This window comes from Gorilla gorilla, chromosome 10, assembly GCF_029281585.2.
Source record: "Gorilla gorilla gorilla isolate KB3781 chromosome 10, NHGRI_mGorGor1-v2.1_pri, whole genome shotgun sequence".
NCBI classification, from domain to species: Eukaryota; Metazoa; Chordata; class Mammalia; order Primates; family Hominidae; genus Gorilla; species Gorilla gorilla.
The window spans coordinates 70,226,969-70,370,612 of NC_073234.2; the positions used below are offsets into that span (position 1 = coordinate 70,226,969).

The 143,644-nt window shown below is 48.1% G+C and overlaps 1 protein-coding gene and 1 long non-coding RNA gene across 4 annotated transcripts in view; one reads left to right on the forward strand and one right to left on the reverse strand.

The window, feature by feature from the left end:
• Positions 1 to 29,235: 29,235 nt before the first annotated feature.
• TSPAN11 (tetraspanin 11) lies at positions 29,236 to 99,254 on the reverse strand. 3 transcript variants are annotated; one of them, XM_019039440.4, is made up of 8 exons: positions 98,951 to 99,254; positions 71,670 to 71,764; positions 61,883 to 62,074; positions 47,222 to 47,296; positions 46,187 to 46,291; positions 43,176 to 43,334; positions 42,716 to 42,802; positions 29,236 to 33,959 (listed from the first exon to the last, which is right to left on the reverse strand). In XM_019039440.4, the coding sequence occupies exons 2-8, from the start codon at positions 71,751 to 71,753 to the stop codon at positions 33,900 to 33,902; spliced, it is 762 nt and encodes a 253-aa protein (XP_018894985.3). In that variant the 5' UTR covers positions 71,754 to 71,764; positions 98,951 to 99,254; the 3' UTR covers positions 29,236 to 33,899. The 3 variants fall into 3 exon arrangements, with proteins under 3 accessions (XP_018894985.3, XP_063550142.1, XP_063550143.1); XM_063694072.1 differs by having other exon boundaries at positions 29,771 to 30,242; XM_063694073.1 differs by lacking the exon at positions 29,236 to 33,959 and adding an exon at positions 41,831 to 42,559.
• A 42,749-nt stretch (positions 99,255 to 142,003) lies between these two features.
• LOC129525843 (uncharacterized) overlaps positions 142,004 to 143,644 on the forward strand; it is a 12,928-nt gene continuing 11,287 nt past the window's right edge. The window contains exons 1-2 of the long non-coding RNA XR_008670356.2: positions 142,004 to 142,107; positions 142,671 to 142,762. This is a non-coding gene — a long non-coding RNA (uncharacterized lncRNA). The remainder of the gene's footprint in view (positions 142,108 to 142,670; positions 142,763 to 143,644) is intronic.

Below are 143,644 nucleotides of genomic sequence, written 5' to 3' on the forward strand. Positions count from 1 at the left end.
TATTCTTTTTTCTCTAGACTTCCCTTCTCGCTTCATTTCATTCATTTCATCTTCCATTGCTGATACCCTTTCTTCCAGTTGATTGCATCGGCTCCTGAGGCTTCTGCATTCTTCACGTAGTTCTCGAGCCTTGGTTTTCAGCTCCATCAGCTCCTTTAAGCACTTCTCTGTATTGGTTATTCTAGTTATACATTCGTCTAAATTTTTTTCAAAGTTTTCAACTTCTTTGCCTTTGGTTTGAATGTCCTCCCGTAGCTCAGAGTAATTTGATCGTCTGAAGCCTTCTTCTCTCAGCTCGTCAAAATCATTCTCCATCCAGCTTTGTTCCGTTGCTGGTGAGGAACTGCATTCCTTTGGAGGAGGAGAGGTGCTCTGCGTTTTAGAGTTTCCAGTTTTTCTGTTCTGTTTTTTCCCCATCTTTGTGGTTTTATCTACTTTTGGTCTTTGATGATGGTGATGTACAGATGGGTTTTCGGTGTGGATGTCCTTTCTGTTTGTTAGTTTTCCTTCTAACAGACAGGACCCTCAGCTGCAGGTCTGTTGGAATACCCTGCCGTGTGAGGTGTCAGTGTGCCCCTGCTGGGGGGTGCCTCCCAGTTAGGCTGCTCGGGGGTCAGGGGTCAGGGAACCACTTGAGGAGGCAGTCTGCCCGTTCTCAGATCTCCAGCTGCGTGCTGGGAGAACCACTGCTCTCTTCAAAGCTCTCAGACAGGGACATTTAAGTCTGCAGAGTTACTGCTGTCTTTTTGTTTGTCTGTGCCCTGCCCCCAGAGGTGGAGCCTACAGAGGCAGGCAAGCCTCCTTGAGCTGTGGTGGGCTCCACCCAGTTCGAGCTTCCCAGCTGCTTTGTTTACCTAAGCAAGCCTGGGCAATGGCGGGCGCCCCTCCCCCAGCCTCGCTGCCGCCTTGCAGTTTGATCTCAGACTGCTGTGCTAGCAATCAGCGAGATTCCGTGGGCGTAGGACCCTCTGAGTCAGGTGTGGGATATAGTCTCGTGGTGCGCCGTTTTTTAAGCCGGTCTGAAAAGCGCAATATTCGGGTGGGAGTGACCCGGTTTTCCAGGTGCGTCCGTCACCCCTTTCTTTGACTCGGAAAGGGAACTCCCTGACCCCTTGCGCTTCCCAGGTGAGGCAATGCCTCGCCCTGCTTCGGCTCGCGCACGGTGCGCGCACCCACTGGCCTGTGCCCACTGTCTGGCACTCCCTAGTGAGATGAACCCGGTACCTCAGATGGAAATGCAGAAATCACCCATCTTCTGCGTCGCTCACGCTGGGAGCTGTAGACTGGAGCTGTTCCTATTCGTCCATCTTGGCTCCTCCCCGGATTGGGTTAATTTAAATACCTTGTCTTCGAGCTCTGAATTTCTTTCTTCTACTTGTTCAATTCTATTGCTGAGATGTTCCAGAGCATTTTGCATTTCTAAAAGTGTGTCCAAAGTTTCCTGAATTTTTTTTATTTTTTCTTTAAGCTATCTATTTCCTTGAATATTTCTCCCTTCACTTCTTGTATCATTTTTTGGATTTCCTTGCATTGGCCTTTGCCTTTCTCTGGTCTCTCCCTGATTAGCTTAATAACTAACTTCCTGAATTCTTTTTCAGGTAAATCAGGGATTTCTTCTTGGTTTGGATCCATTGCTGGTGAACTAGTGGGAATTTCTGGGGGTGTTGATGAGCCTTGTTTTGTCATATTACCAGGGTTGGTTTTCTGGTTCCTTCTCATTTGGGTAGGCTCTGTCAGAGGGAAAGTCTAGGGCTGACGGTTATTGTTCAGACTTTTCTGCCCCACAGGGTGTTTCCTTGATGTAGTACTCTCCCTCTTTTCCTGTGGATGTGGCTTCCTGTGAGCCGAACTGCAGTGATTGTTTCCTCTCTTCTGGGTCTAGCCACTCAGTGAGTCTACCCAGCTCCGGGCTGGTACTGGGGGTTGTCTGCACAGAGTCCTGTGATGTGAACCGTGTATGGGTTTCTCAGCCGTGGATACCAGAGCCTGTTTCAGTGGAGGTGGCGGAGGGTGCAATGGACTCTGTGAAGGACCTTAGCTTTGGGGGTTTAATACTCTATTTTTGTGATGGTTGGCCTTCTGCCAAGAGGTGGCATTTTCCAGAAAGCATCAGCTGTAGTAGTGTGGCAAGGGACCAGTGGTGGGCAGGCGCCCTAGAACAAACTGAAGGGTTGGTCTCACTCCCACCATGCCCCACCACTAACAGCCCCGAGTCTGTTTCCAGGTGGAGGGCAAGTCGGGCTTGAAAAGTTGCCTCAGGATTTCCACCTCCCAGCTGCCAAAGAAAAGGGCTTTAGTTCTTCCCCCGTCTGTGAAGTCTGCAAGCCGGATTCATGCCCTTCCCCGAGTTCTGGCCAGGAGGCTTCTTGCCCCATTCAAATTGTAACAAAGTTCAGCTAGAGAAGTCCTCCTTCCTATGGAGTTTTATCTCCTGATCCTCTGCCACCCTCCTGATGGATCCCTGTGGTACTGGGCAGGAATGGGCTGCTTGGGTATCCAGCGAGCTCCCAGGGCCTTTCTGCTGCTTCCTCTACCCCTGTATTTTGCTTGGCTCAGCTCTCTAACTTGACTCACCTCCAGGTAAAGTCGGAAACTTCTCCAGTGAGGGGTGTGTGTTCCGGAGAGGAGGCTCTCCCTTTCCCACTTCCACATTGGGGCACTCACAGTATTTGAGGGTCTCCTGGGTCCTACAGGAGCAGTCTGCTTCTTTCAGAGGGTCTGTGGGTCCTCTCAGGATTGCTAGTTTGTTCTTGCAGTCAATCTGGAGCTAAAATTCACAATGCAAGCTTTTGCATGCTGCTCTGTTTGGAGCTGCAATCTAGTCCTGCCTCTCGTCTGTCATGATCCCTCCACCAAAGCTTCCAGTTTTTATATAATCGATATAAAGTTTCAGTTGAATTCATGCATTGCTACCAATCAGTTTCTTCTAATCTGCATTATGTAGAGGAAAAGCACTCTCTTGGATGTGAATGAAAAGAATAGAGAAACTTGTAAATAAAATTGAGTAGGGAAATAATGAGATAATGTAGCTCCCACCTTCCCTTTTCCTTTTTCTGTAATAGCTCCTGTATCTTTTAGCATGGAATTTTGGTTTGGTGGGAGGTTTAGAAAAGTAAGTGCACAAGTTGAGGTGATTTGCATATTTTATGAAAGGGTTGAAATGAAGTCAAACGTGAATGCTAATGGGAGACATTCTCCAGGGGCCTCTTGTTTCTGCACATATTACAAGCAGCAGAGCTGGCTGTCCTTGCTCTAGATAATCTTTTCAAGGATGTTTCCATGAGATCAGCCTTGGAAAACAGAGGTAGTGTCTCCCTCCGGAGGAAATGACTGGTTTGTTTGCTGTTGGGTACAATAAAGATCATGTTTTCCCCTAGGCAAAGCTCAGCAGGTTTACTTATGGCCCATAATAAAAGATTGGGGTTTCCTAAACTCAGGGCTCCTCTCCTGTAACACACCCTGTATATGGAGTTGTCACCTGGCTCTGCTTGTCTCCCATGAATTGGGACTTGGGGAACCAGCACAAGAAAATGATGGTGCTCAGGCTACTGCTATTGCTATGAGTAATTAACCACCCTTTATCTCTAACCCAGGAATCTCACATCTTCTGCCAGCATCCTGAAACTATGGCAGACTCACTTGTTAACTTTGCAAATAAGGTCAAATTTCAGAACCTTCACAGCTCCTGATAGTCACTGTGTAATAGAAGATTAAAAGACAAGCTCAGCTCTTGTTCCAGTCAGCCTCATTCCTCTGCCTACAATACAAAAGTCACTCAGTCATATTCTTCTCTTAAATTGAACAGTCCTTACATGGTTAAGAAAAGGAGAAATTCATTGTAAGGAATGTTTACATTTTGTGTATAATTCCTGCAAGTGTAATGTTTCAAAAGGTTTTCCTGTGGCTGAAGTACATTTACCCTGTGTAGCTCTAGAGAAATGAACTTACAAACTGAAAAATTTCAGCTCAGTATATAAAGAAAAACAAATTTTCACAATTAGATCTATCCCAAAGAGAATAAATTTTGAGGTGATAAGCTCACTGCTGGCTTAGATCATCACTTATGGGACCTCTAATGGGGCAGGGATCAGACTAGATGTGTACAAAGATCTCTTCCAATTGAAGCTGCTACTGTGGAGGACGTTGTTTTCAGTGGACTCTCTAATCAGATTTATTTTCATACCAAGAAATGAAGAAGGTGAGCTGGGGGATGCAGCTGGGACTCAGAAGACTGCACGTGATAGACTCATGAGCTGAAGATCTCGTGCTTAGTCTGGCAGAAGCTCATCAAGTCTAGCTCACTTTGGAGTAAGTTGGTGCTGGAGAATGAATTCATGCTAACCAAATTCACCAAGAGCCTGATTTACAAATGAGAGAGCCAAGGCCTTAAGTTTAGAGCAAAAGACAAACTTCCAATGACTTTAGTTTTCTTGTCCAATATCTAGGGCACCTTCCCCTCTCCACCTGCTGTGTACAAAGGAGAAATAATCACTCCACACCCGACTGAACATTTTCTAACCTTATCACTGTAGCAGAAACTGGCTACTCTTCCTCCTGGGTAGACAGCCAGCCTGTATTTCCCTGCTGCCCCTGCAGTGAGAGGTAGCCATTGGAGCCGGCGCAGGCCAATGGACTCTGCACTGGAGTGACACCTGCTGCTTCCAGGCCTGTCCCTCAAACCTCCCACATGTCCTCTGTCTGCTCTTCTCACTTCCAAGGAGCATGGCCATCGTGGAAGCCCCAGGTTAGCAATGGCAGATTGGGAGGCATCGATGGGAGGAACCTGGGTCCCTGACTTAAAGCATCATGGATTTGGACTTTCCGTTATTGAGAAATAAACTTCCATTGTGTTTAAGCCTTTATTTGATTGTTTATAGTTTGTTATAGGAACTGCCATCTTTTCATTAAAACACTGATGCTGCCTCCTGTCCCTGGAATGCTTGTAACCCTGCCCTGCTTCCCCAGGGTAACCCCCACTTGGCCTTTAAGTTCATCTCTGCCGTCACACCCTCCAGGAAGCCTTCTCTGAGCACCCCAATCCCTCCACCAACGGTTTGGTGTCTCCAGCAGAAGCTGCACAGCTGCCCTCTGCCTGCCCTCTCCTTCCTCCTGTTAGAATCCCAAGACTCCCATGCAGCTAGAAGCACTCGTGTGATCCAGTGCCGGTCAATAAGATGTAAGAGGAAGCAGCTGGGCAGAGATTCTTAGGAATCTCCTTTTAAAAAGGAGGAGATTGGCCTCATTTCTGCCTTTTACCCTTTTTCTATGTGCTTGCCTACTTCCTGCCTGGGACTCCGATGCAGCACCCGCGAATGGGGACACATATTACAACTCTTAGGCTGAAACCCACGTGCTCAGGCAGAGTAGAAGGAAGTCCTGGGTTCCTGAAGGCATCATGGAGCCACCACGTCCGCCCTGGCCTACCGACCTCCTTTCTCCTGTTATGTGGAGAATATGAACCCCGGTGCTTGAGCCCTGTGGTCGGGTTTCTCTTGGGCACAGCTGAAAGTAGTCTTAACTAGACGAGCTCCTCTGTGAGTGCTCCCAGGCACCTGGCTGCCCTCCGCGGTGCCTATCAAAACACGCATCGCACTCGCATCATCTGGTTATGTGTCTGTTTCCCTGGCTTGTTGAAGGCACGGGGCAAGCACTCAATAACTGTGGTGACAGGGACATTGCTGTGTCTCCTCATCCTGGACCTGAGGAAAGGAAAGGTTTCCCTGGAGCACACAGAAAATCCCAGTGGCATCCCCGCCCCATCTCCTCTATCGGTGGAGCATCAGCTCTGCGATCACTGAAGTCTTTCAGGCTCTCACTTCCTCTGATTCCACCTCATAGCCAGTAAATATCCACACCAAGGAGGATATGAAAGTATGAAACATAGCCCTGGTCCTTCCATCGAGGAAGTCAAGGAATGCATGCAGGACGACAACTAGCACTTGCACAGCACTTCTTATGCCCCAGGTGAAACGCACATAAAATTGACCATTTTAAAGTGAACAATCAGTGGCATTTAGTACATTCACAATGTTGTGCCACCACTCCCTCTCTGTAGTTCCAAAACATTTTCATCATCCCAAAATGAAAACTTGTACCCATGAAGTAGCCACTTCCCATTCTCCCCTCCACTCGGCCCCTGGAAACCACCAATCTGCTTTCTGTTTCCATAGATTTACCTATTCTGGATATTTCATATAAATTGAATTACATAATATGTGACCTGTGTCTGGCTTCTTTCACTTCACATAATGCTTTTGAGGTTTAACCACATGGTGCCATGCATCAGTTCTGCATTCCTTTTCCTGGCTTAGTAATATTCTACTGTTTGTACATACCACAGTTTGTTTATCCATTCATCCATCTATGGACACAGGCATCATTTTAAGCACTTGAAATATATTAACTCACTGAATCCTCACCACAGAGACAGATGCAGTTATTGTCCCTAAATTATTATAGAGTAGAAACTGAGGCACAAATAACATGCCTAGGATCACACAGCTACTAAGCAGAATAAGGACTCCAGTCCAGGCAGTCTAGTACCAAAGGCCTTCCTTGTAATCGCTGTGTTCTCTCAGAGAACAACCACAGGGACTAAGCAGTCTAGTGAAGCTTCAAATGCTGTACGTTTCAGAGAATGGGGAGGTCCCTGGCTGTCACAGAAGCTTCCTGGAGAAGTAGGATCATGTAAGTTCTAACTCAGGGCAGGTCAGGGTGATGTGAGTGACCAACTCACTCGGAACACAGACATTCATGGGTGTTCAGTAAAACTGGCTCTAGAACCAGTGATGACTTCAGCCCAAGGATCCCACAAGGGAAAGTGCTTGTCTTTGCCTGCACAGCACAGAGCATTCTGGGCAGAGTTCTGGACCCAAGCTTCTTTCAAATACCTTATAAACAGCAACAGAAGCTGGCTGTATCTTCTGTCTGGCTACATCTGTCTAACAGTTTAGAGAGTGAGACATTTCCTTCCTCTTTAATCCAACTGTCCTTGGAAGACTTCCCAAAAAGCAATGCACCTTGGAGAAGTTTAATGCCGTTGAGGAAAGTGGTTTCCAGGAGAGAGGGGAGTCTGTTCCTTGAACTGTGATACAAGGGAACATCTTAAACTCTTAAACTAAGCCCTCAGTCTCCTAGGAAATCATTACAATTTTCTTCCTATAGATCAGGGCTCAGGACACCCTACTGCATGCTCTTCACCCCTCCACCAGAGTTCCTAAAGTCCATGCTCACGGATCCTGGGAATCTAGGAGGTTGGAGGATGCAGGCAAGCCTCATCAAGACTGCCTGGGACCAACCCTGCAGCCCTCCTTCCCTAGGCCCACTCAGCCCAGCTGGCCAGCAAAGGCAGGCAGGGCCTCCTTGTCCACACATGAGAATGACCTGCAGCTTTTCTTTGTCTAGGCTGAGGTCAAGGATTCCCATTGCAGCTCTAGGGTGAGGGTAAAAGTTTTTGCAATTCAGTTCCTAGGAAATCTTTAAAATTAGGTCTGAGATGAGTCTGTCAGTAGTAGATTAGGTAGAGAACTTTTATACAGTTGAGGGTGAAGTGTCTGGAGGGTGAACTGTCTGGTCTGGTTCTAGAACTGGGAGTAGTACCTTGGTGCCTAGCAACACATCTTTGAGAACATGCAACCAGGCTTGGTATGTGATGGAGTGTGTGTGTGAAAGAGAGTGTGTGAATGTGTGTGTGTGTGTGTGTATGAGTGTGTGCAAGTTGTGAGTGTGTGAGTATAGTGTGTGTGAGCATGTGTGGGGGTGTGTGTGTGAGCATGTGAGTGTGTGTGAGCATGTGTGCGTGTGAGTGAGTGTGTGTGTGAGTGTGTGTGAGAGAGTGTGTGTGAGTGTGTGTGAGTGTGTGCCTTTGGATACACAGACATCCTGGAGCATATGCATATTTCCTTTCTCATTCAAATAAACCCTACAGATAACAAAGTGCTTTAACATCCGGTCTCTGCAGCCTTCCACAGGAGGCAAGGCAAGCACTATTAAGCCCGCTATAAACAGGTCAGCTGAAGCCCCCCCTCAGTGACTTGCCCAGGGTCACAGGAAGAATGAGTGGCAGAGCCCCGAGCCTGTGTGCTCCCTTCTGTGCCGGGCTGCTTCTCCTGGGCATGGCTGTGCCTTGTGCATGGGACATTTCTCCTTTGATGTGCCCTGGGTGCCTTAAGCAACTTAGGTATTGCTCAGGTAGGGTGAGGGGAAAATGTATTTTCAGGTTGTATTAGTCAAACCAAAATAGTGTAGACTAGATGACTTTAAAAACATACATTTATTTTTCACAGTACTGGAGGTTTGGAAGTCCAAGTTCAAGGTGTCAGTTAGATTGGTTCCTGGTGAGGGCTCTCCTCCTGGTTTGCACGCAGCCACATTCTCTTTGTGTCCTCACTTGGTGGGTAGAGAGAGACAGTGTTCTCTTTTCTTACCAGATCCATCATGAGGGCCCCACCCCATGGCCTCATATAACCCTAATTACCTACCAAAGGCACATCTCCAAATACCATTACATTGGTGGTTAGGGCTTCAACATAGGAATTTGGGGAGGACACAAACATTCCGTGTACAGCATGGGTGGAAACCCATCTCTTCCTCACCACCTGTGGGGACCACACACTGCAGCCATCAAGACAGTGGGCATGTTCTCCTTACAACTCGATCCGACTCCCCTAGAAGAGCGGACAGGGAAGGAGGGCAAAGCTGGGAGAGTTGAAGAATATTACGAAGAGAATAGGGTAGCCAGATTTAGCAAATAAAAATATAAAATGCCTAGTTAATTCTGAATTTCAGATAAGAAGAAATAATTTTTTAGCATAAGTATGCCCTTAACTAAACATGGCACAGGACATGCTTATGCTAGAGAAATTATGTATTCTCTAATAATAAATTAATATTTTCTCCAATGCATATTAACTGTGCATCTTGTATTTATCTGGTAACCCTAAAAGAGAAGGCTCAGACACTCTTGAGGCAAGCCAATGGATTCCAGGAGGGACTATTGCTGGGCTTCTGGGCCCATGCTCCCTTTATAACACTTAACGGTTTTTAGCCTCTTTCCACCCTCCTTCCCTCTCTTCCTCCCTGGCTCCCTTCCTTCCTTCATTCCTTTCTTCTCTTCTCTTCTCTCCTCTCCTCTCCTTTCCTTTCCTTTTCTTTTCTTTCTACCAGCTTTTCCTAGCTCTTTATTGTGGTAAAATAAACCTAAGCTAAAATTTACCATGGAAACCATTTTGAAGCACACAGTTCAGTGGTGTTAGCACATCACACTGCTGTGCAGCTGTCACCACCAGCCATTTCCAGGACTTTTCCATCATCCCAACCTGAAACTCCACCCATGAAACACAAGCTGCCCAACTCCCGCCTTGCTTCCCCATCCCTGGCGGCCACTGCTTCTGCTGCTATGAATCTGACTGTTCCAGGCACCTCACATAAGTGGACTCATACAATATGTGTCCTTTTGCGTCTGACTTCTCTATTTAATTTTTTTAAATAAAACTTTTTTAGAGACGTGGTCTCGTTATGTTGCCCAGGCTGGTCACGAACTCCTGGCCTTTGGTTATCCTCCTGCCTCACCACGCCTGCTTTTTAATTTAATTTTTAAAGGCAGGTAGGAACTAAGCGGGCCACAGAGGAGCTGCCTGCAGAGGTGAAGACAGTGTTGGTTGTGCTGAGAGAAGCAGGAAAGCAGGTCAGGGTGTAGGGCTGGAAGGCAGGGGCAGTTCTGGAAGGCAGGGGCCCTGGTTCTGGGAAGCCTCGCCCAGCTTTTCCGCAGCTGCCAACCCTCCCGGAGTAATGAGTGCCCGTCAAACAAATAAAGGGGGTTGATATTGGGACATGGCTGCTGGCTTTATATTAATAATTGTAGTAATAAAGTTGATCGCAGGTAGGATGGAGGAGGCACCTGCCTGGTGAGGTGAGACAATGGTCAGATTCACGGAGGCATCTGCCTGGTGAGATGAGACAATGGTCGGATTCACTGAGGCTCCTGCGTGTCCCAAATTTCCTGCTGGGGGAGGGTGTGCTGCTCAGCGGTTCCCATACCTGCTTCTATGGGAGAAGCAAGAAGAAGTCAGAAGGATGGGCGAAGGAGTCAGAAGCTTCTATTATTGGTTCGGGGAGATGCTGTGTCGGGGGCACCAATTATACGGTGAACAAACCAGTTGCCAACTCCTGACCCTTGGAGTTGACCCCACACCACTTAAACCTCTGCGCTGGTTCCCCGGGGGCCCACAGTGAGGTCTGTAACTCAGGGAGAGGCGCTGGAGCGGGGTGTGGGAGAGCAGTGTGCAGGACGGGCTCCATGCACTTTGAAATTATAAACTGCCTTATGAGACAGGGGTACGGTGTGTGTGCATTTTCCTGGGAGACTCCATAGTTTTTACCACATTGTGTAAAGCAACGCTGTGCAGTAGAAATATTACGCCATACCCAGTACATATGTACAGTTTTAGTTATCAAAGAAACTGAAAGAAGATCTTGATGAACATGGATGGCATAGATGTGAGGAAAGCACCATTATTAAAGAATACGCGTTTATGTAATGCATTAAAAGGTAACAAAATGGATAAGCAGGTAACACAATAGCAAAGACCGAGAGTGAATTGCAGTCATCCACTAGGGAACTGAGGAGTCAGGGTTTCTCATTACAAAACTCCCTGATGGAAGACTATTATTTATCAACTATTTATTGTCTTTCCACTAAATAAGAAGTGATCGTCATCTTTTCAGATGAGCGCCACAGGCTTTGCAAAAGATAATTGCCAATTAACCTTTGTGCCTGGATTTTCTAATTTCTAAAAATATTACTACATGACTCCAAAGTTTGTTATAAAGACAAACAATTGACATGATGTATACTAAAGTAACAAAAATGTTGACCACACAGGAGGGGCTGGTTACTGTCAGACTCCCTTGTTCTGTCAGTATCAAGAAAACATCTGCCCTTTAAGGTTTACATAAAGACAAAGTATCATGATGAGGTATCTTAAAATTGGTAGTACTAACAAAAATTTTGAACTCCCAGTTGTGCAATTTTAATGTATGAAAACAATAAAACATACTGATAAATAACAAAAGCCCTATAGTCAGACAACATAGGTTCAAGTTTCGGCTTGATCTCAACTAGGGTTTCAATGTTGAAAAAAAATGCCATGTGGTCTTTCCAACTTCATTTCCTTATGTAACATTGGAGATATTAATAAATTCACTGTGATTAAGAGTTAAATGGAAGAGTTCTTGAGAAGGTGTTAGAATGGTTCTAACATACATGGGTATTATGAGCTAATATTTGTAGTACCATTGTAGCATAAGGAAATACCATCTGCTGAGAGAGGCACAATAATGATTATCTTCATGATAATAGTTTAAGAGCTACCAGATACAGAACGAAGGGGCTGTAAAATGATAATGTTATGATTGATTTTGATGCTTATGCCAGAATCCATTCTAGGATAGCTCCTGCCTGAAAAGAACTGGGACTCATTTCTTTGGAATCACAGGACACTGAGTGTGGCAAAAAGAAAAGAAAAATATGGAAATCACATAAGTGATTTTAAAAGTAAAAAGCAACAGAAGAAATTAGTGATATATTTTATTTAATCCAATATATCCAAAATATGGTCATTTTAGCATGTAATCAATATAGATTTTAATGAGATAGTCTATGTTCTTTTTTCCTAAGTCTTCGAAATTCGGTGTGTATTTACACTGACAGCACATCTCAATTTAGACTAGCCACATTTCCAGTGCTGAGTGGCTGCATGTACCTGGTGGCTACCATACTGGACAGCACAGGTCTAAGGATTTCATTCCTGGTTCAAGACCAGACTCCTAGCCTTGGTTTTGGGTGTTTTTCACAAACTGGCCTCTCTTTATCATTCTTTTTCCTGGTACTTCCTCAAGGATGACTGTGTTCCCACCACTCAAGACCACCTGCCGTTTCACTACATACCTTTGTTCAAGCTGTTTCTTTTACCTGGGATGCTCCCTCGTTTTGTTTTGTTTTGTTTTGTTTTTTGAGACAGGATCTTACTCTGTTGCCCAGGCTGGAGTACACTGGCATGATCATGGCTCACTGCAGCCTGGATCGACCTCCTGGGGCTCAGATGATCCTCTCACCTCATCCCTCCTGAGTAGCTGAGACTACAGACCTGTGCCACCATGCCCAGCTAATTAAAAAAATTTTTATTTTTTTTGGTAGAGATAGGAGTCTGTGTTGACCAGGCTGGTCTTGATTCTTCCACCACAGCCTCCCAAACTTCTGGGATTATAGGTGTGAGCCACTGCTCCCTACCTGGAATGCTGTCTCTGCACCTTCTCCCTGGGCCTGGTAGAGAGGCACACATTCTGCTAACAGGCTTTTCCTGACTTCCCTAACCCTAGAAGGGATTTGTCCCTCCTTATCATTGTACTCATGGCTGGATTAAAGTTTAATTGTTTTTGTGGCTATTTCCCTGGCTGTAGTGTAGTGTCTTATTCATCTTTGTTGTGATCATGGTCTGCACAGAAGAGAGGATCAGTAGATGTTTGCAGACAGAATGAATAAACCACCAATCAGTCTCTTAATGCTTGAATGGGCTTGCTACTCCCTTGCTTAGATTTGTGTCTGTACAATCCTCTCACGTGGATAGTACAGTAAACACACACAGACACCCTCAGATGTGGTAACTAACAAGAAATTCATGTTAAGATGTGCACAGAAAATATCTTGTATCTTTATCCTCCGCCTCATCTTACAGATGGGAAAACTGAGGCACAGAACTAAGTTAGAATGACCAGCAAATTTCCATCAGTATAAATACAAAGAAGGGGAAAGGAGAATATTCTGAAAACGGGTGTGGTGGTCTCACACGATCGGGTTCCTCGGATGGTGGAGGATCAGTTGGCCGTGCCTTGGTTATCTGACAGGATAGAAGAGAAGTGGGAGGTGAGGAGTAGCTCCTGGGTCCTCATGAGTATTCGAGGCAGGTTCAGGTCTGAGAAGCCGAGGATATCCTTCCTGGAAGCCTGAGTTAGGAGGAGGAACTCACTGCTGGAGAAAAAATTGAAGAGGAAGGACAGACATCTCAGATCATGGGAAGTGCTGGCCTGAGGAGGCAAGGAGAGAACCATCGGGGTAGAAGAAGGGGCTGAGGAAGCCGGCAGGGGGAGCAGAGGAGTAGATGCCAGCATGGTGAAGAGGTGCAGTGCATTATGTATGATACACATGCATCATGCACCATGTGTGTTGACTGTTGAGTGAAATGTATTTATTGGTTTCCAAGGGGCAGGGGAGAGGCTGGAGGGAGGGCAGCAGCTGTCCCACCACCAGGAGAGCTGCTCTGGCGCCAGCCTCCCCATCCTGGGGATTCCCTGCTACAAGTCTTCAGCTCTGCTTTGTCCCCCAGAGGCCAAAATAGCGGTGCACAGCCAGGACAGACAATGAGGAGCAAGGCACGTGGCTGGGCTGGAGGGCTGATGGTGCAGGGACAGTCAGCCTTGGGCCATCAGGCCGGGCTCTGTCTGTCCCGCCAGCTTCGGGCTTTTTATAAAGAGGCTGTGTTAGGTGAGCCTGGAGTGAGCTGTGCATGGACCTCATCTGACTGTGGCATGCCAACCCTTTGCAGAGGTGGTCTAAGGAGACGGGGACCCCGGACTGACCTGGACTTGAATCTCCCCAGCAGCTGACTGGCCCTACCCACAGCCCACATCAAGTAATGGGAGAAGCTGACCAGGGCAACTGAAAAAGGAGCCCAACCCAGCTCTGTTAAACTTTTCTCTAGCACTTTCTTCCTTCTCAAGCCTTTGCCGCCATATACCTGAGATTGTCCCTGTGCCACCCCAAAGGTTTGTGGCCTTTGTAAGCTGGTATAGGGAGGACAGCATGGGGGCCTGTGTTAGTTTCATGGAATCACCAATGGGTTTTCCTTTTTTTTTGGTGGCACAGGGGTCCTGTGCCCATACTGTGGGCAGTGTGACAGAGTCCCTGAGGGCAAGGCCATAGGCCTGGTGGCTGGCATGCGCTGTGATGGGAGGTGTCTGGTTCCCCGCAGGAGGCGAGTGGGTTGTAAATAGCTGATGCCGGGCTGCAGTGAGAGTTGCCTCTAGTGTAATTTTTGATTTTGGGAGTGCCTTGGCTAGGGCTGGGAGGGATGGAAGTGGTTAAATGTGGCCTCACTGGCTGATTGGCATTTCTTGAGTTGGATACTAATTCCTTCAGGAGGTCAGAGAAGCTCCCCAGCAGCACCCCTGATCTTGACTTTGGAGGCCAGGTTAAATCTTTCAGGGGGACTACATAAGTCATGACTATTCTGCATTGCCTAAAAGACAGCCTCCTGAGTAGCTGGGATGACAGGCATGCATCACCACACCTGGCTAATTTTTGTATTTTCAGTAGAGATGGGGTTTCATCATGTTGGCCAGGTTGGTCTCAAACTCCTGACCTCCGGTGATCTGCCCTCCTCGTCCTCCCAAAGTGCTGGCATTACAGGCATGAGCCACAATGCACCTGGCCTGGTTGTTTCTGTTGAATAAGCAAGAGCAAGAACAAATTTATTCCTCAGATCTTATATGAAAATGTACAGTAAGTGTTTCTTTTTGCTGTTGTCAATCTGTTTCTGTTCTGTTCATTGAACTTTGTTCTTAGCTCCTCTTGCCAGCTCACAATTTAACATAGGTGCTCTCCTAACCCCCCTGTTCGATCTTTATAATACAACATCATTTCCCACCTCCAGGTCTTGGTGGTGGGAGTGCTTATCTTTCTCATGAAGGGTTGGAGGAGTGGAGGGAGGGCCTGTTGGGATCTACTTTGATTTTATTTATTTTTTTGAGACAGGGTCTCACTCTGCCACCCAGGCTGGAGTGCATTGGCATAATCATGGCTCATTGCAGCCTTGACCTCCCAGGCTTAAGGGATCCTTCCACCTCAGCCTCTTATGTAGCTGGGACTGCAGGCACGTGTCACCACACCTAGTAAATTAAAAAATTTTTTCTTTTTAGAGATGGGGTCTCACTATGTTGCCCAGGCTGGTTTCAAACACCTGAACTCAAGTGATTCTCCTGCCTCAGCCTCCCTAAGTTGAGCTTACAGGTGTGAGTCACCATGCCCAGCCTGAGATCAGCTTTAAAGTTGCCCACCCTGAGCCTACCCCAGCCTACACTTGACCAAAGGCCTCACATGACTCTGTTCACTCCACATATGGGAAGTGCCTGAACTCAGAAGTAATGATTCTGATTTATATCCAGGTTGGAGTATAATTAGTAGTTGTGATTTAATGTCAATGTGGCCTGAAACTTTGCCATCTTCTCCGTCTCTGTTTATGTGTATTTAAATGGTCAGCTCCCAAGGTAGGGTGGTGAAATGGCATCAGACTTTGACCCCGGGGTCCCTGAGCAAGTCACATCTCTGAGCCTTGGGTTCCTGTACCAGGAGATCATGATGTCATCTCACAAGGGGGTGAGGGGCAAATAACAGCACTTCTCAGGCCCAGCTCACATAGCACTTAGTGGACATCATTTCTTTCCTGCACCCTTCCCTGAGAGAAGTGGGGCCTCTCTTATGGAGGCAGAAGTGCCTGGTTCCAGCTCCTAGCTCTGCGGGCAAGTCACTTAGCCTCAGAGGCCTCAGCCTGCTCATCTGTAAAATAAACTAATAGCAGTTGTCTTACCTATCTCATACAGCTAGAAGGAGGACTAAATAGAAGAGCAGTCATAGGCTCTTAGGGCTGGAAAGGGCTTTGGATATTATTAGTTTCAACTTTTTGTTTTATAGATGGAAAAACCAAGGCTTAGAGGAGTGAATGATGCCCAGGATGACGAGGCCCGTTAGCAGCATGTGGTCAGGGTGCCGTGATGTTTGGCCTCATGACACTGCTTCGTCTAAAGGCCTACTTGTTTGTTAACTCATAAGCATATGCAGAGAGGCTCACCTTTCTGTGTGTGGCGGTGGACGGACAGATGGCCCCTCTCCTGCCATCTGCTCTGGCCTGTACAAGCCAGGCTGAAGGAGGTCATGTATCATCGCACCAAGGTGGGGCGGCACTTCTGTTGCTGGGCTGAAAACGTGTCTTGCTTGCTGCTTCCCTCCTTCATGGCTCACACAGCCCATATCTGGCTGTTTATGAACGAGATTCCCTCTGTGCCCAGCATCATGCTTGATGCTAGGACACTGCACAGAGAAGTCTGAACAGAGGCTCCTGCCCTCATGCAGCCATTTGTAGCCAGAGCAGGCACCCGGCAAAAGGTCAGTGCTCACAGGGCGGGAGAATGCTCTAAGGCTGATGAGGGGTACAGACAGTTGCAGCCACTGCAGAGCAATAGGGGGTCGGCAGGCCTGGAGGAGGGGGTGGGGCTTCAGCTGGCCTTGAAGGCCCTGGATTGGATTGAGAACAGGGCAGAGAAGACAAGGAAGGCTTTTTGGGTAGGAAGACGTGCTGTGAGCAGGGTCTGGAGGCAGAGGTGTGGAAGGCGCATTTGCGAGAACCAAGGTTCGTGCTGAAGAGCGGGGAGGCTCCAGGGGAAGAGCATTTTGATTTGCAGGGAGGTTTTATAGTGTTAGTCATTGGGCAGGCAGTGTCTGAGTGACTTAGCTCGTCTAACACAGCGATTGGGGTCATTATTTTGGCTCAGAGCATTGCTGAAAGCCTGGCTTACCTGTCGCTGTGACCCTTGGCTTACCCACCTCAAGGATGTAATGGGGCCAGAGGGAGGCAGGTGACCTTCCGAGTCTCTCCTTCTCTTAGAAGCCTGGGTCGAATGGCGCACAGGGAACTCAGGGAAATGGGTGGGAACCCAGTCTTGCTTTAGATTCGCATTGGCCCCTTCTGTGTTGCAGAATGACTTCTCATCTCAGTCACTATCTTAATTTATTGACGAAAACTTGTTTTATGGTCCAGAGCACAGATGGCAGCAACTCCCTGCCAAAAGAAAGCATGCCTGCAAATCGGAAAAGTGGGCTGCCTCCCAGGAGGATGGTGGAGGGAGTAGAGCCTGTCTGGCCAGACGCTGCTGCTGGTCCTGGGTGGATGGGCTCTGGGAGGCCAGCAGAGTGGCCCCCTGGTGTGCAGGCTGGGGCTGGAGCAGCTGGGGCAGTGGCAGGACCTCCTCACCTCTCTCCACTACCAGCTCCTGACTCATGGCTGCCCTGCTTCAGCCTGGTCTCTTTAGCCTAGCGCATTTAGCCTGGGGCTGCAGGCACCATCCACAGCAGCACAGCACCAATGAGGAAGGACAGGGAAGGGGGCTCTGGGTGCTGGGAGCAGGCATGGCTGTACCATGAGGAGCTCTGTGACCTTGGACATGTTTCTCTGGGGAAACTGTGGACAGGCAGCTTTCAGCAGAGGAAGCTGAATTGTTCCATGCATACCTTCAAATATTTAAAGGCCTGTTTTACTTGCTCTTGGTAGATTTCTTGAGCAAAACTAGGACTGATGTGTGTTAGCCACAGGGAAGTAGATTCTTCAGTTAATAAGAAAGAATTCTTGAGTAAAGTTATGCAAAAAAAAAAAAAAAAAAAGAAAGAAATGGAATAAGTTGTTGGAGGGTGAACACTCAGATCCTGGGAGACCCTGTGTGGCCGCCTGCCTCTCTGTGGTTCCAGGGAGCTGCGGCCCTTCTGCCTACTGGGTAGCTTTGACCAAGATGCCTCTGCCCCTTCATGTCTCTCCATGCGGAAGTGGAAGCACCATCCAGTTCTCCCTCCTCCCTGGCCCCGCCTCTATGGCTGTGAGAATGAAGGAGCTGTGGGGTCCCTGGGGGCAAGGGGCACTGAAAGTCAAAGCAGGGGCACTCCTGGAACTGACATGTTGTCCCTGCTCCCCGAGACGAAGTTCTTGGCAGGTTCATTACTAGCAGGCATGTCAGGCTGTGAAATTAAAGCCTTAAAAAAAAAGTCTTCCCATTCACTAATTTATTAAATGTTATTAAATATTGGGCCTGGCCCTGGCCCACAGAAAGCATCGTGGGGTGCTGAGCCCTAGCATTTGAAAATCTCCTGGAAGCAAAGAGGGGATGAGGGTGGCAGAGGGGCCAAGGGGTCGGGGTGGGGGCCACCAGTGACACCCAACCCCAGGAGACTGGTTGTCTCCACAGACAGGCATGAGGCAGTGGTGACCAAAATAGCCAGGGGATATGATGGGCTGTGATGGGGGCTGGGGCAGGTAGGGCAGGCGACCTATCCCAGGTCAGTGAGGAGCCAAGGGTGACTGAAAGGGGAGTAATTTGGGGGCCCTGGGGTTTCTGGGAGTGGGGAAAATAGGGTACACAGAGGGCTTTCTCTGTGGGTTTGTGGGTCTGGGTGTGGCCCTGTACCCGGGCTGTGGTCTGCTCAGGAACCCCCACCTGTCCCCGTCACTTATTTATTCATTCCTCAAGCAAATATTTGTCTGGCATTCCAGGCATATTCTAGACCTTACAGTGGGGAAAAAAAATGGGTAAGATATGAACCCAGGTCTTGGAAATGCTCGTGTTTTTAGAGAGGGTGGACAGCGAGTCTACACAGAAGCCTAGGAGCGTTCCTAATGTTCTGCTCTGGGCCCAGCCCCAGCACAAGAGGTCACCCCTGGGGAGGGGCCACCCCTACACCGATGGGAGACTGGTGGCAGCTATGAACAGCTATGGGCAGTGGCTGTCCATGGGTCCTAAGCAGCGTGCAAGTGCGGGTAGAAGCTCAGGAGGGAGGGTAGCTTGAAGGGGAAATCGTGGGCCCCACCCCCAGAGAAATGGGATGTCTGCATGAAATATACCTATGGCAGAAACATATATTAAAACTACAACTCAATATGGTTCAAACAAAACAAGAAAAAAATGCCCTAGGGATACTGGGCTAATTACAAGAATTAATAAATAAGGAGTCTGAAGTGCGGGCTCACTATACAGCCATAGCCTGACTGGCCTCAGTTTACCTGCTGTGCATGTGTTGAATGGGCCAGTGGTGATGAGGGAGACCTGAGATGCCCATTGGCTCAGGGCTCCTCCCTATGCCAGGGGCCTGCACCTTCTCCCTCCTGCAAAATCAGGGCAGGGCCCAGACAGGATCATCCTAGGAGGACAACCCAAAGGAACTGCCAAGGGTGAGGCCCCAGTCTGGGGATTTAACCACAAGTACAACAGACCCAAATCCTGGCCCTTGAGGAGGCCATAAGCAAATGCGAGGATGGGAGTTCATCTTCTCAAATTTCGATGTGGGTTTATTTGGAGCCCTGAATTAAAGTTAGTTTGAAATGCCCTCAACTGGGAAAGCAGGCAGGGGAGGCTTGATACTCAGGCTGGCCCCTAGGCCTGCCCCTGCTCGGAAAAGGGCACTGATCAGGCCTGGACCACACTGGGGTGGTTGGCGACTTCTGGCTGGTTGGTGCTGACATTGGCTGGGGCCTGGTCCCCTGAGTCACCCTGCCTCGCCCTAGATTCTCCTGCCACAGACTAGATGATAGCTTGGCCATGTCCACTGAGACAACTCTGTGGTTTTGAAAGGGAATTTTCCTGAATGCCACCAGCTAAGCTCTCTGGCTCTGAGCTTTGGCTGTGCTACCACAGGCCTTGCCTCCTTCCTGTACTGGGCGTCCTCCTGCCCTGTTCCTCCCTCTCCCTTCCTGCCACACCCAGGGTGACCTCTGCTCACCATTTTCTCCATTCCATGGACATTTTCCCACCACACCAGTGGCTACTCCCACTTGCACTAGGAGCCCTGTGACACCCCAACTTGGGTGGAGGTCAGGCCCAGAGTGCTGAAGTGCTGAAGCTCCTGTAGAAGGTCCTTCCATGTGTCTTTCAGATCCTGGGCTTGGCCTTCTCCATAACCATCACCCAGCACATCCACTGGACTGGTAAGAAGTAGGACGTGTGTGTGGGCTGGCCGGAGTGTCCCCACAAGCCCCTCCCCACTCCCCGCTCCTCTACTGGATGCTCTGTGGAGGCAGAGGATTTGAGCTTTGTGTTGCCAGCCTGCATTCTCCAGATATGACCCCTGCGCCCACCCACCCCTGCCTCAGCCTCAGCCTTCTCAGTGGTGGAGGGGCGGGGAGGAGTTGTCGGCACATGGAGACCTTGGGCACGGGGCACCTGGATGCCTGCGTCTGTGTCTGCATATTTGCCAGAGATGATGGGGTGGGCTGGGGTGTGCTCTGGAGGAACCCCCCCCGCCCCACCACTGATGGGTGTCTGTCTCCTGCCCTTCCTCACACTGGCATTTTGTTCCCCCAGTGGGGTAGGCAGCACAGTGCTTCTGCCTGTGGAGAGACTACCCTTGCGGAGGCTACTGCTGTCCGTGGCCACTGTGGGGGAGTTGGCAGGGTGGGGTCTGCCTGCTATTGGGCGAGATCCCTGGAGCACCTCGCCAGGCTTTTTATACCTTACAGTGTAACTTCTTAACTTTATTTTACTGTGATTAATTGTTCAGGAATACTACCTCTGAGGTAAGTTAAGGGTTGGCTGTCTGATTGATAACTTTTTACTGTGTTGATTTCTTTAATGGCTTAATTTCTTTTTTCCCTAAGTGTGGGGGACCAGTGGGAATACAGGACCCCCATTCAGTCTCAGTCAGGACAAATCACTATGCAACCCCCACAAGGCTCTCAGATGAGACTCACCAGCCTTCGCTCAGAATGCGTGGAGAGGACACAGGGGTCCTGCCAGTCCTGGCATCTGCGGACAGGAGCCTGGGAGAGGCAGGTGGAGAGAGGAGTGGGAAGGAGGCTAGAGGCAACTCATCACAGGGTGATGGTGTTTGCTAACAGAGCTCAGATGCCAGAGCAGTGGGGGTCCCCTGGGGGCTGGTGAAGTGCTTTGCCAGAAATGCAGCAGAGCTGGCAGGTCCCTGTGCTTTTCACTGAGGAGCAGTTGTTGGGTTTTTCCTTCTTCCTTCCTCCTGCCCTCCACTGCATGGGAGGCCGCCCCTTCCACCACATGCGGGCCTTCTCGAGACAGGCTCTGCACACCCCAGTTCCTTTCACAGACATCCCTGCTAGAAACTCTCAAACTTCTCTCTAGTGTGGATGCTGCTCACTTTCTCCCCTTGCTTCTGGGTGGGGAAGCCGTCCTTAAGTTTTGCTACTCAGACAGCGACAGACGACCCCAGTGGGCAAGTGGAAGTGGCGCCCCTGATTGTTCCTGCCAGCTTCACCCAGCCACAGGTTACCTTGCTGAGAGGGAGGGAAAGATGTCCAGTTTGGTCCTACGATCTCTATCTCCTTCCCAGCGTTCATCGACATCAGCAGTGGGCGGGTGGCAATCACATCCTCTGTGATCTCAAAGAGAAGAAATACAGAAAGCCCAAGAGAGATCAGACTGGCCCTAGACTACCATAGCCCCAGGAAGAAAGAGCTGGAGTCATGGCATGCACACAACCGGACGTGTGAGATGAACAGGCAGGGTCAGGTATTCAATGGCAGGATGCACCCCTCAGAACTGAGGCTGGTCTAGTGTAATGTTTTGCAGTTATGAAAAAGTCAAGAATCTATGGGACTCAGCATGCAAAGGTTATCCACTAGCCAGGATCCAGTGCATGTCACTGGCTGGGGCATTGGTGGGTGGCAGCCCTTCTTCCTACAGTTTGACTCCATACCCTGGTTTCCCAGCCAGACGAGGTCTCTTCTCCAGCCTCCACCTGCCTGTCTGCTCCCAGAGCTGAGTCATGGCCACCCAGCTCCTAGTCACTCCTCTCTTCATCTTTAAGTAACATATAAATTGGGACCAGGAGGATATAACTTTTGATGTGTTCAGGATTCATATCACTGAACACTACTCCCCACTAGAACCTGCCCTGCCCTAGAACCTCTTGTAGATGTTCTGTTTTGACTTGAAACTAGATGGCCATCCCTCCAGGTTTTGGTGGCCAAAGAGCAGTTCAGGTGGATGGAAGTGAGTGTCCCTTCCTCTCTGGCCCCTATATAGGTGGAGGTGCTAACTAGCAGGGACATGGCACAGGATGGGAGCTGGGTGCCAGGTGCCTGGGGTCCATTCTTTGTCCCGCAGTAGGGGAGTAGGCTGGTCTTAGGGTGCTGGATGGGGTAAAGACACCTTCTCTGAGACAGGAGCCATGGTGCTGATGGAATATGAGAGAGGGGCACATTTGAGCCAAACTGCCCTTCCCTAGTCCTCTGGCCGGTCTTCCTGGTAAGGAGTCCTCCCCGGGAACCCCAAAGTGCAAATTCCAGAGCAAACACACTCCTGTAGACAGATGCTCACCAAACAAGTGCTGAAGTCACCCAGTGGGACCTGGAGCATCATGTGTTTCTGATGTGGGTGGAGTGGGTAGGTTTGTTTATGTAATTTTTAGTTTTTGTTAATATCAACAGCAACAGTCCAGTGCATTGGGAGACGTGTGGCCTCCCTGAAAGTCTTGTTTCTGGAGTGCTTTAGGGGCATCCTCTGGCCCTGGAGCCTTTGCTGCAGTGTCTGCTCCCCCGGCCACCCCCGAGCTCATCTGTCTGTTTGCAGAGCCTTGTTCACAGGTCCTCAAACTGCCTTCTTGGCTCACCCGGTGCTTGGCAGTTTCATCATTTGGCTAAGTCTACATTGGGTGGACGTCTCCATGCCTAGAGTAGATGTTCCTCCAAGCCCCTTGCCTGTCCTGCAGAACGGTCCCCACACCTCCCAGAGGGCCACATCCTGTGATGCCAGTGAAGGTGGCTAAGTGTCTTTCCTCAGTGTCTCCTGACTATGATCTCATTGGGGCAGAATTCCCCTGAGTGAATTCCCTCACTGTCTGCTTCCCTTGCCAACATCAGAGTTAGTTCAATCAGGTCTGATGCAAACAATTTACAAACTTGTCTCAGAAAGTCCCTTTGAGTTTGTAGATGATTACAGTGGGATGTCTGATGTGGACTCAGCCTTTCTTTGCAGCCATCTTACAGAAGGGGTGAGCAGGCAGGGGGTGAGAACTGCCTCCGGGCGGCTGGCAGTGGGTGTCAGGGTGCAAATCTCCTCCCCACAGCCCCCAGCTGGAGCGGTGTCACCCTCTCTCCTTCCAACATGGGCCTGCATCTTGGGCTCTCTGGGGAGGTTGCTGCCCTGCCCTAGAACCTCTTGTAGATGTTCTGTTTTGACTTGAAACTAGATGGCCATCCCTCCAGGTTTTGGTGGCCAAAGAGCAGTTCAGGTGGATGGAAGTGAGTGTCCCTTCCTCTCTGGCCCCTATATAGGTGGAGGTGCTAACTAGCAGGGACATGGCACAGGATGGGAGCTGGGTGCCAGGTGCCTGGGGTCCATTCTTTGTCCCGCAGACCCTCAGAGTCCGGCCTGCCCCTCTGCTGCAGTGAGGCAGTAGTCCAGGATGGGTCCCTGCTCCAAACGGGCACTCTGAGGAGGCGGGGCCTGAGAGGCATCCCACTGCCCTACTGCAGTAGAAGTCTCGCAGTGGCCTTGGTTGGGTCCTGGTGTATGGGGTTTCCTTGGCTGTCACAGTCACAGTGACACATGGTAGATGAGAGCAGCTGAGAATTCCCCTTGTCCTGGGTCATTGCTAAACCCTATGTCCCCGGAGAGGAGGCAGGCATAAAGAACGAGTGTGCACGTGGGTCTGACAGCAGTTGGAAGTGGGCATCTTGATACCCCTCTGTGTGTGGAGCTCTACCTCCTGTCCTCAAGGGGGTGGCCAGGTCCACATGAAATTGTCCCAAGGCATCAGCCTCCAGGGCCCCATCCTGCAGCTGCCATGTCCCAAAGCCTGCAGAGACCACTCTGTGTCTGAACGGACCCTCTGACACAGGTCCCACTGGAGCAGGGTCCCTGAGAGCCTCCCCAGGAGATTTACAGAGACAGACTCAGTGGCTGCAGGATGTGGACTGGTTAGAGGGGCAGGTGACCCCCATCATCTGTGGAAGACCAGCCAAGTCATGGGAATTTTGGTGGAAGCCACCCTGTCTCTGCTTGTTCTTGCTTTGGCTCCTGCCACCAGGTCTGTGGACCCACCTGTGTGCTTGTGGCTCAGAGGGCAGTGGAAAACATCGGCCTCTCTCTCAGCACTGGGCCCCAGTCACACAAGCGGAGCCGTGGAAGGCAGGCTGCCCTGGCTGTATATGAGAGGGTCATCTTCCTTCCCTGGGGACATCTGGTGACTGTGCTAGAGCCTTCTGGGATGGATCTGGGCTCTTCAGTCCATAGGAGTGGCTGGGATGACTCTGGGAGCCCCCTCACTGTTGTGTGATGTGGTGGGGGAACTGCCTCCCCACTGGTGCTCAGCAAAGCACAATTGAGAAAGGGTGGCTTACGAGCTGTGGCAGAACCCTGCCAGCCCTTCAAGTGGCTAACACTGGTGCCGGCACACACAAATGTCTATTGGCTCAGACTTACTGAATACTCAAGTAACTCATGCCAAGCACCTAGACAACAGTCAAGGAAGATGCAGACACAGTCCCTGTGCTTGCAGGGCCAACCGTCCAGTGGGGGCCCCAGAAGAGTGAACATGATTGCAGGTCAATGCTGATGGTTATATTCACAGGATGCTGGCTGGCTGTGTGGGAGAGGCAGTGACCCAACCTGAGGAGAAGGAGGCCCTCCAGGGGAGGTGATGTTGATGCTAAGAGCTGAAGACAGGCTGTGTTAGTTAACCTGGCAAGGAGTGGAAGGAGATGTGTCCTGTGGATGGACATGGTCCACAGAGTTGAAGCACAGAGGGTGAAGTGGGACTATCTGGAGACACTGCCGGATCACAACCTTGAAAACCTGGTCAAGGAGCTTGAAGTTTAAGCTGAGAGCAGTGGGAGCCATGGAAAGGTTTTCAGCCCAAATGTGATGGGCTCAGATCTGGCCTTTAGAAAGTTGGCCGCAGCTACAGTGTGAAGAGTGGTCAGAGGGACAGGGGAGGCTGCAGGGAGATCAGGCACAGGCACTGCAGTGATTTAGGTGAGAGAGGATCGAGCCACAGGGAAGGGCAGTGGGGTGGAGACAAAGCCAGCAGATCTGAGAGATGCACAGCCTTTGTGGTTAACTAGATTTATTGGTGGGAGAGGCAGCATTTTTGCTATTCATCCAGCATAAACAGGAAGATGACTTATTGTTTGTACCAAATGGATGGATGAATGGATTTTCTGGGCTCAGTGCTCCTGTGCAGGAGAGGGCAGAGACCAGCATGGTATAATTAAACCTCTTCTTTTGTATGTATTGAGCTTCATAACTTGCAAAACATTATCGAGGTTCCTCCAGACAAAAACTATCTTATCAGCCATCGCCACCCTTGAACTTTCACCATTAGACATGAACTGTGGCACGGATGGAAAGGGCACTGGTTTGGGAGTTGGAGAACCTGGGTTAAATTCCCACTCTGCCTTTGGTGTCCATGTGAACCTTGGGCAGTCATTGAACTTGTCTTGGTTTTGTCATCTGCAAAATGAGAATAATGCCTATTTTACAGAGTTGCTGTGGGGATTAAATAAAAGCATGCGTATAGAGGCATCCAGCTTGTTCCTAGACCAGGATAGGAGCTTGGCAAGAAATCGGTCGGACATGAGTCCCTAAAAAATTAAAATCAGGTCCCCAAGGAAGAGCATCCTCCAGGCTGAAAGCCGGGGATACAGGAGAGTGGTGTGGGAAGGGGGTGGTCAGGGAAGGGGAGTTGGTGTATCGAGGTGGATGAGCTGCTGCCTGCAGGAGCTCAGGGAACAAGCTTCCCCATGCCTCAGTTTGCTCTGGGTTAGCTCAGCAGCAGCACTCAATATTCCACAGAAGCAAGGGGGAAGCCAGATTAAATAAATGTCATTTTGGACTCAAAGATATTGGCACTGGGATGGTCTCTTCTTAAAGCATTCATCAATTGGGAGGCTATGGATTTAGCCATCTTGCTTTTGCTGAGTTTAATGACAGCCATGAGACAGCCTATTGTCTCCTCAAAGTAACAGAAAGAGTAACAACACTCCACAGGGCACACTTGAGCCAAGCTCTCCTGATTGATGCTGCTATTCGGGACTTCCCCTTTGTGGCTCCAGAGACTATCAGATAGCCGAGAGCCAGCGGGGACAGACCTGGACACTGCCTAGTTTCCCTTGGCCCTGTGAGAGGAGAGAGGTGAACTGGTAGAGGAAGGCTGCACAGTGGCCTGTGGTTAGTACCTGTTGCTTAGAAATTTTTCTTCTGGTTACCGAGTTCTAGAACTTACCCATGTCCAACATCCAGAGCAGGGCCAGTCCAACCAGTGGGCAAATTTCTGGAATCCCAAGACAGATGGTACCCTATTTATGGTGGTTCAAATTATGATTTTTCAACTTTATGATGGTGTGAAAGCCATATACATTCAGTAGAAACCGTACTTTCAGTACCCATACAAAAACCATTTCTGTTTTTCACTTTCAAACTAGTATTTAATAGATTACATGAGACATTCAACACTTTGTTATAAAATAGGCTTTGTGTTAGATGACTTTGCTGAAACGTAGGCTAATGTAATTGTTCTGAGCACGTTTAAGGTAGGCCAGGCTAAGCTATGATGTTTGGTAGGTTAGGTGTATTTAACATGCATTTTTGACTTTTCTTTCTTGATATTTTCTTTTCTTTCTTTTCTTTCCTCTTTTTCTTTCTTTCTTTCTTTTTCTTTTTTTATTTTCTTTTGGTTGACAGGGTCTTGCTCTGTCATCCAGACTGGAGTACAGTGGTGCAACCACGGCTCACTGCAGCCTTAAACTCCTGGGCTCAAGCAATCCTCCTACCTCAGCCTCCATAGCAGTTGGGACCACAGGTATGTGCCACCATGCCTGGCCAATTTTGTTAATTTTTTTGTAGAGGCGGGGTCTCCCTATGTTGCCCAGGCTAGAACTCCTGGACTCAAGCAATCCTCCCACCTCAGCTTCCCAAAGTGTTGGGATTAGAGACGTGAGCCACCACGCCTAACTTAGTTACAATATTTTAAACTTACGATGTATTTACCAAGATGTAGCCCCATCATATGTTGAGGAGCATCTGTATATTCTCAATATATTTCTTTTCTCTGGCGAGACCCCAGTTCCTAAAATGACCCAACCTTCTTATTTACCAACGGGCAACTTGGGGAGAGGATGTTGAATTTGACCTCTGGCCCCTAACTCAGGGTTCTCTAAAGTAGAATTTGGGCTTCGTGAACTACAGTGTGTTTTAAAAGCCCAGCAGAAGTTGCTCCTCATCCCCATCATGGGAACATTAATGTTCTTGCCTCTGGCTGGCTTTATTATGTCCTTACTGCAGTGATGTTGTTATGTCCTTACTGCAGTGACGTTCCTTGCTGATGGAAAGGGCTGGATTCCCGCTTCACTCTTTCCCTCTTGTCCTCTGGCCTGATGCAAAGGCCCCCACCAGGTGCCCGGCAGGATCGTCCCCTTTCTACTCAAGCCACTGCCAGACAGGGTTTCAGCTAGAGACTGAAGCCAGAGGGAAAAGGAAATAGGGGCTTGTCATGCATTTGCTTTTAAGAAGAAAATGGCTCTTTGCCTCATGTCCTCTCCTTCCCATGGGTGGCCTCTCTCTCTTCAGCCGTGGAGAGGCAGTGGGAACCAGCGTCCCCACCCAGAGGCAGCAATGACAACTTGGTCTTTGGGGCTGACATGAGGCATCAGCACTTGCTGGGAAGTAGTGGCAGCTGGCAGGCCAGCCAGCAGCCACCAAAGGCACAGCTTCAGCAATGGCATCATGCTGCCTGCCTGGCTGACAAGGCTCTTGTTGGCTGTTGGGGCTGTGTAGGCAGCAGTTGTAAGCCAGTAACAGCACTGCCTATTTGCAGCAGGAAAGGGCCTGGAGGGCACCTGTCCCTTCTTGGTACATTCGTGTTGGATGATTTGCACGCACACACACACACACACACTCATAGTGATGGTGGAGGGGAGCAGGCAACTCACTCCAGTGGGACAGATGACTGTGAGCATGCCCTAGGCTGGCTCCATTCCCCTGCTCAACATCTAAACAGTCAGAAGGCCGCTGCTATGACCTTTCAGTGGACAACTGGACCTTGACCAAAGAGGCCCTGCAGACACAGGAGAGTAACTGGAGCTCCCCTGCAAAGTGGGTCCCTGCCTGGGGACCTCCCCGGGTAGATCAATGTGCTTACACCGCAAGTGGCAGGGCCCTGTTGGGTTCACAGCAGCTGTGTGGGTCGGCTCTCAGCCACCCCCCTGACCACCCCCAGCCCTCTGTCTGGGGATCCCCCTGAGCCCAGACTACCTGAGTACTCTTCAGGCTCCTCACTGCCTGATATGGTTTGGTTCTGTGTCCTCCAAATCTCATGTCAAATTGTAATTCTCAATGTTGGGGGAGGGGCCTGGTGGGAGGTGATTGGATCATGGGGGCGGACTTCCCCCTTGTTGTTCTCGTGAAGGTGAGTTCTCATGAGATCTGGTTGTTTAAAAGTGTGTGGCACCTATCCCCTCACTCTCTCTCTCCTGCCGCCATGTGAAGAAGGTGCCTGCTTCCCCTTTGCCTTTGCCTTCTGCCATGATTATAAGTTTCCTGAGGCCTCCCAGCCATGCTTCCTGTTAAGCCTGTGAAACTGTGAGTCAATTAAACCTCTTCTCTTTATAAATTACCCACTCTCAGGTAGTTCTTTTTAGCAGTGTGAATACAAATGAATACACCACCTCTCAAGCAAGTTTTCTAGACAGAACAGTGAATGAAATAATATGACCGTTTTATATTATAGAAGACAAAAACATGTACTTCCTTTTAGCTCTGGACTGGGCAACTACTGGTCCCCTCAGCAAAGATTCATCTTTCTGCATTTGCAATGAAAACATGTCCAACTCCAGGTTTGGGGGTTTGGGGATGAGGACAAATCAGCTGGTCCACGGTGGAGAAACCCTGTCACAGTAGAGTGAGTTGGTCTGGGGGTGAGGCTTGCAGTAGGAGTGTGTGTCTCAACAGACAGAGCCCCCTTGCTCCTGACTTTTCGCCACACTCTGCATCTGCTGCAGCCAAGCAGAGGGTGGCACCTGCAGTGGTAAGAGCTCACTGCAGGTTCATGAACAGATGCTGGTTGTGTGTCATGGTAAATGGTAGGAAAACATGGACTGACTGAAGGGAGGAAGCCTGAAGAGGAATACAATTTAAGTACATGTGTTTGAGCCTGGCTGTCCTTTGCAGCCAGGAGCTAATGACACTTGTGAGCAGGAGAAGTCAGTTCAAACACATCAGTGATGAGGGCTGACAAAAAAAGGGTAAGCAGGACCCTATCCAATGTGGCCAATGGTTTACTCATAGGGGAGCCGTGGCTAACACAGCAGCTTCACGATGTAGCAGTGGGTCATGGTACATTTAACGAACTGATGGCCTGGGGGTTCCTTGCAGAGGAGAAAAAAATTCAACAGAAGGTAGTCCTAGATACAATTCCTTTATTATCATTATCATGCCCCCTAGCACATGAAGCTGGGCTTCCACCGAGATCAGCTAAGGACAGGGGTATGTTTACAATGAGAACAATTTCTCTATATGCATTAGGTTAAGACATCTTCTCTGTTTCTAGAATACTGTGATGACTCACATCCATGGGCCAGCTGCTTCCAGGAATCCATCTGGCCTCAACAACATTGGGCTGCCTGGAATAACGGCTAGCACTTGCACAGGGCAGGGTATGGGGAGCAGGCCTCAGGTTTATAAGCAGGACTGGGCACTGCTGAAATAGGGGAAGGGGGCAGCCAACATGTAGCAGGTTCTCCCAAGGCATGTAGAAGTTGGTGGGAAAATGGGGCTGGGGTGTGTAACTTGTCCCCTTCCAGGAAGGGACCCAGGCACCTGGTCTCCTGGCCAAGATCACAGGCGATCCAAGAGTCCTCCAGGGAAGAACAAGAACTGCACAGACGCACAGCAGAGAGGCTTTCCTGGCTGGCCATGAGCTGACCATGGTGACACGCTTCACTCCTAGCCCCCAATGGTGGAGCGAGTCAGGAATCTCGGCTGCTGCAGGTGGAGCTCAGCTGGACAGCCTGAGGTACTCATGGACCCTGAGCGTTGTGACATGTAAAGGAGGGTGGCTGCATCTTCCTTTGGTGTTTGGTCTAAAGCAGTGGTTCTCAAAGTGTGGCTCCAGGGCCAGCAGCTGCAGCTCCTGGGAACTTGTTAGAAATGCAAATGATTGGTCTTGCTCACTCCTGATGAGAAATTCTGGGGGTGGGGCCAGCAATCTGTTTGTAAAAGCCCTTCCAGGTGATTGTGATACTCACCGAAGTTTGAGAACGACTGGTTTAGACGCTTGGTCACTATACCCTCAGTGGATGTGAGCCCGGCCCGGCATGGCCAGTATATTAAGAATGTTTTCCAGGTGGGTGACAGGGTGGGTGGTGATGACAGTGACTGTCCCAACTCACTTCTCCAGCCTCAAAACCCTGAAGAGAGCCCAAGTAGCAGATTCTGAAACAAAGCTGGCTCCAGGGCAAGAGGGCCCCGAGGCACATCACAATGATCTACCATATTCCCCCCACACCCCACAGGGCCGTGCTGGGCCCTTCTGGATGTAAACACCTCTGGCCATGCACAGCACAAGCTCCCTGACAGAAATCACACAGGGTCCACCCCAGAGCCCCAGCAATAGCAGGTGCCCCATGCAGGGGGCTAGAAAGAAGGCAGAAAAGGGCCTCACCTGAAGGGGAGGTGGTCAACACAACCCCAGGGTGCCCCTCCCTGCCCAGGGTTGCTCTGGGAGTGGGTGTGACCTGAGGGGTGACCTCCATGTGGACATGAGATTCTGCACCCTGCATGAAGGCCCTGAGGGCTGAGGGACAGTCCCTGCTCTTGCTTTGGGGTCAGTGTTTGTACCTGGGGTGACGGGCTGGGTGGTCGTCACGGGCCTTAGCCCTTTGGGCTCCTGGCCACTGCCTGAGCCCCTGCACCCAGAGGGTCCAGCTGTCAGCCTGAAATAAGCCAGGCTTCTGCACCCCCGGCCCATGTGCCATGGGTGCTGCTTTGTGACAGTGCCCCCTGAGTGACACTCTGTTCCTTAATGACAGCCTGATGGCTCATTACGGAGATGGAGAACTGGGGGACACTGAGGGGAGGGGTTCCCAGCCCAGTTTTCCTTCCTTCTCCCCAGCTGGGGGTGGCAAGACAACAGCCGTGACCACTGACAAGCAAGTCTTAACTTTGCCCAGCCTTAATTTCCTTTTATAAAATGGGGGAAATAACACCCTCTTGCTGGGGTAACTGTGAGATAAGTATTTATGGTGACAGATTCTAAGTGCACAGCAGGACCTTGGTAAACACAAAAAAATCCCTGGACACATTCCCCACTTACTCTGCCTGAGGGGCTCCTGGAGATGGGGCTAGGGTGCTGGGGAAGCAGGAGGGAGAAAGACAAGAACGGTCACAAATATTCCAACCCGTCAGCCAAGGCCACGTTTCATTCTTGCCTGCTGTCCTGACACAGGTCACCCAGGGGACTCGGGGACGCGCCCTTCTCTTGGTGTCTGCCCCTGCGAGCTTAGGGAAGGGCAAGATGGAGTGTGCAGGGCAAGGACGTGCCCGTGTCAGCTGGGTGGGATCCCAGCACCTGATGCTGCTTTCCTAGGGCCCTGGTGTGCAGGGGCCTTTTGCCTGCACGGGACTGAAAGTGACATTCCACAGGCGTGTCCTCTCTCTCCAAGGAACTCAAGGCTGTAGCAGCCTCCAAACAGGGGCCCGGGAGGAACTGACCTGGGTATGGATCTGTACCCTCGTCAGCAGGAGGGGCACACCCCGCTGGGGACCACATCGTTGGCTCTAGACTCCAGCCATTGTACACTCCCAGGCAGAACCTGCCGTATCCTGGGCCTCTGTTTCCTCTAACCCTGTCTCATCTCCCAGGCTGTTGGCATGGACAAGGAGGTCAGATTTCCAAGCCCTGGGTTGTTCTACCACTGTCTGCAGCTTGGACAAGCCATCTTGCAAGAGGCAGTCTGGCTGGACGACACACAGGGCAGGAATTGCAGCTAATCCTGCCCCAGTCAGGCTGGACCAACCATCCCATGGGGCTGGGGCAGATGGGGCAGGCTGTCCTGGGCCTGCCTTCAATGATAAGGCTGTGCACAGGGCACCTGCCTGTCACCTGTCTTTCATCCCCACCAGGGCAGACAGGTAAGGCCCCAGCACCCTGCCCACTGCCGCCTCCCCCTGGCACCTTGGCAGGAAGAACATGGCTCTAGCCCAGTACCCTCTTTCTCTCTCTCACCACTCTCCCTCTGTCGTAAGAGTTGTCAGTTGTGATCTCATTCTTCAGAGAACCTGGGAGTCATAGTCAGTTTTTGATTATCTGCATGAATCCCAGGAGGTTGGAGGGCAGCAACGCTAATCACGCACTATACCATTTCTCTCAGCCTCCGTGCAGTCTGGGATATCTGGTCTTCCTTTTAATGAATTTGCATTGGCAACTCCAGGGCCTTTTAGGCAGGGGAGATAAACCAGCCTAGGCTACAAGAAGCCACTGGAGAACACCCAGAGAAGAGGAGGCAACCGGCCCCGAGGCTGGGCTTCCCTCTGTCCATGTGGGTACTTCCTGTGCTGAGGATGCAGTTTCTGAACAGTTCAGGGCTCTGTTGTGGTCAGCACTGGGTGGCCTTGATGCCACTCCTATGTATGGGAGAGAGAGCACGCCTGCCCCAGGACCGGCCTAGGTCAGCAATGTGCTCATCACAGTGCAATCTGGATCAAGCAGGGAGGTGAGCTGGGACCTCGCTCAGCCTCGGCCTTAGCACAACAAGGTGCCCCCCTTCATGGGGGGAAGTAAGAGGGTCCCAGTGCAGGAGCTGGGGAGAGTGGAAGCCAGGTGTGGGGTTCTTGTGTAGTGAATGGGCTGCCCCCTTGTAATAGCCATTTGGGGGGGTCCCTATGGGTGTTGTACAAAAAGCTGCCAGCATGGATACTCTGTATTTTCTAGGATTTTCTTTCTGTTCTCCCTTATTACTGGGGAAAGTTCTTCCTGAAAATTCCGCAAATTCCCTGCTGAACTTAGTGATGCAGGAAAAAGCTCTGTCCACTCTAGGACAGGTGGGAAGGGAAGCAGAGCGGGACCCCCTGGAAGCAGTGTGGTGGTGGCTACAGGGTCAAGGAGAGGGCCCCAGGAAAAGTGAGGTTCAGGCAGATGCCTCTCTATTCAGAGCTGCCCCTTCTCAGCGGCTCCGACTTTGCAGGGTTGCGAGTTGGTCCACTCCAGGAGATGTTTGACACCCATCAACATTAGGAGCTGAAGATAGTGTGAAAACCTGGTGTTCCTGAGAATCAGGCCCCGGAACAGGAGATCCCCGAGGGGCATATCACTAGAGGCCAGGGCTTGGGGCCATGGTCTCCCAGGGAGGTTTCTCCCAGGAAGGCAGCTAGGCAGGTGCAGGACTCTGCTCCTAGTGCAGCATGTGCTGGTATGGCCACCTTACCCCCTGCTTCCTGCCAGGGCGGCTCTACCCAGCCTGTGGCTGCCCTACCCAGGCCTCCCCACTCCCAGGCCCTGCAGGAAGGGATGAGGCCAGCAGGACATGGCTTTCCAGGTGAGGCAGTGTGGAGAGTGGGAAGGTCAAAGGGCAAGGTCTTCTGGGGGAAATGCCAGCCCTCCATGCCCCACCCCATGCTTTTTCCAGAAACAGCAAGGTCAGGGCTTCTGGGCATGGGTGGGGGAATCCCATGCTGAATGCAGGAGTGCAGGGGTTCCTGGGTTTTCTGCCGATTGTTCCAGGTTCAGGAGCTGGGAGGGAGCAGAGAACCCAACCACCACCCTCCCGTAGTCCACGGGTACCCCCGTGCCTGGTGAGGGGCTCTGGTTGTCTCCTGAAAGGATCATTTCCCTGTCCAGGATCTGGCCATGGGGGCTCAGAAATGGAGGAGAGGGGACCGAGGGTCCCTGCCTGGGTGGGCACAGTAGAAGCTATGGTCTCAGGCACTCGGTGGATTCGCAGGAGCTAGGCACAAAGGAGGGGGCATCTATGGCCCTAGTGGAGCTGGTGCTAACTCTGCAGGCCTTGCAGATGGCATGTGGCCACCTGTTGTCCTGAGGGGCAGTTGGAAGAGGAGGTGGTTGGCCATTAGTAAAAATGCCGCTGGAGCCTCTGGTGCAAGCAGCAGGTGAGAACCATCCCGCAGATCTGCCAGGTGGAGAGAGCAGAGGAGCAAAGAGAAATCAGAACTCCTGGAAGCTGCCGGCCCCCAGGGCCCTGGAGCAGTGCTGCTCACTCGAATCCCCTGGGGCCTGGGCAAAGGGCAGATTCCTGCTCAAAATGTCAGGGTGGGGCCTGAGGTTCTGCATTTCTGACAAGCTCCCAGGTGATGGTGGTGTGCCTGAGGGAACCACATTCTGCCATCTACTATCCAAGAGCAGGGCTTTGCACACTTTAATGGGCATGAATCATCTGGGGACCTCCTTATTACAATTCTGCAGGCCTAGTGGCGGCCTGAGAGTCTGCATTCCTAGCAAGCTCCCAGTTGATGCTGCTGGTCTGTGGTCCTAGATCTGTGGTCCTAGATCTTCTCCAGAGATGGCCTGATTTAATTAGGCCCTAAGAGTAATGTTTCCACTCCCTCATCAGAGCTGTCTGAAGTGGACTGTCTCTCTAGGAAAGAGTCTGCCTGTGTTTTGCTGTCCTTAGACTCCAGAGCAAAACTCAGGTCCATCTTCGATGCTCTGGCTGGTGTACAGGAGCCATGGGGGAAACTGAGACTCTGGGAAGAGCCCCCTGAGCTGTCACCCTGTCAGTCAGCATAGAATAAGAGCTGGTGAGCTCACCCTGTCAATCAGTGTAGAATGCAGCACCAAGCCCAGGCCCCAGGCGTCCTGTCTGCCAGCCCTTCTGTCGGTATCCACAGCTGAACAAGGGGCTGGAGCATCTGGTCCAAAGCAGACACAGGCCTGGGAGGATCACCCTGCACACCCCCTTCTCACTTCTCCCACTTCCAGAATGCAGAGGAGCTTTATTCTCCCTCCTTGCTCTTCATGGGCCCTCCTCTGCCTTCTTCCTCCTCTTCCTCTCCTCCCTCCCACCCAAGGATGCATTGAGGGTAATGTGATTATGATCCTGATAATGATGATGACATGTTGTTGGATCTCGGCTCTCTGCACACAGGAGGGGGCACTGGGCTAAAGCAGCCCCATGACTGTCCCGTGATACCTGGGTTGAAGGTGGCTCTCCTAAGTATTGAAACAGTGTCCTGACTTTCCTAGCAGCTGCTGCTGCCCTGACCTTGCCGGTGCAAACCTGGACGCAGGTGGAGCTCTATCCAGTGGGAGGAGAGCAGGCTGGTGGAGATGCGTGTGTCCTGTACCGTCTCTGACAGCTAGCTGGGGGAGGTAGTGTGGAAGGGGCCCATCCTCTTCCCTTCCTTCCTCCTCTCCATCCCTCCCAACCTGGAGGACAGTGTGGAGCGTGAACACTGCTTTCAGCCTGCAGACCTGGTGTTAATCCACCTGAGGCCTCAGGCTGAAAGGCGGCTTAGGAGGTTATCTCATCTCCCGCTAGCTTTACGCAGGTGGCCGTCATGCCGTTCCACCCATGCAGGTGTCCCTACCTCATGGTTTGATGATTTTCCTGTGGGATTTTCTGGATCTTATCTGTGCTAAGAGGCAGGCCAGAAGGGAGCTGTTTGGCCGGCACAGGTTTGTGCTGGAAACCATGTCTGCAGCGCCTGCAATGTATGTCTCCTGCTGGGGGAGGATTGGAGGGGCCACGCTCCCCAGCGGACAGGCTCCTGCATGAGCTGGGTGTTCCCAGCGAGCCTCCCAGGACAGGCACAGTAAGGGGCAGAGGTGTGTGGGCCAGACCCTCATCACTGCGTCCACATGCACACACACACACTTGCGCGCGCACACACACACACACACACACACACACACACACGTGAACACCACGCTGAAGCATGTGGAGGGGTACAGGATGCCACCCAGTCTGGTTCCTGAATAGGCATTGCCATCTCCCTCCTGACAGAGGACACTGAGAAACCAGCACGGATGGCTCCAGCAGCCAGCAGGGGGCACACAGAGACAACACAAGGCCAGCTAACCGCAGGTGCTGGATGGTGGCAGATGGGGTTGGGCCCGGCTTGGAGGCCCAGCCACATGGTGCCTGGTGCTATCTTCTGGCAGCTGCCTGTGTGTGACACTTGGCCACACATGGGACATTTTTAACAGGGAGGCCGTCCTGCCTTCAGCTTCCTCTGAGGCTTCTGAGTCAGCACCTGGCTGTCAGCAGACAGCATGAAGGAAGGGCCAGAGAGCTTCTGAGAAGTCATTCCAAAATGATTGGTTTCCCTTTTAATGACCTGCAGATCCCAGTCTTGACTGTCTTGTGTTTTCCATGCTCTGAGACATGTTTCCGTCTTGCAAGGTGAGCATGTTGGAGGTGGGCTAGGTTCTACTTGAGGCTGCACCAATGGCCTGTGTGATCTTGGGTAAAGTTACCTCCCTCTCTGAGCCGAGCCTCAAATCCCCCTCTGCCAATAGGAAAACATCCGGTCTGTACACTGGTCTAGGGTCTTCCTTGGCGAGATTCTTTAAAAACTAGAATAACAAGAACCAACAGCACAGTACCCAGTCCTTCCAACACCCTAATCCTTTGAGAGGCCAGGCAGGATAAAGACCCCCGCTCCCCACCTGCAAGCCAGGGCTTTGCACACGCTATTCCCTCACCCTGGCTCTTTCCCCTCTGTCACTGCCTGTCGGGCTCCTTCAGGACTTAATGAGATATCACTTCCTCCAGGAAGCCTTCCCTGACCTCCTGTGACTGGTTAGGGCCACTGATGTTTGCTTCTTAAACCCAAGGACTCCTGCTAACACAGCACCTAGCACTGCACTGTGACTGCCATACACTTACCTGTCCCCTTCCTTCAAGTAAAATCTCCCTGGGAGAAGGGACGGCACTCTGCCTGCAATGGGGCCCTGGCACTGGGCACAGCACCTGGCACACAGCAGCTCTGTTCCAAAGTAAACACAGCCTCCTCTGCCGGCCCCCTGGGCGGAGGCTCCCAGGATGCTGATGTGAGGAGGGCTGCAGGAAAAGGGCTGGGCTACTGTGACATTTTTAGTGAAATGTTCCCCGGCCAGAATATTCTAGAAATTAGCTTCTAAAGTTACCTCAAATTGGAGTGCCTCCAGATTCCACCCACAAGAGGGCAAGCTGGTGCAGAGGAAGCAGGCCTGTGAGCTGGAGGCCTGGCCAGCTCTGCCACAGCGGCTGTGTCACCTTCAGCAGGTGACTTTCTGGTGAGGCTTGATGTCTTCAGATGTGCATGAATAAGATGAGCCTGGGGACTCTGAACCCCGAATGTATGTTTGACCCAGCTGGGAGGCTTAAAAATACCTGTGCACAGACCTCAGCCCAGTCCAGACAATCCGAGCCAGTCTGTGGAGGGGGTGCCAGAGCAATGTGTTTTTTTTTGTTTGTTTTTTGTTTTTTGTTTTTTTTTAGATGGAGTCTTGCTCTGTCGCCCGGGGTTGAAGTGTAGTGGCACAATCTTGGCTCACTGTAACCTCCACCTCCCAGGTTCAAGCAATTCTCCTGCCTCAGCCTCCCGAGTAGCTGGGATTACAGGCGGGTACCACCACGCCCAGCTAATTTTTTGTATTTTTAGTACAGACAGGGTTTCACCTTGTTAGCCAGGCTGAACTCAATCTCCTGACCTTGTGATCCACCTGCCTCTGCCTCCCAAAGTGCTGGGATTACAGGCGTGAGCCACTGCGCCTGGCCACAGTGGTATTTAAAAAACTCTACTCTAGCGTGCAGCCAGGGCTGGTGGCACTGGTCCAGGTAGTCTGTAAGGCCTTTCCAGGTGGAAGAGTCTGATCGGGTGGTACCTCAGCACTGTGATGATCCTGTCCAGGTCTGAAACTGCCTCTGGTGTGCTGTTCCATGACTGAGGTGGGTGAGAAGCCTGGGGGGCCCCTGCTGAGGGGATAGGTGCACTCCCGGAATGCAGAACTTCAGCATGGAGGGGCCTCTGCCAATCAAGTGCAGGGGATTCTCCCTTCAGCATCCCTGCCAGCCCCCAGCCTCTGCCCCAACCTGCAGCCGCAGAGAGTTTAGTACTCTGCAAGGGCCACTGTTTAGCAATTCAAATTGTTAAAAAGTTCTTGAATGTGTCTCCTTGAAAATAATTCCACCTACTGTTCCCCTTCTGTCCTCTGGAACCTCCCAGGAACAGTCCCTCCTTTCCCCACATGACTGCCTTGGGCATTTCAAGACCACGAGGGTGCTGCATCTGCTCCCCATCTCCTGACCTCTCTCACATCTGACTTCCGGGCCCCACACTCCCCTTGCCACTCCCTCTGCATCTGGCTGCATAGTGGCATCACTAGAGAGCTTCACGAATATACTGATGCCCAGGTGCCAGCCCCTGACCATTTTGTTTCATTTTGCTACGGGGAGCCCAGGCCTGGGGTATTTTTTTTTTTCTTTGAGACAGAGTCTCACTCTGTCGCCCTGGAGTGCAATGGCACGATCTAGGCTCACTGCAACCTCCGCCTCCTGGGTTCAAGCGTTTCTCCTGCCTTAGCCTCCTGAGTAGCTGGGATTACAGGTGCGCGCCTCCACGCCCAGCTAATTTTTGTATTTTTAGTAGAGACGGGGTTTCACCATGTTGGCCAGAATGGTCTTGATCTCTTAAGTTCATGATCCACCTGCCTCGGCCTCCCAAAGTGCTGGGATTACAGGCCTGGGGTAGTTTTAAAGCTTGTCAGGTGATCCCAATGTGCAGCCAAGGTTGAGGACCACTGCCCTGGGGCTCTGCGGAGGTCTGGTCCCACCTGGAGGGTGGCCTGAGCTGGCACCTCCCACACACTGACTCTCTCCATGATTTCTACCAGTGCAGTTCCAGGCCACATCTTTGTGGGCAGCACCCTATCATGTAACTCAGACAGATGCCCTCTCTCTGTTACAGGCTTAAGTGCAAAACAAAACAAAGCTCAAGTGCAAGGACTTTAACTCTATTAAAGGTTTTACCCTTCGTTTCAGCACATCTTCATATCCAATGAGCTCTTTTTTCAATGCTGGCTTTATCATACAACAGACTAGAAATGCTAGGTAAATAGTTTAGCATGCTTCCTGGGTCTTCGTTGAGATCACCAAGAAAAATGAAGAGACAGGTCTGAGGCTGAAGGCCACAGCCCGCTCCTGGAGACTTTTCGCCAAGCTGATGTGAATTCTCATCTCTCTCTCACAGCGTGGCCATCCAGCCTGCCCTGATTTCTCCTGAGCATACAAGTGCCTGGTCCACACGTCCACAAGGTAACAAGGAATGCATTGCCAAATACCTGCCTGAAATCAAGGTGTGCTCCCTTCATTAAATATTCTGCTTAGTTTTCAGTGTTCACAAACCATCTGCTTTAACACTCCAGGTGTTGCAGTCTCAAGGTCACTGGTTCCTGCGATGGGAACCTTACTGGAAAATCATAGAACACTAGATCCAGAAGGTTCCATAGAAATGGGCTAGACCCACAGCTTTCAAGCTGTATTGGAAACCCTTAGTGTAGCTCAGGGCCACCAAGGGCAGTGAGGGGAGGCCGTCATGCTAGGCTTGTCCCTGCCTGAACCAGCTCCACCTCCTATGGTTTATGTACTGGGCTCCTATGTGATATTTCCATTGAAAAGAGGATGCTGCTACTTAAAAAGGGCTCACAAATATCCAATCTGTCCATTTTACAGGAAAGGACACTAAGGGCTCAGAGAGGGAATGAGATTTCCCTGAGGTCACACAGCAAGAGGTGGGGCTATGTTTAGAAATCAGGCCCTGTAACTCCCAAGCAAGATTTCTTGCAGTAGCTGGGGGCTGGGGAACATTATGACACCATGTTGGACTGATATTTCCTGAGCCTTGGGGGTCTTGGAAGTGCCAGGCTGGGTATGTAGGGGAGATAAATGCCTGCTGTCTGCTCTCTAGGAGGTAAACTATGACCCTGGGGAAGAGACTGGTATGAGCCCTTTCTCAAAGCTTAGGACCCACCTGGGACTTGAGCAGTGTAGTGCCCAGCGTCAGCTGGCAGAGGGAGCCCTAACCCGAGGCTTGGCCGCTCCTGGGCTGGCTCAGTGGGCCACAGCAGAGAAAACTGGGCAAGAGGTTGAGAGCCACCAAAAGCCATTCCATAGTAACGGCGAAGGAACAGACTGCGTGGTGGGGGTTGTGAGCGGGCAGGAGGAGTGGCAGGCCTGCAGGTCCACTGCTCAACAACCTGACCTCTTCAATATCAGACTTATGCAGCTGTGCGGTTTACCTTGACCGTCGGCTCTGGGCATCCGCAGTCCTGCTCCCTGCCCTCAGCCTCACTGCCCTCGTCTGCAGCTTCTACAGGCTCTCAAGGCCAGAGAGGTGAAGAAGAAATGGACAGAGTGGCCCAGGCCTGGTCTGTGTCCATACAGAGCAGGCCCCCTCAACACCTGGAGTAACAGGTTTCTGGAAAGTTCAACTGCTCTGTGCTGCTGAGCATACCTTCTCCTGTTCCCACTGACTATTCCCCTGGGGTTCAGCACACAGGACAGAAGGCCTGCCCTGGGGAAGTGCAATAGAGGGGCAATGCTCATGCCACCTGGGCTCCCTGGCCCTGCAAAAGAGTGAGAATGATGGGGAGCAGGCTGGTCTGGCCAAGGAACAACTAGAGCTTTTTTTTTTGAGAGACAACGTACTAATGCAGAAATCATAAAAATGATGGGTATCATTTATTGAACACCTGCTATCTGCTCAGCCATGAGCCAAGTGACTTACATGGATATTGCTAATTCCCACCACCAGGCAAGCAGATAAGGTATAACTAGCCCCATTTTACAAATGAGTAACTGAGGCTCAGAGATGAAAGAACTGGCCCTAGGTCACACAGCTGTAGGTGGCAGAACCAAGATGGGTGTCCCTCCAGAGGCGACGGACCCTCCTCCCGGTGTGTTAGGCTGCAGCTAGACCTTCCAGGCCCACAGATGATGTAGGTAGGTGGCACCATGGTTTCCAAGGACCCTGCACTGGAAGTTTCTCCAAGCCAGCCAAGGCCACTGTCCCCTGCTTCTCTTTCCCACAGATCTCTGTGTCATGGTAGGGAGTTCGGGAAAGCAAAGAACCAAAGCCAGGAGACCTGGGTGCTGGTTCAGGGTGTGAGGCCCTGGGTAAGTCACCTCTCTGGGTCTCAACTTTCTGATCTGTAAAATGTGGAGAACAGCTGGGTGCCATGGCTCATGCCTGTAATTCCAGCACTTTGGGAGACTGGGGTGGGCAGATCACCTGAGGTCAAGAGTTCGAGACCAACCTGGACAACATGGTGAAACCTCAGCCTCTACTAAAAATACAAAACTAGGCGGCGTGGTGGTGGGCACCTGTAATCCCAGCTACTTGGGAGGCTGAGACAGGAGAATTGCTTGAACATGGGAGGCGGAGGTTGCAGTGAGCTGAGGTGGCACCACTGCACTCCAGCCTGAGCGACAGAGTGAGACTGTCGCAAAAAAAAAAAAAAAAAAAAAAAAAGCGAAGAACACTACTCCTTGTCTGGCCTGGGTCTCAGGTTGTTGTGTGGACCCAATGAGAGGAAGCATCAGAAATCCTCTGAAGTCTACAGAAAACTGGAGAAAGACAGCTTCCAATTCTGGAGGCCTTCCTATGTGCCAGGTACTTCGTAAGTGGGTTGCAGGCATGGCCTCATTCTTAGACCTTAAGAGCTGGGGAAATGGTCCACATTTTGCAGATGAAGAAGTCAATGGACAGGGAAGTTAGGTAGCTCAAGGTTACCTAGGAGCAAAGCCAGGACTGGACCCGGGCCTTCTGAGGCCAAAGCCTCTGCTCCTCCCCTTCTCTAGATGGTGCTTAGCCCTGGAGTGGGAAGGGCTGCGCAGGACAGCAAGACTCCTAGAAGGACAGCCCACACTCAGCTCCTGCTGAGCGGAAGCAGGCGTGTTCGTGAGCTGGGGACTGCAGGGGCCCTTGCCGCTGAGGAGGCCTTCCTGGCTCCCCTCCTTCGGACCCTTGACTAGAGTAACCTGAGAGAGTCACCCTGACTTCCTGGGTGGCAGCTAGAGGAGAGGGTACAGGGAGAAATGGGAGCTAAAGGCATTGCTCATCCTCAGGGAGACAGCTGGATGAGGGCACACACACACACACACATACACACACACACACACACACAGTCACTGCCCTGGACACCAAAATCCATGGATGCTCAATTCCTGATATAAAATGGTGCAATATTTGCATATAACCTATGCACATTCTCCCCTATATAATACCTTAACTCATCTCTAGACTACTTATACTACCTCATACAGTGTAAATGCTATGTAAACAGTCGGTATATCGCATTACCCAGGGAATGATGACAAGGTTGTTCAGTACAGATGCAATCATCCATTTTTTGGAATATTTTTCATCTACAGTTGGTTGAATTCACGGATGCAGAACCCACGGACATGGAGGACTGACTATACACACACACAAACACACATGCACACACAAAGGAATGAATGCAGATACATGCACACTCACACATGCACAAGCACCCCTAAACACATATACGTGCATACAACCCCAACCACATGGACTCAGAAGCATGCAGACACACGTACCACAGATGGCTTGCACGCTCACCCCCACGTGCACACACATGGGGTGCATGCACATACCTGAGCCCACACTCACACTCCGCCCAGGTCCCTGTTCCTGACAAGTTCATGTTGTCTCCAGCTATTTTCCTTCATGTTCTCTGGGGGAGAGACTGACCGTGGGATTCAGCCTTGGTTGCAGAGGGAAGGGGAGAGAAGAGAGCAGGGTAGGGTGCGGGTGTGCAAAGGGTCAGTTATTTCAGCCCAGGTGGTTACTGAAGACCTGTGTCAACGGGAGAGGGGTTCAGAGCCCTTCCACCCCCGCCAGTCCCCGCACTGCAACTCACCTGCAGGCAGGCCACCCCGATGCCCACCGCCCCCATAAGCAGCAGGTGGTCGGCCAGGAACTGCTCCAGCTTGGTGAGGCAGCCTCCCTGTAAGAGAAGGGCAGGTGATGCGGCCATGGCCCAGGAGCAGGCATGGGTGGGGACCGAGGGCAGGCTGTCACTGCAGCAGAGGCTGAGGACAGGCCAGAGGACTCACAGGCTGGACCCAACCCTGAATTGCTCGCAGGCTACTTGAGTGGCCCCAGGGGCATGCCATGGTGTCCTAGACTCTCCGGTATGAGCTGCTTGTCCCAGGGCTTTGTAGAGACTCTGGAAAGCCCCAGACACTGTGGGCTCGTGGCCAAGGAGCACATGTGTCCTGCTTTTCCCACACCCACCTACCTGACCCAGCCTTTCTGGGGCTCCTGAACGGCCAGGCCAGGGCCCTCTCCTCACCCCCAGCTTGAGCTTGGGTGCTCACCTCCACCTTATAGATGTTGGAGGGGTGGGCCCGCTGGCCGCAGTGCGCCACCACTGTCTTGCAGCAGCTGTCGGGCACCTGGCGGCCCTCGGCCTCCCGCGACAGGATGTACGTGCTGTGCTGCCAGTCGGCTGAGCTGTTGCTTCCGCAGCACTTGAACTGGAGGCAGAGGCAGAGGCTGGAGGTGAGAGGCCTGCGTAGGGTCCCAGGCTGCAGGACACATTATTCAAATACTAACCCAACCCCTATTTGTCTACCCGAACCATGGTTAGTTAGTATTTGTATAATGTGTTTTCCCTTCCCATGCTTTGAGCAGAGAGCTGGTCACGCCAGGGCCCTTCTCAGACTCATTGCTGAATGGCCTGCAGGATACCTGCTTGCCAGCTTTTTAGCCACCCAAGTCCTTTAAGGAGATTATGCTGGGTGTCTTGGGGGCAGGCCGGGTCTGCGAGGTGGGTCCCCAGAGAGTGAGGCTGTGTACCACTGGGTGGCAGAGCCCAGGGTGGACAAAACCACAAGGCAGGGGAGTTTCCTGGTCACCCAGGGGTCAGGACGTGGGGACAGAGATCTAGCCTGGTCAGAGGCTCCCAGGCCCCCATTCAGGCTTTGAAGTCTCAGAGCCCCAGACCCGCCCATGGCACTGGGAGACCAGTGTCAACCAGAGGGGCTGTCATGAGTGCTAAGACCTGGGGTCATCTGTACCACCCCAGGGCAGGGAAGCGCCAGCCCAGATATAAAATGATTCCAAGACAGTGGACATGGGTTGCTTCTTGCCTTTCCCAGTTGCGGCACTGAGATTCAAAGTTCCTACACAGGACAGAGAACAGGGCTGCTGTGAGGCTGTCGCTGGTGTATGTCTGGAGGTGGGTGGGGTGGAGGTATGTTTAGTTCAGCTAACAAGAGTTTGCTAGGCAGCTACTATGTGCCTGGAGCGAAGAAACCTGAGTAAGGCATGGGGCCTACCCTTGGGTAGCTTAGCATCCACTGTCGCGTAGTAGAAGATGATAGAAGCTTGTGTGTGGCACAGAGGAGGAAGGGGTTAATGCTCTGTCCCGGGCCAGGAACAATCCACAGGGATGAACAGGGGCCCCAGGAGTTGAGGAGAGAATGACAGCACACAGAGCAGGGAGTGGCACAGCGCGCAGGAGTCACGCGGGAACTGCACATTCCACGTGACTCTGCCGGTCTGTGCTGGTGCCACCTGATGGCTGTGTCATTTGTAAAATGCGGACAACAAAAGTACCTCCATGCCATGCTGTTGGGAGGACTGAAAGAGGTGATTCATATAAAGCACTTAGAAGAGAGCCCGGCGCCGTCAGTGGTGAAGGAGAGACACCTGCTTCCACCATCACGCTTGTGTGAATACAGCTTTGTGTGTCTCTGTCATTTACATCCACGTGCTGCTGCTGGAGGGCCGGGTGCTGGCCCTGGCTCTGCAGCCACTGCTTTCTCAGGGCTGTCTCCTGCCTGAGACGTGGCCTGGGGTTCTAAGTGTTTCCGGCCTGTGTGAGGGCCGTGTCCACATGCACAGACACCCTGCAGGTCTTCGTCAGCGACACAGCCTTCGCTGTCAGTTGTGCCTTTCCTCATCTGCCCCTGGCCCTGACCTGCCACTCCCACCCTCTTCACTTAAGCAAATCCCGCCTCTGCCCCATGGAACCCTCCCAACCTGCGCTGCTCTCTCTTCTGAGGGTGGCCCAGCCTTGCACTGCATGCACATCGCCTGCTGTGTGTCCAGCTTCCCCGAGGGCAGGGATCCTGTCCTGTTCCTCTTTGTCTAGCACATTTCCTCACAGGTGAGGCCCAGTGAGAGGAGTGCACACTTAGTTTTGCACAGGGCTGGCCAGCAGTGTGTGCTGCCTCCTCCTGGTCCTGAGCTAAGCCCATGGGGTGCGAGTGTGTCTGCGGGTGTGCACTTGTGTGTACATGCGTGTCCCGGGCCACTATTTCAGAGAAGAGACTCCTCCCTGAAGCACCCACTGGGAGCTGGGCCTGAGTGTTGGAGAGATGGGGAGGGGCCTTCCAGTTAATCCATGACGCCGCTGGGGCTCACAGCTCCCCACATCTACTACCTCTACTTGCCTGACGTTCCGGAGCCAAGACCAAGCCAGGTCCAGGGGGTGGGGGTGGGGAGTGGGGTGGCAGAGAGAAGGGGGACCAGAGTGGGCAGGTGGCGCTGCCTTGAATTTTCTGACACGGACACATCCGGATCCTAGAGCAGTGCTGTCCAGGAGAACGTTCTGCAATGAAGGCAGCACCCTACATCTGTGCTGTCTGATCGGAGCTCGCTAGACACATGGGCTAATGAGCACTAGAAATGTGGTTGGTGTGACTGAGGAACTGAATGTCGTATTTAATTGAGCTGGAAATAGCCACATGTGGGTGGTGACTACCGTATTGAACAGGACAGCTCTGAGGTCCATTTGCCCATCCCTTATGTCTGGTCAGGCCAGTGGGTGTCCCTGGAGGGATTTGCTGCATCTCTTCTTAGGAGAAAACCTTTCTGTCCCCCAGCATTCTGTCTGATGGCTCACACTGGAGGGTTCTTGCGGCAGCTTAATTGAAATACCTCTGCTGGTTACAGCTCACTCTTACGGAGCCACAGCAGCCAGCTCCCCGGGGAAGGAGGAAGGCAGCCCCACGGATATAAGCAGCCTGGAGGGGAGCTTCCTGGCCCAGATCCTGGCAGGAGATGGAGTTCTCCTGGCACAGCCGGCTTCCTGGCCACAGAAGCCCCAGAATGGGAAGGCAGCAGGGGTGGGGCCTGGAGGAGGTGGTTGGGGAAGGAGAGGAACCAGGCTTCAACAGGTAGTTTTCATGGCAGTGGGGACATCTAGAGATGTGGCCAGGTTTAATGCTCATGTGCCCTAAAGAGGCTTCATTTTAAGGATGTGACATTTGAAGCTCAGAGAGGGTAAGTAACTTGCCTAGGGTCACCCAGAAAGGAAAGAACAGTTGGGATTTGAATCCTTGTGGGCTTGGCCTTCAAGGCCATATGGGGCATGGCTTACATCCTGCTGGAGTCGGTCCACTGAGGCGGTGATCTGCGTGGCTCCGGGCTGCCCGTAGTTCTCAGCCAGAGTCCGGTTCAAGTGCTGCTTCAGTTCATCACTCAGCTGAGGAGGGTAGGAGCGAAGGCCCCATCAGCGGGACCAGCCCCACCCCTGCCCTGGCACCGGGCCCACTTCCAACTCCCCCCAGCTAATTCTAGAACACTGCGGACTGTGGATGGTGTGATGCGGAGGTTTCTCAACAGGGTAAGGGACCATCAGCCAGAGACAGTGTAGAAGACTGCTATGGAGAGGAAGACACAAAAACTGAGCCCCAACTTAGGGCAGAGGTGTGATGGGCAGAGCTGAGAGAGGCTGGGGAGATGGCTCAGGTAAAGGGTCACATCCAGAAGCTGGTGGGAGGTGGTGGTGAGGCCAGACACAGGGTGCTTTGAAATGTCTGTTGATCTTAACTGTGATCATGAGGTGATATTGAAAATATTTATAATTGTTACCCTGTGGGCATCATAGCAGCACTGGCTTGAAACAACCAGCAGGGTCGCACTGTCTCTACCAGCCAAACATCACCATGGTCATGACCTTGAATCCCCGATTCAGAGGGCTCAAGGGTGGGAGTGGATAGGACTGACTCTAGGACTCACTCCATCCTTGCTCAATCCAGGCAGGCAAGGCCCGATTCTGTTTCGGGGTCTGGCATGTGACCCTGGCCCAGGCCTTTCTTCTTGGATGTCTCTGACAGATGGATTCATCCTCTAGACCATTCTTGGAAGGGGAGAGGGATGACCCAATGTCCCTTGGGAAGCCCCCGTCCCCAGCTCCCATGTGGAAGACATTAGCATCCACAGATGCAGCACAGAATTGCTGGAGCCAGGACCAGCAGCTGGGATGCAGATGTGTAGGGGGATTGCCAGGGCCTGGGAAACAGGACCACCCTTGTGCCTTCCTCAGCTTCCCTCATCACAGTGCAAACCTCCCTACCCACATTGCTTCTTCAGGACACTGACAGAGGATGCAGGAGGAGGAAACGTCACTTACCCTCTGGTAATACACATGGGCCAGGACTCCCGCCACCAGCTCAACCAGGAAGATGACGAGCAACAGGCAGAAATACTAGCAGCAAAGAGAGAGGACGGTCACCACTGGGATCGGGATGCTGCTATGACAGATGTTTCCCCACAGTGGTGGGGGTGGTAGAGATACCTGCTGGGACCCCTATCATCCATGCCATCTTCCTCCTGGATGTACCAGCCTCACTGGCTGCTGGCACCAAGTTCCCCACTTACTCCTTCCCTCTTTGGTCTGCTGACAATTCAGTACCGCATGTACCCATCCAATATGTATTAAATACATGCCATATGCCAGATGCCGGGTAGCGTAAGTAAGACAACTATTGCTCTCAAAGTTATTGATGGTGGGAAGACAGATGAGTGACTGCAATGCTGTGTTACAAATACAACTATAGGGTAAGCTCTAGAAATGGTGGGAGGCTCCTGGTAGGGTGGGCAGTCAGAGAAGGCTTCCTGGAGGTGGTGACACCTAAGTAACATCTTTAAGGACTGAATAGGCATTTGCTAAGTGAAGGAGGGAGGCACATTTCAGGAAGAGGGGAGAACAAGTGAAAAGCCTGGAGCCTGCAGGAAGCATGGGGCATTTGTGTTCAGGGAGTGGAGAGTGCCCTTGTAGTTGGAATGCAGGGACCATCATGGACTGTGACAACCAAGGCTCAGGAAAAAGCAAATCAGAGGTCCAGGGGAAGGTGATTCCTGTGTTGTCTTTCAGCCCTGATGCCCATTTCCTGTTCTACATGGCCCTGCAGGGGTTCTCATTCCCCTAACTAGTGCTCCTCCCACCTCACAGCCCTGCTGCTGCTGCTGGCTTCCCAGCCCTGCACTCAGTGTGACCTGTAGAAGGACATGGGCCCTGCTTCCTTCTCACTCCCACCTGGCTTGCACAGTCAGGAGGGCTCCTGAGACTCTGCTCGCCCAACTCTGCTTGCAGGAGCCAACAGGCCTAGAAGGCATGTTGGGCCTCCCTCTCTCCCCACCCTGGAGGAGCACGGAGAGGGGGATGAAGCTGGCTACAGGCAGCCACGGAGCTCACAGGCAGGGACAAGGAGAGAGAATAGAGGAGAGAGGGGGAGAGAGGGGGAGCACTACTGATGGAAATTGGCCCCACTGTGGGGAAGCTCAGCCAGACTCATGAGCACCTGCCACCCAGGCTGCCCCCAGGCACTGCCCGCCCACCTGGCCACAGCAGGGCAGCTACCCGTGGTCACCGGGATGGCTGGATTCTAGGGAAGGCCCAGCCTGTGGGTGAGACTGAGAATCTAGGGCTCACCCAGCAGGGAAAGGAGTGTGGGCAGGAGGGATACGGTGGCGGGTGGCAGCGGAGGGGGGGCGGTGCCCAGGATACACAGAGCATTTCAGAGGCAATGCTAATCCATGGGCCCATGGGCCTTGCCCAACCATCTCCTGCACGACTCAGCAGGGTGCCTGGCATGGGCAGGGATTAAGGAATACGGGAGAGGGGCCGTTTCTTTTCACAGGAAAAGAACTGTGGTCCAAGAGCAAGGTTTCCTTTCAAATGAAGTGCATTACCCACCTCCTCATTGCAATTTTACTGTGTCCTATAGGCTCCCAGCATCAGGGACACAGAGTTTCCAGTCTCAGAATAACAGTGTCAGGCCTAGCCCCATCATTTGTGGGGCCTGAGGCCAAGAGCACAAATGCAAGGTCCCTGCCCCTTCCTTTCCTACCCCAGGCTCTTCGCTGCATCAGGAAAAACCTCCAGCTCTGTCTGCCCCTCCCCCAGGGTCAGATGCCCCTTGCGGGATGGGAGGTGTGTGGAGAGGGCTGGGTGTGGTGCAGGCTAGGGGCACATATGCCAGGGGTCTAGTCAGCCTCAGGACATGCTTGCAGATGCTGCCTGCAGGCACAGGTTGTCTGGACAGAGGATTCACTCTCCTGGGTCCCTGGGAGGAGGTCAGGAAGTGGCGGGAGGGAGTTGCAGATTCCACAAGGGGACATTCCCTCTGCCCTACGGACTTTCCACTCCCTGGGGAGGAGTGTGGTTGAAGGGGGCCTCAGGACAGGGGCCTGGGTCTGCGTGTGGTACTGAGTGGTATGCAGGGTAAGCTGAGGCAGGAGGCTGAAAAGAGTGTCTGTGGATGGTCCCCCTGCTTGAGGAGCCTCTGAGAAGCAGGGCCCAAACACTGAGGAAAGCTGGGGGAAATGTCAGTGGACTTGGGTTGGGTCCAGGCTTCACCACATGCTGGCTCTAGCTGGATGGCTGCTAGTGCTTAGGTGCAAATTAGAAAAACGTGGCTCAGCAAGAGTTGCATGGGCTGGATTTCAGCCTTCTTTGGTCCCCTCGTGTAGGACGCAAAGTTTAGGGACAAGGAGGACCCAACCAGGGGGAAATGTACTTTCCAGTGATCTAACCCGCCTCCTGCCCTCCCCGAGCTCCAGGTCCCACAGCATGAGGGGGTGTGGTCCTTGTCAGCCAGAGGCAGGCGTTGCCAGCCCATGCCAGAGTGTGATCCCCCTGGGAGCGGCCCGGCCCATCAGACAGAGCATGGCTACACATTCACCCTCACCCCACCCAGGGTGAGGCATCCTTGTTTCTGAGTCTCCTTGACTCAGGGGCTCTCCCCTGCCATGCGCTGCTGGGCCCTGCGGCTCCTCTCTGACATGCGTGCCCTTCCTGCCTGCTCCAAACTTCCCTCCACCATCCTCAGCTACGGTGCTGAGGCCGGATCCCTCCTGCTGCACAGGACCTGAAGGCATTGATGCCAGTGGCTCCCAGAGACCTCTGGGGCATGGGAGGAAGAGGTGATGGAGTGCCCCTAACTGACAGGAGCACCCAGGCTGCTGGCAGCTAGGAGAGCCGCATCCTGGCATCTCTCCACCTTCCTTCTCTCCACCACCACTGTGAGCTGTGAGTCAGGCCCGTAGGATACTCCTGGATAGCTGGCAGTGTCACGCCACTTCTCGGGGGAAGCCACTGCCCCAGTTACTGTTGAAGACAGGGTGGGGAACAGGGAGGATGGGGAGGTAGAGATACTGAACCTCACCCCTTGGTTTAGTGGCTGGCTAAATTAGTACATGCTACCCCTGCACAGGCTGGTTCAGAGGCATCAAACAGGCTATCTGACCTGCGGAGTGGTCAGGAGGAGGGGAGAGAGCTTGGCAGTGGCGGTGGTGTGTGGGGATAGCCTTCTCGAGCTCCAGTGTGTTAAGATGCCTGGGAGGGGAGTGAGGGCCTGGCCTGGGGCTTCAAGGGGACTGAAGCCGGGTGCTGGTGGGCACAGGTGCTGGCTCCAGGCAGCAGCTTCCACAGCAGGGAGGCTGCGGGTGTATGACTCACCTGGACAGGTGTGTGACAGGCCCAGGAGGCAGGCAAAGGGTCCCTCATCAAGATGCTGGGACTTCAGCCAGGTGAGGTCATGGGCTCTGACAGACCCGTCACCTCTGCCCCTCCACCCTGCACCTTACCCAGCCTTTCCTGACTCCCTGGGTCCGGCGCAATCATCTCAGGGCCTCTGTGGCACACGCTGGCTCTGTGTGCAAAGCTGAAAAGTGTTCCTGGTGTTGCTGCACACAGTTCTCTTCACACAGGCCAAGCGTCCAGCCTTCGGGCCTTTGCCCTGCCTGTCCCCCTGCCTGGAATGCTGGTGCCTACCTGTCCTTCCACACCCAGCTCGGCTCAGTCTTGGCTCCACCAGGCTATCCTTGGGCAGGAGCAACTGCCACTCCCCACCGTCTGAATGCCTGCAGTGCATCATCTGCTGTCTCCTGACACCTGCACTCTCTGCTTTGCCCTTCTCTCCTCAGCTGGACTGGGCTTCACCTCTGTGTCCCTCCCCTTTGCCTGCCGTGCGGTTCCTCAGTGTAGGTCATCACCAGATGAGTGACACAACTTTACCCATTGCTCCGTAGCACTGCTCTTGCTTCAGGTGTTACCACTCTGTCCCCTAGCGTGACTGTGAGCTTCGGAGAAAGAGGGACCACATGTGAGGTTGCTTCTGGCTCCTCCACAGTGCCTGGTATGGTGCTGGGTCTAGACATACGCTTAGCAGACATCCCCTGATAAAGACGCAGGAGCGCGCTTTCTAATAAAGCAAACCTATGAGACAGCAGAAACTGGCTGGAGCATAACCAGCCCCATGCTGGGGGCGGTAGCTTAATCTTTTTCTGATCTGAGAGTAGCATAGCACAGTTACCTTAGTTAAATTTACACCAGTGGTTCTCAACCTGGCACAATTTTGCAACCAGTGGGTATTTGGCAAAAGGAGTATCTAGAGGGTCGAGGTCCGGATGCTAAGCATCCCACTGGGTGCAGGGCAGTCTCCCGCAGTGAAGAATTATCTGGCACAAAATGCCAGCAGTGCCGAGGTTGCAGAACCCTGGGTCACACATTTACCTTCAGGTTCTCAGGCTGATGCTGGGACTTGATTTGCTTATGTGTCCCTATGCACTGTGGGAGCCACAAAAATAAGATCCAAGGAATGTTACCTAGCTCCCGAGGAGCCGGAAACAGAACATGGACAGAAGCATGTGCAGCACTGTACCTGCCTGGGAGGGCACCTCTGCGGCAGAAGGCTACTTGCCTTGACAAAAGGAAGGATCAGGGAAGCCTATATTGCTTCAGCTCACATCTCCATGGGACCCCGGGGCTGGAATTCCATGAGGGAATTCCATGAGGCCAGGTACAACCCAAGAGCTCTCAGTGTTTCCTTGGGGATCATCTGTTTTCTGAAGCAGCTGTGGATTCCTCCAGTTGCCTCAGTGAGCTGGGGAGGGGTGTGACGCCATAAGGTTTGTGTTAGGGGTTGACTCTAGGAAGCATCAAGAAGGTTCTGGAAACACCTTTTGCCTTCTTTAAGTTGGGTTTGGTATTGCTTTTTGAATTATTATACAAAAGTCAGTAAGAAGAAATTCTCAGCCCATATTTCCATGTAGTTAGAATTCACAGGACCTCATGGTGTCCTGCTTTTCCTAGCTCACTGTGCCAGAGAGGGCCCCCGCTCCACCAATAGAGCCCAGAATTCTCTGCAGGGAGCCTCCAGAATCACTGGCCCATGGCTTAGGAGGCAATATCCCAATTCAGGGCAGGCTGGCCTTGCTTCTCAAAACTTAGTAGAGGAGGAGAGGGCAGGCAGGTTTTCTGTAGTGGGAGCAATAGACAGGCATCCCTTCCAGCAAAAGAAAAAAAAAATAACCCTTTCTTGGCAGAGGCAGTGCCTTACTCATCTGCACAGCCCTGGAGCACCAAGCCTAGCCTAGCACATGGTACCCACATGTAACAGTAACAGCCCACATGTACAAGCTTTCCCAGGTGCCAGCCCCCCTTGCAAGCACATTGCATGGTCTCTCCTGTCCACCCTTGGAGATGAGTACTAAGCATTGCTCATCACATTGCCACATGGGCACGAGCATCAGCCTCACTTTATAGATGAGGACAGGAGCTTGGAGACGCTAAGTAGCTTGCCGAAGGTCACATAGCAAGTACGTGGTGAGCGAGGAACAGAACCCAGGAGTTCCAGCTGCAGAACCTGTGCTCTGACCTGCTGCATGGTACTGTCCCCACTAAATGGGGGAGGGATGGACGGATGAGCTCACTGGGCTCACTTAGGGTGGATTCAGCATTTTAGGGCAGGTATGGTTCAGGTGAACACAGGGGTGTCAGTGCTCCTCCGCAAAGGACAGAGTGTCAGGAGAGGTGAGGAATGAGTAGGTGAAGATGAAGAGAATAGAAGGAAGCCCAGGGAAGCCCTCCCTGGGCGCATAAGCATCCGTCACTGCCCTGTGTTCAGTCCCCTGCCAGCTGTCCTGGGCACCAGTGGGGCAGGCAAGAGATAATCTAGGTGGCCCTCCCCCCACCTCCCCCCTGCGCAGCCGGCCTTCCTCTTTGCCAAGAATGGCACGAGAGCAACTTTCACCTGCTCCTCCCTGCTACTCCACCCCTTGGCTCATCCTGGGTTCATGGCCATGGATTCTAATGCCTGTTTCTGCCCCCTCTGCCCTTCACTTTATTCAACCCAGCCTGCTCTTACCTCAGAAGCTAGGTAAGGCACTGTTGTACAAGCCTGAGAAACACTCCTGTGTGTGCACACAGAGCCGTGCACAACGAAGCCTCCAGCCTCTGTGCCTTTTGCTCTTGCTGTTCCTCCTGCCTGGAATTCCCTACCCCAACCCCATTTGTGTTCTACTTATTGGCTGCTCAGCCACCAACACTCTCAGCTCAGGCACAGCCTCCATGAAGCCCTCCCTGAGCCAGAAGTTTCTGAGCCATGGTCTCACTGTTAGCATCCTTGTTTCTGAGCTTCCCTGACTCTGGGGCCTCCCTGCTTGTCTCGCTCCCTGGGACTGTGTACACGCTGATCCCTGCTTGCCTTCCTGGCTCTGATCTTTACCTGGTTCTGCCTTCATGGTCCCTGTGCCCTTGGTGTGACCTGAACCTATCCCAGTGACCTCCAGCTCCACTCTGGTTTCTGTGACTGGTCTGCTCCTGCAGGTCCAGGGCTGCCGGTCCTTCCAAAATCGATCCCCTGTGGTCTGACGGAAACAGGTAACGAGAGTTCCAAAGAAAGCTCCTGTAGCATCTGCCCCAGAGTCCTCCATAAAAACTATCCCATTTCAAAATATGCCAAGCTGGAGCAGTGTGTTAAGCATAGAATGGGATCCAAACATTCATCTTTCCCCATGTAGCAAAGCGATTTTATTTCCTATTAATTCTTTAATGGAACAGTTTAAACTAGAAGCAAAACTGGATATTTTCTAAAACTATAGATCCAAAGGGAAGCTAGAACAGCATAGCACTCTCTGAACCAAACCAATGTTTTTTTTGTTGTTGTTTTTTTTTTTTTTTGGTTTTTTTTTTTTTTTTTACACGAGGCCTTGCAGGAAATATGCAGAAATATTTCACTGTGACATTAAGGTGAGTAATTAGATATTGAGTCCTTTTTATTTTTTTTTTTGAGATAGGTAGGGTCTTGCTTTGCCACCCTGGCTGGAGTACAGTGGTACGATCATGGCTCACTGCAGCCTCGAACTCCTGTGCTCAAGCGATCCTCCCACCTCAGCCTCCTAAGTAGCTGGGACCACCATGCCTGGCTAATTAAATTTATTTATTTATTTATTTGTAGAGATAGGGTCTCACCATATCGCTCAGGCTGGTCACAAACTCCTGGTCTCAAGCGATCCTCCCAGCTTGGCCTCCCAAAGTGCTGGGATTATAGGCATGAGCCACCATGTCCTGCCAGAAATTGAGGGTTGGACTTAACATTGCTTGCGGGCAAGCTGAGCCCCAGATAGAGATTTTGGGGCACATTCACTGGTGCATAAGAGACAGGGCAGCTCAGCATCAGCTGGTGCCATCTTTGAGGTAAGTTTGAAGAACTTTATAAAACTGGAATTTCAAAATTTCTCCATTGGATTGATTCTGCCACAAAGAAGGGAGCTTCACTGAAGCATTCCTCTTCTGTATCTCCAACCATTCTGAATAATTAGAGATAGGGTTTGTGAAGCTTCCTGCCAAGCCATATCTAGTCAAGGCAGCCCAGGCAGGTTGGGATGAGAGGCAGGTACTAGCCTATTCTCAGAACAGGGCATCAACAGCCAAAGAAAACCCAAGACCCTGCCAAGGTTAAGTTGCAAGGAGGAGAGCCCAGCCCAAGGCTCCCAGCTGGCTCTGTGTGTGAGAGGATTACAGAGGAAGCCGGAGGGAGGGTCAGGGAGCTCAGAACCACCTGCCAAACAGGAAAAGTGAAGCCAGCTGTTTCAGCGGCAACAGCCTAGGGGGAATTATTTTCTGGCAATTAACCATTAACTGCAGTGGGCTCAGAGGTGCAGCTGCCCGGCCCATTTGTGCAGAAAAGAGAGGATGTGGATTTGGGAGCCTTCAGCCATTCCTGTAACCAAGTGTCACTGTTAGAAGGATGGAGGTAACCTCCACCCCTCCTGGCCCCAGCCCAGGGCTCAATGCCTGGGTTGTCCAGCTGCAACCACGCCAAAGGTTGGGATTCAGCCATTCCACCTGGAAGTGGCTTTACAGTGAGGGCTCAAGAATGTGCTCTGGCCAATGTCTGATACTGACATGTGGTTCTGGGGGCAGAAAAGGGGGCCAGGGCTAGGGTGCAGAGAGCCGGTGGACAGAGAGAGGGCATGCTGGAAGAGGCAGGGAGGGAAAAAAACTGGGTCTTGGGGAGGCAGCAAGTCTTCTAGAGGCACATCAAGAAAATGTGGCTGAGGCCCTTCAGTGTCCCAGCCCAAATGTTGGGGGTCTAAGGAGATCACACTGTGTGTGTTCCAGTGGGCGGTGAGGGTCATGGAAGGAGAACACAGTTTCAGAACTCCAAGCCAAAGACAGGCATTTGCTAGGATTCAAGCTGGGACTACTGAGAGCCCAGTCTGAACAGGCTGAGTGAGAGCAGCCCCCAGACTGGGCATTAGGGCCTGGCCAGCTGGCTGGGGCAATGAGGGCCAGACCCCCCACAGGGAGACACGGCGCAAGGAACTCAGGGGATGCTGGTGTTCAGTGGATTCAGGCATGAGGAAAGTGACCAATTGCTACTTCCTCCCAGTGCCCTGGAATTACCCAGACTTTCCCATTGGCTGTCTTCTTGCAGGCTGTGGGACAGATAGTACAGCCTGAAGGCAACTGTGCAAGGGGCAAGGGTAGGACAAAGAGCAGAGGGGAGGACAAAGAACAAGAAGGAGACACCAGGCTCCAGGGAACAGGGCAGACTGGAAGTTAGGGAAAGCCCAGAGAGGTCAGAGCCTCTGACCAAATCCAATACAAATTTAAACTGCCCGCATGGTCCTTTGACTTTTAATACAGGCGCTTCATGTTCCTCACTAGACTCTAAGCCTAGAACTGGGTCAGAGTCCCTTTTTCCCTCCTCCCTTTCTCACCCTGCCTTGTGCCCAGCAGAGCAGGACATGCCAGGAATGTGCTGGAAATGCTTGTTGATGTTGATGAATTAGGCAGTCCCATCAATACAATATGGAACATCCACTGCAGAAAATCGGAGGGAGGTGGTGGTGGAAGCTAATTGGCCATAGAACCACCCCATCAAGACAATGCTGCTGGATTGTGGTGATCAGGTACACCCGCTGCATCCCGAGAAGGATGGATGTCAACACAAACCCTATGAGTCTCTTGAGCGGTCAGCTCTTCGGGATGTTTGCATCCTGCTTCCCAAGGAGCCTTCAGGGTTCTGAGGTCCCTTGGTCCATTCCCCTGCCTGCACTGCATAAGCCACGCTGGATGAGGAAAGGACTCATGCTGGAGAGGGGTCGGGGTTCCCCAAGTCCTGGCTATAGAATGGTGGGGGCAGCTGACTCAAAGGTTAAACAGCCACCAAACAGATGAGGCAAGGCCCACCTTGGAGCTGGGTGGCTGGTGGAGCAACATAACAGAATGTGTAGGTAAGAAACGAGCCAGGGAGGACACAGTCCAGTTTCCAGGCATGGGGACTCAGGCTCTCCTCACCCTGAACTTCCCACCAGCGCCAGCTACTTCAGAGGATGTGGCCCAGCTCAGGCTGCAGGGCCCTGGGAGCCATGGCCCTCAGAATAACTCTTATTTATTTAGGTTCCTTCTTAAGGGAGCTTGGTCATGATGATGGCAATAGTGATGTGAATGTTCATTAGAGCCACATTTTTACCATCTTTTTATAATGTGGTGACTTGCTTCCCAGGACCTGAAAATACTTCTTCGTTATCCTGACACATCATCCTGTATAAAACGGCAACACAAGGAGGCAGGCAGAAGCTGAGTGACTTACCCGAGGTCCCAGAGCAAGCTAGGCAAGGTACTCGAAAACCAGCTTTTGAACCCGAGCCCATATATTTTCACCTTTGATTGTGGACTTTAGTGCCCTGGTTGACCACGTCTTGGCCTGTTGGATGGAGGTGTGGCAATTCTGGATCCCCTTGTTTTAGAAATTGGTTTTTAGAACTTCTTACTTTTTTATCCATCCCCTAAATAGAAAAGAACTCCCAATAAAGACCCAGTTTAGTCTGAATCATCCACCATGATCTTCATTTGGCTTAAAATATAGAAGTTTTCAGAGCCCCCATTCACAACTCTAAAAATATCCCTTTCTTTTGATCTAGGTGGCCTCTGTTCTGGTCATTGACCATAGGCTCAGATGGCCTGAATTATCTCCCTCATGCAGTCTTTGCTAAAAAAGATCTGGTGTGAATAATTTAAGCCCCATTCCTGTTCCTGCCTGGCAGATTTCCAATGCCAAGCTGATCATCATTTCAGCACCAGCAGAGATGTGCTATTTCTGTCCCCGATGGCCACGTCCTTCTTGGGAAAGTGACTTTGAGGGGCTGCAGATGAGCTAGGAGGAAGGGCTGTGCCAGGACAGACATTGTGCCTGTGTGGAAGCTGGATGGTCCCCCTCTGGGTCATTCTTTGGGAACTCCTCCCCTGCTCCTCCCGATCCAAGGTAGTTGCACATCATTCAGATGCCTGGTCTTTCATCTTTCCCTCTCCTCCTCAGGGACCACTTGGTCTAGTGATAGACTCACTGCCCTTCTCCTTTGGAGCTTCCCTTACCTGTCAGCTGATTCAAGATTTCAAATGGAAGTTAAACATGGAGGGGACAAAATGAAATGAAACAAGGAAGGAACTGCTAAGAGCCATACAGCACTTTTACACTGCCTTAACCACACCACTTGACTCTAAATGGGAGCCTGGGTTTTAAAATTCCTACCTGTGTTAGCCCAAGAAAGGTTGTACAGGCACCTTCTTGGTTTAAACAATCAAGTGCTCGATGCTTCACGGGCTGTTGGGCCAGGATGTGGATTACTCAGGATCCCCAGCTTTACCTCCTGCTCTGTCCTTGGGCCAGTTGTCATTGGTTCTTTCATAGAGGGGCAGATAAAGCAAAGAAAGCAGATTCTAGGCCATGGAGTTTGCTGTTTGCTAGCGCCCTGGCAGAGATGCCTGTCTCCACAGTCCTGCGTTGGTGGCTGAGTGCATGTGTGCGTGCATATGCATGTGTGTGCATGAATGTGTGTGCATGCATATGCATGTGTGTGCACGAATGTGTGTGTGTGCATGCACACTTTTTTCTGACCTCAGTTTCAAGCTGTTGCCTCCTTGATGTGTCTGTTTAGTGACTTGGACCAGAGAGATCACCAGTTCTGTGTGGGATGGGAGTGAACGCAGGCAACTCCCTACAGAAGAGGGTAAAGTGGAGCTGAGAAGAAGCAGGGAATCTTGCACCAGCCTGTCCAACAGCTGCTGTGCCCCTCTCTGCCTCAAGCCCCAGAGGGATAAGGCTCACTGCCTGTTGACTCCCCGAAGTGCAGAAGGGTAGGGCAAGAGGTGCCCAGCAAGGCTTTGGGCAAGCACAAGGCCCTGACCTTCACTGACTCTCCACATCTCTCCCACATGCTCTGGGCACAGGGCTTGGTTCCCTCTGGGCAGGCCATCCAGACTAAGTGACAGCCAGGTTGAGACGCAGAGGCTGAAGACATTCATTCTTCATGTATCAGCCTGGATGTCTGGACAGATCTCATGAACAGATGGTGTAAGAGGAAGTGTGGAATGGGAGGCTGTGATCAGTGGCTTGGAGAGCACAGCGTGATCAGGTGCTAAAGCTTAGGCTTCCCTTCTGGCCTTTGAGATGGCCAAGGGGAAGCGCTCCTATGATTACACTATTCTCCAAAAAATCCAATAATTCTGAGTGTCTCCCACTAATGCCTGGGTGACCCACACACTCACCCACCCAGTGTCTTTCAGCCTGTAACCTTTGGATGGAGCACTGGACTCTGTGACCCTCAAGGTCCCTTCTAAGCTGAATATGCTCTGACCCAGGTGTGCCGTTCTTTCCTTACTATAATGGGAGCAACGAGGCACTGAGATGCCTGAGGCTTCTAGGGTCCCCTCACTACACCCCTGTCTCTTGCCCTAGGGTTCTGGGCTAGGTGCTGGAGGGGACCCTCCCTTGTTACCAGCCAGATCTCCAAAAGCCACTGCTCCATGAAGACCTCTCCAGAGATGGAGGGCCGGGTGTGCCCTGCACACATCCTCCCCCTTTGGCCTCTGGTCCCTCTGCCTCCCATCAGGCTTGTCCTCCTCCCCAGGGAAGCAGACTCTTAGAGGTGATTCCAACAGACAGCAACGCACAGTCCAGCTGCAGCCATTACTTGCTCCACATCTCAGCCCAGTTTCATCTGGAAAATGGGGGTGAATATGACCTCTTGGGTTGCAGAAGAGTGTGGTGGGTCAGAGCGTGGGCTTGGAGGCAGACTGCATGCCACTCACCAGCAGTGTGTATCATGCATTTTAAAACTTCGCATTTTTCTTCTGCCTCCACATCCCTACATGCAGACTGTGCGCACCTGCTGGGGTGACCAGGTGCACCAGTGTGATAGGGCTGGCTCTGCTACAAGTTCCCCTTGCTACCCTCCCCTGACTGTGACCTAGTGACATTCAAATGCACCAACGGAATCCCCTCTTGCCTTTTCTTATGGCTCTACCCTGACCCCCAAGGAAAGGGTCTCACCCACTCTCTGTTCCCTGCCTGCTTGGGGGAGCCCTAGTCTTTGGCTCTCTGCCCGTGTGACCCCCGCCTCCTGTTGTTGTGTGCAGTGAATCTGTCTAGGACAGGGTGTCTGATCTTTTGGCTTCCCTGGGCCACACATAAAACACAGTAACGACAGCTGATCAGCTAAAAAAAAAAAAAAATCACAAAAAAAACTCATAATGTTTTGAGAAAGTTTACGGATTTGTGTTGGGCCGCATTCAAAGCTGTCCTGGGCTGCATGCGTCCCGTGGGCTACGGGCTGGACAAGCTTGGTCTAGGACCTGTGAGTCTGGTAAACTCTCTTGTCCTGTGCCTCTCCTGTGCCCCCTCTTGTGGCCACACCTGACTGACCATCACCTAAAAGAACACAACTGCCAGGTGACTCTGGGCAAATTGCTTCAGCTGCCTCTGCTTTCCGTTTCTTCCCCGTCCATACACAGAGTAAGAGTTGCTGCTCTTTGGGGCAGGGCGAGGACTGAGTGAGTTGATGCGCATGAATGTTGAGTACAGCGCTTGCTCGGCACAGAGTTCAGACTACCGGGACTTTGCAGGTTGCTGTAGTGAGGATAGAGGGAGGTGGCTCTAGTGAATAGTGGCCATTTGTGTTCTAACTGGGCTCTGGGAGGAATGCAGGGCGTTTCCCAGTGCTGCAGGGGACCACTGGCCTTCAGTGGCTCCACAGAAGCAGGACAGATGGCTCTGGGTCAGAGAAAGGCGCTCGGTGGCGGCTTCTGTATTCCTTCTTGGGCTGTCCAGAGGTGAGTCCTGTCCTCTCTAAACAAGATGACCCGACGGAAGGAAGGAGGCAGGTGAGAGCACGTGGCTCGGCAGCCTGCTCATGGGCAGACCTCCAGGCGTGAGGGCCAGAGGCGCAGCCTGAAGCCTGAGGCTAGGCTGAAGGCCCTGCTTGCTAACAGGTGCAGAGCCGGACAGGACACAAACAGGCTTGCCGACACTGCAGAGGAGAGGGGTTCTTTCTCTGGGCCCAACTGCACTGATCCCCATAAGCCTCATGGCTGGTCAGTGCCACACAGAGGGAACATCCCCGGGCTGCACTACATGCCTGGTTTTATTCAGTCACGTCACGTGCCTTCATCCAGCTATGTTGGTCAGACCTGGGATGTGCTACGTGGCTCTCAAGGACCTCAGTTGACCGACCTGCATCACCCTGCTGGAAATCCTCATGGTAGGCCCCATGTGGGGGTGGGTGGTGGCATGGTTGGCTCTCAGCACACCTGTCCCACCTGCTGGAAAAGAGCTCAAAACCCAAACTCTGGGGGCCTTCACTTTAGGAGACATAGGAGACAAGCAACCAATTTTAACACACGAGCCTAATTTAGATTCTAACTCAAATGTAAACACAACAACAACAGTTTATGGGTCAACTGGGAAGATGTGAAACTGCTTGGTTATTTCATGATATTAAGGAATGACTGTTAATTGTTTTAAAGTGTGATAATGGTAATGTTATCATGTTTTCTAGAAGAGGGTCCTTAAGTTTTAGAGATACACACTGAAACACTAACAGATGACATGCTGTCTGGGACTGTTTCAGAATCACCCTGGGGTTAGGAAGTGGGCAGGATGAGGTGAGAGAGTGGACGGAACCAAGATCGGCTATGAGATGGTAATTGTTGAACTCTGGGTGAAGGGAAGATGGAGCTTCATGAAAAACACTCTTTATTTTTGCATATCTTTGAAAATTGCCATAAAAAAACCTAGAAAGAGGAAGAGGAAGAGGAGGAGGGAGAGGGAGAGGAGAAGGGGAAGTAGGAGGAAAAAGAGAATAAGAAGGAAACGGGATAAGGAGGAGGGGAAGGGTACAGAATAGGAGAAGGAGAAGGAGAGGACCAGGAAGAATAGGAGAAGAAATAGAAGGAGGAAGAGGAAGAAGGGGAGTGGGAGGAGACAGAGATGGAGATATGGAGAAGGAGCTGCCACTGCAGCTACTGAGACGCCTGCTTGCTTGGGTCCTAAGAACCTGGAGACCGTGGCAAACCCCAGACCCAGGAGCAGCCACCCCCTCTCGGGCACTCCCACAGCCTCAGCCCCTCCCACTCCAGGGCTGGGGCCCCTCTCACTTGCTGGAAACCTGACTGGGTGGTGCAGGGCTCCCCCTCCCTGCAGAGCACAGGGCGGGCACTGACCGTGGAGAGGCAGCCCTTCTGCTCCCGGAGGATGGCACCGAAGCCCAGGAAGCCAGTCACCATGACAAGTACGCCCGCAAAGATGAGGATGTAGGCGGAGGCGGCAAAGGTGCTGGAGGCCAGGACGCTGAGGTAGCCACTCTTCTCCACCAGGGTCCAGATGCCCACAGCCAGGACAGCTGCTCCCCCGACCTGCAGGAGACCACCGGGTTAGAGCAGGGGGTGGCGGGGGCCTCGGCAGCTGCTATCCGTTCAGTGCCCACAGGGTGCCAGGCACTTCTCTTGCACTGGCTCATTCAGTCCTCCAAAGGAGGCGAGAATGGTATGGTTACCCAATTTTACAGATGAGGAAATCGAGGCTGAGAGAGGTTAGGAGACTTGTCCAAGGTAAGCAACCTGCAGAGCCAGGTTTTGAATCCAGGTCCGACCGTGAATTCGGTGCTTTTTACCGTGGTGGCCTATTGCGTATGAGGCCAGGGGAGAGGACTGCAGTGTCAGGGATGACCAACGTATCTGAGTCCCTTTGCTTCTCCAACTTTTCACCTCCCCAACTCCTGCCACCCCTGGCTCCTATCCCTTCAGAGCACTTCTTCCCTCTGTCCACACTTCCCTGGTGGGGCTCGTTCGAGCACCGCGCCTTGTTTAATCCTTATGTTTGCCCATTGGGGAAGCACAGCTGGGCTTTTTATCCCTACTCTACGAGGAAGAAACTGAGACCCACGGAGGAAAGGTAAATTGTCCAAGGTCCTGCCTGTAGTTGGGGGCAGGGTTAGGGGCAGAGACAGGAGGAGAACTCAGAGCCCAGGGCCTGCCCACTCAGTCACACTGCCTCCATGATTGAAGAGTCAGGGTTCTTGACAGGCTGGAGCCGCCTGGGACTGCAGGAGGAGAAACTTTTGCTAATTGTCTGATTCCCCTTTGGTCCTGAGAAGAGGGGAGGGATAGGACCCTCCTGATTTGCAGATAGGGGGATGCCTCCTTAGAAACTGGAGTATTTGGGAAATATAGCAGGGATGGCTCGGCTTGGCTGGTTCTATTTGCAATGAAGCCAAGTAACTCTTTCTGTGACTGTTGGACCCAGAAGGGCATAATGTGTGTGTATGCACACACGCACAGCATCTTCAGGGTGCCAGATGGGGAGTATAAGGGTGTTTGCCCAGGATTTGGGGACAGGACCCCTGGGACCTCTGACGGTCTCTGCCATCTGCTCCTGGGAAGGTGGACTTCTGCCCGCTAGTCTCCCTGCCCCCATTTAAGGATGGGTCTCTTTTCTCTAATGGGTGTGGGACGCTTCCTCAAGGAGTCCTGGGCGTGGTCAAAGCTAGAGAAGTGCCCTGGGCTCTGTCCATGCCCCCTGAGCCTTGTCACTGAAAGGAGCTCCCCATCTGCCCCAGGAAGACTCCATATAACCTACCCTGTCATTTCCCAGTTCTCTGTTCTGGGCAGTCACAGACATCCGTTGAGCAAACGAACATGTATTTACCATTTTCTCTTCTGAGCTTTGCAACAGCTCTGTGAGCATGGGGCAGGGTGGCAGGGCACATATTCTGCATTTTGCAGATGAGGAAATTGAGGCTTGAAGAGAATAAGACTGTGCCCAAGATGACACCATGAGTTTTAGAATTGAGATTCAACCCCACGTCTCCTGAGAGCAAATCCAGGACTCTGTCCCCAGATCCCACAGACTGGGCTGGGCCTGATCCTCTACTCTGTGTTTTTAATAGATACTATTTCTTCAAAGTGCCATTTAATCTCCATTGGCACCTCCACCAGGTGGAAGAGCCAGGTGGAAGGACACCATCTGGGCTACAGCAAACAGAATGGGAGTGGCTATCATGCAGATTTCTTCAATTCCGTGATGCACACATTTTTCTCTCACATTTTAACATCTCTAAAATTGGGATGTATCTTATGACTGATGGTATTTTATAATTGTACTTGGCAGTAGTTTTTCTTAGTGGTACAAAAAACAATAGTGTATCTTACCACTGATGATATCTTAGATTCAATGAAATCCTAGAATAGGTTTTAAAATGATCTGTGGGTATAGGTTATCTGTGGCTCACACAACCTCCATGACCAGTGAGGGATTTCCTGAGTTTAGGTCAATAAAATTGTGTAAAGTGAGGGTTTGCAGCCAAATATCCTGCATGGAATTCTTTTTGCCCCCTTCAGCATGCCTGGAAGGCTTGGGTGAGGGTCCCAACTTTGCATAACTAGCGGTGTGACCTAAACATAGTCCCTTAACCTCTCCGGACCTCAGCTTCTTCATCTCTTAAATAAGGGAGTTGTATTAGACCAGTGGTTCCCAACCTGTAACTACTGGGAACCCCTTTGATTACTTTTCCCCAGGATCTAATGTTTTGAGAGCCTCCACCCCCTCCCAGTCCTTAGGCTTAGCTGTAAGGAATGAGAGGGTTTCATTCCTTTGGAAGACCTGCTTGGGACATGGTCATCTCTTTAGAAAACAAGCTTTTCTCTGGACAGGAAAATTAACACTGCTCACTGTTGGATGGGTCACCAGAGGGGGTCACGGGAGGGCAGAAGTCAGCAGCCTGGGTTCTAGTTCTGACTGTGCCCCTGACTAACCACATGATTGTGGGACAGATATGCAGCCCCTCTAAGCCTCAGTTTCTTCATCTGTAAACTGGTGGCACTGGATGGGACCATATCTGAGGTCCCTTCCATATGGTTAAACTGTCCCTGCTGGTACCAGAGGTCAAGCTTCTGTCAAAGAACCTCTGGCAAGATGGTTCTGAATTAATGGCTCATGGCTGTCACTCAAGCCGCCTGGAAACTGCCTAAGTCAGCAGAAAGCAGCAGAAGAGGCAGGAAGAGGGACTTGATGGAGTGGGGAGAGATCTGACCCCAGTGAACTATTCAACAACCATTGGCATACAGTTGATTCAACAGTATTTGGCTCTTTACAGAATCTAGCGTGGTTTTCCATGAGGGTAATAACTACATTTTTCTTTTTTCCTCGCTCTGTCGCCTAGTCTGGAGTACAGTGGTGCGATCTTGGCTAACTGCAACCTCCACCTCCCAGGTTCAAGCAATTCTCCCACCTTAGCCTTCTGAGTAGCTGGGATTACAGGCGTGCACCACCACGCCTGGCTAATTTTTGTATCCTTAGTAGAAATGGGGTTTCATCAAGTTGGTCAGGCTGGTCTTGAACTCTTGACCTAAGGTGATCCACCTGCCTCAGCCTCCCAAAGTGCTGGGATTACAGGTGTGAGCCAGCGCGCCTGGGCAATAACTACATTTTTCAAAGCCATAGCCTGTGGCCGACTAGCCAGCAAGCCCTGCAGAGGGTGAAGCCAGGCGACAAGGATGCAAGCTGGCCAGGAGGGGCAGAGCAGGTCACCCCTGTTGTGTAATTTTAGGAACTTTATATTCATAGGAAAGAAACATGATGGGGTGAAGCATTAACCTGAGTGGCTGCACATGCCTGAGGGGCTGAGAGAAATAAGGCAGCAGACCTGGAGGAAAGCAGGCAGAGGGTATAAAAGTAATTGTAGGCATTTTTCTTTGTCTCGCTACCGTAGGGCTTCTGCAACGAAGGAAGGAAAGGGATGGGGCAGGAGCCAGGAACACTTGAATCCCAATAAGGAAGGATCCTCTGCGGAGGGGAGTTCTCCACCCTCAGTGAGGAGGAGCCCATGGCTCAGGATGTGGGAAATGCACAGGGTGACGGGAAGTGTACAGGGTGATAGTAGACTTTGTGTTTACTGGCCACCTGCTACATGCCAAGCCCCACACTGGACTGAAAAGCCTCTGGGTTGGACAGGAGCTCACCCATGGGAACCACACTCATCATCTGTGCTCCTCCTCCCTGCTCAGTCTCATACATGGCGCCGCGCCATCACCCACCCACCCACCCACCCACAGACACCACAGGGTCACTATAGGCTCCTCCTTCTCTCAACGACAACCATGTGCCAATTCCCCTCTGCCCTCAAACCTGTCTCCATCTCCCCGCCACACTGTCCACCTCGGTTCCCCACCACAGTTGGCTCCCGGCTCCTGGCTCCTGTTCCGCCCACAGGCTGATCCCCCAAGGCACCCCCGGCTGAGAAGTCCCCACCAGCTCCCATGCCCCGGGCACCAAGCCCAAAAACTCTTTTGCATGGCCTCGGTGCTCTTACTGTCTGGCCTTAACCTGACTTTTTGGCATCATCTTCTGGTACTTTCTTCCCCCCACACCTCGGTTTTTTTTTTTTTTTTGAGACAGAGTCTCACTCGGTCACCCAGGCTGGAGCACAGTGGCGCGATCTCGGCTCACTGCAACCTCTGCCTCCCAGGTTCAAGCGATTCGCCTGCCTCAGTCTCCTGAGTAGCTAGGATTACAGGCACGCGCCACCACGCCTGGCTAATTTTTGTATTTTTTTTCCTGGGTTTTAATCACTTTGAACTAAGTAGTTGCTTCTTCTTGAAAACAGTGTGGTTACCTAGTAACTCAGGCACTATTAGCAGAGTGGTAAACAGCGTGAACTCCAGGGCGTGGCGCGGTGTCCGAGTCCAAGCCTTCTGTTTACTGGCTGTGTGGATTTGCATAAGCAACACAGCCTCTGTGGGCCTCAGGGAGGCTCTCTCTTTTTCCTGCCCACCTTTCACGCATTGTTCTCTCTGCCCTTTCTCTTCCGTTGAACTCCTACACACCCTCTAAGGCCCATTTTGAGATTTTGAGTGTGGCACCTGCTCTGTCCTGGGCAGGTGAGTTCATCCCTCTCCTGCATGCCTGTGGTGCTGCTCACCTCACAGCAGCCCTCGACACTTGGGGCAGGGGAAAGTCCCCTCAGTCCCCTCAGAACGCAGCCCAGCACACGGCCTGGTACCCGGGAGCTGCCCCAGTGAGTGTGAGACTCAGTGGATGAGGCTCTGTAGAGGGCTGTGGAAATGGCATCTGCTCCCCTACCTGCCTCTGTCTGCCGAGCTCCTGGGGCAACAGCTAGTGTTTCTCTTTCCTGCTTTATGGCTGTTTTGATTTTTAAAGGGGCAGTCCACAAAGTCCCAGCAGTCCCAGAGAGGAATAGGCTTTTTCTCTGGGTCATTAAGAAGAGGCTCCTGGAAAGGCTGGGGTTGCGCCCTTGGTATCTTAAGATACTGATGCTTGGTTACTCTCATTCTTTCTTTCAATCAATACCCACTGTGCACCTGCTACAATGATGCCACGCTCTTGGGCCATCATGGGGCCCACGCCTGACACTGCCACTGCCCCTGCCCCTGCCCCGGGATCACTTGTAGGACACTGGGTTGAAAGACCTGACTTAGTAACCACCAGAGTGACTTCTGCTATGACGGAGAAGTGAATGGGTCTAATTTGGGGAGCAAACACAGCATGGGAGCTCAGGGAGAGGACTGGGAGACCAGGTCTGAACAAGACTCAGTTTCTTTTACAGAATGGCTTCCCATTCCCACATCAGAAGAGTCAGCTGAACCTTAGGCTGCAGCCCCGAGAGAGCACAGCTGAGCCCTATACCCACATGCAGGCAGGGTGGACGGCACCCCAGTCCCACGCCCAAAATGCCGAGCTCTCCAGGAGGGCACACGAAAGCGTGCATCAGGTGCTGCTGCTCACCCTCCTCATGAATGACCTTCTCTGAGTGCCAGGCATGCATTTCTCCCCAGCTCTGCCCATGCTCCTGCTGCCTTGGTTTATGGAATCTTCAAGGATAGGCTTGTTATGCTAAGGGCTATTTCCCACTTTGAGGCATCCTTGTTTTTGGCTTTCTGGCTTTAAAGAGCCCTTGATAAAATAAATCAGAACACTACCTCCTCTGCTGTCTTCCCCAGTCCCATCTACCCCTATAACAAGAGCAAAATCTCATGAGTCTTACTGAGGGGTGGAGCTGGGAGGGAACATGAGATCACCTGTTCATCTTCCAAACCCAGCTCAGAGCCCAGAGGAAACCTTCCTTGGAGCTGTCCCTGCCCCCCTCTCCCAGCAAATCATTCTGTCCTCTGTACCAACTCCAGGTCTTGCACGTTTCCATAATTACACTCATACTCTATTTATTTTATTGGTTACCTTGTGTGCCTCCTCTTTTAGCCTCTTGATTAAACTTCGTTCATCTTAATATCCCTAGCAGAGGGCTACACATGTAAGGAAGGAAGGAAGGAAGGAAGGAGGGAGGGAGGGAGGGAGGGAAGGAAGGAAGGAAAGAAGGGAGGGAGGGAGGGAGGCAGGACAGGAGGATGGAAGGAAGCAAGGGAGGAAGGGAGGGAGGGAGGGAGGGATTGATTGATTTCAACCCCTTTTATATTCTGGATGGACAAACCAAGGCCTAGAGAGAAGTGGCTTTTCCATAGTCACACAAGAAAGCCAAAGGAAGCATGGAGAGCAGAAATTAGGAATCCTAATGCTCAGTTTAGTGCCCATTTAACCGATTGGGCTGCTGACCCACAATGAAGCTGCTTGGCCCGGGAAGCAAGTCATTGGTGTCTGGGCTACAGCAGGCCTAGAGTCCTGAGCTACAGCAGAGCAGCTAGAAGGGGTTATCCCAGGCTTCATCCTGACTTGTCTCACCTGCCATGGCACTGTGCAGACCAAATGCACATCCCCTCGACTGTGACCCTGTCTCCCAGCAGATCCTGACAGCACAGAGGGGCAGAAGACCATGGGGTGGGGGGGGGCGGTCCCAGGCCATTCAGCAACTAAAAAAGGGGTGCAGCAGAAAAGCCATCACCTGTTCTTTCTTAGATGGCAAGCCTGGAAGGTGGGCAGCAGCCACGTTCAGTGGGATGTTGATGTATGAAGAGAAGGGCTTTGAGACTCGGCAGAAGGTGCTTCCCTCCCACGGCCTCCCTGACTCCTGAAGTGATGCTCTCAAGTCATCTCACTCCCCTGCTGGGGCTCAAGTCCTCCGTGTTCTCTGCCACCTGTCTTAGCCCCATGTATCCCTGGTCCCCGGGGAAATACCAAGGCCTCAGCTAATGCTCAAGGGCAGGACACAGCTTCTGGAGCAGAGGCAGCCTCTCCACGCAAGGGAGCAGCTGCTTCCTCAGTGCTCCCCATAGCCTGACAGGGTGTCTGGGGGGCTAGAAAAGTTTTGATTATTAACACAGCCAAGCAGCTGAATAAAATAATAAGTTAGAGAACACCATTGCAGGGGCGATGGGCACCATAGGGAGCCATGGAAGAGAACGGAGGGGAAAGAAACATCTCCTGGGTGGCCACAGAGGAAACCCTGACCACATTTTCTTTTACGGTCCCAAAGGAGGCATGAAAGCGTCAGCGTTTTTGGTTCCTTCCCTGCTCTGTAGGATCATCCAATCGACATCAGCTTAACTGAAATTCTAGGTGGCAGGGGCCAGGGGGAGGTGGGAGTGAGGGACAGGGTGATGGGGAAGGATTGCCACCTGAAGTCTGCCCTCGTTCAGGTGGAGGTGAAGATGGCTCTGAATTTTTCAAACTTTGGAATGTGACCCATTAGGGTTGTGATATAAGTTTAGTGGGTTGAAAGCTGCACTAAAAACGAAAAGAAGGAAAGAATCAAAATAGAAAAAAATATCTGAGTGCATCACACACCATAAGCGTAAAGCTTACTTTGGTGAACAATGTTCCACGTAACTGTTCCTTATGCTTCAGTGTATATCTTACACGGGACAAGATCCCAAAAGTCTTAAAGCCAGCGCTATTGGAGACTGAGGCTGAACCTTGGTCTCTTGTTTACAATGAAGAGCTCCACCATCCACCATCCACATGTCCCAGATGCCTTTTTAGGTTAAGGACCCAATCTTGACAATTTCACCTTATAAATCCCTTCACTCTCTGCAAATATTTAGATCCCCATTGACACTCCCACAATGTAAGTCACCACCGTCTCCTGCCCTGATCAAAGCAAAGTCTAGAGGGAATGTCAACAGAGGCTGTTCCTGGGGTGGCCAGTGGTTTGGGTTGAACTGGGTCCCCCAAAAGATACGTCGAAATCCTTACCCTTGGTACCTGTGAATGTGGCCTTATTTGGAAATATGATATTCACAGATGTAATCAAGTTAAGATGAGGTCATTAGGGTGGGCCCTAATCTAATATGACTGGTGTCCTTGTAAGAAGAAAACATCATGTGAAGACAGAGACACACAGGGACAACAGTGTGTGATGACAGAGGCCTTGGAGACTATAGTGATGCAGCCACAAGCCAAGGAGTGCCAAGAATCAGCAGCCACAACCAGAAGCTGGGACAAGGCGAGGAAAGATTCTATCCAAGTCTCATAGGGAGCTTGGCCCTGTGACACCTTGATTTTTGACTTTTAGCCTCCAGAACTGTGAGAGAATAAATTTTTGTTGTTTGAAGCCATCCAGTTTATGGCATTTTGAAATGAACTTAATGAGATAAGAACAATTTTTATTTTATGATACTTTTTAATATTTTAGAGGTTATCTGTAGTGGATACATAAGACTTTTATAATCAGGAAATAAATAGTTATTCTTAAAAAGAAATGCTTACTTAGCAAGAATCCTAATCATCCTATTGGATTTGTCTCTCAGAATGGAAACCATCTCTACCACACAGTTTACTATCCATATCAACACAGCTTTATTATTGCACCATCTTCATCATCACAACTTCACTATTGCAGGAAACTCTTGCCCAGGAAGATAAAAGTGACAAATTATTTTATTATTCCTTTCAGGAACTTTGCAAACAACATTTAAACAAATAGCAGATCGCACAACTTTTTAACAGATAGCATCTAATGACTGGTTTATTCTCCAAGACTCTTCAAAACTCTTGCCTTGCCATGTCTACCCATCCTAAACTCTCACATCATGGTCCTTCCCAATCTTAAGCAAGCCCCTGCAAGAAAGACCCTGAAAACTCAGACATGTCCCCCACTTTTGCATTTGCCTTTCTGAGATGCTTCTAAGACTCTGTCAAGTGTCTTCTCCCTTACCATGGTAGCAGGAAGCCCAGCTATGCCTTATCATGGGTTGATTTGGTGGTATTTTCAGGCATTTGACATCTAATATATTCAAAATACTGCATTTATTGAATGCAACCCCAACAGGCTAGAAATTATCATTGAATTGCAGCTGGGGAAGCAGATTTCTTGAAGTTAGGTAAGTTGCCCAAGGCTCCACCATTAGTAGTCAGCAGAGCATGGGTACAGCTGCCTGCAAAGCCTGTACTCTTGTCACTCTTCTACCTTCTCAAATTTAGTGAGACTGTAATAACAAATATATATATTCCAGTGTCTATTTTTGGGAACTGATGGTATTCTGCTCCCAATTACCCAGATGATTGCTTCAAGTGAACAGACTACACTCCTCTGGAAGACCTCACCCAGGCAGGCTCCTGAGGAGAGTTGCCATAGAGATTATTTTCATCACAGGCAGCAGTAGTCGGAGCCTCCAGGACTTCTGTTTCTCTGCCCTGGGCCTGGAGGATGTTAACCATGAAAGGTGAATGGATTTCAGTGGAAAACAAGTTATTATTTCAGGCAGTCACATTTTCCAAAAGGCGCTGGTGCAACAAGTTAGTGGGGAAGAAAGAACTGGACCCTTTGTACAGCAGGGCTAGAACACAAAGCCTATTGTTATGTTTGTGCCTCTATTCAGATGCCATGTGGTACGAACTCCATGCCAACCTGCAGACCCAATTCTTTTCTTCCTTCTCAGTAGCAAATGTACATATTTGCTTTAAAGTGGGAAGAATTCACCCATGGTTGATCGTTGATCTTTGATTTGGAAGATATCAACCTCAAAGTGGTGACACAAAAAAACAAAAGGTGGCTTGACTCATTCAGTGCTCGGGGAAGAGGATGTGTGTGCAGAATACACTCACCCAGAAGAAGAAGTTGAAGACAAAGAGTAAATACTTCAAGTAGATGATCAGCCAGTCGTCCTGCTCAGTCTTATAGTGGGCCATGGCTGCTGGGCCTGCAGAGAAGACACATATGCTGGGCTGGGGAATCACCGAGAACCACCTTGTCCTTCCCAGAGCCAGAGCATCTTGGCAAGGTTCCCTTCAAAGTGCTCATTAACCTATCTGCCGGGGGCTTTGAGGCTCTGCATGTGCAGCATGGAGCAAAGATGTGGGAATTGCTAAGGACACCAAATAGAGGTGAATTGGGGCAGAATCTTCCAGACCTTTAGATGTCAGTTTTGTCCTCTTGACAAAGGTCTAACCTACAAGTCTCCCACAGACTTTGCGCTGGTCTTACTATGTTCTTAATCTCTTTTCCTGTCTCACCAGGGTTGCAGGACACAAGTTTACCTGTCCTACACACACACACACACACACACTCAGCATCACTACTTTGCATAGGAAACTTGCACTCTGCATCATTTGAACAGGACTCTGCATCCACAGGTGTGGCCTGAGCCCCAGAGCAGAGCACCTGTGTTGGAAAGGGCCCCAGTGATCACCCAGTCCACCCCACCTGGCCGCTGCAGCTTGACTTTTCAGATGAGGAAGCAGGCCCAGACAGGCCTGGTGGTTTGGCAGGAAGAAGCACAAGAGCCTCTGGAGTCTGACTCCCTGGGTTCACACCCTGATCTGTCACAAGATGTGTGATACTTTGGGCAAGTTACATGACCTCCCATCCCTCAGCATTCTCATCTGTAAATGGGGATAATAATGACACATATATCATAGGGTTGTTTTGAAGATTAAATGAAATAATCTATGTGAAGTGTTTAACATAGTCCTTGGCATGTAATAAGTGTTCAATGTTAGCTATTATTACATGTCAAAGAACTGGGGCTAGAGCCTAAGACTCTAGTCCTAAAACTCCCGTCTTTACCCCAGCACCATGCTGTCCCTTGCTCTGATGCCCACTGATGGACTCTCTGGGAAGTATGACATCAATGGTGGTGATACAGGCAGAGAGGGCCTACTGTGCCTGGTAATCCTGCTTGCTTCTCAGTCTGAACCTCAGAAAGTCTGAAACCTTTGTAGTTTCCTCTTCTCCTCGAGCTGCATGTGCCCCTGGGCACCTGCACACCCACACTCACAGAGTAGTTGCTCTTTAAGAAATTACCCCCATTTTGGGAACCTCTTTTTATTTCAGAACCATAAGCAATGAGGCATGGCTTATGCTTATTCAGGCAGACAATCAGCCAGTCGTCCTGTTCAGTCTTATAACGGACCATGGCTGCTGGGCCTGCAGAGAAGACACACATGCTGAGCCAGGGGAATTTAGCATTTCCATCTCTTCCTCCATTATTTCCAACCCCCAGCTGGACCATCCTTTCATCCTATTCTTGCCTCCTGGGCTGGTGCTTGACCACGCCCCAATTATTTCCTCTGAGCCACTGTTCTGCCTCTTATTTCAAGCTCATGGGCTCACTGAGACAGGAAGAAAGGAAGAGGGAAAAGACAATGTGGCTGACGTATTTGTGATTTCTATTTGCAGACGTTGAAGAAGGTAATTTAAGACTGCTAGTCTTCTCGTTAAGAAAACACAAAACTCATTTTTCTCCAATTCAGTTTTCGAGATAGGGTGGTGGAATAAATACAGAAGGAGAAAAAAAGGAAGCCTGTAAGAAATGTCCATGGGTGGGGTCGGCCAGGGGATCTAATGGGAGCGATTTCACGGCCATTATGCAGTCAGTCCTGACAAGAGACCAGGTGCAGCGTCTCCTGGGCCACCGCAGGCCCTTAGCAAGTGGCAGAGTTTGTGGGGCCTGGCCACTCCTGTCTGCAGTCTCTCTCCCCTCCCAGGCAGGGCCACTGGACTTCTGCCCCAGAACTTTCTCTCTACTTGCAGCAAAGGGGCCTGATTCACTCACTCAAACCACAGAGTCGGGGCCCTGCCCTCTAAAGGAAAATTGTATTTTTTAAAAAGAACTTCAGGCAGAAGACAAGGCTTAAGGAAAAGAAACCATTCTAATGGTAAAATTTCAGTCATTAGTGGTGGGGAAAATAGAACCACAAAATGTCAGGGTCAGGGGAAACCTTTGGGCTCACTTAATTCAATCTTCTGCAGAAAGAATGAGGAATTTTACATATTTAAGATGCATATTTAAAAATGACTTTTCTAAGGTCACATGGCTAATCTGTAGTTGAGTTTCCTATTCTCCACCGTTCAGTGCTCCTTTCCCCTAACACCATATTTGGGGCCCAGGGTGGCAGAGGCTCCAAAGAAGTGTCAGTACCAGGCTGCAGCCAGATGACTGGATCTGAAAGCTAGCTTGGCCATTTTACTGGCTGTGTGACCTTGGGCAAGTTATGTAGCTAGTATTTATGGAACACTTACTATGTGCCAGGTACAGAACTAAGTGCTTTACACTCATTATTTCGGTCCATCTTCCCAATACCCCTATGAAATAGGGTTATTCCCATTTCATAATATAATCGAGGTTTAGACAGGTTAAATAATTCATCCAAAGTCACATAGCAAGTACATGACAAAGCCAGAGCTGAATAAAGAATCTCTGCCTCTGGGCTCAAGCTTTTACCCACTGTGCAATACTCACAGGACCAGATACCAGGGCAAAGGAGGAAGGGGAGCGCCCAGAGACTGCTGGTTCCCCTAATATTTGTTAGAATATTTGTTAGAATAGAACTTCTCAATTTTAGTTAGATACTTAGTCACCTGGAACAGACAACATTTCCCAGCCTCCTGTCCTGCTAGGTATAGCCAGGATTCACTGCTGGCCAGGAAATGGTATATAAGAAGTGGTATAAGCAACTTCTTACAAGGATCATTTTTTGATATATGTTTCACACACATTTGAAAAGAATGAGAATCCTGTCATTATAGGGTACAGAATTCTGTATGTGTCAGTTAGATCAAATTTGTTAATTGTACTTTTCACGTCTTCTATATCCTTACTGATATGTTCTATTGGCTATTGAAAAAGGTATATTACAGACTCCCACTATGATTGTGAATTTATTTATCCCTCACTTAATACTGTTAATTTTTGCTTCATATATTTTGTAGATATTTTATAGGTTGTAAAGAAATTTGGAGTTGTGATATCATTCTGGTAGATCAAATTCTTAATCATTAATAAATGCCATTCTTTATCTCTAATAATCAGAGGTATCCTCAATGTGTGTGTGTAGGGGATGTCTCTCTTCTCCCTTTCTTTTGGTTGGTGGGAATGCTGATGTTATGGCTGGAGCTCAAGCAGCCATCCTGGGCCATGAGCTAGAAACCATGGGTTGAAAAGGGGAGGTCAATAAGTTCAAGGAGTCTGGGTGTCAGATGATTTTAGAGCTGCCATACCATCCCTGAGCTGCTTACCTGCAAACTGAGTTTACATGAGAGAAAGACAAACTTGTAGTTTCTTTCAGCTACATGTTTGAATATGCTATTGCTCACAGCTAACATCACCCTGGTACAGCAGAGGAAGCAGTGGGTACTAAGGGGTGTGAGAGCATCCCATGCTGAGGCACAGCAGGTCTCACACAGCAAGACCAGAGACAATGCCGTGTGGTGGTGGCCAAGCAATTCTGACTGTACAACTGCCCCCGCTAACTTATTGATAAATATTATTCACGTACTATTGTCAATCTATATTGCAGATATTCAAATTTAATTCTGCATTGTTTAAAGGAAAAAATAATTAGGGATACAGATTCTAGTAAGTCCTCTCTGCACCCCAGTGTACTGTCTGTCTCCACTTTGGAGGCCACTGGTACAGAGTATGAGTGGAGGGAGTGACAGCTGAAGGATATGCAGGGGGTCAAGTCAAGAGCGACCTTACATGCCAAGCTCAGGGACTAGGATTCACATCCTGAAGGTGATGCCAACCCCAGGATGGTGATGCTTAAGTCCAAGAAAGAGAAGGGGGTGGGGGGAATGGAGAGTAGGGGACAGATGCCTGAACAGCATACAGAGGAGATCCCATCAGGCAGGCAGTGTGTGTAAGAGGCAGGGGAGGAAAGATTCTGAGGAGGAGCCCTGCTGTCTAAAAAGAGAGCCACTGGAGGAAGAAGCAACCAGGCAGCAAAATGATGTGTGAGGGGGAGGGTAGAAGGAGAACCAGGGGAGTGCAGGGTCCTGGAAGCCAGGGAAGACAGGGTGGCCTACAGTGCCACATGCTGTCAAGAGGTCTCAGTCAAATGAGGACTAGCAAGGGCTCACTTTCATCTGTGGAGGACAGGTGGAGGGTTAGGGGTGCCCCATGAGGTGGGAGGAAATGAGACCTGGAGGTGGATATTTTCAAATGACAAGGCCAGGAGGGAAGCAGCTAGGAGGCCTGGGAAAGGAAGCTGATATGGTTTGGCTGTGTCCCCACTCAAATCTCAACTTGAATTGTATCTCCCAGAACTCCCATGTGCTGTGGGAGGGACCCAGGGGGAGGTAATTGAATCATGGGGGCCAGTCTTTCACATACTATTCTCATGTACTATTCTCATGATAGTGAATAAGTCTCACGAGATCTGATGGGTTTATCATGAGTTTCTGCTTTTGCATCTTTCTCATTTTCTCTTGCTGCCACCATGTAAGAAGTGCCTTTTGCCTCCCACCATGATTCTGAGGCCTCCCCAGCCATGTGGAACTGTAAGTCCAATTAAACCTCTTTTTCCTCCCAGTCTCAGGTACGTCTTTATCAGCAGTGTGAAAATGGACTAATATAGTAAATTAGTACCAGTAGAGTGGGATGTTGCTGAAAAGATACCAGAAAATGTGAAAGCAACTTTGGAACTGGGTAACAGGCAGAGGTTGGAACAGTTTGGAGAGCTCAGAAGACAGGAAAATGTGGGAAAGTTTGAAACTTCCTAGAGATTTGTTGAATGGCTTTGACCAAAATGCTGATGGTGATATGAACAATAAGGTCCAGGCTGAGGTGGTCTCAGATGGAGATGAGGAACTTGTTGGGAACTGAAGCAAAGGTGACTCTTGTATGTTTTACCAAAGAGACTGCCAGCATTTTGTCCCTGCCCTAGAGATTTGTGAAACCTTGAACTTGAGAGAGATGATTTAGGGTATCTGGTGGAAGAAATTTCTAAGCAGCAAAGCATTCAAGAGATGACTTGGGTGCTATTAAAGGCATTCAGTTTCATAAGGGAAGCAGAGCATAAGAGTTTGGGAAATTTGCAGCCTGACAATGCAGTAGAAAACTTCATTTTCTGAGGAGAAATCCAAGCCAGCTGCAGAAATTTGCATAAGTAATGAGGAGCCAAATGTTAATCCCCAAGACAATGGGGAAAATATCTCCAGGGCATGTCAGAGGTCTTCATGGCAGCCCCTCCCATCACAGGCCCAGAAGTCAAGAAGGAAAAAGTGGTTTTGTGGGACGAGTCCAGGGTCCCTCTGCTGTGTGCAGCCTAGGGACTTGGTGCCCTGTGTTCCAGCTGCTCCAGCTGTAACTAAAGGGGGCCAACATAAAGCTCGGGCTGTGGCTTCAGAGGGTGGAAGCCCCAAGCCTTGGCAGCTTCCACGTGGTGTTGAGCCTGTGGGTGCACAGAAGTCAAGAACTGAGGTTTGGGAACCTCTGCCTAGATTTCAGAAGACACATGGAAACACCTAGATGCCCAGGCAAAAGTTTGCTGCAGGGGCGGGGCCCTCATGGAGAACCTCTGCTAGGGCAGTGTGGAAGGGAAATGTGGGGTTAGAGCCCCCACACAGAGTCCCTACTGGGGTACTGCCTAGTGGAGCTGTGAGGAGGGGGCCACTGTCCTCCAGACCCCAGAATGGTAGATCCACCAACAGCTTGCACCATGCGCCTGGAAAAGCTGCAGACACTCAGTGCCAGCCTGTGAAAGCAGCTGTACCCTGCAAAGCCATAGGAGCAGAGCTGCCTAAGACCATGGGAACCCACCTCTTACATCAACATGACCTGGATGTGAGAGCTGGAGTCAAAGGAGATCATTTTGGAGCTTTAAAATTTGACTGCCCCACTGGATTTTGGACTTGCATGGGCCCTGTAACCCCTTTGTTTTGGCCAATTTCTCCCATTTGGAATGGCTGTATTTACCCAATACCTGTACCACCATTGTACCTAGGAAGTAACTAGCTCACTTTTGATTTTACAGGCTCATAGGCGGAAGGGACTTGCCTTGTCTCAGATGAGACTTTGGATTCTGGACCTTTGGGTTAATGCTGAAATAAGACTTTGGGGGATGGATGGGAAGGCATGATTGGTTTCGAAATGTGAGGACATGAGATTTGGAGGGGCTAGGGGCAGAATGATAAGGTTTGGCTGTGTCCTCACCCAAATCTCAACTTGAATTATATCTCCCAGAATTCCCATATGTTGTGGAAGGGACCCAGGGGGAGGTAATTGAATCATGGGACCAGTCTTTCGCTTACTATTCTCGTGACAGTGAATAAGTCTCATGAGATCTGATGGGTTTATCGGGGTTTCTGTTCTTGCTTCTCTCTCATTTTCTTTTGCCACCACCATGTAGGAAGTGCCTTTTGCCTCCTGCCATGATTCTGAGGCCTCCTCAGCCATGTGGAACTGTAAGTCCAATTAAACCTCTTTTTCTTCCCAGTCTCAGGTATGTCATTATCAGCAGCATGAAAATGGACTAATACAGAAGCACTTTTGTGTTGTAAGGAAGGGAGGCTGGAGCATGCCTGGTGCACTGGGAAAGGCTCCAAAACCCACTTAGCTCTGCTGCCTCAAGGGAAAGGGGACAGGGCTGAAGGAGGAGCTACTATTTCTAGCAACCACTTCCAGCCCTCCTCCTGGCTGTCCTAATGGACTCCCCTGTCTAGGACCTTGTTGTACCCCATAATTTTTCTTTGCCTAGAGAGTGACACACGAGATGGGCATGGTAATGGCTGCAGTAGCCCCTGGACAGAAGCAAACATATGCCACTTGATGTGGGCTTATCTGCCCCCGCCAGTGAACGGAGGGACCTGGGCTTTGGATAATCCCCTGAAATTGTTTTCACTGAGCTTTGGGGAGTGTCTTCTGATTTCTGGGAAGCAGACGGGCCTTCCTAAGTAGGTTATTTCTGTTCACAGGAATTGGGCTTCTTGAACCAATGGGAGGAGGTGTCCCTAAGGGGCAAAAGCCAGACAGTAGGGGGCAGGCAAGGCAGAGACTCCCACCTGGGGGTGGTAATCAACACTGGACACAGAATCACGGACAGTCCCAGGAGGACAAAGGAGAGGGACCGTACCCCCAGACCCCCCACCTCCGTGAAGCTGGTCTTTTCTTTGACCTCTGAAAGGCCCTGCTGCATCCTTGCTCCGGGCTTTCATTCACACTGTGATCTGAATCAGAAACACCTGCTCCTCTCTGTCTGTCTGAATGCTCCAGGGCTCAGAGGAATCCCATCCTCTCTGAAGGTGGCTGTCCCCACCTTCCCAGATCCCCAGAGCAGCACCCGGTGCCCAGGAACCACAGCAAGTGATCTGGGTCCTTTTCAGTACCATATTTACTTAGCAGGCTGATGGAGTTTGATTGGGTAACCTTCTGAGCCTGTTGGCTTGAGCTGGGGCAGCTGAACCACACAATGCAGTCAGGACCCTTTCTCTGGGTCTGCCCTTCTTTGCTGCCTGTGCTTGGTAAGGCATGTTACTGTCTTCTCAGGGTGTTTGTTTTCCCAGCTATCAGTAGAATGGTTCTCCTGAGCAAGTCTCAGAATTATCTGGAGGGCTTGTTAAAACACAAATTGCTGGGTCTACCCCCAAAGTTTCTGATTCATTAGGTTTAGGGTGAGACACTGGAGAATTTGCTCTCAGAAGGGTGACTAATGATCCCCATTTGCCCAGGACAGGGGGATTTCTTGGAATATGGTAGTGCTGTTCAGTGTTAAACCAGGATGGCTGGCCACTGCTCCCAGATGCTGCTTGTCTCGGAACCACACTTTGAATCAATTTTCTTCAAGGCCCCTTCCAGTTCTGAAAGTTCAGGACCCTGCAGTATAAGTATCCTTCACATCTGAAACAAACTAACTGAGCGGGGCGGAGCACAAGGCTGGCCCTGTCCTCTCATGCAAACTCACATTTAGGACACAGTTCCTGTTGAAATGTCAAGGATTTCCCAGATATCCTCGTAATGGGCCTCAGCAGGCCTTCTTCCAGGCTGAGGTTCTGACTGCAGAACAAAGCTGGGATTCAGGGGGAGCCAGCAGGCCCTGGGGGCCGTTAATTTCATAGGCAGGACCCATGCCATACGACATCTCAGAAAAGCAACCGCAGATGCCTTGATGGTGAGGTGATGGATTTTGGCAACTTTCTTCAGGGCCGGATATGTAATGTCATGGGCTGTGAGACTTGGGGATCATTGTGTCTTCGGCTGCATCCCCTCTTCCCTAAGTGAATGAGGCTCAAGCACCGAGAAGACAAGGGACATGTAGAAAGGGCCCAGCTGGCTGGCCAGATGTGCTGGGAGTCCTAGTGAACAGGGCAAGGCTCCATCCAGGGCCAGCGACCAGGAGCAGAGGGACCACAACTGTTGGCTGAGGGGCAGAGCTGAGTCCTTTAATGGTGATGGGTGGCAGAGAGTTGGGGAGTGCTTGGGAGCTGATTTTTATAAATCAGACATAAATACAAGGCATTTTCAGGCCCTGGGCCAGCTGCATCCTTTACACACTCAAACATGTATGGAGTCCCCAGCAGGTGCCAGGCCTGGTACTTAGAACCACTGGACTTACTCCTTCAGGAGCTGACAGAAGCCATGGAGGATGGGCCACAGGCATATAAACAACTTCCAGACACTGGGAAGCGCTTTCAAGATGCTGGCCTGTGTTGATAATGGGAACACACAGGGAGGGGTGTTCATTCTGCCAGACGGGGGTGGTGGGGGCAGGGGGATGGCAAAAGGAAGTGGCATTTAATCTGGTCCTTGAGGACAGGCAGGGTTTCTGAGGGCAGAAAAGAAGGAGGGGCTGCCCAGTCAGAGGTGGCAGTGTGAGCAAAGGCCTGGGGGAATGGCTGGGCAGCATGGGCCAGTGCAACAGGAAGCACTGGGAAGTCAGGTTCAGGTTAGGGCCTGGAACAGTCTGGTTGGCCTCACTTAGTTGTGACTTTCCTCCCTTTCTCCACATCCTCTACTCTTAGGATCCTATCAGCTTTTTAGCAAAAGCTCCCATTAGCAAAAGCTCAGGTTGGGGGACTCTGACTCTCTATTCCCTAAGAGGGGAGCACCTCATACTCAGGGAGCACCCCATACTCAGGGAAGGGCTTCTGGGGAACTTGGTGCTTCTAAAATAAAAACAAAGCTGGCATATTTCACTTTAAATAATGTCTTCCAGGTTCAACCATATTGTCACAAGCAACAGGATTTCCTTCTTTTAAAAGATCAAACAGTCTTCCATTGTGTATATATACACATTCTCTTTATCCATTCATCTGTTGATGGACACTTAGGTTGATTCCATATCTTGGCTATTGTGAACAGTGCTGACACGGACATGGGAGTGCAGATATCTCTTTCACATACTGACTTCACTTCCTTTGGATATAGACACAGAAGTGGCTTATGTTAAGCGAAATAAGCCAGGCACAGGAAGACAAATAACATAAGATCTTACTCACACGTGAAATCTAAAATTGTTGATCCCATAGAAATAGAATGGTGGTTCCTAGGGGCTGGGGGATTGTGAGGGGGATTAGGGAGATGATGGTCAAAGGGTACAGAATTTTTAGACAAGAGGAATAAGTTCAAGAGATCCATTGTACAACATGATAACTATAGTTAATAATATATTGTATTCCTGAAAAATACTAAGAGAGTGAATGTTACATGCTCTCACCACAAAATGATAATTATATGAAGTACTACCTTTGTTATTTAGACTTAGTCATTCCACAATGTATATATGCTTCAAAAATCATGTTGTACATGGTAAATACATACAGTTTTATCTGTCATTTAAAAAAAAAAGAAAACTCTCCACAAAACTAGTGTGTTTGCTATGGGGGTAAGCTAGACCCCACTCCCCACCGCTTCAGTTAAATAAGTGCCAGTTTCTACCTCTGAGTTCTTGGCCAACAAGAGGTCATGTCTGCTCGATGGCCAAAGACAGCTGGAAAGGAAAAAACAGTCTAAATGGTTTAATTTATAACTTAATTTGGCCTCTAATGAAACTTGGTTACAGCCCCTGCATGGTGGATTTCCCCACCCCATGCCAACCGCCTTGTCCTTCTGTGCCCGTTTCCCTCTTATTTAATTTTCACTTTCCTGCTCCATTCCCGATGAGTGGACACTGTGACTGTCCATCTTCCTGAAGCAGTCATAGAAGTGAGACTTCCTCAGACTCTTGGAATGGGGCAGCTGGAAGGAGCCAAAAGGATCCCGAGCTCAGCTCCTTTGTGTGAGAATCAAGCAAGCTTGGTGGAGCTTGGGGTGGGGGAACAGGAGGTCACACTGTGGCCAAAGTCACACTGCAGATTAGTGGCAGGGCAGGATCTGGTTTCCTGTCTCCCAGGCCAGTGTTCTTTCCACGGCTACCAACAAGATTTTGATTGGTGGATACAGTAATTATAAACATAAACATTTACTAAATGCTAACTACATGCTAGGCAGCAAACCAAGTGATGCATGTGCATTAATTAATTTAATCCTAAAAATAATCCCATGATGGAATCATCATCCCTTTTTGTAGAGGAGAAAACTGAGGCACAGAACAGTAAGTGGAGACCCAGACACATGAGAGCAGATGTTTGAGACCCAGTAAGTGAGACCCAGACACGCAGAGCAGATGTTTGACTTTTCCTTGTGCAGATCTAGTTTGGGTTTCTTGTAGCTTCTTTTAGCTTGGTGGTCCCTGGTGGAAGCTAAGAATGAGGGGATCTGCCCTGGGCAGAGACCCCAGTCGGGGCTGTGGGAGGCAGCAGGGCCAGTGTTCTCCGACCCTTAAGGGAACCTGAGTCAGCAGTGCCATGATGGCCGTCACTGCAAATAAACCAACTGCTTGGAGAACCCTCTGGAGGGAATCACATCTTCTCCCTGGTCCTCTGTCTCCTTGACTGAGGCCAAGAGGTCCAGTGGCTGCCAGTGGCACAGTGAGGCACAGGCTGGGCTGGGGTTTCTGAGCAACTGCTGGCCTTTTCTATCACCATGTTCATTGTGTGCAGGTAAATGAATTCAGGCAACTCTTTTGGACCAAACTTAGGGTCAGATTGCTAACTACAGAGTCACGTGGATGGTGCAGTAGAACTCGAATTAAAACCCTAGCACTAAGAATTCTTTGTCTCTATGCCCTGAGAGACATGTTTTCCTAAGTACATGACTTTTGTACATGACTTTTTTTTTTTTTTTAACTTCATTTGCAAGTAACAAATTGCATTCCACGTCTTAGTCAGGACTCTGCTCCTATCATCAGGCAAGTGGTTTGGCTTGTCCTTGTTCTCCAGATGCAGACATACACACAGAGTCCCTGGATGGTTTGCTACATGTGTTTCTTTTTCTTTTTTGGTTATATTCCAATGCCACATGCATGCTATGTTTTTCCTAGATCATTTTTTCTTTTTTAAAAGCTGCAGTCTGACCTATGAAATGAGAACTTCAGTGCTTGTGACAAAAATCAGTGATGAAGCAAACAGAAAATAGCCACTAGTTGGCAGGTTTGAAGATCTGGGTGTGAGTACCAGCTGCTACCTACAGCAGTTTGACCCTGGACAAATCCTGTGACCTCCAGAGCCTCCCTTCCTCCTCTGTAAGATGGAGATGATGCTGGGCCGGCTTTGTCTCCCTTGCGTGGTGGCTGTGAGGACCAAATGGGATGGAGGATTTGTAAGAACAGTATGCACTTCAATTTTATGGCGTCAGTGCCAGACAAGGGTAAAGGAATGATTAGACCCAACTCTCTAAGAGCTTCCTGATGAAGGACAATGGGAAAAGATTGGGTAACCCTAAAAACACATCATCCAGAGCCCGAATCTGATGGCTGGGATGCAGTCTCAGCACCCCTGCCCCTCAGCCCACCGGCCTGCTAGTGTACTCTATTCTGATGGTTGTGAGGGAAGGCCCTGTTCCCAAGTGGCCATGAAAAATCTACTTGGAGAAAACCAAGACCTCAGTTTAACAAAGCAAATTGGCTCAGACAGGAAAGTCACTTAAAAGAAGTGGGAAGAAGGCAATGGCTACAGTGATAAGTGCTGTAGAGTGAGAGAAGCCCTTCATCTCTGTTTTCAACAAGATGGAAGCAAGGCGCAGCAAAAGGAGAACCCTTGGTGGGGTTGGAAGAGGTGCCCCCAGGCGGGACTGCAGCTGGGGTGCCCCGTGGGTGGGGTTCCAGGAGGCAGCACCAGCAGGGCCTCTGCCATCCCAGCAGGGCTAGTGAGGTCATCAAGTCCAGAAGGTGACAGCTGTCTTGGTGCTTGGGTCACCTCTACACATTCCTTCCCTTCTCAATAGGCCCCCAAACACTATTGTAACTTAAGGGGGGCTAGGCCTACACCCAGGGACCCGGGTTCTAGTCCCAGTTCTGTTTCTAACTTGCTCCTTGCCTTTGGGCCTCAGCTCTTCTCACCTATAAAACTGGAGTGACTACCCTCCTTACTGGGTTGGGTAAAAATGTGGCCTGATTCCAAGACTTACTGCTGGCACAGTAGTTTCGGACCATTTCTGCATCGCCCAAGGCTCTGTGTATTTTGTGTGCCTAGGAATAACCGTGGCTAGTGTTTATCATGTACCATGCATCAGGCATGGTACTAAGAGCAGTTGTCCTACAGTATATGCGGGGGATTGGTTCCAAGATCCCCAAGTATAGCAAAATCCATGCATACTCAAGGTTGGCAGTCGGTCCCGCAGAACCCTTGCATGTGAAAATCGGCCCTCTGTATATATGGGTTTTGCATCCTGCAAATACTGTATTTTTGATCTGTATTTGGTTAAAAAATACGCACATATAGGTGGACATACACAGTTTAAACACATGCTGTTCAAGGATCAGCTGTACCTTATAACAGCAGTCCCCAACCTTTTTGGCACCAGGGACTGGTTTCGTGCAAGACAATTTTTCCACGGATGGTGGAGGTAGGGGGAGGATGGTTTTGGGATGAAACTGTTCCACCTCTGATCATCAGGCATTAAATTCTCACAAGGAGTGTGCAACTGAGATCTCTCACATGTGAATTCATAATAGGGTTCTTGCTCCTATGAGAATCTAATGGCACCACTTATCTGACAGGTGGCGGAGCTCAGGCGGTAATGCTCGTTCACCTGCCACTCACCTCTTGCTGTGAGGCTGGTTCCTACTGGGGCATGATCTGGGGGTCAGGGACCCCTGCCTTGTAAGCATTATCTCTTTTAATCCTCACAACCCCATGAGGTAGGCATGCGCATTGTCCGCATGTTACAGAAAAGGAAAGGGAGACAGAGGTTTACACCTGCACATAATTATGTGGACATAATTATGAGCAGTGCTTCTATTCACTTAAAAAACATCCCAGGTTGGCTCTTTACCACCATGTTATGCTGCTTGTCAACAATATTGAATACTCCTGAAGCCTCCAAACCTGTCGGATTCCCTCCATACTCTATGTATTTCTCCATCCCACTTCCTGCTCTTACGTCCCAGGGTCAACAATCCCCATTAATGAAGCCTGAGGCATGCCCCTTAGCTATATTATCTGATAAAATATGAGTTGAGTTCTGGGCCCTGAACACCCAACAGAGTACCTGATGTATGGGTGTCGGATGCTGAATGAATGAATGAAGGAAAGAATGCACTAAGGAGCCATGTGAACACTCATGAACTCTTTGAGAATCACATAAATATTTCTCATCCCACTCAGGCTCTCACCTGGTTCCCCAAGAAACCTAAGTCAAAGGTATTGGAAAGGAGAGAAGTGAAACGCAGGCCACTGCTTCTATGGCATGCGCCTGTGGGAACGTGCAGGATGCATTTCTGTGTAGATGGCTTTAGTGCAGGCACCAGCCAGTTCTCCCAACAGGGCCCTGTGGGAGTCTTTCACAAGCCAGCCCAGGGATTTCCCCTGTCTTTTTCTCCCTGAGTTTTCTCTGCACTCTCCACAGTGTCTTCTCTTTTCTCTCGTTTTCCAATTTCAGCCTCAGATGAGAGACACAGACCTATGTCCATTGTACATCAAAGTAAAAAATCCTTTTGAAAATAATCCAAACAAGGCACCAATGTGAACAGGACAGTTCCATTGATGGGAAACACCTGAGGGCGTAATCGGGCCCTTCCTTAGAGGAGTGAGACCTCAGAAGAAACCCACAGCAGAAGGGGGCAGCTCTGACAGGGATTGAAAATGAATATGCAGTCTCCTCACTTCTCCTAACCCTTCGCCCTCTTTTTCTTGCCTTTGCTCCAGCCCTTAAAAACGGACCCACAGCAGAGGCCGGGAAAGCCCAGAGCCCCTAAAACCCACCACTAGTGTGATCTCAGTGTCGGCAAACACAAGTGGCTCCCTTCTCCTGCTGCAGAACTCAGAGTCACAAGTGGCAGAACTGTTAGAGATGGAGCGCGTGCATGTGGTTGAATTTGAAGGTAGATCATTACATAAACAAATGCCAGATCTGAGGAAGGCGCATCATCCTGTCTCTGTTTCAGAAACTGTGATTTCCTAGTTATGAAGACAGGTGTTTTACGGCCTCGAGAAACCACCTCTGGCCACTGGCACCTCTCCCAGACTCTGGTCAGTAGTAAAAAACCCAGCCCCCTGCAGCTTCAGCACAGTGGTTGGGCCCTCAACTGGCCCAGTTTTCTTACTTGTCTCAATAACTCAGTGAGGCAGGTGCCACTCCTTCTGGATTTTTTTTTTTTTTTGATGGAGTCTTGCTCTGTCGCCCAGGCTGGAGTGCAGTGATGCAATCTTGGCTCAATAGAACCTTCACCTCCCAGGTTCAAGCAATTCTTCTGCCTCAGCCTCATGAGTAGCTGGGACTACAGGCATGCACCACCATGCCCACCACACCTGGCTAATTTTTGTATTTTTAGTAGAGACAGCGTTCATCATGTTGGCCAGGCTGGTCTCGAACTCCTGGTGTCAAGTGATCCACCCACCTCAGCCTCCCAAAGTGCTGGGATTATAGGCGTGAGCCACCACAACCAGCCCGCTTCTGTTTTATAAACAAGGAGGCTGAGGCTCCTTTGGCAGACCTGGGAATCAAGCCCAGGTGTTGCTGATGCCAAAGTCAAAGTCTCTCAGGGTTGGGCTTTTAGTAGGCTTTGAGGAGGGAAGATAAGCTGTCCCTATCCAGAATTGATTTCTCTGTCTAGGCTTGGTCCTTGGAGCACTGAGATGCTTCCCGAGAAGCTGCTCAGAGCAAGGATGGAAGCTTCAGGGGTGACCCATTCAGGGTGAGCTCAGGATCTGTAAGGCAAAGAGCAGCAGCAACAGAAGGTCCAAGACCCCAGGGTGCTGGGGTTCCCCTGAGGGTGGGACATGGTTGAGACCCATGAGAATGGCTGCCCCTGGAATTGTGCAAGGCACAGTCTGTGCAGGTGTGCACAGCTGCCCTGCAAGTGCCCAGCTGCTCATTGGACAAGCAGCTTATCTTCTAGCTCTCATTTCTAGTAAACCAGCACCCCTTCTAACTACCCATCCTTCCCTGCCCAGCCTGGGTGCCTTCCTTCTGATGGGGTCAGCTGGGGAAATCCTGATGTTTGTTGGAAGTTACCAACCAGGGACTTGGCAGCACAGTATACAGTGGGTGAGCAGTTGAGGCAGGTGTCCAAGGGCTGGGCTGCTCATGTCCATTGAGGGTGGACAGACATTTGGGGGGCTGGTTCATCCAAAAAAAGACCCCCATGGATCTCTTTAAACAGACAAGCCGTAGTGATCTGTAGGTAGATATCTTTTCTTCCTTCTAGAGGATGGGATGTGGCATTAAACTTCCTTCAGTTTGATTCATAAGGGAGCCAAGACTACTAATGGTCTCCCAGAAGATTTTCTCCCCTTCTTCCATTAAAATGGAGCCATAGCTGGGTATGTGGCCACCTAACATGTGACTGCATTCCCCAACCCTTCTAGCAGCTAGCTCTGGCCATATAGTATTCTTGACAATGGATGAGTGGAAGTAGTACTCCACCCCTGGACCTTAAAATACTGCTCGTGCACATTGCCACAATCTTTCCCTTTCCAATCTTTCCCTTGCCATGGATGTGTCTGAAATCAGCTTCAACCATGCAGACAAGGACAGCACCTCAGAGCAGTGGTTCTCAAAATCAAGGGTACATTAGAATCACCTGGAGGGCTTTCAAAACTACAGTGCTCCCCTAATAGAGATTCTGAGTAAGTCTGGGGTGATGCCTGAGACTGCATTTCTAACAAGTTTCCAGGTGAGGCTGATGCTGTTGGTCTGGGGACCACACTTTGAGACCACGCACTGCCCTTGGGGATGGTAGACAAAAAGGGCAGGAACCTGGCTCCCTGCATGACTGTGTGGAGCAGAACAGCTTGCCTAGCCTGAACTGTTACATGAAAGAAAAAGAAGCTTCTTTGTTCTTTAAGCCACAGTCCTGTTGGGTTTCTGACACAGCAGCTCAGCCTCTGTTTTAATTGACTCCCATCCCTGGGGGTCAGAGTCTTTGTACAAATGTCCCTGCCCCACTGCCCCCTGCCGCCCCCCGCCAAAAGTACGCTTTAGCTCCACTTCTAGAAGCAACAAATTAGTCCTGTGTAAGACTAGTATAGTGAGCCAGGATACAATCTCAGCTGTTAAGATGCAACAGTTCAACCTAATGACCATGCATACTGTTTCTCAAGTCACATTTTCCTAGATCCTGTTTCCCTCTTAAGTTATTGCCAGATCTTTCTTCCTCTGAAGCTTCACTTCTTCATCCATTCATCCTGCACCCCACCACTGTCTGACCTCCTCCACCGCCCACTTATCCCAAAGTCACTTCCAATTGCCAGAGCCAAAGGCGGCTTTTCCTATCTCCTCCTGCTTCATCTCTGCTGAATTTGAAAAGTTGGTCACATCTTCTTTTGAAGCCTTCTCTCCCCACTGCTGGTTTCATGTTACCACTCTCATTGTATTCTTCTCCAAGTTTCCAATTTGCCTTGATCTGAACATCATGACCAAATCTCCAAAACTGTCCTTTCTTCCTTGGCCTCATCGACTCGTCCTCTTCCTGGTTTACACCTTTAAGGATGGCATTCCTTCCAGGGTGAGGTGGGGAACATTCTGTGCTTTGCCTCTTGTCTCCTCTTTGCTACCCCCATTCATGCCCAACTCCATCCACCTCCAACAAGCTGATGACTCTCAAAACCTGCTGGGCTCCAGGCTCATGCCCATGACCACAGGCTCCCTAATATCCAGCACGCCCAAAACTAAGTCAGTATCTTCCCACTGCAACCCATCCATCTTGTATTTCTAATCTCAGTAAGTGACACTCCATCCACCTATGCAGTGCTCACTCCTTTTTCTCAGCTTTATCACTTTCCCACCCCAACACTAAGCCATCCCCTTCTGCAGCTCTCCTCAATGAACATCTTGCAAACCCACCATTCCACTCTTCTCCCTGCTGCTGCCCTGCCTGAGGCTGCCCTCCTCATTTATCATTGTAGGGGTGTGTTTGGTGGTTCATGTATCTGTTTTCTCCCTTGAAATTAACCAGTTAATTATTAATTCATTGAACATCTGAGGCCTCAGTATGTGGCACACAATGTGCTAGGTGCTAGAGATTCCCAAAGAAAAAGAATGAAGAAAAGAGAATGAATGAAGCTGTCCCTGACCTCAAAGAGCTCACAGCTGGGAAGACAGACACATTAATATCACTGTAGCACAACGTATGCAGCTCAGGAAGAAAAATGTGTTCAGGAGTACTGAAGAGGGAGCTGTGGGCAAGGGTTTTGAAGGAAGAGCAGGAATTAAGCAAAGAAGGTGACAGAGAAGGTATGTGCCAGGCTCAAGATTTCAGGATTTTATTTTGTAAGCAATAGGGAACCACTGGATTTTCTGATCCAGGGAATGAGACTTAGAGTCACCCACCACTTATGAGGTTAAATTAAAGAAACCCAAATGGTTCAGCAGGTTATAAACCAGAGCTGGCATTAGGGAATAAGCATCCATTTAGATGAGTTCTAAAAATACACTCAGGAGCCTGGTTCTCTGCAGGGATAATTGGGCATGTGTTAATCGATTTCCTGTGATTCTGCAAGACCATGGCAGAGACCATGTCACCTAGGACAGTCAAGGGCTGTCTAGCCTGGCCTATGGTCAGTCCATGGCAGCTGACCCAGGCTGCCTAACTGCGCCAATGGACCCAGCTAGGGGAGTGGAGGAGGCTGCCGGTGACCCTAAGCCCATGCAGGAAAATCACTGCCTCTCGGCACTAAGAGCACAGGGTTTTAATTTTCACACAATGGGTCGCAAAAATACTTTTCCAAAAGAACAACGCTATATAATAGCACTTTAGGAGGCCGAGGTGGGTGGATCACCTGAGGTCAGGACTTCAAGACCAGCCTGGCCAACATGGTGAAACCCCGTCTCTACTAAAAATACAAAAACTAGCCGGGCATGTTGGTGGGTGCCTGTAATCCCAGCTACTCAGGAGGCTGAGGCAGGAGAATTGCTTGAACCAAGTAGGTGGAGGATGCAGTAAGCTGAGGTCACGCCATTGCACTCCAGCCTGGGCGACAAGAGTGAAACTCCATCTCCAAAAAAAAAAAACAAAAACAAAAAAACCCACAAAGCATTGGCTAACATACTCACTGCTCCCTTGAAGCCCAGCTTAATTTATAGTGAAGGGTACAGTCTACACTTTTTCCCACATTCAGAGAATGATTTCTGTGATAAGTTCCCCAGTCTTCTTGACTGAATGGATGTATGATTTCTGTGGAGAAGAGCCACTCTTTCTTCACCCCGTGGAGACATCTTGCATGAGGCCCTGTCTGGGTGGGAGCTGTTTGCTCACCTCTCCGTAGGGAAGACCGGTGCTTGGCACAAGGGGAATTTGGCTGGGGAGAGTGTGTGTTCTTGGATCACAGGAGAGGGGCAGGGGCTGAGGAAGTCCTTGCTTCCCATGATGACCAAAGAAAGGGGAATTGCCAAAGTGATGCAAGGGACATCTGCTGACAGCTGTGTTGTGTTTATAAAGGCAATGGCACACAGATGGGGGTGGGGACAGGCAGAGGCCTAGGTTTCAGGGGGCAGAGTTCTTAGATTCAGGAGGTCCCTCTCTACTTGCCAGCATCTCAGGAAAGTCAATGACCCTCTCTGTGACTCAGTGTCTTTACCTGTATACTGAGAAAGTTATTGTAGCAGTAGATTCTTTCAAATAAATTTTTATGTAGAGCAGGGGTGTCTAATGTTTTGGCTTCCCTGGGCCTCATTGGAAGAAGAATTGTCTTGGGCCACACATAAAATACCCTAACACTAATGACAGCTAACGAGCTAAAAGAAAAAAATTGCAAAATAAAAAAAAAAATCTCATAATATTTTAAGTTTCCGAATTTGTGTTGGGCTGCATTCAAAGCTGTCCTGGACCACATGCAGGCCAGAGGTTTGACAAACTTGATGTAAAACCTCAGTATATAAGGCAGATAGAGCAGGACCCCTTTTGTTGAAGGGGTGTGTTAAGCCTCCCCAGCCATGTGGAACTGTAAGTCCAATTAAACCTCTTTTCCTTCCCAGTCTCAGGTATGTCTTTATCAGCAGCGTGAAAATGGACTAAGACACCAGAGAAGCTGAGCCTGGATGGACTTTTTGGAGCCTGTATCCAGGCCTTGGGATCTGAGTCCATGTGACCACGATAAGGCAGACATGGCTGCCAATTCCAGCAGGTGCAGAGCAGGAGTCCTCTGTTGTTGGCTGTGCTCTGCCCCTCAGGCATGGGGCCAAGACAGAAACATCTGAAGTGGGTCTTCCCAGTCACCCCTGTCCACCTGGGCCTGGCCCACCCAACAGCTGGGGGTTAGTGCCTTGCAGAAATTTGAGAAGGCTAGAGAGTTGGGTAATCATGACTCTGAAAGCCAGCATCCACAGTCCCCCAGAGAGCTGGGCCAAAGTGGATGACACCTCCAGGTTCTGGGGACTCCCAGGTTTGGATTTAGGACTGAGACTGGAAGCTAGAGGCCCATAGGCATCTCTACTTATGGGGGCCCTGGTGTGTGTTCACTGCTGTGTGTAGGTGTGAAGGGAAGGGGTATAGAACATGGCTCCTCATGGCTGTCTAGAGGACATGGGAAGCATTCTGGGCCTCAAATCAACAATGATCCCAACTCAATCTGAACCAAGAGCTCACCATCAGGCTTGACACAGGGGACCCAGAGTCTAAGATACAGGGGCCTCAACAACACTGCTGTCCCTTCCACTGGACAGGGTCCCCAGAGCAGCCCCTCCTAGGTCCACAACTGCAGCCACTAGAGCTGCAGCCACTAGAGCTGCAACCACTGTTTGCTTGACCTGACAATTTCTGAGAGCTGGATGGGCAATGACTCTGGTTGGATGCTGCAGAGGACACCCATGAGCTTCAGGGAGAGGTCTTCAGTGGAGAGGCTCCTGCACCATCCTGGGCAGAGGTAGGGGGTGGCTTTCCTCCCCTTCCCCATCCCCAGTGCCGAGAGGAAGGAGCTGGAAGGGGGAACATAAATGTGAGCCTGGTTCTCTGATGTTTGGTTTAGGGGTTGGGCTGTCACATACATGGAGGGAAGATTAATGTCTTACTGGCTGCAGGACCTTGGGCAGGTCACCTAACCTATCTGAGCCAGTGTCCTCCTGGTTTGGGGGTTGGGCTGTCACATACATGGAGGGAAGATTAATGTCACTCTTACTGGCTGGGGGACCTTGTGCAGGTCACCTAACCTACCTGAGCCAGTGTCCTCCTCTGCCCAGTTAAATTAGAGGACAAGGATCACCCAGAGAGTGACTGTGATGCCCCAGCCTGTGCCTGAATTCAATCAGTGTTGGTTGGATGTGCAGCTGCCTCTCCCCACTAGAGCAGCAGCTGCAGCCCAGCAAGGGGATGGTGGCAGTTTGTCATCCTGCGGCTCTGGCAGGGGTCAGTCAGGCTGGAGGAGAGTCTAGCCCATGGGGTGGAAAGAGGGGCTCTCCCACAAAAGCCTTCATTGTGGACCATGTCATTTCATGCTTAAGGACATTTACAACCTGCCCACTGGGAATCAGAAAGGCAGCGTCATTCCCTTCCAGTCATCAGGAATTGAATTTAAAAAGCCAAATGACCTAAAATCTCATCTTCTTTCCCAGATAGGAGGATTTGAACAATTTCTCATTTGCTTTCAAAACAGTCCCTATCTTGTCTCCGAAACAGGATACCATGGCGTAGCAGTAAGCCTAAAAGACAATTCCTTCCATGGAGTTATAACTTGGGGGCCCCTGAAATTGTATAAAGCATTTTTACCATCTATGTGCTGCGGTTCCATAGGTTTTAGTAGATCTCCAATGGAGTTTGTGACTCCCTCACACAAACAGGGTATGAATCACTGATGTCCAACCCTTCCTTCTTTTTTGGGTAGGCACAGACAAGTCCTGAATTATCAACTCTCGAGAGAAGGACCATATGCCCAGCACAGTCGCAGAGACCTAGTGAGCCCCAGGGATGCTACTAGAGGAATAAAAACAGTTGAGTTAGCAATGTTGAGTGCATTGATGAGTAGTTGAGAGCAGCAATGACACTGCCCCGGTAAGAACAAAATACATGTGCATATATGCACTATGAAATCGGAATTGTGTAGTTTGGTGATTCTACACACGTTAAATGCTCATAGTCTTAAACTGGCATTGCACAATATAAGGATGAACAGTAAAATTCATACTAATAATTTAAAATTTTAATTTTTCTTTACTTAGAATATCATTAAATAGTAAATAAAAATACCATATGACAAGTTGAGAGAAAGACCATGGAAAAAAGGAAAGGGCTTATATTTATAAAGGTATAAAGATAACTTTAATGGTATCTTTTCCTGCATTTTGAGCTAGGGTTCCATGTTTTCATTTTGCACTGGGTCCCACAAATTACCTATCTGGCTCTGGTTGAGTCTCCCTGAGGCACAGTCTCGGTGATGACTAATGAGCTCCTTCCTGAAATGTCCATTCAATGAACATTTATTGAATTCCTACTGTTTGCCAAGCTTTGCACTCGTTGCTAGGGATAAAAAGTCAATAAACAATTGTATTCTCAAGTAGGATAGGATGAGGACTCTCTTTTTTTTTTTTTTTTTCATACAGCGTCTCACTCTGTCGCCCAGGCTGGAGTGCAGTGGTGCGATCTTGGCTCACTGCAACCTCCATCTCCCAGATTCAAACGATTTTTCTGCCTCAGCTTCCCGAGTAGCTGGGATTACAGGCACCTACCACCACACGCAGCTAATTTTTGTATTTTTAATAGAGACGGGGTTTCACCATGTTGGCCAGGCTGGTCTTGAACTCCTGACCTCAGGTGATCTGCCTGCCTCGACCTCCCAAAGTGCTGGGATTACAGGCATGAGCCACCGCGCCCAGCCAGGTACTCTAATTCTAAAAGCACAGTATAGGACCATGGTTTCCAACTATCAAAACCCTAGTGCTTATCTATAAAAGGCAGCTCTGGGAGAGAAATCTCTTTACCGCATTTCAAGAACGCTCATAGAAACTTGAATTTCTACCTGACAAAAAGGCTTCAGCCAAGCTACCACACCAGCTATGTGATTAAATGTTTGCTAACTGTGCCAGACCTCAGACAAACCAGACAACACCAGTCTGCTTCTGTCCTTTGTCCTTTTTTCTTCTGAGCTTTTTAAACACACTAGAATCTGCTAGCAAGTGACCTAAACTGATATGTATCAAGCAGAAAGGAATCAAACTATCAGTTATAGGGTCTTTGATTATTAATCTTTTTAAGATAAAGAAACACATTCTCATTTATATTGAAGTTTGGCTGACAAAACCCTTTCAAAACACGAAGTACATATTAAAAAAAAAAAATGAATGTCTAAGCCGGGACAGCGCTGAGAACCGCTGGGGGGTTCATCCCACACTACCATCAAGGAGGGTCCCCTACTCCCTTTCAACACAGACCAGGGGACCACCAGAGCAATTCTCATTTCCTGAACCTCTGTAACATCCTCAATTCTTGGTATTTTACAGCAAAAATCCTTAAGCCTCTAAGCAGGGCCATGTGCTTGTATGTGTGCTTGTACATTGTGCAGGGCAGTGAGAGAGGGAGGGTGAGGCTGCCAGGATGCAGCCACTTCCCCCTCCATAGTTGTGAGTGGAAGTCGCATGGCCAGTTGGAAAAGCATCCCAGGGAGAAAGGGAGTGCTTGACTGGCCTGGGGCCTACCCAGCACGACGCCACAGACCCCCTGACTACTACAGGGGAGACCAGCATTAGACAAGGTCCCACAGTAGTCACCACCCTTCAAGCCCCCTCCTTGCCATGAGACCTTTTTCAAACTCCTTCACTGGGGTCATCAGATACCTGGCGCTCCGTACCCCTCTTCTGAGTTCAGCTTAGGCAGCCATCCATGCACCCTGCTACGAGTTGAGGTCATTTCCTCGATTTACAGATGAGGAAATTGAAGCTTAGCAAGGTCACATAACACACGGAAGGTCACACGGAGAGGAAGGGGCAGAGCCAGGATCTGTGCCTGAACCATCTGGCCCTAGAGCTGGGCTCTCCGGCCACCCTTGCTGCCGGCTGCCTCTGCCTGCCCTCTCTGCACACCTTTCCTTCACCTTTTCTTCTCGCAGCTCCAGCTGGGGCTTGGGTGAGTGCCACTTAGTCTGCACTCAGCTGTTTTCTCATCCCTTCCTGGGAATGAGTTTAATGTCCTCAACAATGAGTGCTCAGAGGTCGGGGGCTGGGTCCTTAATGCATGTCTCATAGCCTGGAGGTTCAAAGCTCACAGCAGGCACTTGGAAAACATACATGTACAGTGTATATTTGCTGCCCCCTTCCCAACTCCCTCTACCCTGTGGAGTGCCATCTTGTGAGTATAAACCTATGAGCCCAGAAACCCACCAGAGTCAGCAAGAGCAGGACATCTACACGAAGCAAGGGCAGTATCAATGGAATGAACAGAGGGTCCAGTCTCTACTCCCGACCCTTCTCCCCACAGTCTCCATCCTCAACAACCCACCTAAACCAACCAAACAGAACACCACCACCTCCTCTATCATGGGCACGGTCATTAATGCTCCTCCTATGGGGCTTAGAAAAGGGTGGTAAATCTAGATTCTGTGCCCCAAACCTGGGCATGGTGTTGGACACAGCAGCTGTGCTGCCACTTCCAAGTATATTTCTAGGAAAAGGCAGCACAAGAGACTATTTTACGTGGAGGAGAGCTTGGAAACCCCAGGAAACATGGCTGCTGTAAACACAGATCAGGGTCATCACATGTAAATATAGCCAGGTTTCATCACGTGGCTGTCATCACGTGGCTCAGTAATCACTCAGAGACCAGAGTTCCTCAGCACTGCCAACTATTTCAGAAAAACAATGCTGAGTGGACATCTACTGGGGGTGAGGCACATCTGGGCAAGTATGCCTGGGAATACCCCCAATAGAGGACGATAACAGACAGAGTCACCCTAGATAGGTAGCTCTCAAATATCTGTGCACAGCTTGTCCACCTTGCAGATGTTTCGTGTCCTCCGTCTAGTGCCTGTCTCAGATATAGATGGGTTAGAGTTCTCACATAGCCCTTGTTGCTGTGTTGTAAGCAAAATCATTTCCATATTAACTCTGACCAAAATTCAGGAAATTAAACCAGTGGCATAAAAATAGCCATAGGATGAATTCCATGGCCAAGCAGAAATGGTTTGTGGAATAACCACTTCGTACGTCTGAATCCTGCCTATAATCCTCGTTGAGGGTCAAGTGCGGATTTCTTCCAGTTGCGGTACTATTATTTCTACTTGGAGTTGAAAAGACCCCTCTAAGTCTTCTGGTGCAACGGTTTTCTAGTTTTATTTTAGTGAGAGAGGCTTTTCTTCAAAGGAGATCCTATCTGAAAGCTGACATGTAACTTAGATTGACCCCGAGCTGCTGGTGTGAGGGACCTGGGGCCCTGCCAGTGGAGCCTGCTCTTCCCTTCCAGAGCTCCTGGGAGGACAATTTGAAAAACACACATGCACACCCCCTTACTAATTTATTCACTCACTCGTTCACAAACAATAATATCTCTTGAGCACCTACTGTGTTGCAGGTGGAGCCAGCAGGTAACGGCACAAAGGCAGTCCCGCTTTTGGTGAGCTCACATTGTAGTAGGATGTGGCAAAGCTAAGTTCAGACAGGTCCAAGTGCTAGGAAGGAACAATGATGTGATCATGGCTGGGAGGTGGCTACTTTAGATGGGGGATCAGGAAAGGCCTCTCTGAGGAAGCAAAACACAGTTGAAAACAGAATGATAATCTGGAAAGATGCCCTGATTTGGACCAAAGAGGAAGCAGACCCAGAGAGGTGATGTGACCTTCCCCAGGCAGGGAGCCGAGCCGGGACCTGACCTGGGTTGCCGGCATCTCCCATCCAAGGATCTTTCCTTTCACAAACACTGCTAAACAGCTATCACATACAAAGAAGTCTCAGTGACAGGTGACATCCGAGGGTGGACAAACCACCCAACTACATCCTGGAATTCGGTGCCGTCTGTGCATGACTTTTGATGCCTCCCTCCTTCTTCAGCCCAGTCCAGGGTTGGCCCTGGGTCTGAAGGCACTGTAACCCAAGAGATAGAACTTGGTGGTGGACACCCCAGACCTGTGACCTTGGCTGGGAAAGCTTTTTCATCTCCTATCTCCCTGGCTACAAACTGTGAAGGGTGCTCCTTACTGCTTCATTTGGCAGCATAAAAAGAAGCAAGTTGGTGGTTATAAATGTCCTGGGCTCATCTGAAGGAAGGCTCTCTGGAAAGTCAAGGTGCTTTAGGCAGACTTAAAGACATCAACGCCAGTTTTCCTCTTGTTCTGCAGCAGGCACTCACAAAAGAACTATGGGGAATCACACAGGCCTGTACATATTTCACACGCGAGTCCAAAGGTGGGTATAAAATTCCTGCTATGCTGAATATAGTGGGAAACAGCACACAAATGCCTCCCTCTGCTACCCACAAACCAAACAGCTCTGGGCCACCTAAGCCCTCGCCAGACCACCAACTTGGCCCCTGTAGGCCAGTAGTGCCCCTTACCCTAGGAGTCTTAACTACCATCAAAGCATTTCCAGGCATTAATTGGAGCCTCCAGTCCCTTGGGAGACAGATGGGGCCAGTGGTTATTAGTCCCATTTTGCACACAAAGCAACTGAGCCCCAGATGACCTATCTGTCCAGGGAACAATGCTACTGACACAGTGACAACCATTAAGTTCTGATTCAAACCTGTCTCCAGCCTCTAACTGCTGATTTCCACTGCAATCCAGCTGCCCACAAATTGAACACAGACTATCCACTTTGGCCTAACACCACCCTCATTCTCTTCTTCACGCTCCCCCGCACACACCCTATGCCCCAGAGTGCACTTATGAGTTTTTCCAGAAGCTGCCTCTTCTCCTCACCCCCAACCCCCACGCTCACCTCACAATACTTGCCACGAACTGGAGACCTCTGGAACACTTATTCCTCCTGCACACAGCAGCTTAGACTCAAGTTAAGATGCTGTCCCGCCAAGCCCAACTGGGCTGCCTCCCTTTCATAATTTCCACCAATTCACACATGTGCACACTGCACATATGGCTGGTGAAAAGGATACACCCCAGAACCTTCCATGCCTTCTTTCCACACGGAGCCGGCCAACTGCACATGCAGGGATGGGCACGAAAACACAGGTGACAGGGCCTACACAGCCATGTTGTCACAAATACACAGACATGCCCAGAACATGAGGACATCCCTGCACAGGCAGACAGGCCCTCTGAAAGCAATGTGCACCAGATACAGCATTTTGGTGTAGCTATGAGAGGAAGCTACTCGAATTCAGGGTGGACAAAGAATGACATTTTCAAGAGGAACACACATGCCCCGGGCACGCTGGACGGCACGAGGCCCTCAGAGGCCCAGAGCTCTCACCCAAGGCACAAGTGCAGAAAGGCAGACTCATGCGCGTAGTTATGGACGCCGTGTTGCGTGTCCCATGCAGACACCAATACCTGCTCACATGCCCCGCGAGTGTCCCAAGCATTCCGCCTCCTCCACTCCTCATCCCCAGCCGGCTTGCCTCTGCCCGCCCGGGGGAAGCTCGGGACAGTCTAGCTCGGGACTGCCGGCGGGGCGGGCAGCGGAGGTGGAGGCGCCTCTCCTGGACCCCCAGCCCCCTCCCGCGGCGCCCCCACTCCTCGGGCGCGCTTCTGCACTTACCCTGCCAGGGGCTCCGGAAGCGGCGAAGGGAGCTGCGCCTAGAGAGACTGAGAGCGGCGGCTCCCGGGGCCGCCCAGCCGCCCAGCCGCCCACCGCCCGCAGCCAGCGCTCCTCCCTCCCAGCCCGGGAAGGTCAGCGTGCGGGCAGCCCGGCCCGCGCCCCTGCACCCACGGAGGCTTCCTGCCGGCCCTCTTGTCCCCGCCTGCCCCGCGCTCCGCCGCGACGCCCCGGCGCCGGCTCTCCCAGCCCAGCCGGCAGGACGCGCCCAGGAGCCCCGCACGCGAGCTGCCGGCTCTTTGTTTGGGGGTTTGCCTCTCTGCGATTCAGAGCACGCGGAGGGAATTAAGTCAGAGTCCGAGGCAGCTGTGCGGTTGCCGGGGGGATCCCTAAGGGGGGCGGGGCAAAAGGACGGACTAGTAGGGCGGTGGAGCGGCTTTCAAACTCCCCGCGCTCCGCAGCTCCCCGCTTAGGTCCCCCTGCCCTTTACGTTTGATGGCCCCTGGGAGAGGTTGGCCTCTGGGGGTTTCCAGGGACCCTAGGGACAAGCCTGTCTGATAAGAGAGAGGTTCTCCATCCCCCTTCCTCACCAGCCCCCATCACTGCCGTGTCCCTCTCAGAGTCCTGTGGAGCATCAGCTTTACATTTCCTGGGCCCCGGGGAAACTCAAGGTCTCTCTAATCTGAAGCAAAAAGGAATAACAGAGAGTAGAGCCCATCTGTTCCTGCTGAGTCCCTGTGAAGGTGCAAAGCTGGCCCTAACGGGACTGGCCCTAACAGTGGGGCATGGATTATGTATTTCCCAAAGTAACAAGGGCCTTGTGCTTATCCAACCGTGTTCTTTTGAAACTTAGCTGCAGTGAGGAAGATTACCCATTTACCAGGTTGCTAGATCAGGGAAGCCACTGGAGGCAGGGGACGCTGACAAAGCCACTGTACCGGGAGCACCAGCGTTCTAAATACCCCAGCTGGCTGCTGAGAAGGGCTTCGCGGGGGGCCACACAGGAAGGAGATGATTCCAATAGTCCCGTGAGATGAAGACCTTAACTGGGGGATGAATGCGGAAGCTGCAGCAAAGGAGAGTCTACAGACTGTGTGGTGCAGGAGGAGCACACTGGGGCTGTAACATTGTGGAAGTCTGAGGAGAACCTGGAGTGATGTGACTGAGTTTAGTGTGGAGCAAGTTGGATTGGAGAAGCAGGCCACCTTCTTCCAGGGGCGGATATCCAGCAAATGCAATTGGAAGGGTGATTCTGGAGTTCATAAAAGAGGCTGAGGCAAGGGATGTCAATTTTGGAATCATCTGGAAAGAAGTTGGGCCGACACAAGAGGTGGAGGGAGAGGGTAGAAAAGGTACAGAGAACAGGGCTGAAGACAGAATCTAGGTCTACCGAGAAGGAGCCCATGAAAGGAACGGAAACCACCAGGAGAAACCATGAGGGAAGGTCAGGACTGTGCGGGGTGTCAGGACTCAGGAGAAGAGGGAGGTTCAGTGGGGGCCCGGGCCCGGGCTGCAGGGACACCAAGGAGGAGGGCGCCCAAGAAAATAGGTTTAGATTTAGAAATAAGGAGATCTCTGGGCTAGTTCAAGATAACTGTTTGAGTTGTGGGTTATATAAACCAGGTTGCCGCTCCTTGGGGCGGGGCATCTGTATCTCGGATCCAATTGGTTGATGGGGAGATACAAAGGTTCACCTCTTTGCTTCCATTACGGAGGGCCCTGAAGGGCCACCCCAGCTCCATAGCTTCCCAAGGGATCCGCCGAGGCCTCTGTGGAAAGCAGCACAGTTAAAGTTCATTCTCTGCCGAATCCTGTTTCCCTCACTCTCTCAAGGTGTTGTTCCCAAGAGCACCTCCCAGGAGACCTCCCACATACCATCTCCATCTCTGTGCAGAGTCTGTTTCCTAGAAATCCAACCGGAGGTACAGGGACACTAAGAAAGGGCGCAGGAAACAAAACTTGGCCTCTAACGGAGCAGTTTAAACAGACAGGGATGGTTAGAAAGACTCAGAGAAGGTGGTGTGAAGGAAAGAGCCTGGGGAGTGGGGAGTGAAGAGGAAGCTTATTCGTAGTAGAAGATGGATTTTCAAAAGCCGGATGGAAGAGAAAAGAGTGGAGTAGGCCCGAGGAGGGGAGGAATGCTGGAAGAGGGTAAAGGTGAGGGGAGGTCAGTATTCACCAAAGTTAATAACATTAAAACAGCAATGAGGAAAGAGAGGGTTGGAAAACGGCCTGGAGTGACTTTTTAGCAGTAGGAGAGGGTGAGTGATGAATGAAGCTCTGGGCTAGGGTATTCCCTCTCCAGCAGTATCCCCAGTAACATTAAACGTTTACAGTGGAGAACCAATGGAAATATAATATGTAATTAAAAATTTTCCGTGAGCCACGTTTAAAAAAATCAATATAAAGAAACAGGTGAAAGTAATTGTAATGATATATTTTATTTAACACAGTATATCTAAAATATCATTTCAGCGTGTGTCAATATGAAAAATCAACGATAAGATATTTTACATTTTTTCCTACTAAGTCTTCCAGCTCTGGTTATATTTTATGTGTATTGCACATCTACATGCAGACACTACATTTTCACTGGAAATATTCAGTGTGTATTTAGATTTCATAACATTTTGGTTGAGGAAATAGATTTACAAGCCTACGTTGTTACATACATACTTAGCTTTCCAACAATAAAATCAAATGATCAGTTTTTAAATTTGTTTATATTAATTAAAATTAAATGAAATAATCCAGCCCTTCAGTTGCATGTGGCACATCACAAGTGCTCAGTAGCCACATGTGGCTAGTGGCTACCATATCAGACCACATAGGCCTAGAATTCTAATTCCTAGACTTTTTGATTTTGGCTTTCTTTTGTCCTTACCTTTTATGAAGGAATTGGCCTCTTCTACCAGCACTGCACCACTAACAAGATCCTAACCTATTCCATGTTATTTCACAAAACATACTTGAAGAAGGTGAGGGGGAAGAATGAGAATCCACCATCTATGAAAATGGAGATGGGAATTCAGCTTGGACTAGAAAAGGTATGAGGAAGATGAGATAGGAGTTGGAAATATTCCATTTTGATTCTTATTCTGTGGTTGTATGAGGAGGGAGGTTTCTCTGCCAGGTTGGGTACTCCAGAGATTGAATGGACAGTGCTGTGAGAATGAACAGGACAACTCCTGTTTGTACAGGCTCCCATTTTAGCAGCTTCCCATGAGCATGGAGCATTGGTTGAGTCACGAACACTAGGATGTGGTTAAGTATTTGGAAAAAAAATGGAAGGGGCTAAGTGAAATCCTCCAAAGGAGAGTTTTAATCCCAGATCTGGAGACCTGTGCCCCTGCTATGGTTTGGATATGGTTTGTTTGTCCCCTCCAAGTCTCATGTTTAAATTTACTCCCCAGTGTTGGAGGTGGGGCCTGGTGGGAGGTGTTCAAGTCAGGGGGTGGATCCCTCATAAATGGCTTGGTGCCATTCTTGCAAGAGTGAGTTCTTGCTGTTAGTTCCTGTGAGAACTGATTGTTGAAAAGAGCCTGGCACCTCCTCCACACTCTCTGCCACCTCTCCCAACTTGTGATCTGTATATGCGGCTCCCCTTCACCATCCCCCAGAGTAGAAGCTTCCTGAGGCCCTTGTCAGAAGCAGATGTTATCACCATGCTTCCTATACAGCCTGTAGAACCATGAGCCAAATAAACTCCTTTTCTTTATAAACTACCCAGCCTCAGATATTCCTTTATAGCAACACAAATTGACTAAGACAGCCCCATATTCAGGCCTGTAGCTCATCTTCTGTCCCCGGCGGGGTGCTGGCAGCTTCTGCTTTTAGGCCATGCTCTGGCACCATTTCCCTGCCTTTATATCTGATAGGGAGATCTGTCAACGGATGCAGTAGTAATGGAGTTTGTAGAGACTTCTTTAGAAATTTAGGAAAAAACCCCCAAAAAACCCAACTTAGACTTCCTTGTTTGTTATCTGAAATGACCTACATCTATTGCTACTTGGTTATATAGTGTAGCTCTTGTGAGACCCTGCTCCATGCCAGCACAGGGCCTGATAGCCTCTCTACCCAACAACAGTGTCCATATCCATTCCTAGAAATGGAGTCACAGAAAATACCATTTTTTGTTTTGTGGATGGCTTAACGGTAATTTTTTGTTTTGTGGTTAACTTAACGGTAACACACACACACACACACACACACACACGACAGTGAGGAGAATTTTCTGTTATTGTTGGCATCCCCCGGTTATATGGCACGTTAACTTGGCATTCAGGTTGTACAGTAAACCCTCATAGTTCAGGAACTGTAAAACTTGCTTTTCTCCATCCTCCGAGCATAAGCTTGTCTTTCTTTTTCTTTTTTTTTTCTTTTTTTGAGACGGAGTCTCGCTCTGTTGCCCAGGCTGGAGTGCAGTGGCACGATCTCGGCTCACTGCAAGTTCCGCCTCCCGGGTTCACGCCATTCTCCTGCCTCAGCTGGGACCACAGGCACCTGCCACCACGGCTGGCTAATTCTTTGTATTTTTAGTAAAGATGGAATTTCACCGTGTTAGCCAGGATGGTCTCGATCTCCTGACCTCGTGATCCGCCTGCCTCAGCCTCCCAAAGTGCTGGGATTACAGGCATGAGCCACCGCGCTGGGCCAAGCTTGTCTTTCAAAACAATTTCTAGTCACTACCTAGGAGGATTGCAAGGAAATGAAGCTACTTCTGCCTCCCTGACATCCATGCTTGGTTAAGCTGCTGTCCTGATATGGCCCTAATGAGTACTCTTTGTATAAACTCCTGACTGAGCCATTCTGAGGAAGATCAGTTAGGTTCTTGGAGATATTAATAGAAAACATTCCCTTCAGGATACCCATCAGAGACAGCTAATCTGACTCAGCCTCCACCTTTAAAATGGGGAGAAACTCCTCCTAAGATTCTTTCTACTCTCTTAGAAAGTGGAAACTAGCCTTGGTTTTTTAATTCATGTGAAAAATAGAGCTAAAAAGCCTTTTGTTAGCATCTGTCTTTCTTCTGGAAGGACTAGGGAATGACCAGATGTTAAATATTGATCAGTTAGGCTTAGCTTTAATTCAGCCTACATTTGGCTATGAACTTGATGACTGACCCTCCTGATTTTTGCAATGGTATCTGCTGCTTAATAGGTAAAGAAATGACTGTGGAATTCAACCTCACAGTCTCAGGTATAATTCCCACGAGAAAGCTGTTACAAGCAGGAATTTTTCAACTGTTTTCAGGCATACTTCCAATCACACCAAGAACATTAGTTGCACTAATTCGTGCTTGAAATATTGATCTTCATTAGCAGTGTCAAAAGCATTGCTCAAATGTCCGTGCTCTCTTGGCATTCTACATGAAGGAACTTACAGCTTGGTTCTTTACCAGGAGAAAATTAGTGAGGGCAAAACAGAAAAACATATCTAGTATACAGGAAACATAAGTAGAGACAGCTGAGCAAATATATAAATAACATACAAAATGATAATTATTTACAAATGGAATTTTTTTTTTTTTTTTTTTTTTTTTTTTTTTTTGCTACAGGTAGCACACTGCTAATCCTCTCTCATCTTCTCCAGGAAGCTTTCTAAAGCCTGCTTCTGTAAGGTTCTCTGGACCCAAAGTCACATACTGGGAAGGAAGAGAAGCCTTTGGATAAACATCATGAATTTTCCTGGAGCAACTGTTCTATTTAAGATTTTATATAAGATTTTTTGGAAAGAAGGGAATAGGTTTTAAAAAAATATTTTCAAAAGTGTAACATCCATCTATGCTCATTTTAGACAATTTGATCAGTATAAAATATTAAATAAGAATGTAAAAACAACTTGGACTCTTACCTATTGTAAATAACCACTGTATTACTGGATTTTGGTGAATATCTTTTAATTGTGTGTGTTTGTGAGTATGTGTTTGTAATCAGATTTTTTAAAATTTGAGGCTATATTCTAGTCAGCTTTTTATGTCAATGGATTTAAGAATGTTACATCACTTTAAATGTAATGTATGGATATACCACAATTTATTTAACTAATACCCTATTAATGAATATTTAAGATGTTTTCTTTTCTTTTTTTTTTGAGATAAAGTCTCACTCTGTTGCCCAGGCTGGAGTGCAGTGGCGTGATCTGGGCTCACTGCAACCTCCACCTCCTGAGTTCAAGCTGATTCTCCTGCTCAGCCTCCCAAGTAGCTGGGATTACAGACACGCACCACCGTGCCCAGCTAATTTTTGTATTTTTAGTAGAGACAGGGTTTCACCATGTTGGCCGGGCTGAGCTTGAACTCCCGACCTCAGAAGATCTGCCCACCTAGGCCTCCCAAAGTGCTGGGATTACAGGCGTGAGCCACGCTTCCAGCCAGGATGTTTTCAATGAAAAAAGATTTTTGATGATGTTGTTATGAAACATTCTTTAATATATATACTTGCCTGCTTATTCAATTATTTCTTTATGGCAAATTCCTACAAAATGAGTCACAGAAAGTATTTCTTTTGGTAGCTGAACACACACACACGCTCGTATAGATATATTCACACATACACATACACACATGTATACATACGTATGTATGTGTATATATAGACCTATTCACATGTACACACATATATATATATACATAAAAAGTCAAAAATGTTTTAAACTTAAATATGGTTGTTACTTCTTGAGAAGAGACTGGGATTGGGGATGCAGTCAGAGGAATTTGACCAAACCTATAATCTTTTAGTTTTTTCACAGGGAGAAAATATATGTATAACTTAAAATTAGTTAAAATTAAGGGTAACAATAGCCAAAAATGGACAAGATAAAGTAGTTATCAAGTGGCAATCACACATCATTGCAAATAAAATGATCTGCTTCCTTTTGCTGAAAATACTTAACGGTAACTACTGGAAGAATAGAAATACGATATGTAAATGTTAAACTGCTGAAAGAAAAAAAAAAAAAGGAACCAGGACACCTAAAACCTTGATTAATCCAACAAAAGTAAGAAATGAAAAAATTAAAAGAAACAACAAGAAAGCACAGTAACTAAAAAGTACAAGCATGTGGACAAATATGTCCAAATATGCCAATATTTAGAATTAATATGATTTGGTTAATGTGTCTATTAAAAGATGGCAACTCTCTGGATAACAAAACCAAATGTGGTTATATGTTACTTAAAAGGGACACACATGAAAAAATGACACAAAGTTTCAAAATAAAGGAGTGGAAAAGATATATTAACTAAGGAAATGCTGGCACCAAGAAGTAGATATGCCAATATTAATATAAGATAAAATGAATCCAAAGCCCAAAGAATTAATGGTCACAGAAGACTATTTATTTATTTCTTTATTTAGAGATGGGGTCTTGCTCTGTCACCGAGGCTGGAGTGCAGTGGCATGATCTTGGCTCACTGCAATCTCCATCTCCCAGGTTCAAGCAATTCTCCTGCCTCAGCTTCCCAAGTAGCTGGGATTACAGGTGTATGCCACCATGCCCAGCTAATTTTGTATTTTTAGTAGAGACGGGGTTTCTCCATGTTGGCCAGGCTGGCCTCGAACTCCTGACCTCAAGTGATCTGCCCGCCTTGGCCTCCCAAAGTGCTGGGACTACAGGCGTGAGCCACCGTGCCTGGCCAAAGAAGACTTTTTTTGATTTTGTTCGTGTCCACCCATGAACCTTTGTGCATAGCTCCAAAATGTATAAAGTAAAAATGATAGGACAAGTAGACAAAAAATAACCAAGGATTGAGAGGTGCACTTTCCAATATAGTAGCCACTAGCCACACAGTATAGCCAATGGTCACTAGGTTATTTAATACTTCAAATATGGCTAATCCACGCTGAAATGTGCTATAAAGTGTAAAACATACATTGGATTTCAAAGACTTGGTATGAAAAAATAAAATAAAATAGCTCGAATATTTTAAATATTGATTATATTTTGAAAAGATCATACTTTAGATATGAGTTAAATAAAATCTATTAAAATTATGAGAACTTATGAACACAAAGAAGGAAACAACGACACTGGGGTCTTCTTGAGGGTGGAGGTTGGGAGGAGGGAGAGGAGCAGAAAAGAGAAATATTGGGTACTGAGCTTAATTCCTGGGTGATGAAATGATCCGTATGACAAACCTCTGTGACATGAGTTTATATATGTAACACACCTTCACATGTACCCTCAAACCTACAATAAAAGTTAAAAAAGATTGCAACCTAAAATAAATGGATAAATAAAATCTGTTAAAATTAATCTCATCAGTTTATTTTTGCTTATTTTAAAGTGGTGACTAGAAAATTGAAAATAACATACGTGTTTCTCATTGTATTTTTATTGGACAGCACTGAAGAGGATTTAAATGAACACAAATAACAAATATGGTATAATAATTATAGAAAAGAAACATTTTGACTTATCAGATTTTATGTTCTTTTCAGTCATGCAATATTTATAAATTGATCAATCACCTGACCATGGGAAGATCTCAAAAATATGTGAAAACTAGTTTTGGCAGAGGCTGTGATATCCAAACACAATGCTTTTCCCAACTCAAATGGAAATCATTATTTCCTATACCAATTTCTGTTGCCCTTCCCAGTGATTATGGGGAGGTGTCTATGCAGGTGGGGTCTGCAGATAGCACGACCCGGATGGCAGGGATTCTCTATCCCTCTCAGGAGTCCATGGCACCAGAGGTGCTACTCTGCCTGTGGGCCCCAGCTCACAAGACTTATTGAGTCAGAACTGCCCTTTCAGAGCGCAGTGACAACAGCTTGAACCTAGGAGGAAATGCTTTATCTACAAATTTGCTCCATGTTAATGGAGGCCTGAAGGGGACAGGCCTGACTGGCTCAGCTGTTCTGAAGTATTGACCTGATGACATTGAGATCCCAGGCTCTCTTCCTCACATGGATCTCATCACTCTTAACTTGGGGTGCTCTGGAACTGTTCTTGCCTTGTGTAGTCCCTCCTACTCATTTTGGCTTGGTGGTTTTTTTTTTTTCTTACCTTCTCTTGTTTTTGTTTTTAATCAATTCAGTCCTATCTTTCTAAAAAAATCATACTTCAATATTTCTAGTCTGCAGGTAGCATTCTTCCTTGATTTCCAGCCACATTATAAATCTATTTTTTTCAAAATATAATTTCTGTTATTTCATGGTACTTTGTGGTACGCACTCTGACCTCCTGATCCATCATGATATAAGTTTTTGTATATTTATCTCATAACCAGTCACCTTACTAAAGACACTTTTCATATTAAAGTAAACACTATGTATCATTACAAAGAATTCATGCAAAATACTTTTCAGTGACATAATAACTCAAATAAATTATGTTCTTGTGTCATAGAACACAAGGTTGTGGAGGGTTGCTATACTGCAGATTCTTCTTGTTACTAGGGATACTTTGAGGACAAAATTTCGGAAGCTTGATTAAAAAAAAAGGATTTTGACTGCCTTGAATTAGCATCTCAGTCACTCTTTCTCTCTCCCTCTCCCTCTCTTTCTATCTCCCCACCACCCAACCCTTTCTTTCTTCCTTTTTCCTGGTTGCCCTCAACTACAGACAAAACCTACTTTATGGTCGTGCAATCTGTGCAGTTACACAAGGCCCCACACCTTGATGGGCCTAGCACTTCATTAAATGCTCTACTGTTGCTATCTTGAAATTCTCAATAATTTTTGAAAAAGAGTCTCTACGTTTTCATTTTGTACTAGTCCTTGGTGTTTCCGCAAAACACCTAGCTAGTGTTATACATTTTCTACCCAAGTTAAAAGAGTATAGCTTGTGGCATTTTGCTGAGCCCAAAGCAAAAGTACATCATGTGTATCTTGGGAAAATTCTTACCTTTACTTTAGGATTGGTGACAGTGGTGGGAGGTTTGAATTTGGGGGAAGGATTAGGACCAGAGCCACATCCATTAGGACTCTTTTGTGAGCTGGCTTCACCTTCACCTCCTGATGCTCTTATTCATTCTTTCCTCTCCAGTCCATATCACAGCTTGCAGCTCAGTACACACAATTTGTCCTTTCTTCACACATTTGCCCAAGTGGTTTCCATTGCTCTCAGTGCCCTTTCCCACCCTGTCTGCTTGGTGAATTCCTATTTAATCTTCACATTTTGCTTTAGTTATCACCTCCTTTAGGAAGCCCTCCCTGGCCTCTCTAGGCAGAGTTAAGTGACTTGTTTTTATCTCAAATCTCTAAGAAGAACTTAATATGGAACAGAATTTTTTTAATATACTTATTTTCCACTAGAAACACTAGAGTGATGATTCCCAACTTTTGTTGTGTGTGTGTGCATACATCACAGCATTAAAATACTAAAACACACTAAACAAGTCAGGAATCATTACAATGCAATTACTACTGCAGTATAAATGATTTTCAAAGCAACTATAAAAGCACCCAACTATTGCCACACTATCATTTGGTCTCCGTTTAATACTGGTTTTCTGTTCTGTTACATTTTTTTTATGTTTCAATAAACACCAAGTTGGCCAGATTTTACATTTCTCACCTCACATCATAGCCAGCTTACCCCACGCTCCATTGTGATATGACGTTTTGGGGTCTGTGCTCCATTTGACAGGCATTGCTAGCATGTATATCCCATTAGAATGAAAATATATGTTAGATGTTAATTGAAATTTGGCAGCCCACCATGACCACCAGGATCAGTTACACAAATTGTTGACTGCACCAGGGTGCTCAGTTGAGGGGAAAAAGGGGGACCAATGGTCACTTTAATGTGCTCACCTGGCTGTGTGCACCCTGGACTGCATCTGTCCCAAAGGCAGGCCTTTTTAAAATTTGTACAAAAGGTATCATTGGGACTAATGGTGGGGGCTCTGGCTTGGGCATTCCTGGGTGCCACAGCAGGTTCTTTGGGAACTGCTAGAGAGCAAGGGCTGGATTCTATTCATCTTTACTTCCCTAGCACTTAGTATAGTTCTGGACAATAACAGAACTGAAAACATGTAGAATAAATTATAAAACCATCAAGACACTCTGCTAATGGTGTGCAACATGATTTTGGCCTAGTCTATAGCCTTGTTAACATAAATTTTCCAATCTGGTCTGCTGGTGCAGATTTAAGTGGCTCTTAAATGTGGTGTCCAATACACTATGTGATATGGTAAAAGTTATAGCTGTCACCCCAACCCCTAATCCCCAGCCTCCAAGAATCATGCATAGCTCTGGATCCCTTGCATCTGTGCTGAAGTCCAGAAAAATCCCTGGGGGTATGTTAAACTCTCAATTAGCCTTCATCAAGTGTGCTGTGACGGAAAGAAAGGCCAGAGTCTGCTGACCAATGCACTTCCTTCTTATCAGACAGGAATTCCTGCGATCTCTCTCCCTGCCGCATTTCCTACATAGCACATATGTGATGAGCGCGGTTTTAGAAATTAGCACTTAATGAGAACTTGAAAATTCTAGCACTGGGAGATGGCTTAGAGGTCACCTAGTCTGATCTCACAATCAGGAGATTGATCCCCAGAGAGGAATGTGATGTCACATGGTCAGGTGTTGGCAGAATAGCCTTTGGGGCCTCCGCCTCCCTCCTGTGGTCCTGTGTGTGCCTTACTCCTTCCTTTCATTCAGGTCTGCAGCAGTTTCTCTTCCCACCTGCCCCGAACTGCCCTCTGGCCATTCCCTAGTCCTACTCTAAGATGTGGCAGAGCCGAACCCAGGAGGGTGGGGAGAGGAAATGGCAGCAAGGTCTATCTGCTCCCCAGTCGGCAGTGCCGAGGGCCAGCTTGGCCTCTGTCTGGAGATATCACATTGGCACTGCTGGATTTGTGCTAATGAAGAGTCAGAAAATCAGCCAGACTCTCATGGGGTACAGGCTGAGAGTGGAGGCCAGCAACAGAGGCAGTGGGTGACCCACTCACATCAGGCTGAGTGTTGCGTACAGTGCCCGGAAGTCAAACCCACACACTCTCTTCAATCACAGAGTTCCCATCACGTTCCTCATTTTGTCTCAAGCACCTGTTTTTGAAGCCTTGGGGGAGGGACCAGCACACAGGCTTTGCAAATGTGTCTTCTTGGAAGCCTGTGTGTGGGGTCTGGCCCCACCTCCCCACCCCAGGCTCAGAGCCTGCAGTGGCTCCGGAGAGTTAGGGACTTGGCTACCCCAATGACTCCCACCCTCTGACCTCAGAGACCTCCCAATCCAATTGCCTCACAGGTTGGATGAGGAAATGGAAGTCCTGAGAGAGAACAAGAGCGAGCGAGAGCGAGCGAGAGAGAGAGTGAGGCTAATGGCTGCAACAAGAAAAGGCAGTAGACTCAGGCCTCTTGACTTCTTGACTCTTTCCAGCACAACAGGCTCCTGTTGGTTCTCGAGTCCTCAGATGGACTCCCCCAGTTGGTCAGCAAGCCAGGCTGGGGACCACCACCACCAAGTCTCCTTGTGGATTTTCATTCCTCCGTTTAATAAATGTTTCAAGCGCACTTACCATGGGCCTGGCACTGCTGTCAGCACTGGAAGTGCAGCAAAGAACAACATAGATAATGCCCCAGCTCTCACTGAGCTTAAAGTCTAGTGGACCACACAGATAATGAGTGAATGAACATAGAGAAATGAGGACATATCAGATAGGGATGAGTTCTGTGGAGAGAAGAGACACAGAGATGTCATGGAGAGTAACTGAGGAGTGCAGAATCAGAGTCAGGGAGGAGCTCTTCTGGGGATGAGATCTGAGTGATGAGAAGAAAATAGCCAGTTGATATGGTTTGGCTTTGTGTCCCCATCCAAATCTCATCTCAAATTGTAATCCTCACGTATAAAGGAGGGACCTGCTGGGAAGTGATTGGATCATGGGGGCGGTTTCCCCCATGATGTTCTTGTTCTAGTGAGTTCTCATGAGATCTGATGGTTTAAGTGTGTGATGGTTCACCCCCATCTCACTCTTTTTCTTCTGCTGCTATGTAAGATGTGCCTTGCTTCTTCTTTGCCTTCTATCATGACTGTAAGTTTCCTGAGGCCTCCCCAGGCATGTGGAACTGTGAGTCAATTAAACCTTTTTTCTTGATAAATTACCCAGTCTCAGGTAGTTCTTTTATAGCAGTGTGAAAGCAGACAAATACACCAATGAAGATTGGTCAAAAGTAGGAAGCCAGGGTAGGAGACCAAGTTCAGGCAGAAGGCACACATACCCTTAGTCAGGTATGAATTTGGCTAACCGAGGACCGGAGTTTGGAGTTCAGCGAGCAAAGGAGAAAGGGGAGGTAAGAAACATGTAAGAGATACAGGCGAAGAAGGGCAGATCCTACGGGGCCTGAGGGCCAGGGAGAGGGGTTTTGTTTTTGTTCTCAATACAATGAGAGGTCACTGGAGGATTAGAAGGAGACAAATCCCATGCTCTCACTTAAATTTTGAAAAGATCATTCTGGATGTCATGGGAAGAACAGAAAGGGGCAAGAGTAAAAACAGGCAGATGAGCTGTCAAACCTGGATTTTCACAAGGCTGCTCCTGCAAGGCTGTGCAGGCTGCACACTGCCCAACTCCAGGGGTGCCTTGCACCTGAACAGCAGTAGGAACAGTACCCTCTGAGGCTGTGCGTAGTGGGCCGGGGGATTTTTGGTCCCTTATGAGGCTCAAAGATACCTTCTACCCTATGTTCTCATGTCAAAGGAGCAAAATAAAAATCCCTTTAATATCATTTTCTACACAAAAGTAAGACAGACTACAAACCATTATGTGCCAGACTTGATCATTATACCGTGAAGTAAATATGAGAAATAATAAGATCGAAAATAATCTTTTAATTAACTCATGTCTATTGGAAAATATGTTAATCTTAATTGTTTTTTTTTTTGTAGAAACAGGGTCTTGCCATGTTGCCCAGGCTGGTCTCAAACTCCTGAGCTCAAGAGATCCTCCTGCCTTAGGCTCCCGAAGTGCTGAGGTTGCAGGCATGAACCACAATACCCAGCCTAATCTTTTATTATCTGCCTCAGCACTAAAAAAAATCACAGACAATCAAAAAAGTATTTTTATAATAAATTACATTTGTTTTAAACTTGTACCTAATGGTGAGTACTCACAGACACAAGTTACAGCTATTCAATGGTCGTGTATTTTGGTTCATATCAATGTCCAAGATGAATCAGGAATGTTAAAAAAAAAAACCACTTTCTCATTACATATTTGTTGGGCATTTACTATATGCCAGGCACTGCTGGATCCTGGGCAAATGGACAGCCAATGTCTTTCCTGCCTTTATGGACTCTAGAGTCTAGTGGCCTGGACAGACATAAACAAGAAAAGACATGCAAAGAAATAGGCAGTCAAAAATTGTAGTAAGTGCTATAATGGTAAAGAACAGAGGAAATAATGAAGTAGAAGGCTCATTTAGATCATGAGGGTCAGGGTAGGCCTACCTGATGAAGTCTCAAAAACGGCCAAGGACCATGGCTCTTTGCACACTTCCACTGCTTCCCCACTTCATTCCCTTCTCCTGTTGCTCTTCGAACAAATACTTGCCCAGGGACTCATTGTCTTACCTCAGCATCCCTCCCTCCCAACCCATCCCCTCCAAGCTCAGCCCTACTGTCTGTGACCCTGAGAAGTCTGAGAGCTGGTATCTCTAATCAAGGACAAAACAGGAGCCAGTACAGCCCTGGGCCCCAGAGAGAGGGCAGCATGAAGCCCTTGGTCTGGTCCTCACACAGACTCTCACTCCTGTTATGACCTTGGGCATCGCCTCCTCTTTGCAGAAGTCTCAGTGTCTCCCATCTATTGAGTGGAAGGAAGCACACAGTCCCTGGAGTTCCTAGATGAGCCCCCAGGGATTGACTCTGCTGCCCTGATGTCTTTGGAGAGTCCCAAGGAGTCTGGCAGAGCCCCAGGCCTGCCTGGGAGCAGATGGACAGAGAAAACCCTAGAGTGCCTCCACTTTCTATCATCACTGTGACAACCCTTCCATGGGATCCTAATGTTGGGGTGATGCCTGACTTTTCTGGCCTAAAACTGAGAGTTAAACAGAAAGCAATCCTTCGGGGGGCAAGGAGATGTGCAAGGAAGGGTACGGCACCAGAACGACCTCAGTTTGTCTTAGCTCCTCACTTACCAGTTGGATGACCTTGAACATGTTCCTGATTTCTCTGAGATGCAGTTTTGGCAAATAGAAATGCTTATCCCCCGCTCACAGATTTGAAGTGAGGATGGTTTATAGATGCCAGCTTGCAAATGCTTCCCACTGAGACCAATCAGGGGCTGCAGGGCTGCGGCTGCTGCAGAACTGAAGTGAGAGATAGCCTCAGCTTGGTGGATGGAAACCAAAATACCCTCATGTGCGAGAAAAGCAAAACAGTTTGTTTATTTATTTTGTGCCAGAATCTTCTGGTGCATGAGCCTACGGAAACTGCTCTGCAGAATTGGAAAGGATAGAAGTGTGTTTACCACTCTTTCTTGGGTAAACCTCATTTGCATTCCTACAGAGTGTTGATTGTAGTGTTCCAAGAAATGAAGTTGTTTGGTGGGCTGGCTTCCCTCATCTCCAAAAGAAATCGTGTGTGTGTGTGTGTTTGTGTGTGTGTGTCTGTGTGTGTAGTAGGTACAGGATTTCTCTCTCTTGAGCATCTGCTACATGCCAGATACTTGTGCTAGGTACTTTAAATACTGTGGCAGACACAATAGGTGGGCTCACTCAGTAACCAAGCAAGCACCTACTTCCTCCCTTGCCTTCCTCTTTTAGAGAGCCTGGAAATCTAAACACTCAACTTCCCAGAACTCTGTAGGTGGCCATGTGACATAGTTCTGCCCAATAATATGTAAGTGAAAGTTGGTAGAGAGGGCATCTCTTTCTAACTAAAAGAAAAAAAAAAGTCAAGAAAAGAAAACCCTTTGTCTTCTTCCCACTTCTCTCTCCCTCCTGCCTGTAATATGGATGTGATTCTTGGAGATGCAGCAGCTATGTTGCAACCATGAGGCAAGGCATGAGGTTTTGAGGATGCAGGAAGTCATCCACAGACTAAGGATGGAGGAGATAAACGCTAGAAAGAGTCTTAGCCCCTGATATTGTCTTCACTGGATACATAAGCAATATTATAAGACACAGCAGTATTTAAGTATCATTAGGAAAGATAAAATGCTGTTAATTAAACTAAAACTTGACATGTTTTTAAGACACAGCCAGATTCCCAAGATGTTCAAATGTGAAAAAAAGTGGGTTTTAGAATCAATGAGAACTGCACAGGTATCTGAGCCCTGGAATATCTACCTTTGGACTTCTTATGTGAGAACAACAAACTCCTAATTCGTTTAGGTGTAGTTGTTGGGCTCTCTGTTACTTGCAGCAGAACACATTCCTAACACTGACTCCTCACAATCATTTCCTGAGGTGGGTATTAACATTTGAATTCTACCAATGAGGAAACTGAGGCACAGGACAATAGGCTTGCCCTAGCATATAATCACATAGCTGAGCCCACAGTGAGAACCTCCAACTTGAGTGTTCTTGGCCCCACACCTCATCTGCTCCATGGCTTTTCCTGTCTTGCATGTGACCTTCACAGTATGGCGATGAAGGGTGATGAGCAGCCACACCACTGCCCCATTCACCTGCTCAGGAAGACACTCCCCACAACTCACTGGGACATGAGATTGGCTCCTGTTAGCTGGGAGCCAGGACTTCAGAATTCAGCAACCATTCTGGTATGAGGTTTCTTAGTCATTTGGGCAGTTTGCTTTCTTGATCCTGTTTTCTGCTTTCCTTCTCTCTGTACCCTTCCCCATCCCCCATTGAAGAAAAACATAGGAAATGAGAAAGATCAATTTACATATGGAAGATGTGCATATTCATACTCTTCCTATAATCCTATAGACTTCCAGTTTGGGGGGCTGGAGAGGCCACAGATGAGTTAGGAATCCCTGGTCAAGAGCCTCTTGCCAAATTAGTCAGTCAATTTTCTTTTGCCCCTGGCCTTTGAGGACAGCCCTTTGGAGACCGAGGCATGAGGGCTTAGGACTCCTGATCAAAGGCCACAGACAGAGACGGTGTTTGTGTCTACAATTTAAGGAAATGTTCCCTTCAAATTCAGAGTTTTATTTCCTGCAGCAGAAGGAGGAGATGAAATTGTTAAAAGGTTGTTAGCGTTCAGTAAGAAAGAATGAGCTTTTCCAGATCTCTGTGTTTGGTAGAATAAATTGAGAGCAGTAGGGGCATATTTGATGGGATATTAGTCAAATTAATACATGAGAACATTACTTTTTTTAGTATGTGGTTTACAGAATCACTTGAAATGCCTAAGGAGAACACTGGGAAGAGAATTGTTCCTTTGGGAGTGACTCATGTAAAATGGGCCCTGTGCAAAAGCCAGGGTGAGCAGGGTGCAGCAGCTCTCCAAGGGGCTGGGAGTGTAGTGGGATTTTTTAGGGAATTAGAGAGACCGATGGGGTTGAGGAGGTTATCTATTATTTAGGTGTACTGGCCAGTCAGAGGAGAGGCTGTGGCTTTGCTTAACGTAGGACTCAGTGTGCTAGCATTTCTCTCAGGGCTGGACTGGGAGAATTGGGGTTGAATGGTGGGGGGGGGGGGGTGCTGGCTTTGTGCCATTTCCTCTGCCTTCCATCAGATGCAGAAGCAAAGTGGAAAAGTCCTGTGGGTTTTTTTCTGCTCTGGTACGAGGAAACACATGCAAATGATCTTTTTATGAGAAAACCCATTGAGAACAGTTTCCCACCCACTGTCAAGGTCCACAGAGTCCAGCCTCCTGGCTGGAGAACTGACCTTTAAAACTCTTGTTACATCTAACCACATCTTCAACTCCAGTCTGGCCTGGCATCCAAAACCAGAAAGTTCCCGTAAAAAACTGTTATTATGGCTCTGTGTACCTCACAGGAAGCCCTCAGATTGCAAACATATGTCCAAACTGCTGACTTGGAGTAAATGGATCAAATTACTCAGTGTGAGTAGGAGATTATGATTTCTGTACCAGGCAGACTTGCTATCTGAATGTGTGCCAGGCTGAATGGAATCTCTGGCTTCAGATGGATTTGGGTTGAAAGAAGATTCTTTTGTAGATCAGCTCATATGGTGATTTCTTTCTTTTCTTCTTTCTGCAAATGTAATATCAATGAACATTTATCTTGACCCCATGTGGGGCTGTTGGCTTCTTCCCTCTTGTTCACCCGCAGGGCCTGTTTTTGTCTTTGTTTCTAAGTCCATGCCACACAGCTCTGGGCTTCATGGCTCCACGGACTAGTGGATTGTGGTGCGGAGTTTTCTTTCAATTAAACTTATAATTTTGAAACAATTGTAGATTCACATGCAGTTGGAAGAAATAATACAGAGAGATTCCACATACCCTTTACCCAGTTTCCCTCAATGGTAATGTCTTATAAAACTATAGTACAGTACCACAACCAGTATATGGACATTGACGCATTCAAGATAGAGAACATTTCCATCACTCTTGCCCTTTTATAGCCACACCCACTTCCCTTCTTCCTACAAGCCCCCTTCTTTACCCTTGGCAACCACAAATCTCTTTTCCATTTCTATAATTTTGTCATTTCGAGAAAGCTATATAAATGGAATCATGCAGTATGTAACCTTTTGTGATTAACTTTATTTGTTTCACTCAGCATAATTCTCTGGAGATTCAAGATGTTGTTGCATGTATCAGTGTATGGCTGTACCATAGATTGTTTAACCATTCACTCATTGAAGGACATCAGGTCTGTCTCCAGTTTTTGGCTTTTATGCATAAAGGTGCTATGAACAATTGTGTGCAGGCTTTTTTGGTTTGTTTGTCTGTTTGCTTGAGACAGGGTTTTGCTCTGTCACCTAAGGTAAAGTGCAGTGGCAACATCATGGTTCACTGCAGCCTCGACCTCCTGGGCTCAAGTGATCCTCCCACCTCAGCCTCCTGAGTAGCCGAGACTACTGGCATGCACCACAACAGTTGGTTAATTTAAGAAAAAATTTTTTTTGGTAGAGATGGGGATCTCACTATGTTGTCCAGGCTGGCCTTGAATCCTGGGCTCAAGCAATCCTCCCACCTCAGTCTCCCAAAGTGCTGGAATTACAGGTGTGAGCCACCATGCCTGGGCCCATGTACAGGTTTTTGTGTAAACATAAGTTTTCATTTCTCTGGGATAAGTGTCCAGGAGTACAATTGCTGGGTCATATGGTAGCTGCACATTTAATTTTTAGACAGTGGCTATACCATTTCAATTTTCATTAGCAATGCATGAGAGATCCAGTTTCTCTGTGTCCTCAGCTGCATTCATTGGCACTACCTTTCATTTTAGTCACTCTGATAAGTGTGTACGACATCTTAATGGTTTAAATTTACATTCCCCTAATCGCTAGTGATGTTGAATGTCTTTTTGTGTTCTTATTTGCCATCTGTATAGCCTTTTTGGTGAAACATTTGTTCATATCTTTTGTCTATTTTCTAATTTTTTTAACTGTTGAGTTTTAAGAATTCTTATATATTACAAATACTCGTTCTTTGTCAGATATGTGGTTTACAAGTAACTTCTTCCGTTTGTGGGTTGTTTTTCATCCTCTTGACAGGGTTTTTCATGGAGCAAAAGTTCTAAATTTTGATGAAGTCCAATTTATCAAATTTTTTTTTTTTTTTTTTTTCCACTGAGTCTTGCTCTGTCGTCCAGGCTGAAGTGCAGTGGTGCGATCTCAGCTCACTGCAAGCTCTGTCTCCCAGGTTCACACCATTCTCCTGCCTCAGCCTCCCAAGTAGCTGGGACTACAGGCGCCCGCCACCACGCCCAGTTAATTTTTTGTATTTTTAGTAGAGACGGGGTTTCACCATGTTAGCCAGGATGGTCTCGATCTCCTGACCTCGTGATCCGCCCTCCTCAGCCTCCCAAAGTGCTGGGATTACAGGCTTGAGCCACCGCGGCCGGCCAAATTTTCCTTTTATGGATCATACTTTTGATGTCAAGTCTAACAACTCTTTGCCTAACCTTATATGATGAAGATTTTCTCCTGTGCTTTTTTCTAGAAGTTTTATAGTTGTACATAAGTCCATGATACATTTTGAGTTAATTTTTCTGTACCAAATAGTAGATAGGGCAAGGTATTTTTTCCCCTGTAAATGTCCAATTCCTCTAGTACCATTTGTTAAAAAGGTTCTCTTTTCTCCATCGAATTACTTCTGCACCTTTTCTAAAAATCACTCATGCATATTTGTGCAAGTCTATTTCTGGGTTCTTTATTCTGTTCCAATGAGCTATGTGTCTATCCCTCCATCACTACTATCCAGTCTTGGTCACTGTAACTATATATTTCAAAATAATAAGTCTTGAAATTGAGTAGACTAATTCCACTCACTTTATTCCTCTATTTCAAATTTGTTTTAGCTATTCTAGTTCCTTTGCCTTGCCATGTAAATTTTAAAATATACTATATATATTATATATATATATATATAAACCTTGCTCAGATTTTGATAGAGATTGTGGTAAACCTGTATATACATTTGAGGAACAATGAACATCTTTCCTCTGTTGAGTCTTTTAAACAACAAACACAGTGGATCTCTAAATTATTTAGATCTTTGATTCTTCCAACAGTGTTTTGTAGCTGTTAGCATGCAAGTCAGCTATGGGCTGAATGTTTGTGTCCCCTCAAAATTCATATGTGTTGGTATCCCCAATGTGGTGGCATTAAGAACTGATTAGGTGATGAGGGCAGCACCTTAATTAATGGTATTAGAGCTATCATCATATGATTTTTTTTCCCTTTCACCTTCTTTAGGCCAAACAATATACTATTCAGAATGCATCAGGCTGCAAATAATGGATTAAATCAGATTAAAATTTGATTATATTAAAAGAAATGATTTTTTTTGCCCTGCAAGACACCTGGAGGTAAGTAGTTAAAGGCTGGCTAATTCAGCATCTCAGGAATGTCAGGGCTGTGGGTGTTCTCTGTGTCTCTGGGCTTTCCCCTCATGGTTGCAAGTCAGCCGCGGAGGCCCCAAGTTCCCCTAGTGGGGGATGTGCTTTTATTTTAATCACAAGAAAAGGTTTTCTCAGAATCCCAACAGGCTTTTATGTCTTGTTGGCCAAAATAGGCCCATGTCCAAGCCTAAAGCAATCCGGCCAGGGGAATGGAATCCCATGGAGAGTTTAATCCAGGATTTCACATTAGGGGTGCTTCTGGTGTTTTAGATGACAATTTACTGTTGTGCAGGATTCTCCTGCTCACTGCAGGAGAATCCGTGACTCTCACCTATTTAGCACCAGTGGAGTTTTCTAGTCACTGTGACAACTTCTTTCAAACTTCCCTTGGGGGCAATACCACTTCCCATCGACAGCCATTGGTTTAAACAAATTTTGATTCACTCCAATGTCAGCCAGTGGAATGACCAAGCCGTGACTGGTTCAGTTGAACACCATATATCAAATTCCCAATTATCTGCTTTTATTTTTCATCTCTCAGCAATAGCTAATATTTATTTTGTGTTTATTATGAGTTACAGTGTGCTAATGATTTGCATCCTTTATAATTTTAATCTTTATAACAACTTTATGAGATAGGTACTCTCATTGTCCCCATTTTACAGACTAGGAAATTGAGGCCTAGGAAGATTAAGGATGTTGCCCATACACTGATTCCAGAGTCAGCATGATTAGCTGCTACACCGCACCAATTCCCCAGTAAAATAAGCCTTTGTTGTCTTTTATTATTATTATTATTATTATTAAGATGGAGTCTCACTCTGTCTCCAGGGCTGGAGTGCAGTGGTGCAATCTTGGCCCCTGCAACCTCCGCCTCTTGGGTTCAAGAGATTCTCCTACCTCAGCCTCCCGAGTAGCTGGGACTAGAGGTGCCCACCACCACGCCTGGCTAAGTTTTGTATTTTTTTTAGTAGATGGAGTTTTGCCATGTTGGCCAGGCTGGCCCTGAAATCCTGGGATTCAAGCAATTTGCCTGCCTCAGCCTCCCAAAGTGCTGGGGACAATGCCCAGCCCGTTGTCTTTTACTGTCATTTATTCTGGATGGTAGTAAGACATTCTCCAAAAGCCGGGTAATTTCTCCTAGACTGTACCCACAATTTCAGTTCCTTCCTACTAGCTGGAGGAATTAGAGAGGGAAGATGAATACATTTGCGCCAGTTCTGTGTGACAGAGAAGGGGTAAGAGATGAAAAGCATGATTCAGCCATATTATTTTGCTTTTTCTAAAAGGAAAACTTCTTATTAGATCAACAGTTAAACTATTAGGCTGTATCTTCCTTATAACCTAGGCTTTACAGTTCTTAAGAAAATATATAATTAGGGCAAAATCAAAATATGGCAATGGGTATAAACTGTCTCACTCAAGTACTGTTTTCAATTATCCTTCTCCAAGCTTTGGCTTTCTTTACTCTTTTGCATTTTCTAAGTGATTTCAGGCATTTTAAAACTCTTTTGTTTTAAACCCAACCAGCCAAACCAAGTTGTTTTGAACCCAAACCAGCCCCTGGCAGCTTAGATATAGACATATTCTTCAGGAGGCAATTCTCTGGGCATTTCTATTTTGCCTGTATTTAGAGTTATTTGTGATCAACTTTTCCATTCTTTTGTCTGCTTGTCAATCCATTCACCTATCTATCTATCCATCCATCCATGCATTCACTCAGCCATTCTTTCATTCAACAGTGATTTGCTGAATTCCTACTTACTCTGACCCAACTATGTTTTACATGCCACCCAATGTTCAGCAAAGACTTTTACTTAAGAGCTAGTTTTAAGTTTGACTGCTTGTCTCTTGTCCTTTAACTTTTACTTTTGTGGACCAGTACAGTAAGATCTGTAGAAAAAAATCTTGCTACCAAGTCATGGGACTCTCTGGCCTATGGCAATGTCTGACTGTCTTTGTATCATCAGACTGAGAAATGGTTTCAACACGGTGCATGTTTAATAATGCTCACGGAACAAAACTGTGTTGTTCCTCTTCCAGAAAGTGCTATCATCCTCTCTTTTGATTCAGAACAGGTTTACCTAGGTGACTACATCACTAACATTGTATTCCTCTGATTTCTTTCTCCCAATAGGACAGATTTGATTGAAAAGTAAAAAATTATTCCTTACATTATGTTGTTCCCCTAAGATGGTTTTCATTCCAAATGAAATTATCCTGGTCCTTCAACACCCACTTCAAATATCAATAAACCAGTGGCCTTTCCCCAGCCTCCTAAAGTCTTTATATGGAATTAGTTATTCTTTCTGGTGTTTCTCATGTCATTCTCTCCATTCTGTTGTCCGCCTGTTTGTCCATGAATCCATCCATCCATCCATCCATCCATCCATCCATCCATCCATCCATCCCTCCATCCATCCATCCAGTCTTCTTTCATTTAACAGTGATTTAGTGAATACCTACTTACTATGAACCTACTATGTTTTACATGACACAATGTTCGGCAAAGAGTTTATATATGGCTTATCTAATTTCTTGATTATGTGTGTTTTTTTCTCCAATAGGTCATGAGGCCTTCAAACAAAAGCAGAAAATCATCTTATTGCTCTTTTTGCATCCCAAGTGGCTGACACAGAGGAAGTGTTCATGGAATTGTGTCACTCATGCAGTAGGGCCTGCCTTCTCTTCGAGCTTTCTTAAACAGGCATTGCTTTTCCCCTTTTAAGCTTCATAGCACATTTTAAAAGCACAGAGTGACAGTAACTTTATCATAGTATGAAAGAAAATGCAAAAAGAAAAAAAATACACCAGGGTAGAGTTTATTTGAGTAATCAGAGAGTGTTCCCATCATAATTACAGTAACATGGGCTAATGTATCCCAACCCTAGAGAGGAATTTGATTTCCTCATTATGTGTGTAATCTTTATCATATTCTCAGTATTTGTTTCTTTTTGGTATTCCACATGTGGCTCTGATGTCTTCCTGCTTTCTAGATGGGAAAACTGAACCTCGGAATGGGTCACTGGCTTGAGCCATCTCACATAGCAAGTCAGAAACAGATGTGGAGATAAAATAAGCATTTTGAAATTTTAATAGTTTCAATCAAGTCAAGATATCATCACCAGCATATCATATTTGCTACGCATTGAGCCCTTATTATGTACCATGAACTTTACGTGCATTATTTTTTCTGCCTAATCCTTATTTTGAAAACGTTTAAAACCTGCAAAAATTTGGAATAATATGCAATGAAACATCTAGTTTTATTAATTGCTCCCTCTCTGTACTCAGGAAAGTTAACATTAAAACAATTCCATTATCTATTATATAATCTTTGTTCAAATTTCCCCTATTTCTCAATAATTCCTGCCTGCTTGCCTTCCTCTCTCCCTTCCTTCCTTCCTCTCTTCTTTTTCTCAATTTAGGATCTAACCAAGGATCACGCATTGCATTTACTTTTCCTGTTTCTTTAATCTCCTTTAATTAGTTTCTCAGCCTCCCCTTTGTGCATTCCCTTTTCATGACATTGACAGTTTTGAAGAGCCTAAACAGTAGTCTGGAGTGATACTTTGAGGTCATGTGACTAACCCCGTAAGTCTTTTGTCTAGTGGTTTTAGCTTCCACTGATGATAATGGTGCATTATTGTTTAAACTCTCACAATAACCCTGGGAGGCAAGTGTTATTTTTATCCATATATTTACATGAGAAGACCGAGTCTTAGAGAGATGAAGAGACCTGCTCAAAGTCCCACAGCTAGTAAGGAGCAGAGCTGAGATTTCAGCTCACATCTGGCTGTCTCTAAACCCTGCACTCTTACTGCTTACTACCGTATACTAGCTGGGGGTAGCATTTCTCATCTGTCTTACTTCAGGCAAGACAAGAAAAAAAGTGATATTTAAGATCATATAAGACCATTTATCTCTCCTCTCAGGTCTCTTCCTTCTTATTCCCTAAGCACTTTTTGTGTGCGTGTGTGTGTGTGTGCTGATGCCTGATGCCTCTCAATTCACCCTTCTCTGACTATACTACCTGAAACGTGGTGAATAAATTATGCTTTTGTACAGTGGACCCTAGATTATGGAGCTCCACTCTGATTTGACCCCATGGTGCCCAAGACCTCAACTGCTTGCCAGCACCACACTGTGAGTGATGCAATTACATTCTGGAATCAGCCATTTGCGTGTGAGAAAGACCACACTAGATAAATCCATAGAGAGCATCGCAGTGACCAGAACACTTTCTGGGTTCTTTCTTAAAGGGGGATGTATTAGTTTGTTTTCACGCTACTGATAAAGACATACCTGAGACTGGGAAGAAAAAGAGGGTTAATGGATTTATGGTTCCATATGGCTGGGAAGGTCTCACAATCACGGCAGAGGGCAAAAAGGAGCAAGTCATGTCTTACATGGATGGCAGCAGGCAAAGAGAGAGTTTGGGCAGGGAAGCTCCCACTTTTAAAACCATCAGATCTTATGGGACTTATTCACTCTCATGAGAACAGCGTGGGAAAACCTGCCCCCATGATTCAATTACCTCTCACCGGGTCCCTCCCACAACACATGGAAATTCAAGATACAATTTGAGTGGGGATACAGCCAAACATATCAGGGGACTTGAGGAAACCTGCAGATGGGAGTGGGGAATATATTTTTCTATTTGTTTCAAAGAAAGAGATCACAGAGCCCAACTCTCTTCCTTTGTCAATGAAGAAATGGAGCCCCAGACTGGTAAGTGAAATGTCCAGGGTCATAGTTGGTAACTGACAGACCTGGGGCTGGAACTACAGATTCCATGCTTATTATGCTGCAAAATCCCTAAGGATATGCTCTTGTGTAGCCTTTGCTGGGGTCAAGCACTTGCCCAGCCCTTGATCCTGCACTGTCCTTTCCCACCCTTCCCTTCTCTGTCTTGTTTTTTTGGAAGGCATTTGCTCATTCTTTTCTTCCTTCCCTGTTCATTCTTAACCAACATTTATTATCCTCCCTCTGTGTGCCAGATCCCATGCTAGGCACAGGAGGTATGAAGCAAAAAGAAACAGTGTTGGCCAGGCACAGTGGCTCATGCCTGTAATCCCAGTACCTTGAAGCCAGGAGTTCAAAACCAGCCTGGACAACAAAGTGAGACACTGTCTCTATTAAAACAAAGGAAAAGAAATGAGAGAAAGAGAGAAAGAGAGAAGGAAAGAAAGAAAGAAAGGAAGAAAGGAAAAGAAAGAAGAAAGAAAGGAAAAGAAAAGCAAGAAAGAAAGAAAAAAAGGAATTTAGAAAAAGAAACACATTATTAGCCTTCAAGGAGGTCACTGTTTAAGTGGAGAGGGAATATAATCTGGCACCGTGATCCATTGTGCTCAGTACTAGAGTAACACTCATCTACTGCTCTGGGGACACAGAAAAAGCAAGGGTGCTTTGAAATTATGAGGCCACTTGAGAGTTTTCTGGGGAAGGTGGGAGCTCTAAAGGAAAGGGAAGAAAAGTAGGGGAAGCAAAGGAAATGCAGAACAGGGCTGTGATGTGTGTCAAGGGGATTCTGGAAGGGACCCAGGAATATACCCTGTTAGAGTCTCAGGACTAATTGGTGCAGCTGGGGTGGCTGCAACTGGTGGTGGTCATTAAAAACTGAAAACTGGTCAGTTCAAAGAGCTTGAGCCTCCTCCATGGCTTCCCAGTGTCCAGAGTCACTTGTGTTTGTGGGCATGGCGGAGGGGGCCAGAAGTGGTGAGGACACTGAGAAACCAGCACACAATTGCCCTAGGGCACTAATGGAAGCTCCAGCTACAGGAGGCCCTGTGATCTTCCTATTTGCTGCTCAGTACACAGCATAATGGACACTTAGTTATGGAATCTAAAGTAAGCCAAATCTTATTCTGAGCAAGAGAATAATCACATCACAAGCTGGAAGGAGGGAGTAGCTATGTCGATTAGACCAACACAGTGAAAAGTTCTGGCTGCTTTTTTCTGTTTCTGCCACTAACCGTTGACACAATTCATGCTAGTCAGAAAACATGTGCTTACCTATTAGTGAGCTGATGTAATGACTTCATACAGCATAGCTTTGGGTGACGCTCGATCTCCCAGTTGAGCCCTTCTTCTCCTAACATCAGTGACAACTGGATGATATTTTACTGTTTCAGTCTCTTTATGGATTATCTATTTAATCCTCACAGTATCCCAATAATTAGGTACTAGGAATGTAACTGCCCGACTAGTACTTCCTGACTGCTACACAGAAAAGCTGATATAGGCCGGGCGCAGTGGCTTTCACCTGTAATCCTAGCACTTTGGGAGGTGGAGGGAGGTGGATTGCCTGAGGTCAGGAGTTCGAGACCATCCTGAACAACATGGCAAAACCACATCTCTGCTAAAAATACAAAAACTAGCTGGGCATGGTGGCGCATGCCTGTAATCCCAGCTCCTTAGGAGACTGAGGCACGAGAATCGCTTGAACCCAGGAGGTGGAGGTTGCAGTGAGCCGAGATTGTGCCACTGCACTCCAGCCTGGGTGACAGAGTGAGACCCTGCCTCAGAAAAAAAAAAAATGCTGATATACCGAGACAGTGGTGTTGCAGAGGAAGGGTTTATCGTTTGGCCAGCCAAGCAGGATGGGATACAGTTCTCAAATTCACCTCCCCAAAAGCTTGGAGGCTAGGGTTTTTAAGGATAATTTGGCAGGCATGGGGCTAGATAATAGGTCCTGCTGATTAATTGGGATGAAATCACAGGCATGTCCAAACTGTCTTTGCACACTGAGTCAGTTTCTGGGTGGGAGTCAGTTCTTTCTTTGAGTCATGGGTCCAGGTGAAGTCAACTGGTCACCAGAATACAAATGTCTGAAAAATATCTCAAAGACCAATCTTAGGTTTTGACAATAGTGATGTTATCTATATGAACAACTGAAGAAGTAACAAATCTTGTAACCTCTGGAACAATGGCTGATTATTGTTTAACTATGCCTATATTTTAGCAGGATTCAACCCCGCCCCCACCTCCCCCGCCCCATAATCCTAATTTTGTGCCTTTCATGAGTCTGACAAAAGAGGTTTTGGTCCCCTAGCAAGGAGGGGGTTAATTTCTGGAGGAACTGTTTCAAAGTTAACAAAGTCTTGTGAGGTTAGAAGCAAGGCAGAGTCAGTTAGGTTAGATTTCTCTCCATGTTACATTTTTTTAAAGATGGTTTCATTAAGATTCCTATATTGCAAAAGAAGAAACTGAAGCTCAGAGAAGATAAGTTACTTACTCAATGTCACACAGTTAATAAATGGTGGAACTAGAACTGAATCAGGCAGTTGATTCTGAGCCCACATTTCTACCCACTAAGCAAAATTCCCACTTAGTCCCAGGAGGATATGACTTGGGCAGGAGTTGTTACAATTTGTGTTGTTCATTCAGTTTGTTTTAAATTAGATTATAAACTCCATAAGGGCAGGGAACAGCTGGTCTTGTTCACCACTGAGCCCCCAGATCCTAGTACCCCTTGGCACATAGTAGATATTTCATTCATATTTGGGGCTGAATGAGTAGCTGTGGATCAGGCCATGCAGCCATTTAGTATTTTGCTGATTATACCAGCAGGAGAAGCCAGTGATACAGGCCATTCTCTGGATTTGCATTTCTCACTTATGTGAACTATCTGGGCTCTAGGGAGTGGATTTTGGGGGGATTTACCAGAGTTGATCCTTCCTTTGCCCTTGCTCCTGTCTCCCATAGCATGCGCTCATTCTGTGATTTATTTATTTGGCAGATCTTTAATGAGCACCTATTATGTGCCAGATGCTGTTCCAGGTCGTTCACTGGAACAAGACAGATAAAGACGCCTTCTGACACGGAGCTTGCAATCTATCAGAGGAGCAAACCATGAACAATAAATGAGTAAAATACACAGTGCATACAGTGGAATAAGTGCTGAGGAAGGTGGACATAAACTGTGAGGGAGATAGGTGGCCAGTAGAGGCCTTATTGAGAAGGTGACATTTGACAAAAGACTAGAGGGAAGTGAGGGGACCAGCCATGCAAACACCTCAGGGAGGAGCTTTCCAGGCAGAAGGACCAGCAGTGCAAATGACCTCGGGAAGACCATGCAGGGTGTGAGAGGAACAGTGGGGAGGTCAGAGGTCACTGGAGTGAGAGAGGGGAGTGATGAGAGAAGAGTCCCAAGAGGTGATCAGAGCCAGGCTGTGTGAGGTCTTGCAGGTAACAGTTATGACTGGATTTCACTCCAAGTAAGGTGGGAAATCACTGAAAGATTTTGGCAGGGGACATAATTTGGATTATCCACGTTATCCTGTACTGCAGCTTTTTGCATATCTGTCCCTGCCTCCATACTGTGGGTTCTCCAAGCTGGGACCATGTATATATTCCCAGTGCTGAGCACAGTGATGGCACATAGTAGATGTTTCAACACATGACCACCAAAGGAAGGAACACATGAAAAATACAGAACAGAATAGAACAAGCTGAATTGGGGTGCAGATGGGGGGCCAGAGGACAGACTAATGCTCTCTGAATTATGGAACAAGGAGTGTTTTACGGAGCAAGTGCCTTTTAATTGAGGCCTAGAAGAATGAGAAGACTTTCCACAGATAGAGGAAGAGGAAAAAGTATATTAGGCTGAGCAAGGAACACAAGCAAAGGTTTGGCAGCATCAAGGTGCAGGACATATTAAGAACATACTGAATCTACAAATGTTTCGGGTACACAGGATGAGAGGAAGCACACAGTGCTACTGGAGGCCAGAATCAGCCCGGGGCGAGATCTGGAATGTCTTGCATGTCATGCTAAGGAGTTTGGATTTCATACTGCAGGCAATACGGGGCCACTGCAGGATTCTACAAGTTGGGGGCAGTTTTGGGAGGGATTCAGCCCATTAGGCTTTGGCTTGAGGCCAATGAGGACAGCAGGGAGAGCCAAGAATGGTGCTGCATAAGGGAGGCAGTGCCTCACAGTGTGGCCGCAAGGCAATACTGTTCATTGTGTCAATTATGCATGTAGAAATACTGTCACATTCAGAAGGAAAGAGTTGATGTAATACTTCACAGCAGCCTTTTGGCATTCCCCTTCGTGGAGCCCTCTGACATTGGACAATGAAAGATTTAGCAGTTTACTCAGATGCATTCCAATGGATGCCTGTGTCCAGCTCGGGAGCAGTGATTATTTCATTACACTGCTCATCCAGCCCATCTAGCCCTTATGTAAAATCAACCAGCCATAAGGCTCCTGGGTTCATTTCATTTCTTTTTCTGTGCTGGAGGAGACTGGTGGACAGTCAAGACATGACCTGCTCTGCCCCTGGGTGACATGTAACCCAGTTATTATCTAGCCTGGAAGACAAGAATTAGTCACGATGACCTTAGGAGGCTTCTGTGGCTCACCAGGCAGGGGGAATGAAAAGGTAGCCATCTGATAGATCTGGCTTCTAAGTATGGGGGAGAAGTGCTGCTTCTGGTGGTCGTAGGGGAAATGGCCTTGGGAGGCCCTTTGAAGATGGAGACGGAAGTCCATGTTACGGTGAAAGCTGTCAGCCATTCCTTTGAGGGAATGGGCTTGTTCCCAGGCTGGAGCCTAAGGGTCCCACCTTCCTACCCTGACTCTGTACCACTGAGGCTGTCTCACCTTGTCATCTTTCACTCCAACTTAGTCTACAACTGAAAGGGCTTATTGGCTCCCCCTGCCATACTTCCCCTGTTTCATCATGGAGCAGGCCTGAGCACAGCTTACCAGTGACTTTTCAACCTACGGTGTGGTCTCTGTAACGGTCCCTGGATGTACACAGGTCTCATGGACCCACAGCACACAGATGCAGATGAGCAACCCTTTTCAGTATTACGTAGCTTTCACAGTTGGGGAGTCAGGGAGCTGGGGCATGGACAGGAATTAAGTGGCTCAGAGAACCCCCAGTGTCAAGTTTTCAGGGAGTTTAAATAAAGAGTCAGCAATTTGGGGAATGGAGGAAGAAACTTCTCCCTGCAATCACCAGTTTCCTTTCAACTCATTCAGGGCAGAAAAACTAGTATTCCTCTGCTGAGAAGTAGCAGGTTTGCCTGTAATTTACTAAAATGACATGATGGAAGAGAGTTGGGGCCCTGACTCCATGAAATTCCCATGTACCTCCACATAAGGAGTAGAACTCTACCTGAAATGCTGCGCTTGGTTGAGTCAAGGTTGTGGATTGTGTTCTCTTTCACATTGAAGTTAGGGGCAACCACCACAGCATCTCCTCCCTCATTCCCTTAGGAGGTTGCTTAATGACTGAGGCTCATTATCTACATGTCATTTGTACACTTTGAAGACTAGTTTAAGCTGGCCCACCAGTAGAACCTTCATCATGAATTCAGAGTATAAAGATTAGCTCTAAGCATTTGGGGAAGGGCACAGGCTAGAGTGGGCATGTGAGTCTGGTGGAGAGTGGATCTCTGACTCCACCCCAAGGCCAGATAGAAAAGAGTGTTTTAGTTTCCAGGGTTAATAAATAACAGTGTTATGACAATTGGCATTGAACCATTCTGACTTCTAAGTATTGGGGAGGGGGGCTGGTGGTGTTGGTAGGGGAAATATTGATTAAAGACTTTAAATATGCTCCTAAGAATCCCACATCTAGAAATATCTCTTAAGAAATTACAGAATAGGAACAGCTCTGGTCTGCAGCTCCCAGCGTGATTGTCACAGAAGACGGGTGATTTCTGCATTTCTAACTGAGGTAGCTGGTTCATCTCACTGGGACTGGTCAGACAGTGGGTGCAGCCCATGGAGGGCAAGCCAAAGCAGAGTGGGGTGTTGCCTCTCCCGGGAAGCAGAAGGGGTCAGGGGATTTCCCTTTCCTAGCTAAGAGAAGCCGTGATGGACTGTACCTGGAAAAATGGGACACTCCCACCCAAATACTGCACTTTTCCCATGGTCTTAGCAACTGGCAGACCAGGAGATTCTCTCCCGTGCCTGACTGGATGGGTCCCACACCCACGGAGCCTTGCTCACTGCTAGTGCAGCAGTCTGAGATCGACCTGCAAGGCTGCAGCCTGGCGGGGGTAGGGGCTTCTGTCATTGCTGAGGCTTGAGTAGGTAAACAAAGTGGCTGGGAAGCTCAAAATGGGCGGAGCTCAGCAAGGCCTACTGCCTCTATAAACTCCACCTCTGGGGGCAGGGCATAGCTGAACAAAAGGCAGCAGAAACTTCTATAGACTTAACCGTCCCTGTCTGACAGCTCTGAAGAGAGCAGTGGTTCTCCCACCATGGTGTTTGAGCTCTGAGAACGGACAGATTGCCTCCTCAAGTGGGTCCCTGACCCCTGTGTAGCCTAACTGGGAGACACCTCCCAGTAGGGGCCGACTGACACCTCATACAGGCAGGTGCCCCTCTGGGATGAAGCTTCCAGAGGAAGAATCAGGCAGCAATATTTGTTGTTCTGCAATACTTCCTGTTCTGCAGCTTCTGCTGGTGATACCCAGGCAAGCAGGGCCTGGAGTGGACCTCCAGAAAACTCCAACAGACCTGCTGCTGAGGGATCTGACTGTTAGAAGGAAAACTAACAAACAGAAAGGAATAGCATCAACATCAACAAAAAGGACATCCACACCAAAAGCCCATCTCTAGCTCACTAACATCAAAGACCAAAGGTAGATAAAACCACAAAGATGGGGAGAAACCAGAGCAGAAAAGCTGAAAATTTTAAAAAGCAGAGTGCCTCTTCTCCTCCAAAGGATTGCAGCTCCTCGCCAGCAATGGAACAAAGCTGGACAGAGAATGACTTTGATGAATTGACAGAAGTAGGCTTCAGAAGGTCAGTAATAACAAAATTCTCTGAGCTAAAGGAGCATGTCCTAACCCATCGCAAGGATGCTAAAAACCTTGAAAAAAGGTTAGACGAATGGCTAACTAGGATAAACAGTGTAGAGAAGACCTTAAATCACTCGATGGAGCTGAAAACTATGGCACGAGAACTACGTGATGCATGCACAAGCTTCAATAGCCAATTTGATCAAGTGGAAGAAAGAATATCAGTGTTTGAAGATCAAATTAATGAAATAAAGTGAGAAGACAAGATTAGAGAAAAAAGAGTCAAAAGAAACGAACAAAGCCTCCAAGAAATATGCGACTATGTGAAAAGACCAAATTTACATTTGATTGGTGTACCTGAAAGTGACAGGGAGAATGGAACCAAGTTGGAAAACACTCTTCATGTTATTGTCCAGGAGGACTTCCCCAACCCAGCAAGGCAGGCCAACTTTCAAATTCAGGAAATACAGAGAACACCACAAAGTTACTCCTTGAGAAGAACAACCCCAAGACACATAATTGTCAGATTCACCAAGGTTGAAATGAAGGAAAAAATGTTAAGGGCAGCCAGAGAGAAAGGTCAGGTTACCCACAAAGGGAAGCCCATCAGACTAACAGCACATCTCTTGGCAGAAACCCTACAAGCCAGAAGAGAGTGGGGGCCAATATTCAACATTCTTAAAGAAAAGAAAAGAATTTTCAACCCAGAATTTCATATCCAGCCAAACTAAGCTTCATAAGTGAAGGAGAAATAAAATACTTTACAGACAAGCAAATGCTGAGAGATTTTGTCACCACCAGGCCTGCCCTAAAAGAGTTCCTGAAGGAAGCACTAAACATGGAAAGGAACAACCAGTACCAGCCACTGCAAAAACATGCCAAATTGTAAAGACCATCTATGCTATGAAGAAACTGCATCAATTCATCGGCAAAATATCAGCTAATATCATAATGACAAGATCGAATTCACACATAACAATATTAATCTTAAATGTATATGGGCTAAATGCCCCAGACACAGACTGGCAAATTGGATAAAGAGTCAAGACCCATCAGTGTGCTGTATTCAGGAGACCCATCTCATGTGCAGAGACACACATAGGCTCAAAATAAAGGGATGGAGGAAGATCTACCAAGCAAATGGAAAGCCAAAAAAAGCAGGGGTTGCAATCCTAGTCTCTGATAAAACAGACTTTAAACCAACAAAGATCAAAAGAGACAAAGAAGGCCATTACATAATGGTAAAGGGATCAATTCAACAAGAAGAGCTAACTATCTTAAATATATATGAACCCAATATAGGAGCACCCAGATTCATAAAGCAAGTTCTTAGAGACCTACAAAGAGACTTAGACTCCCAAACAATAATAATGGGAGACTTTAACACCCCACTGTCCATATTAGACAGATCAACGAGACAGAAGGTTAACAAGGATATCCAGGACTTGAACTCAGCTCTGCACCAAGCAGACCTAATAGACATCTACAGAACTCTCCACCCCAAATCAACAGAATATACATTCTTCTCAGCACCACATCGCACTTATTCTAAAATTGACCACATAATTGGAAGTAAAACATCCCTTAGCAAATGTAAAAGAACAGAAATCACAACAAACTGTCTCTCAGACCACAGTGCAATCAAACTAGAACTCAGGATTAAGAAACTCACTCAAAACCACACAACTACATGGAAATTGAACAACCTGCTCCTGAATGACTACTGGGTAAATAACGAAAAGAAGGCAGAAATAAAGATGTTCTTTGAAACCAATGAGAACAAAGATACAACATATCAGAATCTCTGGGATACATTTAAAGCAGTGTGTAGATAGAAATTTATAACACTAAATGCCCACAAGAGAAAGCAGGAAAGATCTAAAATTGACACCCTAACATCACAATTAAAAGAACTAGAGAAGCAAAAACAAACAAATTCAAAAACTAGCAGAATGCAAGAAATAACTAAGATCAGAGCAGAACTGAAGGAGATAGAGACACAAAAAAACCTTCAAAAAATCAATGAATCCAGGAGCTGGTGTTTTGAAAAGATTAACAAAATTGATAGACTGCTAGCAAGACTAATAAAGAAGAAAAGAGAGGAATCAAATAGACGCAATAAAAAATGATAAAGGGGATATCATCACCGATCCCACAGAAATACAAACTACCATCAGAGAATACTATAAACACCTCTACGCAAATAAACTAGAAACTCTAGAAGAAATGGATAAATTCCTGGACACATACACCCTCAGAAGACTAAACCAGGAAGAAGTTGAATCTCTAAATAGACCAATAACAGGCTCTGAAATTGAGGCAATAATTAATAGCCTACCAACAAAAAAAAAGTCCAGGACCAGACGGATTCACAGCCAAATTCTACCAGAGGTACAAAGAGGAGCTGGTACCATTCCTTCTGAAACTATTCCAATCAATAGAAAAAGAGGAAATCCTCCCTAACTTATTTTATGAGCTCATCATCATCCTGATACCAAAGCCTGGCAGAAAAAAGAGAATTTTAGACCAACATCCCTGATGAACGTCAATGAGAAAATCCTCAAAAAATACTGGCAAACCGAATCCAGCAGCACATCAAAAAGCTTATCCACCATGATCAAGTTGGCTTCATCTAACCAAGGCTGGTTCAACATATGCAAATCAATGAATGTAATCCATCACATAAACAGAACCAATGACTAAAACCACATGATTATCTCAATAGATGCAGAGGCACAGGTATACATATGTAACAAACCTGCATGTTGTGCACAAGTACCCTAGAACTTAAAGTATAATAATAATAAAAAAGAAAAGGCCTTTGACAAAATTCAACAGCCCTTCATGCTAAAAACTCTCAATAAGTTAGGTATTGATGGGACGTATCTCAAAATAATAAGAGCTATTTATGACATACCCACAGCCAATATCATACTGAATGGGCAAGAACCGGAAGCATTCCCTTTGAAAACCAGCACAAGACAAGGATGACCTCTCACCACTCCTAGTCAACATAGTGTTGGAAGTTCTGGCCAGGGCAATCAGGCAAGAGAAAGAAATAAAGGGTATTCAATTAGGAAAAGAGGAAGTAAAATTGTCCCTGTTTGCAGAAGACATGATTGTATATTTAGAAAACCCCATCGTCTCAGCCCTAAATCTCCTTAAGCTGATAAGCAACTTCAGTAAAGTCTCAGGATACAAAATCAATGTGCAAAAATCACAACCATTCCTATACACCAATAACAGACAGAGAGCCAAATCATGAGTGAACTCCCATTCACAATTGCTACAAAGTGAATAAAATACCTAGGCATCCAACTTACAAGGGACGTGAAGGACCTTTTCAAGAACTACAAACCACTTCTCAACGAAATAAAAGAGGACACAAACAAATGGAAGAACATTCCATGCTCACGGGTAGGAAGAATCAATATCATGAAAATGGCCATACTGCCCAAGGTAATTTATAGATCCAATGCTATCCCCATCAATCTACCACTGACTTTCTTCACAGAATTGGAAAAAACTACTTTAAAGTTCATATGGAACCAAAAAAAGAACATGTATTGCAAAGACAATCCTAAGCAAAAAGAACAAAGCTGGAGGCATCACGCTACCCGACTTCAAACTATACTACAAGGCTACAGTAACCAAAACAGCATGGTACTGGTACAACAGATATATAGACCAATGAAACAGAACAGAGGCCTCAGAAATAACACCACACATCTACAACCATCTGATCTTTGACAAACCTGACAAAAACAAGAAATGGGGAAACTATTCCCTATTTAATAAATGTTGCTGGGGAAACTGGCTAGCCATATGTAGAAAGCTGAAATTGAAAGCCTTCCTTACACCTTATACAAAAATTAATTCAAGATGGACTGAAGACTTAAATCTTAGACCTAAAACCATAACAACCCTAGAAGAAAGCCTAGGCAATACCATTCAGGACATAGGCATGGGCAAGGACTTCATGACTAAAACACCAAAAGCAACGGCAACAAAAGCCAAAATAGACAAATGGGATCTAATTAAACTAAAGAGCTTCTGCACGGCAAAAGAAAGTACCATTGGAGTGAACAGACAACCTACAGAATGGGAGAAAAGTTTTGCAATCTACCCATCTGACAAAGGGCTAATATCCAGAATCTACAAAGAACTCAAATTTACAAGAAAAAAACAAACAACCCTATCAAGAAGTGAGCAAAGAATATGAACAGACACTTCTCAAAAGAAGACATTTATGCAGCCAACAGACACATCAAAAAATGCTCATCATCTCTGGTCATCAGAGAAATGCAAATCAAAACCACAATGAGATACCATCTCACACCAGTTAGAATGGCGGTCATTAAAAAGTCAGGAAGGCCGGGCGTGGTGGCTTATGCCTGTAATCCCAGCACTTTGGGAGGCTGACATGGGCAGATCACAAGGTCAGGAGATGGAGACCATCCTGGCTAACATGGTGAAACCCCGTCTCTACTAAAAAAACAAAAAAATTGGCTAGGCGTGGTGGCAGGCACCTGTAATCCCAGCTACTTGGGAGGCTGAGGCAGGAGAATGGTGTGAACCTGGGAGGTGGAGCTTGCAGTGGACCAAGATTGCACCACTGCACTTCAGCCTGGGTGACGGAGTGAGACTCCGACTCAAAAAAAAAAAAAAAGTCAGGAAACAACAGATGCTGGAGAGGATGTGGAGAAATAGGAATGCTTTTACACTGTTGGGAGTGTAAATTAGTTCAACCATTGTGGGAGACAGTGTGGCAATTCCTCAAGGATCTAGAACTAGAAATACCATTTGACCCAGCGATTCCACTACTGGGTATATACCCAAAGAATTATAAATCATGCTACTATAAAGACACATGCATACGTTTATTGTGGCACTATTCACAATAGCAAAGACTTGGAACCAACCCAAATGTCCATCAATGATAGGCTGGATTAAGAAAATGTGGCACATATACACCATGGAATACTATGCAGCCATAAAAAAGGTGAGTTCATGTCCTTTGCAGAGACATGGGTGAAACTGGAAACCATCATTCTCAGCAAACCGTCCCAAGGACAGAAAACCAAACACTGCATGTTTTCACTCATAGGTGGGAATTGAACAATGGGAACACTTGGACACAGGGCAGGGAACATCACACACTGGGGTCTGTTGTGGGGTAGGGGGCTGGGGGAGGGATAGCATTAGGAGAAATACGTAATGTAAATGACGAGTTGATGGGTGCAGCAAACCAACATGGCACATGTATACCTGTGTAACAAACCTGCATGTTGTGCACATGTACCCTAGAACTTAAAGTATAATAATAAAAAAAGAAATTACAGATACAGTAAGTATTTAAGACAAGGATGTTTATTATAGTAATATTTATAATAGTAAAAATAAGTCTTTAAAATTTGCTATTTCAGAATATCTGATAACATGAGAACATATTTGCAGTATTAAAAACAAATAATTATGAAATCTTTTATATAGAAAATTACAGCAAATATAACAAACATCCATATACCCTCCAGCCAAATTTAACAAATGTTGACAGTTTGCCATATTTACTTAAGAATGTTTTAAGAAATAAAAGGTTGCATATATCATTGAGTCCTCTTTTATAGTCTTCCCTTCCCTACTGCTCCATAGATAACTATGGAGTTATCTGAAATTGGTACATACTCTTCTTATTCAGAAGTTATACCTTTACTACATATATTTATCTATATAAAAATATATAGCATTTTAAAATAATTTACAAAATTTTTAACCTCTATCCATATGTTTTCATTCAACACAATTTCCAAGATTTACTTAGTTTGATATGTGGATAAAATTGTTTTTTATTGCTATGTGTAGTGTTTGAACTACACAAATATATTTAATACACATTTGAAATTGGATTATACCAGTTCAATGATTATCTCTAAATGAACATACTCATCTAAGTACAACCCGGCTGAAGGAATAGAACATTATATAATGTTGCCTGTACCCCAAAAACTCTCCTTTATGTTCATTTCCAACAACTATGCTTTTTTCCCCCTGAAAAGTAGCCACTGGCATGATTTTAATGACATAATTTTGCCAGTTTTTGAACATTACGTGAAAGAAATCATGTGGTGCTATACATTTGCCAATTATGTGTTTCATTCTTCTCATTCCTTGCTGATTTTATTGGGTGCATTATCAGCTATGGAGAGAGATTTATTAAACTCTTCTGCTACGAGTGTGAATTTGTCATCTTTCCCTTTAATTCTGTCAATTTTTGCTTTTTTAAATAAATATTTTAAAACTATGTTGTTGCACACATATAGATTTAGAATTGTGATAGCTTTCTGGTGAATTAACATTTATGAGTATGAAATACTCCTCTTTCACTTTAGTAACTTTTTGCTTTAAGGTCTATTTTTCTGCTACTAGGATGGCCATTCCAGTTTTCATTTGGTTAGACTTGGGGTATCTTTTCCACTCTGATTTTCTTTCTATATCTTTTCCACTCTTTGATTTATGAAGGGCAGATTTACTTGATATAGTATTCTTGGCTGACAGTTTTTTTTTTTCTTTCAGCACTTTGAATATATCATCCCATTCTCATGCCATTCTCTCCTGGCTTGCAAGGTTTCTCTTGAGAAATCTATTGATAGCCTAATAGTGATTCTCTTATATGTGACTTGATGCTTTTCTCTTGCTGCTTTCAAAATGCTCATTTTGTTACTTTTGACAGTTTAGTTATAATATGTCTTGAGGAGGACCTCTTTTGGTTGAACCTCTTTGAGCTTCATGGATCTGGATGTCTATATCTCTCCCAAGATTTGGGTAGTTTTCAGCAATTATTTAATTAAAGAAGTTTTTATCCCTTTCTCTGTCTCTTCTTCTGGAACACAAGTAATGCAAGAGTTAGTTTGCTTAATGGCATCCAATAAGTCATGCAGGCCATCTTACTTTTTTATTTTCTTTCCTTTTCTCCTACCCCGAGTAATTTCAAAAAACCTATTATCAAGTTCACAGATTCTTCTGCATGATTTAGTCTGCTGTTGAATCTCTCTACTGTATTTTTTGTTTCATTTATTGCATTCTTCAGCTACAAGATTTCTGTTTGGTTCTCTTTTATAATATCTATCTCTTGGTTGAATTTCTCAGTCAGATCATGAATTGTTTCCTTGAGTTTTTTGAGTTGTCCATCTGTATCCTGAATCTCATATCTTGCCGAATTTTCTTAAAAATATTATTTTGAACTCCTTTTCAGGCAATTGATAAATTTTCTTTTCTTTGAGGTCAGTCACTAGAGAATTATTGTGTTCCTTTGGTGGTGTCATGTTTTCTGGCTTTTTCATGTTTCTTTTATCCTTGTATTGATGTCTGTGCATCTGGTGGAACAGTCACCTCTTCCAAAATTTACAGAGTGTCTTTTGTAGGTAAAGACTTTCACCTGCAGGTGGGTCTTAAGGTGCTGTTTGGGCAGGGTGTGGTGGCTCTGATTCCAAGTGGAGGCAGTGGTATAGTCTCTGTGCAGCTTCTTCAGCTGCAGTCAAGGTCAAGAATGACTGTGGGCACCTCACCGGCCTAGGCTGCCGGAGTTTGTGACAGCAGTGGCAGAAGTGTGTGCTGTTAGAGTTCTCAGTAGCAAGAGCTTTTAGGGTCCTCCCATTCTCATTTCCTCCATAAGAAGAGTCTTAGGTGAGGGCATCTCTCCTCATGTTGGGTCTGGCATGGCCCACAAGTGGCTGCAGTGGTGCTAGGTTCCAGGGCACAGGTGCTCGGAGTGGCTTTAAAACCTGAGTTTGGGCTCACAGTCTCACAAACCTACTGTGGAAGCTGGCACTTGGAGTGAAGGTTCACTCTCTGAGGCATAGGTAGATGCAGATGGTCAATAAAGCTGGTGTCTGTGGCTTTGAGGTACACTCCAGCAGCTCGGGCTCAGTGGGCTGGATGGTAGCTCTGACTCCGACCCTGAAGGGCAGGGCACAGCACTGGCTCAGCTCCAGGGAAGAAGGGGTGCTCTGGAGGTTCAGGTCCATGAGCAGAGAACAGCTATAATTTGGGAAATGGAGCCAATAGGGCACAGCAGTAACTCAGGTCCTGGACGATAAGGCACTGTGTAGTGGTGACTCTGGACCCAGGGATGATGAGACAACATAGCAGTGTCCCTGGCTCCATGAGACAGCAAGGACCAGGAATGGCAGAGTTCAGCTGTGGCTTGGGCCCCCTGGGACATGGAGCAGCACAGCAATGGTTCCACTTTCCAAGGAGGCAGGGTGCCTCAGCAGCTCAGAATCTTGTGGTGGCAAGGGTGAGAGGTAGTCCAGTTCCAAGAAGACAAGGTTCTACAGTTGTTTGGCCTGGTGGGTGGTCTCAGCTCACTCAATGCTGTTTTCTTGGAATGCAAGGTGCCATGTCAATTCAGCCCTGGGAGGTACAGCTGCCAGGCTCATCCAAGGCACTGATTCCCTGGGAGGTAGGGCATAACTTCAGCTCAGGTGCTGGCGGTGTGACTACCCTGAGTAGCCAAGGCAAGAATTCCCTGGAAGACACAGTGCCACTTCAGCTCCAGCACCAGGGAGTGTGACTGCTCTGGGTAGCCAAGGCATTGATGCCCTGGGAGATGGGTGCTGCTTCAGCTCAGGGCCTGAGAGGCAGGGTGTAGCAGCAACTGGGAGGGGTGGATGGAGTCGTTCTGGTTCCAGTGCAGCTTGTTGCCTCTGGTTAGCTCCTGATCCTGGGGCATAGACCTCCAGGGTTTCTAACTTATTCTCTGAAATGTTCACTGAGACATGTTTCCTGGGCAGGCCCTAAATTCTAATCTTTCTCTCCTCAACACCATACAACTGCCCAAAATTCTCTGCTTGAAATTTTAGCCATATTCCTTGTACAGTTACAGAATTTAGCCAACTTATTGAGGCAAAACAAACCACATTTTTGAGAGTCCTCAAGTCTCCAATTTTAATCAATTACACCTCATAAGACTTCTGAAGCTCTGATGGTTTCTCAATCACCTGGGAGTGGCTCACTGCCTGGGCAAAGTTTCTCAGCTTTTTACCTATTCACAGAATTGACAGAGATCGCCAGATTCCTCTCTGCAGATTCCCCTCCCCAGAATCTGATCCTATATAGTCCTCATTGGCTCCTAGGCTCTGTGATGCCTTTAACTATGGCTCTTGCATATTGATCTGCTTTTCTAATCACATTCTGTGGTGCAATGATCTGCCACAGCTATTTCCCCAGTAAAGACAGCTCTCTAGCCTTCTCTACTATCTACCTTTTTGAGGGTCAAACAGTGTTTGAAAAATGTAGGGATAATTTGAGGTTTTATGTGATGTTATCTTCCATCAGAGGAAGGTTTGCTTCTGGCTGTTAGCTAGTCAAAGGTTAGATTGAATTGACATGATTTGAAGCTTGGCTTCATTCTTTGTGAGGGTGGATTTACTTTTATAACTAGAGCACAGGCCTTTGGGGTCCCAGCAGAATTCCTGGGGTGTTACCAGGATCCCTCCTCCCGAGTGAATCCTGACCTCCATTTTGGTTACATTGCCTCACCAGACGGCTGAAAGCTCATTGATTTATCAGTCCCCTGTCACTCTTCTTGCTTATGGAATCTATCTGTTGCTTTGAGGGGCAGAGAGGCCCCAAATTCCAGGTTCATTTCTCTTGATTTCCTTCCTCTTTCAGATTGTAACACCACAAAGTTTCATTGCTTTGACCATTTTTCAGAAGCCTTCAAACAGATTTTGTTATATGTTATCCAGCTTTTCTAGTTCTCGGGGAGGGTTGGTCCAAAACCAACCTAGTCTGTCCGTACAGGAAGTGGAATTGTCAACAATATATAATTTATGTGCTGTATGGTACTAACTTGGCTAAAACTAAAAGCATGTGCTATGGTTTCAATGTTTTGGAAACTTTAATCGCCAAATTCATATGTTGATGGTATTTAGAGGTGGGGCCTTTGGGAGGTAACTAGGATGAGATAAAGTCATCAGGGTGGGCCCATGATGGGACTGGTGGCTTTATAAGAGAAGGGAGATCTGAACTGGCATGCTCTTGCCTTCTTGCCACATAATGACTTCTGTCATTATAATGCAGGAAGTAGGCTCTCACCAGATGCTGGCACCTTCACGTTAGACTCCCCAGCCTCCAGAACTTAAGAAATAAATGGCTTTTCTCGATAAATTACCTGGTATCAGGTATTCAGTTATAGCAACAGAAAATGGACTAAGACAGTATGTATGTACAGTCGGCCCTCTGTATCCATGGGTTCTGCATCCATGGATTCAACCAACTGAGGATGGAATATACAGTCATGCATTACTTAACAATAGGGATACATTCTGAGAAATGCATTGTTAGGCAATTTCATCATTGTGCAAACATCAGAATGTGCTTACACAAATCTAGACGGTAGAGCCTACTCCACACCTAGGCTATATGGGATAGCCTATTGCTCCTAGGCTACAAACCTGTAAAGTATGTGACTGTACTGAACATTGTAGGCAGTTGTAACACCATGGTAAGTATTTGTGTATCTAAACACAGAAAAGGTGAAATAAAAATACAATATAAAAGATACAAAGTGGTATACGTGTATAGGGTACTTTCCATGAATGGAGCTTGCAGGACTGAAATTGCTCTGGGTGAGTCAGTGAGTGAGTGGTGAGTGAATGTGAAGGCCTAGGACATTGCTGTATGCTACAGTAGGCTTTGTAAACACTGTAGACTTAGGCTACACTGTTTATTTCTAAAAGTTATTCTTCCTTCAATAATAAATTAACCTTAGCCTACCGTAACTTTTTTACTTTATAAACTTTAAAATTTTTAAAAACTTTTTGACTTTTTTGTAATAATACTTAGCTTAAAACACAAATATATTTTACAGCTCTACAAAATATTTTCTTTGTTTCTTATTCTATTAATATAAGCTTTTTCTATTCTTTAATTCTTTAATTTTAATTTTGACTTCTTAAACCTTATTATTAAAAACAAAGATACAAATCACACATTAGCTTAGGCTTATACAAGCTCAGGATAATCAACACCACCGTCTTCCACCTCCACGTCTTGTCCCATTGGAAGGTCTTTAGAAGCAATAACACGCATTGAGCTGTCATCTGCTATGATAACAATGCCTCCTTCTGGAATACCTCTGAAAGGCCCACCACAAACACGTGAGTAATGTATTGCCCTACAATGTTATGAGAGCTATGATGTTACTAGGTGACCGGAAATTTTCAGCTGCATTATAATCTTATGGAACCATCATTACATATGCAGTTTGTCATTGACCAAAATGTCATTATGCGGTAAATGGCTATTCAGAAAAAAACACAATACAATACAAAATAATATAAGTAAAAAATACAGTATAACTATTTACATAGCATTTACATTATATTGTAATCTAGAGATGATTTAAAGTATACAGGAAGGCACATATAGGTTATATGCAAATACTACACCATTTTATATAAGGGACTTGAGCATCCACAGATTTTGGTATGCACAGGGGTCCTGGAACCAGTTCCCCTCAGGCTACTGAGGGACAACTGTCTATGAGAAAGATATAGGTCAAATAGTTAATGGTGGTTGTCTTTGAATGATTGAATTATAGATGATTTCCATATTGTCTCTGTTTCCTGTATTTTCCAAATTTTCTATAATAAATATGAGTCTTTTCATATTTAAAAATGCAAATTTTGAAAAAGATGACAGCCAGGAAATAGCAGGCAGAGGAAGTAAGCTGGCAAAAAGGATGATACCTTCAGAGCATACAGGAGTAACAAGCGCAGTTTCTTCCTACTGCACCCTCCCAACGCAGTCACACAGTACTTCTGACACCAGACATGTGTTTGCGGGGTGGAGTTTCTTCCCACCAGCCAGCAAGCAATCTTCCAGCAGCGGACACCAGCTGGGTGTCCTCCACTTTAGTTCAATTCCAACACTGTCTACGTGGAGCTAGCATCAGAGCCCACAGGTGACGGCTCAGTCCTGTGAGAATGTCCCCCACTTCCGATGCCAATCACAAGTTCCAGGTTGTTTTACTTGTGCTT

Bases quoted from the DNA above. Each gene is read 5' to 3' on its own strand.
- TSPAN11 (XM_063694072.1), bottom strand. From the start codon at position 71,753: ATGGCCCACTATAAGACTGAGCAGGACGACTGGCTGATCATCTACTTG. The intron at 47,297-61,882 runs GTCAGTGCCCGC...CTTTGCTGCTAG, and splicing joins AGAAGGGCTGCCTCTCCACG to TATTTCTGCCTGTTGCTCGT. The intron at 42,803-43,175 runs GTGAGCACCCAA...CTTCTCTTACAG, and splicing joins CCAACATCTATAAGGTGGAG to GGAGGCTGCCTCACCAAGCT.